The sequence below is a fragment of the Lathyrus oleraceus genome, chromosome 5 (genome assembly GCF_024323335.1).
Source record: "Lathyrus oleraceus cultivar Zhongwan6 chromosome 5, CAAS_Psat_ZW6_1.0, whole genome shotgun sequence".
In the NCBI taxonomy this organism is placed as follows: Eukaryota; Viridiplantae; Streptophyta; class Magnoliopsida; order Fabales; family Fabaceae; genus Lathyrus; species Lathyrus oleraceus.
In genome coordinates, this window is record NC_066583.1 from 312664375 (window position 1) to 312782351 (window position 117977).

At 37.3% G+C, this 117977-nt stretch overlaps 3 protein-coding genes and 3 non-coding genes across 10 annotated transcripts; 3 read left to right on the forward strand and 3 right to left on the reverse strand.

The window, feature by feature from the left end:
• Positions 1 to 22266: 22266 nt before the first annotated feature.
• LOC127088463 (small nucleolar RNA R71) lies at positions 22267 to 22373 on the reverse strand. Its single transcript, XR_007790297.1, has one exon. It is a non-coding gene; the product is annotated as a small nucleolar RNA R71 (small nucleolar RNA).
• A 27503-nt stretch (positions 22374 to 49876) lies between these two features.
• On the forward strand, positions 49877 to 49983 carry LOC127088579 (small nucleolar RNA R71). Its single transcript, XR_007790410.1, has one exon. It is a non-coding gene; the product is annotated as a small nucleolar RNA R71 (small nucleolar RNA).
• A 348-nt stretch (positions 49984 to 50331) lies between these two features.
• LOC127088580 (small nucleolar RNA R71) lies at positions 50332 to 50438 on the forward strand. Its single transcript, XR_007790411.1, has one exon. It is a non-coding gene; the product is annotated as a small nucleolar RNA R71 (small nucleolar RNA).
• Positions 50439 to 73123: 22685 nt separating this feature from the next.
• LOC127084247 (transcription factor GTE10) lies at positions 73124 to 78427 on the forward strand. Of its 5 annotated transcripts, XM_051024667.1 has the most exons (11): positions 73128 to 73272; positions 73415 to 75088; positions 75393 to 75441; positions 75552 to 75716; positions 76452 to 76531; positions 76625 to 76694; positions 76816 to 76896; positions 76975 to 77090; positions 77397 to 77463; positions 77596 to 77726; positions 77801 to 78427. In XM_051024667.1, the coding sequence occupies exons 2-11, from the start codon at positions 73763 to 73765 to the stop codon at positions 78068 to 78070; spliced, it is 2355 nt and encodes a 784-aa protein (XP_050880624.1). In that variant the 5' UTR covers positions 73128 to 73272; positions 73415 to 73762; the 3' UTR covers positions 78071 to 78427. The 5 variants fall into 5 exon arrangements, with proteins under 5 accessions (XP_050880623.1, XP_050880626.1, XP_050880625.1 ...); XM_051024666.1 differs by having other exon boundaries at positions 73124 to 75088; XM_051024669.1 differs by having other exon boundaries at positions 73124 to 75088; positions 76452 to 76522.
• A 200-nt stretch (positions 78428 to 78627) lies between these two features.
• LOC127084248 (protein PLASTID TRANSCRIPTIONALLY ACTIVE 10) lies at positions 78628 to 88168 on the reverse strand. The gene is made up of 12 exons (XM_051024671.1): positions 87365 to 88168; positions 87206 to 87265; positions 87064 to 87093; positions 86540 to 86613; positions 85717 to 85798; positions 84902 to 84975; positions 84713 to 84779; positions 84019 to 84111; positions 81765 to 81941; positions 79995 to 80045; positions 79288 to 79439; positions 78628 to 79206 (listed from the first exon to the last, which is right to left on the reverse strand). The coding sequence occupies exons 1-12, from the start codon at positions 88091 to 88093 to the stop codon at positions 78777 to 78779; spliced, it is 2019 nt and encodes a 672-aa protein (XP_050880628.1). The 5' UTR covers positions 88094 to 88168; the 3' UTR covers positions 78628 to 78776.
• A 26677-nt stretch (positions 88169 to 114845) lies between these two features.
• On the reverse strand, positions 114846 to 115864 carry LOC127080385 (uncharacterized). The gene is made up of 3 exons (XM_051020705.1): positions 115614 to 115864; positions 115007 to 115520; positions 114846 to 114899 (listed from the first exon to the last, which is right to left on the reverse strand). Exons 1-3 carry the CDS (start codon positions 115862 to 115864, stop codon positions 114846 to 114848), a joined length of 819 nt encoding a protein of 272 aa, XP_050876662.1.
• Between the last annotated feature and the right edge of the window lie 2113 nt (positions 115865 to 117977).

The window sequence follows — 117977 nt, forward strand, 5'->3', positions numbered from 1 at the left end:
GATATGGAAAAGACAACATTCATCACACCTTGGGGAACATTCTGTTATCGAGTGATGCCCTTCGGTCTGAAGAACGCCGGAGCCACGTATCAACGAGCTATGACTACCTTGTTTCATGATATGATGCACAAGGAGATAGAGGTCTATGTTGATGATATGATTGCTAAGTCCCGAACGGAAGTTGAACATGTTGAGCATTTGTTGAAGCTTTTTCAGCGTCTGAGGAAGTTTAGACTTCGCCTGAATCCGAACAAATGTACATTTGGAGTCCGTTCCGGCAAGTTGTTGGGTTTTGTGGTAAGCGAGAGAGGTATTGAAGTTCATCCTGCAAAGGTCAAAGCAATACAAGAGATGCCTGCACCCAAAACTGAGAAGCAAGTCCGAGGTTTTCTTGGCCGCTTGAACTACATTTCCAGGTTTATATCCCACATGACTGCCACATGTGCGCCGATATTCAAGCTCCTCCAGAAAGATCAGTCTCATGATTGGACTGAGGATTGCCAGAAAGCTTTCGACAGTATCAAAGAGTATCTGTCTAAGCCTCCGATCTTGTCTCCGCCTGTGGAAGGAAGACCTCTGATTATGTATTTGACTGTACTTGAAGACTCGATGGGTTGTGTCCTGGGTCAGCAAGATGAATCGGGGAAGAAAGAATCTGCTATATACTATCTCAGTAAGAAGTTTACTGATTGTGAGTCTCGGTACTCTATGCTTGAAAAGACGTGTTGTGCTTTGGCTTGGGCTGCTAAGCGTTTGCGCCAGTACATGATAAATCATATAACTTGGTTGATATCCAGAATGGATCCAATCAAGTATATCTTCGAAAAGCCTGCTTTAACTGGGAGGATTTCCCGTTGGCAGATGCTGTTATCTGAGTATGATATTGAGTATCGAACTCAAAAAGCTATCAAAGGTAGTATCTTGGTTGACCATCTAGCGCACCAGCCGATTGAAGATCATCAGTCTGTTCAGTATGACTTTCCAGATGAGGAGATTCTGTATTTGAAAATGAAAGATTGTGATGAGCCTACACTTGATGAAGGTCCGGAACCTGGTTCCAGATGGACGATGGTGTTTGATGGCGCTGTGAATCAATACGGAAATGGAATTGGGGCAGTAATCATTACTCCTCATGGCACGCATATTCCGCTTACAGCAAGGCTAACTTTCAAATGCACGAATAATATGGCTGAGTATGAGGCCTGTATTATGGGACTTGAAGAATGCATTGATTTGAGAATCAAGCATCTTGATGTGTATGGTAATTCGGCCCTGGTTGTCAATCAGATCAAGGGTGAATGGGAGACGAATCAGCCAAGTCTCATTCCGTACAGAGATTACGCAAGAAGGATTTCAACATTCTTTACAGAAGTTGACTTTCATCATATTCCTCGAGAGGATAATCGAATGGCAGATGCTCTTGCTACGCTTGCTTCCATGATTGTTGTGAAGTATTGGAATGAAGTTCCCAATATTACCGTGATGCGCTTGGATAGACCAGCTCACGTATTTGCAGTCGAAGAAGTGAATGATGACAAGCCTTGGTATTTTGATATCAAGAATTTCCTCCAGAACCAGGTCTACCCGCCTGGGGCATCTGTGAAAGATAGGAAAACTTTGAGAAGGTTGTTAGGCAGTTTCTACCTCAGTGGTGAAGTGTTGTATAAGAGAAATTTTGACATGGTTTTGCTCAGATGCGTGGATAGACACGAAGCAAACCTATTGATGACTGAGGTCCATGAGGGTTCATTTGGTACTCATTTCAATGGACATGCGATGGCTAGAAAGATGCTGAGAGCAGGCTACTATTGGCTGACAATGGAGTCTGACTGCTGCAAATATGTGAAGAAATGCCACAAGTGTCAGATTTATGCGGATAAGATTCATATTCCTCCGACACTTCTGAATGTGATTTCATCACCATGGCCTTTCTCTATGTGGGGGATCGACATGATCGGCATGATTGAGCCGAAAGCGTCCAATGGACACCGGTTTATTCTCGTAGCAATTGACTACTTCACCAAATGGGTTGAGGCCGCTTCGTATGCGAATGTGACTAGACAGGTGGTTGTGAAGTTTATCAAGAACCAGCTGATTTGCCGTTATGGCGTGCCAGATAAGATCATTACTGATAATGGATCTAATCTGAATAACAAGATGATGGATGAGTTGTGCGCTGAATTCGAGATTACACACTATAATTCCTCTCCCTACAGACCCAAGATGAATGGGGCTGTTGAAGCTGCTAATAAGAATATCAAGAAGATCATCCAGAAGATGACAGTTACGTACAAAGATTGGCATGAGATGCTAGCCATTTGCTTTGCATGGATATCATACATCTGTCCGCACTTCAACAGGGGCAACCCCTTTCTCTCTTGTTTACGGCATGTAGGCTGTGCTCCCAGTAGAGGTGGAGATCCCATCAATGAGAGTCTTGATGGAAGCCAAGTTGACTGATGCTGAATGGATTCAGAGTCGTTATGACCAGTTGAATCTGATTGAAGAGAAGCGATTGACTGCCATGTGCCATGGTCAGTTATATCAGCAGAGAATGAAGAAAGCATTCGATAAGAAGGTCAAGCCTCGTGTGTTCCGAGAAGGTGACCTCGTGCTCAAGAAAGTCTTGTCTTTCGTGCCCGATTCCAGGGGCAAGTGGACTCTAAACTACGAGGGTCCATATGTTGTTAAGAGAGCCTTTTCAGGCGGTGCTTTGATGCTTACAACAATGGATGGGGAGGATTTCACTCGTCCTGTGAATGCAGATGTAGTCAAGAAATACTTTGCCTAAAAAAAAGAAGTATATGCAAATGAAAAACAGATTAGCTCGCTAAGTTGAAAACCCGAAAGGGCGGCTTAGGCAAAAATGAGCGTCTCGGTGGAGAACCCGCAAGGGTGATCCAGGCAAAAGTTAAAGACTTGAAAAAAAAAGGTATATTTGCATCCCGCTAGATTGAGTACCTCACCCTGGGGCAATCTAGGCAAAAATTAGGGATTTGGCAAGTAACTACATCCCGACAAGGCTTTCTTGTTCCACAGCTGTCTGTTCGTCAGGGATTCTCGATTCGTCGTCAACTGAAGCTTCGAATACATCGAGATTCAAATTGGTGGAGAAAGGATCATTATGTTTAATGTAGCCCTCTTCCAATATATATCACTGATTTCAAATTTGTACAGATCTATGGAGTCTTGCCATTTGCAGGCTACCATTCCATCAAATAAATTTGAGCTTTTTATCCAATTATTTGCACTCTTATTTGTTTCAATTCAACAAATGTTTTGCATGTTTTAATTGATAAAATATCATTGTTTTAAACAAAAAATTTCAAAATTGTTGTTTAAAACAAAGTGAATATTCACAATGATGAAAGGATACTCAGGAAGGTCTCAGTGCTCTCCCGAGGGTGGCATGATTTCCAACAGGTAAGACATTTGTTCATATTCCTGGCATGGGGTTGTTCCCCAAGTAGGGTGTTTGGTGAAGGCTCAGTTTCTTCTCCAGCAATATTCACTCCCAGCATGGTTGTTCTCCTTGTGGTAGATTCGGTGGTTGGTGGATCGGTATCCCGGTACTTTACCGTTTTCCCCAACACAGTCGCTAGCAGGTTTGTTGCTATCTTTCCTCAGCACGATCGCTGATGGAATCTGTGATATTATCCCCTGAGCAGAATGTTGTTGAAGTCTTAGCTCTCTTCTCCAGCAGTAGTCTATCCCCACTGCAGTCGCCAGCAGATTTTGTTGGTGGGGTTGTTCCCCAGTATAATCGTGAGCAGAATGTTGTTGAAGACCTAGTTTTTCTCCAGCAACAGTTTCTCTCCAGGATGGATGTTGTTTTTAGAAGATTCAGTTAGTGGGGTGATATCCCCGTACTTTATCCATCTCCTTAGCACCGTCGCAAGCGGAGTTGTTATTCTCCCTCTTCAGCATGGTTTCGTTCACCTTTGAGGATTCAGTGGTTGAATGGGTGGATATCCCAGTAGTTCATCCATTTTCCCCAGCGTAGTCTGCGGAGTGGTTGTTGTGGCAGCTTTTGCCTGTTGTTACTCTCAATCCCCAGTAGGGTCGGTTGATGGCTCTAGCATCCAGAAGTTGGAATGATTTCCTGATTTGCTTTTGATCCTCGGTAGAGTGGCTTATCGCAGAATCTACTTGCGTGATCCGTCGGATATATGTTCTCCCCGAGTAGAGTGGCTTGTTGCAGAAGCTACTTGTATGGTGCTTTCTCTGTCAGTGGTTTGTTCTCTGAAAGGGTGGCTGACAGCTTTTCCCAGTAGAGTTGCTTGTGCGGTTAGATTCTACTTGGATGATTCTCCTTCAGTGAGTTGTTCCCCGGAGTTGTTCGGAGTTGCTTTTGCAGCAGTTCTTGGTTGTGCCATGAACTTTTGTTTCTCAGTTGATACTGGGATCCCCTGCAGTTATCGCGAGATTTTTCTCTTGTTCCCCTACAGATTTGTCTTGGTGGCTGTTTGCCCGTTGTGACTTTCTGTACCCTGTTTGGGTTGTTTATTGATCCATTACTCAGAGATTTAGGGTATCCTGATTTCTCTGTTTCCCCTGCAGTACCCGCAGATATTTGCTTTCTAGCATGTAGGTCTCCGCAGATTGGCTTTCCAGCTGGTTTTCCCCTGGAAGTATAGTACCGGGCGTTTGATTCCTGGGCCTGTTGTGTTAGATATGTCTGTTTTGTCAGCATTCATCAAACATAAATCACGCATATTCATGCATAATCATAAAACATGCAGATATTCATGTTGCATTGTTTGCCATATATCTTTTGTTTGAAGTTCTCCTGCTATGGGTTTCATAGATCTCTCTAAAAGATCTTCCCAAGCGGATGTCGGGTTAAATCTCTCCATATAGAGTCAGCCCCATAAGCAGAAAGTGCCTGTCTTTCCTTCTGTGGTTCCCCACTGGGATATTTCCTCGTGGATGACGGTCTCTTCCGTTTCCTCCCAACATATATATTGGGATGATTTGTTCCTTTTGAGCTATATCCTCATAGGACGTGTTTTGATTCAGTCTGTCTTCTCGGATTAATCCCGAATTGGCGTTTTGCCAACCGATCGTGTGCTCCTCAGTGGGTTGTTCCTCAGCGGAGTTTGTGGGCCTCTACCCAGTAACCGGTAGTTGTAAGTCCTATGTTCCTTGCTTCTTTGCGGAATTGGTGGTGATATACCTTTTATTCCTCAGCAAGAGTTGTTGGTTTTCTACCCAGTAGTCGGTAGTCGTAAATCCTGTTTGCCTGCTCTCCAGCAGTTTGTGGTTTGTTATAAACCCTATTTTTGTTTCCCGTGCGGATTTGTGATTTTTCCCATTCCCACGTGGAGTTGTTGGTTTTCTACCCAGTATTCGGTAGATGTAAACCCTAATTGGTGGTTATCCCCACCAGAGTATGGCTACTACCCCGTATTCGGTAGTTGTAAGTCCTATCTTTTTTCCCCTAGCAGAGGTAACCTTTGTGGTTCGTTCTGGTTGGTGGTGGATTTTCTGTTGTTGTGGTTTTTATCCCCAACAGAGTTTACGTTTCCCTGTGGAATAAGTTGAATAAGTGCTCAGTATTTGGCCTTCATTCACCCTATCCCCAGTGGAGGTTGTGGTCTTCTACCCAGTATTCGGTAGTTGTAAATCCCATATGGTGATCTTTATCCCCATCGGAGTTTGTACCTTGTGGTACAGTCGGATAATTGTCGGATGCTTGCAATTTTATCCTAGCTGAGTCTTTGATTTCTACCAAGTAGTCGGTAGTGTTAACCTCTTGTTTCCTCAGCCAGATTTTGGTATTCTACCCCGTATTCGGTAGTTGTAAACCCTAATTTCTCCCCTTTACAGAGTTAACCTTGTTGTTCATCCTAACCGATGATGGTTACTCTTTGTGGTTATCTTCATTCGTTGTTTGATGTTGATATTCCCCTTTGCTTTTGGATAATTGCCGGATGCTAGCAATTTATCCTCAGCAAGTCTTCTGGATCATTGCCGTATGCTTGCAATGTTATCCCTTTTGAAGTCGCCAGTTGGGTCTTTTCACCGCTTGCTAGTGATTTGGTCCCCAGATCGTTGATTCTTTATCAAGGTATCCCCAGCTAGTCCCTGTGGATAATTGCCGGATGCTTGCAATTCATCCCCAGCGGATCATCTTTCATTTACCCGTTTGCTTGGTAATGATTGTTGCTCCTTTGATTGGTCATCTTTATATACCTAGTTTGGTACCCCGATGCCTTTCTTTTCGGTCGATTTATCCTTTGTTAACCCAGTAGCCGGTTGCGGATAATCTTCCATGCGAATATGTTATCCACGTTCTGACGGTAATGGATAATATATCTCATGCACTCTTCAGTTGAAACCTTTTGTGTTTCCCTAGTCGAGTAAGATTCGTTATTCCCTTTACGGAGTCGAATATTTGTTGTTTCGGATAATTGCCGGATGCTTGCAATTTATCCCTTTGAGTTGTCTTTCGTTTACCCGGATGCTTGGTATGGATTGTCTCTCTTTTGGTTAGTCACCTATTATATACTTCGGTATCTCTGGTGCCTCTTCCTTTTCGAGTATATTATTCACGGTCTGCCGGTAATGAATAATATATCTCTTTCACTCTTTGGGTGGAATCCTTTGTTGATTATCCCCAGTAGAGTAAGATTTGTATTCTTTGTAGAATCGAATACCCATCCTTTAACCAGTTTGTGTTTTGGATGATGAGTGTTTTGGCATATATACCAATTCACGTTTTCGGTAGATCACCTATTATATACCCAGTAACCGGTATCCTTGGTGTTTCTTACCATGCGAGTGTATTATCTACGGTCCGCCGGTAATAGATGATATATCTCATGCGAGTATTCTATCCACGTTCTGACGGTAATGGATATTGTATCTCATGCACTCTTTGGGTTTGTGTCCCCAGTTGAGTAAGATTCGTTTTTCTGTTGTGGATTCGAATGTCCATCCTGTAAGTCGATTTGCTTTTTCAAGCCCTCCTTTCGGATGATGAGTGTTTTGGCATATATACCAATTCACGCTTTGGTCGGTCACCTATTTTATACCTCGGTATCCCTGGTGTTCCTTCCTTTCTGCTCCCTATTATGACCTTGGTCCCTTGTGGAGTCAGATTTCCCTGAGTTTATGTACCTTTTTCAGGTCTTTCTCAGATGTTGGTTGATTGATATCTCTCACCCTTATACCGGTCTTAGATATTCATTCTTCCTGAGCTTGTTACCCTTCTGCAGGTAACACCTCGTCTTGTTGCTTTTCCCCGTGAGAGTCTCTTTGTTAGACATTTCTCCAGTGGGATTTCTTGTGGTGATTTTACCCTTTTGCTATATTGGTGGTTTCCCCAGTATATGCATTTTCCCGGTAGGGAGATTCTTTGTGGATCTTTTCCTGGTCCGAGTCCGGATTTTTATCCGAAGTATCCTTTGTGGATAGTTTGAGTCAGCTTGTTGTCTTTCCAATGGAGGTTGTCCTTTGGAATCTTTTGTTCCCCAGTGTGAGTCCTTTCACTTCCCCAGTGAGGTCTCCAGTCTGATTTCTGTTATCCCCTAATCAGAGTCGTGTCTTGCGCATGTTGTGTCAGTTTTGTTTCCCTAAATCGGAATCGTGTCCTGCTCACGCATTCTTTTTCTTTATTATCCCCTATAAGAGTCCATGAGAGTCTTGTTAATGTCTCTGTTCCTGGTGAGTGTATTACTCCGACGGATCGTCTTTTCTTCTGTGTGAATCATATTCCCCACAGAGTTTGTGTCTTTTGCATGCATACATTTTGCATCATGAGGTCTCTTAGGGACCAAAATTTGTCTCATTACTGTTATTTAAGCCCATTCTACCGCGTCGAGATGAAGATTTCTAAACTTCACTTCTCCGGCTAGAATGACCTTAAATAGGGGCATTTGTAAGACCCCAATTTTTGCCCTAAGATCCCTCATGGCATCATATCATATCATATCATTCATTTGCCTCAAGGATCATTGTGCACCTTTGCTTCCCTCCTAGTGGGTGGGTATCTTGTGAGTGTGATTCTTGATCACCAAGCATGTATTGCATTTGTATATCATTGCTTTTCATTTGTTTATTAACCAAAAGTACAAAAATATTGTCATCTAACCTTGTTACTTGCAGATGAAGCAAACTAGGTCAAAACAGTCAAATCATTCATTGAGCAATGGATGGTGGCCATTCTTGCAGAATTTGGGCACCATGATCATTCATTAAGAGTTCATATGAGTTGTGACATCATTTGGAATCAAGATCTCAAGAGAAAGAGGCTTGAAATTCATCAAAGCAGGGCTCAGTCAACCAAAACCCTAGCAAAGTCAACTGTGGTCAACTGTGCATTTAATCAAGGATTTGAAGGTGTGAGATGGTTGGAAAGGTCTCATTCATGTCCATACAAGCCTCATATAACATTTCAAAGATCATCATTGAAGAATTTGAGGTCAGACAAGAAGTTTCCCAAAATAGCATATGACCTGTAATTTCAAACTGCCCAAAATGGAAAGTCCTTCTCCTCAACTTTACATGTCCAAGAAAGCTTCAAATCAAATTTTGTCCAACATAAAAGTTGAAGATCTTGCTCTCACCTTTCCAAAAAGTCCAAGAACACTCATTTCTCATTTATGGTTGGCAAGTTATGATCAAATCATTTTCAAGAATTTTGGAATTTCAAGGAGGCATAACTTTCAAACCATTTGGCCAATTTGGGTGATTCTTTTTTGAGCAAACTCCATTTGACATGTACTATCATAATCCATCATTACATTTCATCAAAAATCATCACATCAAAAGGTCATTTTTCAAGTGAACCATTTAAATTTTGGTGGGAAAAAAGGTGATTTTGAAAAGCATTCACAATTTTCATGCCAAACCATTTCCAATCACTTCAAAACAGGTTTTGTGACTTGCTTCAACTGATTTTCTACTGTTCCATTGGTTCAATTGGAAAAAGGGCAATTTTGCCAAATGGCATAACATGTGCATTTTCACTAATCCATTCCAATTGTTGCTAATCATGTTTACCAAGTGTATTAACAGGTACTATATAGTCCTAATCATAACAGAAAATTGGGGGAGGAATCACAATCTCAGATCCAAACAGAAAAATCACCAAATTCTCTCAAATTTGTTCAAACTTTTTCTCACTTTTTCATCAAATTGCATCATTCTTCTTGCTTTCTTTTGTGCTAATCCTCATCTGCAGATGCTATTGAAGAACTGTTGAAGAAGAATCGTGGCAAATCTTGAAGATTCTTGACTGTTGAAACCTTGAACTTCATATGGCAGTTTGAGAATTCTTTGATCCTGAGCATTGATTGAGCTGAATTATTGCTTGCATTCATCTTCTACAACACCATAGATCATCTGTTTTTGCAATTGGAGGCTTGAAACGCGCGAACCTAGATCTGCTCCATCAAAGAGGTTAGAACTCGAATGCTTCAATTCTCACAATTAGCATATGGCTTTGGTAGATCTTGTAACATAGAACACACTGCAAGTTAGATCGTGCGATTTCATTGAATATTAAGCAAGATATCTTGATTTTTAGTTTGCATGCCAAAACTTCTTTGCTTCGAATCTTTTGCTGTGGTGAAAATTAGATGAAATTAAGGATAGATTAGTGATCTATGAAGTGAGACGGTTCGATCCATATATCATTTGTCCATTTCTGTGAGGTTTTGTTCATGAGCATGATGAATGAGGAAGAACACGATGAAGCTGTTTGAATTTCTTTCCCAGAACGCGTTTCAATCCATTTGCCTGTGTTTGCATGCCGTTTCTATGTTTTTCCGCCATGTAGCCATTCACGCGCTGCCACCTCACTTAATGAAACGCAACATTTCATTAAGTGAGCGTCTGAATTACCAAAATGCCATCCGTGCCGTTTAATTTCATTTTAATTTCCAAATTTTATTTCATTTCATGATTAAACTTCAAAAAATCATAAAAACTTCATGGATGATCCAAATTGAGTGGGAATTTTTGCATTCATCTCCATTTTTCATCTAGTTTTTTATAGGCATGATAACACAAGTTGTGCACGGCTGGTTTTTATTTTGGTCTAATGTCTTTGTTCATGTATGCTTTTTGCCTATGTTTTGCCATTTCATTCATGAAATCTTGATGCTTGCTCCAAAATGCTTGAAATTTTATATGCATGATCTAGACTCACTCCTGGTCATTTTGGTATATGGTTTGCTAATTTTGCATTTCTGGATTAGGAGATATGATGTTATCTTTGGAGGTGTGATAATGTATGTCACACCATGTCTTGTTCATGTTCCTAATTTTATTTTCCATACTTATGCTATGCCAATTGCCCTGGATTTTTGCATGCTAATACTTAGGGATGTCTAGTTTGCTTGTGATTTTTCCTGGAATTTTGGAATACATTTTCTATTTGTTTGAGAATTTTCCCTCTGTCTGGTCAATTGTTGATATTTTGTGAGTCATGATATCATATGGTTTGTGAAATCCTTGTGGTTTATTGGATGAGCATGAAATTTGGCATGTGTATTATATACATCTTAAAGGTTGCCATGGCTTTGATCTCATTCATTTCTCATGTTTGATTCCTGTTTTATGATTGCATGAATTTGATACATGATTTGTGGTCTTGTATGAGCTTGTATGAACATGCTTTGACTTGTTGATTTTAATTGACTGGCTTCCCTTTATCCAAATGCCATGAAATTTGGTGTGTTGCTCATTCAATGTGTTCTGTTTAAGCATGATTTTTCCTAGAATTTATTGAGCCATTTTGGTATTGATATGCTTGTGTTCATTCTGTTTACATCATTGAGTTCTCATCTTGCCTAGTTTGACATGATTTGCTTATGAAATGCAATTGGTGTATAGTTTTGATATGGGACCAACTGGAATTTGTTCTTATTTGATAAATCTTGATTTTGATCAAGTTTCATGCTCTGTTTTAAATTTTTTCTCCTCCTTTGATCCTAGGCTTTGGCCTAAGGGTTCACTTCTCACATTTGAGTTTGATTTTCAGGTTGAAGAAGCAATTGCTTTAAGGAGATTAATTCAAGTTGATTGAGTTTGGTTTATTTGATTGTGATGAACTAACTTGGTTTGTTTTGTAGGATGCTAACTCATTTGATTTGAGTTTGTGCTTTGCACCTATGATTGATTGTGTTGACTGTTGGTTCATATCTTGTCTGTTTTGACTTTGTGATTGGTATACTGATTATATTTGATTGATTTCAGGTACCATAGTTGTTTTAGTTCCTTTGAGAACTTGCTATTACTTTGCTTGATAGCATTAACATTGAGGTTGAATCTCTTGTCTCCATGTAGTCTGGAAGACCTGGCTTGTTATTTAGCCAGACACCTGTATGAAGTCCTCCTTAAGAGGCAATGTTTGTGATTATTTAAATTTTGTCCCCAAGCAGGTGAAGTCCTTTTAATAAGTGTAGCACCTCAAATTTGCACCTATCATTGTACATACATTTTCATATTAGGTCATAGCATATCATGGTCCATTGCATAGCATTGCATTGCCCCCATTTGCCTCAAGTGCAAGCAAGTCAAGAATTAGGTCAAACTAATCAGGAGATCAGTCAACCAAGCAAGCAAGTGTGTTTTTCATTGAGCCAAGGCCCTAGGGTTTGTCCAACAAGTTCACATGACTTGGAGGTCCATTTGAAGTGTTTAAGCCAAGGGTTGGATGTTCAGAGGTCATCAGTTCATGCACAATCAGTCAGAAACCCTAGAAAAGTCAAAGTTGGTCAACTGTGGTTGATTTTATGGTTTTGATGGATGGATTTGGTTTGAGAGAGCTTATTCATGTCCCAATAGGCCTCATATGTCATGGCAATCAACATCATTGAAGAATTTGAAGCCAATCAGAAAATTTCCAAAAATAGAAAGTGGACCTGTAATTTTAACTGCCAAAAATGGAAACTTCTTGATCCCAAACTTACATCATGATACAAGCTTCAAATGAATTTTTGCCCAACATGAAAGTTGAAGATCTTGTTCTCCCATTTCCAAAAAGTCCAAGAACTCTCAATTCCCATGTATGGTTGTCAAGATATGATCAAATCATTTTCACAAAATCTTGAACTTCAAAAGGCCATATCTCTCAAACCATTTGGCCAATTTTGGTGGGGTTTTTTCCTACAAACCACATTTCATCTCCTCTTTCCAAAAATGTAAATTTCATGCATCAAAACCTTACCATGCAAAATGGCATTTTTGGACCTAACCTAATTAATTTCAAGTGTGGACCAAAGTTGACTTTTTGATTTAAGTATTTTCAACACATTTGGCCATTTGGGAATTGTTTGGAAGGTCATTTGAGACTTGTTTGAGGCCCAAACTCGGCCAGACTTCACACCTCCATATGCATATGTTCAAAGTTAGCAAATTGGCAACTTCACTTCATTTGTGATAATCATGTTTAAGACTTCCATTACCAATGTTAAACAGATGATATAAATGATATTTTCTGTCATTTGAGCAACCCTAGCAGCTGCCTAAACACACAGAAACTCTCATTCTCTCTCAATTTGCATTTTTGCATATTGCATTTTCTGGCCAAAATCTCCAAAGCACTCGAGCAAGCCATTGTTTATTCACCATCCAAGCATCATTTCAAGCACATTTCAACTGCCATATCACATCTGGAAGGTCATTTTCGTGCACTGTTATTCCAAAGCAATTTCCATGGCAACTCGAGTTCTGGACCAAAGCAAGCATCCATGAGCCAAGTTCCTTTTATCATTCAACTTGTGGAAGCATAATTTGCATCTGTTTGAGCATATCCAAGCCAGAAAATACCTGAATCTCCATCTGCTCTTCACTTTTGGTCAGTTTTCGATTTACTCATTTTCCTAAACCATGCCATGTGTTAGATAGATCTTAATATGCTGAGTCCAATGAGCTTTGCCTCATGTAATTTGGTTAAGTATTTTGCAAGAAATCTGGAAATAAAGATTGTTGTTCATATGCTTTTTCGCTCGATTCTCTCTCCATAGTTTGTTTCCATGAAAATGAAGCTTGGATTTGTCATGTGTGTGCTCTAATGGTTCTATTGATATGCTCATTATTCATTTCTGGAAATTTTTGTTCATAAGCAAAGTTTTGATGTTGATTTTCTTCTGTTCGATTCATGAACTATGCTGTGTTATATTGAAAATCGATGCTGGATCCTTGTTTGCCTTGCCATGCTGAATGCTTCTGTGTATTCATTTTGTAATCCTGGGAAATTTCATGAAACTCGATTTTTGAAGGAGATGATATTGTTACTGTTGGATATAAACCCTAATTGCATAAGCCTTGCCCAGAACTTGTATTTTCACGTGCTGCATTGTTGCTGTTCACCCATACTAGCCAATAGAATTATTTCATTCTCATGGCCAAAACGACATCGTCTGATTAAGTGGACTCAATATTTACAGCTTTGCCACTCGGACCATTTAATTTCAATATTAATCCATTTAATTTTCAATAATTATTTCATTTGATCATCAATCTTGCAAAAATCATAACTCGTGCATTTCAAATCCAAAATTCATGAAGTTTTTTCCATCATATTCACATGAATGTCTACTTTTTTATCATGATTTTTATTGATTTTTTGGATGGCTGGATTTTTTATGGCATTAGAGTTCTTGACATGTATGCACATTTTGTACCTTTTGCCAATTCTTTTGTGAAATGATGAGGATGTATCCAATGCCCCTGAAATTTTTTGTGGTTAATCTACACTCATTCATGTTTGTTTTGATGTAGAGTTCTTGAATTTATCATATGTGGTTTGTGAGATATGAATTTTTGAAGTAGGGTGTGACAATTTGTGTCACACCAATGATATTCTATTTCATGATTTTTGTTGACATGCTTCCTGACTTCCAATTAATGTGAAATTTTGCATGAACCTTCTCTTATGTGTCTAGTTGACTTGTGATTTTTCCTGGAATTAATTATGTCATTTCCTAATTGTTTGAGATTTTTCTCCCCTGCCTAGTCAATTGTTGACTTTGTGTGATACATCTTGCCATTCCATTTGGGAAATTCTCATATCTTATTGGATGATCATGAAATTTCACATGTGCATACTAGACATCTTAAGCTTTGCATTGGTGTTAATCCCATTCATTTCTCATCTGTTTTCATTTAGTTATGATTTTTTGAAGTTGATACATGTTTGTTTGACTTCTTTGAGCATGATTGAAATTGTTTTGACTTTCTGATTTTAATTGACCATCTTCCCATGATCCAATTGAGCTGAAATTTTATATGCATGTCATGTTATGGATTTTGATTGAGCATGAATTATTTGGTGATTTTTGGAATTGATTATGTTTGGTTTTGAGCTAAGTCTTGCTGTTGACTTCTTTGAGCATGTTCAAATTTGCTTTGACTTTATGATTTTCATTGACTGCCTTTCACTTGTCCAAATGTGATGAAATTTTACATGCTTACCATGCTAGGTGTTAGGATTGATCATGATTTATCTGGTGATTTTTGAAAATGTTTGAGTTGACTTTTGATGCAAGTCATTCTGTTGACTTCTTTGAGCTCTCCCTTGCCATGCTTTGACTTTTTTTGCTTATGAATTGATGATGATGCATGATATAAACTTGAGACCAATTGAGCTTGCTTCTTAAATGTTTGAACTTGATTTTGGTTGACTTTCATTTGCTGTTTTGACTTTTTCATTCCTTTTTGACCCTAGGCTTGCCCTAGTGGTCCAGTTACTTACTGTTGAGCTTATGTTTTCAGGTTGAACACCAAATGACCAATGAGATCAATTTCTTTTGATTAAGCTTGTTCGAATATCATTGTCTAACCTCTTGGTTTTGTAGGTGGCTTGACTCATATGATTTGAGTCTTGTGCTTTGCACATTGGTCCCTCTGTGTTGACTGTTGTTTCCCAATTCCTTTTGCTTTGACTGTTGAACTGTGTACTGATCTGTTTGACCATTTCAGGTACCATTAGTTGCTTAAATTCTTTGAACTTGCTTTGCTTTGCTATTTAGCAACTTGCTTGAGGTATAATTCCTTTTTCTTCATGTAGTCTGGAAGACCTGGCCTGTTACTTGGCCAGGCAACTGTCTGAAGTCCTCCTTAAGAGGCAATGTTTGTGTATGTTTAATTTGTCCTTGTACAGAGTCAAAGACCTCCTAAGCGAAGAGGCAATTGGCAGAACCAAGGGATAAGCAACCTATCCCCTGCTATTCAGTGTGTCTTCTGTTTTGCTCACACCACTGTGTTGATGCATTGCAGATACAAACCCAAGATCTTGTGCAATTGCACAGTTGAGTCAGTATCAAATGTGTAGAAGGGTTCCCACTTTCTGAACCCACACATTCTTGTCAAATGCTCTCCCTGGCCAGGGATAGAAGCAATGAGGCACACCCCTCATCTCCTTTCATCTGCTTCACCTTAGCCCCTCAATGGCAAGGTTAAGAGCAACACTCACCCCATTCCAGAGGTTTGTTTGTTGAGGTTGATGTGACCCCTCGACTAAAACCTAACCCTTGTTTGAGCCACTTGCTTGTGTATAGTGTGTGCTACCTGTGCTTGCATGTTTGTTTGACTTGCTTCCTGTGCAAGTTAGGTTTAGTTTAGACTAATCCTTGTTTGCTTTCGCCCTCGTTGCGATCCTTTCTCTCGCCCTCGTTGCGATCGAGCCTTTTCCTTTCTCTCGCCCTCGTTGCGATCGAGCCTTTTCCTTTCTCTCGCCCTCGTTGCGATCGAGACTTTCCCTTTCTCTTGCCCTAGTTGCAATCGAGACCTTTGTCCCTCCGTAGCCGAACTACGGCAACTCTGATTCTCATGTTCAGATGAGATACGTAGGCACGAGATGCGATGTCTTGTCGAGTTTGACTAACAACTAACGCTAATTCTCTTCTCTCGCCCTCGTTGCGATTGAGACCTTTTTTTCTCTCGCCCTCGTTGCGATTGAGACCTCCCCTTTCTCTTGCCCTAGTTGCAATCGAGACCCTTGCTTCCTGTGCAAGTTTGGTGTGTGTGTGGCTTGCTTCCTGTGCAAGTCATGACTAGGATAGGTTGGCCCTCGTGCCATTTAGCTAGAAACCTTAACTTAGGGACGATTTTGCATGACAACATCTAGGCTCGAGTCGTAGTCTCCCTAGAGTTGTGTCACCCTCTGTTATCTGGTTAGGCTAGGTCCTTTTTCCCTGCGTAGGGGAACTACATCGCCCTGATCTTCACACCAGATGAAGTATGTAGGCAGGAGATTGAGCTGATCTCTCCGGGCGCCCTTTTTCTTTTTTGTGTGTGTTGTTTGACAGTTGCTAGGCTCGAGTGCCTGACTCCTTAGCAATTTGTTGTCTGTTTGTTTGAGTGTGTGCTTGACAGTTATAGGCTCGAGTCCCCGACTCCCTATTAACCTGTTGTGTTGGAAGCCGATGTAAGTCCATCGAGTGGCATTTGGGTTCCAGTGTGTGTGTTTAGGTTCGGATGCTGATGTAAGTCCAGTGATTGGCATTCGGGCTCCATGTTTGCCTTTGTCTTGTTTGTTTGTGTGCGTGTCAGCCGAGCTACGAATGCTCTGATTCTTCTCTCGTCCGAGAAGATACGTATGCATAGGATGCGACATCCTAGCGAGCATGTGTCGTTTCCCCATTCCGAACTACTTCGACTCTGATGTCTATGCCTGATAGACTAAGTAGGCCCAGGATGCGACATCCTGCCGAGTCAGTTTCAGTCAGTTTCTTTTGTCTCTTTCAGCCAGTGTGTGTGAGTTTGAGCAGTGTTTAGCAACCAATATTCTTTCCTTTTGTGCGTGGATCCCGTCAAGTACGACGGATGCGTAGGGGTGCTAATACCTTCCCTTCGCATAACCGACTCCCGAACCCATTCTCTTTGGTCGCGAGACCATGTTCTTTCCAGGTTTACTTCGAGCGTTTCCTTTCCCTCTTTTGGGATAAATAACGCACGGTGGCGGCTCTGTTGTTTCTTTCTTTTCCCGCCGATTTTTCGCGTAATGCGACAATAAGGCAATTGGTAGACAAAAGAGATATGTAGCCTATCTCCTACTATTCTGTGAGTCACTCACCTTGCTCACACCACATGTGTTGATGCATAGTGAGTAAAAGCCCAAGATCTATCGAGTCATTAACTTGTGGAGAGAGTTCCAACTTTCTGAACTCCCACACCTTCTGATATTCAATGCTCTCCCTGACCAGGGATAAGAGTGATGAGGCACACCCCTCATATCCTTTCATCTGCTTCACCTTGGCTCTCAATGTCAAGGTTAAGAGCACCATTTACCCTATTCCAGTTGACTTTTAAGTCTAACCCTTTGCTTGAGCCTAATTGTTTGGTTATAGAGTGTGCTAAATGATTTTGTTTGATTGATTACTTCATATGTACATGTTTGCTTGCATACCTTTGTGCATTTATCATCATTGATTGTTCATTATTGCATGATCATCATTTCATATCTTTGGGACTTGTTTGAGTTTGCCCATTGAGGACAACTGTAAGTCCATTCATTGGCCATTGTTCCTATGATTTGGAAGGGATTGAGTGTAAGACCATTTCATTGGTCACTCATGTCCATTGCTTAGTGCTTTCTGTTTGTTTGTAGTATGTGAGGATACAATTGTAAGACCATGTTCTTGGCATTTGTACTCCTATGATCATCTGTTGGAGATCAGAGTAAGCCCAGATAGATTGGCATCTGATATCCATCTTTTCATTTGTGTTTGCTATGTGAGGATACAATAATAAGACCATGTTGTTGGCATTTGTACTTCCTATGATCATCCTTTGGAGGTTGGTATAAGCCCAGATAGATTGGCGTCTGACATCCATGTTTTGTTTTCTTTTGGGAGATTAGAGTAAGACCAATTATTGGCATCTGACATCCACTCTTTTGTTCTGTTTTGCTTTTGTGAGATTGGAGTAAGACCATTTATTGGCTTCCGGTATCATGGTTGTGTTTTAGGAGATTGGTGTAAATCCATTCATTGGTATCCGATATCCGCTTTTGCGTGTGAGATTGGTATAAGTCCATTGATGGCATCCGGTATCACCTTGCTTTTTTTGTTGCTTGCTTGTTTTGTTGCCTTATTCCAAAGGACACACTTGAATCATCTTCTATATGATTTCAAGAGGTGAACTTCTAGGAAGTTTTACACTCCTTCATCCACACCCTTTTTGTTTCAAAATCCCTTTTCACTTGTTGACTTTTAAAAACTTGTAAATGCATGTTGTGCAAACATTCTCATCCTCTTTTCAAATTAGAAACCTGGACCTTAAGTCCTTGACTTTTCAAACTTCACTTTTCATAACACTTCTTTGAATTGAACCTTAATCATAACCTTGACCATATTTTGTGAATAATCATAATCAATTAACTTCACCCATTCAATTGTTTTGGCTTTGTCCATTGTTAATATGTTTTCATACATTAGCCATAGGTTTCAATTACCATAGTGGTTGATGTAAATCTTACCTTATCCTTAGTGAGTTGATTGTAAGTCTTCCATACTTATTATAGGGTTAACCCCTCACTAGTATGTTGAAGCCGTCCTCGCATGGTGGATTGTTGATTCGGGTTGAGTTTTCTCCCATTGGTAATGAAAAGCCTTAGTGCTTGTGTTTTAAAATTGAACTCACTAATTTTTGGAAATCTTTTAGCCGAACTACGGCGTTTTGATCCTTACCTTTGATGGAAGGTACGTAGGCAACGGGTTCATCCGTTCGAACACAAAAATAATAAAAATGTACATTCTTTTCTCATCTTCCCATTCATGTTTGCACAATATGTCATAAACAAATAAACATTTTTATACAACAAGAGTGAAAAGGGCTCCCTAGGAGTACCTAGGACGTGATGGGTGCCTAACACCTTCCCATTGCATAATTTACCCCTTTCCCAGATTCTCTGATCTTTTTCATTAGTTTTCTACGTGTAAAACTTCTTAGGCTTTTGTTCGCTTTTTAGCCAGTCCTTTGGATAAATAAAAGTGCGGTGGCGACTCGATTTCTTTGTATACTTTGCTTATGGTTTAATCAATAAATCATATAGCGGCGAATATACCGCTACAGGATCCCACATACAAATCTCTCCCTGGAGGTGCGACTGAAGTCTAGACTGAAGACTTGGTTAAAAGTCTTGTCTGAGGGCTTGATAAAAGTCTCGCTCGAAAGGTTCAATGCCTCACCTTAGGGACTTATAGACTCATCAGTCAGGCTCAATATTGTTAGAACAAGATTTGGTTCTGCATCTATACCTTGAGTTTTGATGATAATAATGTTGTATTTGTGTGAGAACAATGCTGGTACCCTAATGGTTTTTAATTGTGTAACTTTAACAACCAGTTCTGATTCTGATCATATGATGTGCAACATCATCAGTTTCTGAACTTTGCATTCCAAATTCGCTTATGCACTGCTTTAGAAGTTCTGAAAGACGCCAAAATTGTTGCTGCAATATTTTTTCTGCTTCTGTGTTATTTCACCCATCAGAAGCTTCTGAGGAGGCTCTCTATTGTTGTTGTAATGTTCTCTTAGTGTTTGCTTTTAGACATGACTCTGATTAACAAACTTCTGAAGAACGGAAAGCTTCTGAAGTTGTGTTATGTAGCTGAAGATTCTGAATATCTCAAGACAGACGATTAAAGTTATCAAGGTTCTGACTGAGGATTCTGAAGACTCTGAAGAACTGAAGTCAGACTACTGACGTTGTCAAGGTTCTGACCAAAGGTTCTGAAGTTTCTGAATCTATCTCTTTATTTCTTCACTTCATGCTTCAATCATCTTTTATCAGAAGCCAATGAATCTGAAGATAAGATCAAATGGGAATGTGATCAAATAGTACATAGTACAAATCGAACAACCTTTCCGCTACCCGATTTCGTGGGCAAGGATTGTACTATTCATCACACTTGTCACTGAAGTTGTGGGCGAAAGGATAGTGATAACATGAAATAATATCACATTCTGGGACTCGATTTAATTCAATTATATTATTATTCGCTTCAATTTATTTCATTTTATTCGATACTACTGGGTATTTTTCCTTCTATTTATCTCAGGTAGCTTATTTGAAGCATAAGTGAAAAAGGAAGAAAAGGAGGTGCAAAAAGGAATGAAGAGAAGCAATTTCACTAAAGCCCAACCCAAAACTACAAGCCATGAGCGCTGAGCCTGTGACGACCGCCACACAAGGTGTGACGAGCGTCACACCCTGCTGCCTTGTGTTACGAGCGTAACACATGGTGTGACGGACGTCACACCATTATCCTATATTTTTGGCTTCAGAAACGCAACAGAGGCACGTTGATGCCTATTCTTCCGCTTGACTCCGGAAACGTGAAGACCAATTACGCAAGGCACTTTTGGAAACGGTTAAAAAAGTGGATTAGTATAAATAGGACCAATTATGGAACCCTAAAGAGTTCAGAATTTTTTCCCAGTTTTTGGCATAACTTTATTTTTACTACTTTCTATTTTTTTCACCATTCTACCTTTATTTGCAATTTTTATTTTCTTTTCCAGTCAATCCTTCAGCACTTAATTAATTTTTCACACAATAGTTTCTACACCAAAAGCTATTGTGTATCTTTTGCTGGATCTAACCTTACGTTAGATCCTAGATTTTTATTCCTTCACTTTTTATTTTCCTGTCCGATTGAAGAATTCAAGAACAAATCCAATCGGTCTGTGGTGGAGTGTTCAAGATTGCCATTAATTATTCAGGTTCTTTAATTATTGTTTGAATTTATATATGCCCTGCATTATTGTTTATTTATATTGTTTGCCTGAGATGGATTTATTTAAGCATGACGATTGTTTAGATCTGTTTAGCATGTCCGGCTAATTTATTTAGGTATCGGTATGTAAAGTAAGCGGAATGAAGGAATCAAAACTAAGTTGGCTTAATTACGTTTAAAAATAAAATCACTCTTTTTATGGTCTCAATTTACAGGTTTAATACCAAGGTTTTTGTACGAGAGTAAAAGACTAAAGAAGTTAAAATCAATAGAACGAAAGTTTGAGTTTTTAACTGGACAGTGTAAATTGGACATTAATTCTAGATCAGGGCGAAAGCAATTTTTAGAGTTAATTAAATTCTAACCTTTTTCAAAAAGTATTTTTAAAAGTTAAATGTGAGAACGAGAGTTAAGCATTTGAATTTAATTATATAATCTAAGTCAACAGAGCGAGAGTTTGAGACGAGGGTGTTTAAACGATTAGTATTTTCTTAAAAAGAGTTTTTATAGATTCTATTGTTTTCAAAAAGTGATTTTGGACTTAACTAATAAGTGACAGCTACGTTAATTTAAAGTCATGGTCTATTCAACAGAGCGAGAGTTTGAGAGAAGACTTTTAATCAATGGTGTCCACTGAAAAGATTTATTTTAAAACCAAGAAACCAACGAAGACTTGATTCCCTAATTACGACGAACTACATACTGATATCCGTTTAATTGATATTTAACCTAGATCTTATTTTAGTTTTAGCTTTTCCCCCAAACAATCAAAGTACCATCCGCCTTAGCTTTACGAAGTAACCTTAGAAAACGGTATATCGATTCATAAGTCCCTGTGGGATCGATATCTTTTTAAACTACGCGATAGAACTGTGCACTTGCAGTTAGTACCCCAATTCGACTCATAAAGTCGTGATCAAGTTTTTGGCGCCGTTGCCGGAGACTTTTATTTAGTCGATATCGTAATTCTTCTGTTACGCTGTAGAGACTAAGGCAATTTTTATTTCTTCTTTTTTCGTTGATTTGTATGCCACACACTCGCTCACAAGGCGAGCCGTTTTACTTACGAATCAACGACATCGAACTATATCTCCGAGTCTTACGACGAATTCGGGAATATCGTGTTGCAAACAATCTCCCTCCTATCGAAATTCCTGATATCAAAAATCTTCTTCCTTCACCGATACCCGAAATGGCAGAACCAGCTCGTGCTCTTCGAGATTACGCCGCTCCATCGCAAGATGAGCCGCATTCGAGTATTGCTCCACCCGCAATCGAAGCAAACAACTTTGAACTTAAGCCTTCGCTGCTACAGGCAGTGCAACAAAATTAATTCTCTGGAAATCCCACCGAGGATCCAAACCTTCATTTATCCGTATTTGTCCAATACGTTGATACTGTTAAAGCTAATGGTGTCACTTCAGAGGCAATTCGACTTCGTCTTTTTCCTTTCTCGTTAAGAGATAAAGCTAGAAGATGGCTTCAGTCTCTTCCTTCCAACTCAGTTACCACATGGAACGAGTTGAAGAAAGTCTTCCTTGCCCGATATTTTCCTCCAAGCAAAACAGCTATGTTGAGAGCCCAGATAAATGGATTTAAACAGAAAGATAACGAGTCTCTTTTCGAAGCATGGGAAAGATACAAAGACATGATGAGACTTTGTCCACACCATGGTTTAGAGGACTGGTTAGTGATTCATACCTTCTATAATGGTCTCTTGTACAACACAAGGTTAACAATAGACGCCCCAGCAGGTGGTGCACTTATGGATAAACCTTATGCCGATGCTTATCAACTTATCGAAAGCATGGCCCAAAACCATTATCAGTGGGGAAGCGACCGAGCAATGGTAGAGAAACCTCAAACAAAAAGTGGTATGTACGAGATAAGTAGCCTTGATCATGTAAATGCAAAAGTGGAAGCCCTTGCCCAGAAAATTAAAAGTTTGAATGTATCACCTCCAACCACCGTAGTTGCCGCAACTCAGAATTGCGAAGTCTGTGGAATCCAAGGTCACACTCCTGCAGATTGTCAACTCCTAACAGGAATCCAAGCAGAGCAAGTGAATTATGCTCAAGGAAATCCCTACTCGCACACCTATAACTCAAACTGGAAGAATCATCCTAATTTTTCATATAAGAATAATAATGCTTTATACGCACCAGGACAAGCTCCAAATCAAGCCCCAACTATACCTCCTGGATATCAAAAGCCGACCCCATCTACACCTAACAATAATGTTCCTAGGAAATCCAACTTGGAAATAATGATGGAGAACTTCATAGCTTCTCAACAGCAAACCAATAAAGATTTCTTAAACCAGAATATACACACTAGCGAACAAATCAAACAACTAGCAAGTAAAGTAGATGCCTTGGCTACCCATAATAAAATGCTGGAAACACAAATATCACAAGTAGCTCAACAACAAGCGCCTACTGCTGCCCCAACTGGTACATTTCCTGGACAGCCCCAACCTAACCCGAAAAGCCACGCTCATGCAATCATACTAAGAAGTGGAACGGAAGTGGAAGGACCAATAGATCCAAGAACTGAAAACCAAAACTCTAAAAAGTCAACTGAGGAAGAAAGTACACCTAAGGAAAAGGAAGAGAGTAATAAGGAAACCGTAGAAAAGAAAGAACCTTATGTACCTCCACCACTTTATAAACCACCTATCCCTTACCCTCAAAGGCTTATTAAAACCAAAGATGCGGGCCAATTTAAAAAATTTGTTTACCTACTAAAACAATTAAACGTCACAATTCCGTTTACAGAAGCTATTACGCAGATGCCCTCATATGCTAAGTTCTTAAAAGAAATTCTTTCTAATAAAAGGAAACTTGAAGATAGCGAAACTGTTACACTCACTGCTGAATGTAGCGCTATAATCCAGAATATGCCTCCTAAACTTAAAGATCCAGGTAGTTTCTCTATACCCTGTCACATAGGAAAATTTGTCATAGATAAAGCCTTATGAGATTTAGGAGCCGGTATTAGTGTTATGCCTTTATCCATATGCAAGAGACTTGAAATGGGAGAATTAAGACCAACTAAAATGTCTGTGCAACTGGCAGATCGTTCTGTTAGATATCCTGTAGGAATTCTTGAAAATGTTCCCGTGCGCATAGGTCAATTCTACATTCCAACTGATTTTATAATTATGGACATTAGAGAAGATGAAGTTACACCCATTGTATTGGGAAGACTATTCTTAGCAACCGCCGGTGCAATCATAGACGTAAAACGAGGACGACTCACTTTCGAAGTAGGAGAAGAGAAAATTGAGTTCATTCTTTCCCAATTTTTGAAAGCACCTGCAATAGAAGATACATGTTACTTCATGGATATCATCGATGAATGCATAAAAGAAACAGAGTTAGAAAATGACAAATCATCTGACTATCTTGTAGAAGACAAACTCAACCAATGTTTAGCAATAACACCGGACCCTACGCAATGCCTTAAGAAACCAACCCTAGACCTGAAAACACTTCCCAAAAATCTGAGATATGAATTCCTAGACTTAGAACTTGAACGACCAGTGATAGTTAATGCAGACCTAGGAAAGCTCGAAACCGAAAAACTCCTACATATCTTAAGAAAATATCCAACCGCACTAGGGTACAACATCACCGATCTTAAAGGAATAAGTCCTTCTATTTGTATGCATCGCATCATGCTAGAAGAAGACTGTAAAACTTCTAGGGAACATCAGAGGAGACTAAACCCGATCCTGAGTGAGGTAGTGAAGAAGGAAGTAACCAAGTTATTAGAGGCAGGTATCATATATCCTATATCTGATAGCAAATGGGTTAGTCTTGTACACGTAGTACCAAAGAAAGGAGGTATAACAGTTATCGAAAATGAAAAAGGAGAAACTATAACCAAACGAATCGAATCGGGATGGAGAATGTGCATTGACTATAGGAAACTAAACAAAGCAACCCGAAAAGATCATTTCTCTTTACCATTCATTGACCAGATGTTAGAACGATTAGCAAAACATTCTCATTTCTGCTATCTAGACGGTTACTCAGGCTTCTTTCAAATACCAATTCATCCTGATGACCAAGAAAAGACAACATTCACGTGTCCTTTTGGCACCTTCGCTTATAGACGAATGCCGTTTGGTTTGTGCAATGCTCCTGCAACCTTCCAAAGGTGCATGATGGCGATATTCACCGATTTTCCCGAAAATATCATGGAAGTATTTATGGACGACTTTTCCGTATGCGGACAAAGCTTTGAAGAATGCCTTGAAAACCTAGAAAGAGTTCTAGAACGATGTGTAAAAGTAAACCTAGTACTTAATTGGGAAAAATGTCACTTTATGGTACAAGAAGGAATTGTTTTAGGACACATCATCTCAAATAGAGGAATTGAAGTAGACAAAGCCAAAATAGAAGTAATCGAAAACCTTCAACCTCCGAAAATTGTGAGAGAAGTACGAAGCTTCTTAGGACATGCCGATTTTTACCGACGATTCATTAAAGACTTCTCTAAAATAACTAAACCTTTGACCAGACTATTGATGAAGGATGCTGAATTCATCTTCGACAATAAATGTTTAGAAGCATTCCAAACGCTTAAACAAGCATTGATCTCCGCACCCATAATGCAGACACCAGATTGGAATGAACCATTCGAAATAATGTGTGATGCCAGTGATTACGCCGTGGGCGCTGTTTTAGGACAACGAAAGGATAAAAAGCTTCACGTCATATATTACGCAAGTAGAACTCTAGATGAAGCACAAATGAATTACGCCACAACCGAGAAAGAACTCTTAGCAGTAGTGTTTGCACTAGATAAGTTTCGTTCTTACTTGGTCGGAGCTAAAATAATCGTTTACACCGACCACGCTGCTATCAAGTACCTCTTAACAAAAAAGGATGCTAAACCTAGACTCCTAAGGTGGATCCTGTTGCTACAAGAGTTCGATCTGGAAATCAAAGATAAAAAAGGATCTGAAAACGTAGTAGCAGATCACCTCTCTAGACTTGAAAACCTGGAACCGGAAACAACATCGATCAACGATGATTTCTCGTACGATAAACTTATAGCTACTTTGGAAGAAAATAAAGCTGATAAACAGGTAGAAACCACCTTAGCTATATGTGTTACACCATGGTATGCTGATCTCGCAAATTATTTAGCTGTCGGAATAGTTCCACCTACTTTATCCTACCAGCAAAAGAAACGATTCTTCTATGACATAAAACACTATTACTGGGATGACCCTTTACTTTTCAAAAGAGGCCCCGATGGTATTTTCCGTCGGTGTATACCTGAAGAAGAGGTAGAAAATATAATCCAACACTGTCACTCCGCTCCTTATGGTGGACATGCAAGTACATCCAAGACCTGCTCCAAAATCCTACAAGCCGGTCTTTATTGGCCAAACATATGGAAGGATGTGCATGCAGCTATCAAGAAATGTGATAGATGTCAACGCACAGGAAACATATCTAGACGTGATGAAATGCCACAAAAGGGCATTTTGGAAGTAGAGATTTTTGACGTGTGGGGGATAGATTTCATGGGACCTTTTCCACCTTCTTTCGGTAACAAGTACATACTCGTAGCGGTTGACTACGTATCAAAATGGATTGAAGCTATAACTTCTCCAACAAACGACACACGAGTAGTAACTAGACTCTTTAAGAATATAATATTTCCAAGATTTGGTGTCCCAAGAATAGTAGTCAGTGATGGTGGATCGCATTTCATATCTAAGGTACTCGAAAAAATACTGTTTAAGTATGGCGTAAGGCATAGAGTAGCGACACCTTACCATCCTCAAACCAGTGGGCAAGTGGAAGTGTCTAACAGAGAAATCAAACGAATATTAGAAAAAACAATCGCCACCTCAAGGAAAGACTGGTCATTGAAACTACCAGAAGCTTTATGGGCGTATCGAACCGCTTACAAAACTGCCATAGGGACAACCCCATTTAAGCTTATTTATGGAAAATCCTGCCACCTACCGGTAGAATTAGAACATAAGGCCTACTGGGCTATTAAAAATCTAAATTTAAACTATAAGGCCGCCGGTGAAAAGCGAATCCTTGATATAAACGAATTAGAGGAACTCATATGAGACGCTTACGAAAATGCCAGAATCTACAAAGAAAGAACAAAACAATGGCATGACAAGCGCATATCAAGGAAAATCTTCAAACAAGGCGATACAGTCCTGTTATTCAACTCTAGGCTAAAGTTATTCCCGGGAACACTACGATCTAGATGGTCAGGTCCCTTCCAAATCACCAATGTTTTTCCCAGTGGAGCGGTGGAAATTAAAGGAAAATCCATTGAACCGTTTATCGTAAACGGGCAGCGTCTAAAACATTATCATCATGCAGAAAACATTGAAGATTCACAAGTCCTGCACTTAGACGTAGTGCCCCCAAATTTTATAGATTATATTTGATAGTGTTTATGTCGAGCTTGCGACATTAAACAAAGCGCTTAGTGGGAGACAACCCACAAATTTTCTTTATCTTTATTTTTATTTCTTCTTTAATTATTCTTCTAAATTTTATTTAGTATTCATTCTTAATTTATTTTAACTTATAAATTTTTTATTCTTTTCTTCTTTCGGCATTTGGCCAAATCCTGACTAAAACTCTTGTTTTTCTTTTCTCTAGCTAACACTAACCTGATGGGACAAATTGATCGTATGGGTATCAAATTCAGAGGGAAAGCTCAGAAACAAAAGTTTGAGGAACTAGCAGAGAGAGATGCTACCTAGTTTGTATGCTGATGATTGGGCAATGACTGCCCTTGGACTAAGAGAGAGTGTCTTGTATTTGCTGAGTCAAATAGGGTGGGAAACCACTCCTATCCGTAGACAACTCGTCACTTACCGGAGACTGACTCTAGAATTCCTTAGTTCTCTGATCTATCTACCCAGCCATGGAAAAGAAATAAGCAGAGGTTTCATCCAGTTCAGAATGTTCAACATGGAGTATCAATTTAACATTCAAGACTTTACCAACCTTTTAGGTTTCCCTACCTCTTTTGATACATTCACAGTGAGCCAAGAAGAACTTTTTGAATATAGAGAACTTGAACACTTTTGGGGAGGCTTGACTGGAAATGACGATCCCGAGGAACATGAGTTTCTTTCTGGAAACATACATAACCCGGCCTTTCGTTATTTCCATAAGATCCTAGCCCACACCTTATTTGGGAAGAAGTCAAACAGTACCTCAGTTTCACGTGATGAACTCTTCATCATATTTTGTGCTTCCCGGAACCGTCCAGTAAACGGTGCCACTTTTATGTTGGCAAATTTTGACCGCCTTATCCAAGATGAACGAGCACCAATTCAAATAGGCGGCTTGATAACCATGATTGGTAATGCTATCGGATTACGTCAACCTATGCTTGACTTAAGCCCTTTTTGTGGCATTGCGACTATGAGTATACCTTTCCTCTTCAACACTATGTTTATAGCAAACCTAGGGTCTGAAGAGTTTGAGCTTATAATTAACAACCAAGTTCTTTGCCTATTCACCTTGCCTAGTCCAATGACTAGTGTTCATAACCGCAATAATTGGCTCTACAACCTGAACGGAATACCCTCTCCTACTAGATCTACTGAATCCATCCAGGGCTATGAGATTTGTGACGACCAGATCCCTTATGCTGAATCTGACCCTCAGACACCATCTGGTTATTATGATATTGATCCTCCTCCTCAACCTGTCCCGACCGAAGAATCGGCAATACCCGATCTTAGACATCATATGCCCGGAGCAAATTATAACACCACCATTCAGACTTTGATGTCAGAACAGGACGCCCTCAGAGAAGAGTTAGCTAACATGGGACAAGAATTTCTGGGATACATGAACAGTATGACAAATCAGTTCTACGAGTTGCTAAACCGTGTTAACTCCTTTGCTCCTCCGGCCAGAGATCATGCAGATGGATAGATGTTGTTTTTTTCTTAGTTACTTAGTTTTAGTTTAGGTTATTCATTAATTTTGTTTCAAATTATCTTAGTATTTGTTTTTCTTTCGCATGTTTGGTTTTGTCTTCCAATGTTACATTATGATTATTTTATGAAGCTATTGATTTATTTTACTTTCTTATGACTTATGCAATATCTATCAATAATGCTCTCTACTGCTGCTACCCACATAACTTATTAAAGATATATATATATATATATATATATATATATATATATATATATATATATATATATATATATATATATATATATATATATATATATATATATATATATATTATGAAAGTAGAATAGCATACAAGGCAATTTAAAAATATCACAATAGCAAAATAAAATAAATATATGCATAACAAAATAACAACAATAAAATATAATGATAAAAACAAGGTACGTTGCAAGAATGACTGTGTGACGAGCGTCACACAATCCATTACGGCCGTCACACCAAGTGCCTGTGACGCCCGTAACACCCATGTCACGAGCGTGACACCTACAGACTATGTGAACGTTACTCACCGTTGGAGACACGACCGTTACACCACCCACTTTTTTACCTTCCCCATTTATTCACATTTACCCACATTTATTTACTTTTCAACCACTCCCTTTCCAACTTCTAAATCTTTTCCTATAAATACCCACCATACCTTTCTTCATACACCACAAACCATTCTATAAAATCAATTTCAAATGCAAGCGCAGAATCTCGAAGTGATGCAGATGATGCGCCAGATGCAACAACAACAGGAAGCAAGAAATGCCATAACCGACCAGCAGTTCGCTGAGTTGCTCAGCAGGTTTGACGACTTAGACGTACGTCAACGATCACCAGGTCCAAGAACCAGAGGCGGCAGGCAGCATTGATTTTAGTTTTTTCTCTCTTTTCTATTTCTTTTGTTTTCTTTGAAACATTAGGGACAATGTTTCATTTAAGTGTGGGGGGGAAAACCTTGTTCTTTAAATCTTCCTTTTTCAAGTATGTTATCGTTCCCTTGTCATTGTTATTTCTCTTTCTTATATAAAAAAAATATTAAAAAAATAATAATAATAAATAAATAAATATTTATTATAATATATATTTATTCTAAATTAAGTCCCTAGTGTGAGAAATTTCTATTATCTATTCCCTCAAATTTTCATGAGCCATAAAAAATTTCAACACGCTCAGTAAATATAAAGGTTGCCTATTTCATCAAACTTGAGAAAAATCAAGACAAAATTATTACCATACCAACGCTCTAAACAAATCTCAACATGTTAGATCAGAAAGGTACCTGTTATACAAGTCCCTGGACTTTTAACTTTATAGTAACCCCGAGTAGTTTATACAAGAAGTCAGCGCCATCTTAATAGCAAACTACGTGGAGGGCCGATGAATATAAGTGAATGATTCCCAAAATAAATAAATAAATATATATATCAGGAAATGCACTAACTAAGTTAGGTGATCCTTACCAGATCATTTAATCTAAAGGCTGCAGAATACAAAAACATAATACGAAAGATCCATTATGAGTTGGTTCAACAGGTATCTGGTGCTGAACTTGGTAGGGCGGACTACGGTCCGATCCCCCGCAATTTGTAATGGACCGAGAAATGAAGTTATCCGACTAATGTACCAGAGCTTCAAGCTAAAAAGGGGATCAGAATCACTAACCGGTGACTCCACTATGTGCGCGAAACGATAAAGGGCTTAATGTGATTTCGCTAGAATGAAAACGGGTGAAATAAGAGAAAAAGAACTAGACTGGTTATAATAGCAGGACTCGAACTGGTTTGCATGAGGTAAGGTCACCGGATGTTGTAACGGTAGTTCTTGAGGTCAAGATTAAACTCAAGTTATTTCTAAACAAGATTTACTTGCAACCTAGTACGAATTGAGGTGTGTTTTGAAATTTCATCTGGCTAAATTTTTAAACGATTTCTATACTGTATCTTGCTTGAGGACAAGCAAAGGTCTAAGTATGAGGGAGTTTGATAACATGAAATAATATCATATTCTGGGACTCGATTTAATTAAATTATATTATTATTCGCTTCAATTTATTTCATTTTATTCGATACTACTGGGTATTTTTCCTTCTATTTATCTCAGGTAGCTTATTTGAAGCATAAGTGAAAAAGGAAGAAAAGGAGGTACAAAAAGGAATGAAGAGAAGCAATTTCACTACAGCCCAGCCCAAAACTACAAGCCATGAGCGCTGAGCCTATGACGACCGCCACACAAGGTGTGACGAGCGTCACGCCCTGCTGCCTTGTGTTACGAGCGTAACACATGGTGTGACGGACGTCACACCATTCTCCTATATTTTTGGCTTCAGAAACGCAACAGAGGCACGTTGATGCCTATTCTTCCGCTTGACTCCGGAAACGTGAAGACCAATTACGCAAGGCACTTTTGGAAACGGTTAAAAAAGTGGATTAGTATAAATAGGACCAATTATGGAACCCTAAAGAGTTCAGAATTTTTTCCCAGTTTTTAGCATAGCTTTATTTTTACTACTTTCTATTTTTTTCAGCATTCTACCTTTATTTGCAATTTTTATTTTCTTTTCCAGTCAATCTTTCAGCACTTAATTAATTTTTCACACAATAGTTTCTACACCGGAAGCTATTGTGTATCTTTTGCTGGATCTAACCTTACGTTAGATCCTAGATTTTTATTCCTTCACTTTTTATTTTCCTGTCCGATTGAAGAATTCAAGAACAAATCCAACCGGTCTGTGGTGGAGTGTTCAAGATTGCCATTAATTATTCAGGTTCTTTAATTATTGTTTGAATTTATATATGCCCTGCATTATTGTTTATTTATATTGTTTGCCTGAGATGGATTTATTTAAGCATGATGATTGTTTAGATCTGTTTAACATGTCCGGCTAATTTATTTAGGTATCGGTATGTAAAGTAAGCGGAATGAAGGAATCAAAACTAAGTTGGCTTAATTACGTTTAAAAATAAAATCACTCTTTTTATGGTCTCAATTTACAGGTTTAATACCAAGGTTTTTGTACGAGAGTAAAAGACTAAAGAAGTTAAAATCAATAGAACGAAAGTTTGAGTTTTTAACTGGACAATGTAAATTGGACATTAATTCTAGATCAGGGCGAAAGCAATTTTTAGAGTTAATTAAATTCTAACCTTTTTCAAAAAGTATTTTTAAAAGTTAAATGTGAGAACGAGAGTTAAGCATTTGAATTTAATTATATAATCTAAGTCAACAGAGCGAGAGTTTGAGACGAGGGTGTTTAAACGATTAGTATTTTCTTAAAAAGAGTTTCTATAGATTCTATTGTTTTCAAAAAGTGATTTTGGACTTAACTAATAAGTGACAGCTACGTTAATTTAAAGTCATGGTCTATTCAATAGAGCGAGAGTTTGAGAGAAGAATTTTAATCAATGGTGTCCACTGAAAAGATTTATTTTAAAACCAAGAAACCAACGAGGACTTGATTCCCTAATTACGACGAACTACATACCGATATCCGTTTAATTGATATTTAACCTAGATCTTATTTTAGTTTTAACTTTTCCCCCAAACAATCAAAGTATCATCCGCCTTAGCTTTACGAAGTAACCTTAGAAAACGGTATATCGATTCATAAGTCCCTGTGGGATCGATATCTTTTAAAACTACGCGATAGAACTGTGCACTTGCAGTTAGTACCCCAATTCGACTCATAAAGTCGCGATCAGATAGTGCATGATATCATTCCTTTCTCATCCAACAGTGGACAGCCGCTCAAGGAGCTTTCCCCATTTTGCCCTCCAACAATCACATGCTTACACTATATAAGCATGCATTGGAGACTTGAAGAAATTGTTGATCTACATAAGTATTTTGACAAGCTATTTTTCTTTGTGAAAACTATCATCTTTTGTATATAGTATTTTTTAAGTATTTATTATTCATTTGTGTAAATCTGCTTTTGAAGAAATATCTTGTAATATATAAACTTTTATTCAAACTATTTGTTTGACTCCTTAAAAAGGTTATCCTTGAGAAGACAAAGAAGGTTGTTATTTGTGAGTCCTTGAGGAGACTAAGGTTTAGTTGGATCCTCGAGAAGACAAAGAAGGGTATTCTTTGTGTTTATTGTAATCTGTTGATTATAGTGGATTAAGTCTTTGTGTATAAGGCAAATCACTTTGGCGATGGACTGGATTAGCTTTGAGTTTCAAGCGAACCAGGATAAAAATCTTTGTGTTTTTATATCTTCATTATTTAACTTGTTAGTGGTGTTTTTTTTGGAAAAAGTTTTGCTTGTAAAACCCAATTTACCCCCCCCCCCCATCCTTCTTGTGTTTTTCATACCTTCAAATATAACTTCTCATGCGGACTAAGAGTTCCCATCAAGTAGGCTATACAACTCCTCACCAAAGGGACTTAGAGTTTCCTCAGGCGGGACCCCACATATGAATCTCGCCTTAGAGGCACGACTGAAGTCTAGTCTAAGAGACTTAGTTAAAAGTTTTGTCTTAGGGATTGATAGAAGTCCCTCCCGATAGGACCAACTCCTCGCCTGGGGGGCTTATGGTCTCATCAGTCAGGCTTAACTTAACTTCACCTGATCTAAATCACTTTGCCCTTCATTAAAAGCCTTTGTTCTTGAGGGACTATGTAGTGTTATATTTGTAAAGGCCCTGATAAGGGCGAGACCTTTGCATCCCCTAGGAGAGGTAAAAACCATATGTCACCCTACAAGAGGTATTTCCTCGCCCCAAGTACCCTTCACCCTCCTGGTTATGGGAAACATGGGAAAAGATGTTTCTCAGTCAGAGAGAATTCAGTAGCTGACCCATGTCTTTCTTAGGAAGTAGGAATTCAATGTTCCACCATTGACTGGGTGAGCGGTGATTCTTTTTTAGGAAACCCTAGGCCCAGAGGCCTATATAAATACTTATCCCCAAAGGGAGAACTAGACATCTCATAACTTAGACACAATACCTAAAGAAACACACTTGTATATAGAGCTTATCACCTCACGTGAGTTGACCCCTTAGATACCTGTAACACCGTAATATCACCATACAAGGCCTTTTGCCTTCGCGGGCAAGTCCTCACCACCCTAAACTATTATAAACCTACTAATGAATCTGAGGATCCCCTACCCCTGTAGGGATGCCACATACACCTGTAATTCTTTATTAGTACACAAGACAAACTTAAGTAATACAAGTCAATCACCCATAGATAGTTGGTGAGATTTCCACTTTAAAAGTTTTTCTAATTATCAATCATAGACAACCAAAAAGAGAATTTGCACAAGTTACTGCCATTCGAAAGAGATAAATAAGTAAATGTTTTATATCTTACAGTTGATAACGCTTATCACTTATACCAACTAAGATTGAGGAACATTAACACATATGAATATGCTTTTGTGAAATACTAATTTGTGTCATAAAATTATCTCAAGTAATCTTAAGTAAGATTTTATTTCTCTAATGTTTTCCAACTTTTATCACTAAAATCAAAGTATCATATGCAAATTATATGTGTGATATCCTTAGTTGATTGATTGATCAAACTTGATACCCAAAGTATAAATCATTGTTGATAGAAGTTTGCAACATTTAAGTAAAACCTTTTACAACAATAAGGAATAAAAAGGGAGAAAGAGTGTCGCATTACGCGAAAAACCGGCGGGAAACGAAGACAACAGAGCCGCCACCGTGCGTTATTTATCCCAAAAGAGGGAAAGGAAACGCTCGAAGTAAACCTGGAAAAACCATGGTCTCGCGACCAAAGAGAATGGGATCGGGAGTCGGTTATGCGAAGGGAAGGTATTAGCACCCCTACGCATCCGTCGTACTCGACGGGATCCACGCACAAAAGGAAGGAAAATGGTTGCTAAAACACTGCTCAAAACATCACACATACTGGCTGAAAAGAGACACAGAAAACAAGAGAAACAGGACTCGGCAAGATATCGCATCCTGGGCCTACGTAGTCTATCAGGCATAGACATCAGAGTCGACGTAGTTCGGACTAGGGGGGAAACGTGCTCGCTAGGATGTCGCATCCTATGCATACGTATCTTCTCGGACTAAAGAAGAATCAGAGCACTCGTAGCTCGGCTAACGCACGCCAAACAAAACCACACAGGAAACCGACTGCCAATCGCTGGACTTACGTCAAACTCCACACAAACAGGCAAACCTGGAGACCGAATGCCAATCGCTGGACTTACATCAGACTCCGACCAGAAAAGGAGAAACAACTCACACAAACAAAACAAAAGGGCGCCCGGAGAGATCAACTCATCTCCTGCCTACGTACCTCATCTGGTATGAGGATCAGGGCGACGTAGTTCCCCTATGCAGGGAAAAAGGACTAGCCTAACCAGATACAAAGGGAGACACAAACTATTAGGGAGACTACGACTCGAGCCTAGAAGTTGTCATGCATCATAGCCCTATGTTAAGGTTTCTATCTAACTTGCACAGGAAGCAAGCTAACCTAAACATGACTTGCACAGGAAGCAAGCCAAACTAATCCTAACTTGCACAGGAAGCAAGCTAAACTAAAAAAGCACAAACACACAAGCACAAATAGCACACACTATATGCAATCAGTTGGCTCAATCAAGGTTAGGTTTTAGTCGAGGGGTCATATCAACCTCGACAAACAAACCACTGTAATAGAGTGATGTTAGCTCCTAACCCTAACATTGAGAGTTAGGGTGAAGCAGATGAAATGGTGAGTGAAGATGAGACTTCACAGCTCTTATCCCTGGCCAGGGAGAGCTTCAAGACAATGAAAGTGTGGGTTTAGAAAGTTGGAGCCCTTCTACACTTATGACTGACACAATGTACAATGATCTTAGGTTAGTATCTGCAATGCATCAACACAGTGGTGTGAGCAAAGCAGATGACACACAGAATAGCAGGGGATGGATTGCACATCCCTTGTATCTGCCAATGCCTCTTCACTTAGGAGGTCTTTAAATATGTACAAGGACAAAAGTAAACAAACACAAACATTGCCTCTTAAGGAGGACTTCAGACAGGTGCCTGACCAAATAACAGGCCAGGTCTTCCAGACTACATGAAGAAGAGATGTTATACCTTAGTGCTTAAGCTATCAAGCAAAGCAAAAGCAAGTTCACAAGGGAACTATAGCAACTAAGGTACCTGAAAACAATCCAACACAATCAGTATACCAGACAAACAAAAGTCAAACAAACAATGGTCAACAATTAACTGTACAGTCAAACAACAATCAAGCAAAGCAATGCACAAAGGTGCAAGCCACAAGGCCTAGGTACAAGTCTCAAAACCTACAAAACAAACTCAAGGTTAGTCATAAACAAGCAATGGACCAACTCCAATTGAGTGCACATCATCAAGTATTATTTATTAATAATAAAAGGCTTTTTCTTTATAATGTTTGTTTAATAAAATCCCTAGAATAGCTAGTCCATTTAATGTATCAAGTGTGACTTAATCATGAGATCACATTAAACATAAGGACAATATTCTTAAAGTATCTGTAGTTAAGCTTTATTGTGAAGTGGGATAACATTAAAGCATTAAGACTATTATGTATATAGACCGATGATCACATCTCATAGATCATGGATAAGGAGTTATCAAGTCTTAAACATAGGTATGAATATTAAGAGTAATATTTATACTAGATTGACCCGCTATGAGAATACTATATAGAATGTTATACAAAGTGTCATAAGTTATTCTCAGGGTGATAATGGTGTATACCACCCTTCGACTTGAAACCACTGTGGACCCTAGATGTAGAGTCGAGTGCCTTATTGCTGATCAAACATTGTCTGTAACTGGATGACCATAAAGACAGTTGATGGGTACTCCACGAAGTATGCTAAGGGACATGAGTGATCTAGAAGGAATTTGCCCATCCTACGTAACAGGATAAATGTCTATGGGCCCAATATTGAACTGGACAAGGATGACACGGTCTATGCCTTGTGTTCAATATATACATAGGGCAAAAGGGTAATTGTACACATAAGTATTATCACAAAAGGCTTTGTCAGATTACATGACATTTTCGTGTCTTTGGTAGCAGTGATGTGTTGCTAGATACCGCTCACTATTTATTATATTAAATACGTGATTTAACATAATTGCCAATGTCGCGAAAACCTACAGGGTCACACAAAAAAGGATGGATTGATGAGAGATAGAGTAACTAAGGAACACCGTAAGGTACGGTGCACTTAAGTGAATTGTAGAACATCGTAAGGTATGACGTACTTAAGTAAAATACGAAATATGGTAAGGTACCACGCGCTTAAGTGATTTTGGCATATTATAAGATATGGGACATATACACTTAAGTGGGCTTTTTAGCTTGCAGCCCACACAAGTGGTTCTATAAATAGAACCCTTGTGCAGAAGCATTTGTGCAGTTGCAATTTCGTTTCTCTCTCTCTCTCTCACTCAAAGCCTTCATTCGTAGCAACTAGTATTGAGATTGAAGGAATCCGTTCGTGTGGACTGAGTAGAGGCATTGTCACCGTTCAACGTTCGTGATCGCTCCGTAGATTTGCATCAAAGGTTTCAATTGCCACAAGAGGTAACGATTCTACCACTGATCACGCCCATTCGTAAGGATCACTAAAGGAGAAATTTTTAAATTCTGCTGCGTTTTGGATCGCCCTTCTCCTTCAGTGGTATCAGAGCCACTTACGAAACCATGCATCTGATAGGTGTTTATTTTCTGTATTAATACGATTAAAAGACAGAATAAATCAAAGAATAAACGAGTAATTAAATTTGGCATCATATGTGTACGATTTGAATGATTGATGTTGACTATGCTTCGGAATCCGACATTAGTATGGTGAAGCAGCGATACATCGGTCGTCCATAGGTTACGCAATTGAGATCAATCAAGTTATATATATGATATAAGTAATCCTGATGCAAAATACGGTATATATGATATATTTTTTCTGTTTCATTCATTCAAACACTTAATGGTTGTTTTCCTTTGAGCGAACAATGGTCATTTGTTTCTTGATCCAACCTTAGTATGGTGAAGCAATGACGTGTTGATCAATCATACTGAATTAAAAATCGAGGTGTGTTTGATGGTCTGAAATTGGTGCATCAGGGTTAATGACGACACAAAGGTTATGCTGTCAAAGAGTTATGTGATTAGGGTTGTGACTGCGCAAGAGTTGTGCTTTAAAGTATCAAGTGTTGATGCGAAAAATGACGTCGATTTTAAATGAATTGTTCATTAAAATTTTGCGGTGATCGGTCGCCGAAATTTAATTTGGTTTTATTTAATTAACAAAATTTAAATTAATAATAATAATGTGTTTATTATTATTGTCTTGTGGTGATCGGTTATGGCCTTAGTATTCCTTTATTTCATTTTGGGAATTTAAAATACGACTTGCATGTCGTGCCTCTCTTTTAATCTCTTATTGTAACTTCTTTTCTCATCTCACTCCCTCGTATGTAAAACGAGTTTCTTTTATATAATGTAATGCTATGAAGAAAGAGAAGAATACAATATCAAAGGAGAACAACCTTGAAGATCTTGCTTGGAGAAGCTTAGATCGTTATTAGGTTAGATTAGGTTCTGTCATTGGTTTGGGAGAACAATTACGCAGGGGCCATAACTGTTTCATTATGTATGTTGATACATGTGAATGTATGTTGATGCATGTGAGAGACGATTTATATGATAAATAAGTCGGTGAGATCAGAATAATTGCAAATTCCATCAAATTAAATATTAAGTTTATGCTTTCCAAGTTTTAGCACTCATCAAGACTAGTATCGAATAATGTAGGTTTCGCCTACGCGATGTGCATATTCTATATTAGTAAGGTGCGATGGGATAATTGTAATATCCAATTTCTAAAACAATGGGTCAAACTTAACTAAACAAATTATAATAAGATTATATATGTTTAGAAGCAAGAGTTGGAAATGATCCATGTGATGGATTGGAATAAGGAGTTATTCACCCAACTAAAATATTTGAGAGTTTATTAGATACAATTGGAAGGAATTCCTACCTAAATAACCTAGTTTTGTGTAATCTGCTTACGCGGACTTAAAACAAAGTGAAATGTGGATCTCGACCCACTAGAAAATCTTCCAACGGGATTTTCCGAATCAAATGGTGATGGTCATTTGTTTTGAGTAAAATAGTGGGAGCATATTTAATTAAAGGCCTAATTAAATATGTTATTAATACTTATATTTTCATTATTTTCATGTAGATTACCATGACATCAAACACCTCTAACAACATTTTGCGATCAACCCTTGACAAGGAAAAATTGTCTAGGACAAATTTTCTGGATTGGCACCGAAATATGAGGATTGTCCTTAAACATGATAGAAAGTTGTATGTCTTAGAGAAACCTGTTCCTGAAGAGGAACCTCCTAGTTCTGCACCTAAGGAAGAAAGATATGCTTATAAGAAGCATGCCGATGATGCCAATGAAACTGCTTGCCTCATGCTAGCTACCATGAACTCAGAGTTGCAAAAGCAACACGAGAACATGGCAGCGTCCGATATGATCAAACACCTGAAGATGCTCTATCAAGAGCAAGCAAGGCATGAAAGTTTGAAGTTTCAAAAGCCCTTTTTTCAAGGCAAGTTAGCTGAGGGACCCCCTGTAGGTTCCCATGTGCTCAAGATGATTGGGTATGTGGAGAACCTTGAGAGGTCGGGTTTTCCCCTCGGAAAGGAACTTGCGACTGATTTGATCTTGCAATTGTTTCCAGATAGATTCAGTCAATTTATCCTTAATTTCAATATGAATGATATGGACAAATCTCTTCCTGAACTGCTAGCCATGTTAAGAACTGCTTAGCAGAATCTGAAGTCAAAAGGGAAGTCCATTCTGATGATCTGAAATAGAAAGAGACAGAACAAAAGACCCACCAAGCAGGGTGATAAAGGGAAAGGCAAGGAAGTTGCCAAACCCAAACTCATTGTTGCCGCTTTGAAACCTGGTGGAGGCATAGTAAAGGAAGACACCCGCTTCCATTGCGGTAAGACCGGACACTGGAAGAGAAACTGCCCAAAGTATCTGGAAGATAAGAAGAATGGAATAGAGACTTCAAATTCATGTATTTTTGTTATTGAAATTAATTTATCTACTTCTGCATCATGGGTATTAGATACTGGATGCGGTTCTTACATTTGTACCAATGTGCAGGGGCTAAAAAGGAGTAGAGATTTGGCAAAAGGTGAAGTTGACCTACGAGTTGGCAATGGAGCAAAAGTTGCTACTTTAGCCATAGGAACTTATGTATTGACTTTACCTAGTGGTTTAATAATTCAGTTAGAGAATTATTATTATGTACCTGCAATTAGCAGGAATATTATTTATGTTTCTTGTTTAGACAAGGTTGGTTTTTCATTTATAATAAAGAACAATTGTTGCTCCATTTATTTGAATGATATATTCTATGCTACTGCACAAATGAACAATGGATTATATGTCCTTGATCTTGAAATGCCAATTTATAACATTAATACTAAAAGGATGAAACCTAATGAGTTAAATCCAACTTACCTTTGGCATTGTCGATTAGGCCACATAAATGAGAAACACATTTCCAAACTCCATAAAGATGAACTCTTGGACTCTTTCGATTATGAATCATATGAGACATGCATATCTTGTTTAATTGGAAAGATGACAAAGTCTCCATTCACAGGAAAAAGGTGAAATAACTAATGATCTTTTGGCCCTCAGACATACTGATGTATGTGGACCACTGAACATACCAGCCAGAGGAGGTTTCCAGTACTTCATCACATTTACTGATGATTTCAGTAGATATGGTTATGTGTATTTAATAAAACTCTTCGACCAGATCGAGGTGGTGAGTATTTAAGCCTAGAGTTTGAGGACCATCTGAAAGAGTGTGGGATCCTATCCCAACTTACTCCTCCTGGAACACCTCAATGGAACGGTGTATCTGAGAGAAGAAATCGAACCTTGTTAGACATAGCATGATCTATGATGAGTCACGCTGATCTTCCAAACTCCTTTTGGGGACATGCACTATTGACAACAACTTACACACTTAATTGTGTTCCATCCAAAAAGGTTGAGAAGACACCATATGAGATATGGAGTGGTAAGAAACCACATATGTCTTACATGAAGATTTGGGGTTGTGAAGTTTTTGTGAAACGACAAATTTCAACTAAGCTTGAGCCCAAATCTGACAAATGCTTATTTGTGGGGTATCCTAAAGAAACAAAAGGGTATTACTTCTACAATCCTTCTGAGGGCAAAGTGTTTGTCACTTGAACTGGAGTTTTCCTAGAAAAGGACTTTATTTCCAAAGGAATCAGTGGGAGGAAAGTAGAGCTTAAAGAAATTTAAGAATCACAAAGCATTGATACACCTATGGAGGAATTAGAGCAGGAAACACAAGTAGTTGTGGAAGAGCAACCTGCTTAAGTACAACAAGACCAGCGTAGGTCAAGTAGAATATGTCACCTACCTGAGAGATATGGATATCTCATAACTGATCAAGGTGATGTATTACTCATGGATCAAGATAAGCTTGTGACCTACCAAGAGGCCATAACTGGTCCTGAGTCTGAGAAGTGGCTAGAAGCCATGAAATCTGAAATGGATTCCATGTACACAAACCAAGTTTGGACCTTGGTAGAGCCTCTTGTAGAAGTTAACCCTATAGGATGCAAGTGGGTCTTCAAAAAGAAGATTGACATGGATGGTAAGGTACATACCTATAAGGCGAGACTGGTTGCAAAAATATATAAATAAATTCATGGGGTTGACTGATGCGTGCTTTTCGCAAGTATACGAACGCGTCAGAGTAATATAAAAGATTGTCGAATCCACAGAGACCAAGTGTCAATCTATCGTTATCTATTGTTATGGTGTTTATCTAAGGTAAATAAAATAGGGGTTTTAAGAGTGTGCAATGAAAAGTAAAGTATTAAATAAAGTTCAATTAATAAAGACAGAGTCGAATGTAATTCACATAATCAATTAATAATCTAAGTACTTGCTAATAGAACTACTTATGGGCAGTGTTTCCTACTTTGAAAAGAACCAATTTAACAGGAATTGTCGCTTTCGCGTATTCAGAACCGTGTTGTACTCCCTAATCAAACCCTCTTATTGTCACTTATAAAAAGGCGTGCATTGCGTTAGAGTAGTAAACCTATTTTTAAGAAATATAGTATCTTGACTAAGTTGAAAAGTATTTTAACCTGGACTTCTTAACCAAAAGAGGTTCTCACGAACCAGACTCTAAACTTATAAACGCGTCCGAAAATAGTTTTAAAATCACTTTTCTTCTTAAGTTAAAAACTCCTAATGAACTAAACAAAGCGCTTTCGCTGTTTTTGAAATAGTTAAAAACAACTAAGTTTAAAAAGACGTTGGACGACTTTCGATCTTACCCAACGGAAATTAAGTGCAGGAAAACTTAAGTTGAAAATCAAAATAGCCCTTAAGTGTTTCTACGAACAATTGTACGGATTATCGGTTCAATTACGATTCTTATATTCTAACCTTTATAGGTTTAGTTAGACATGGTAAAGTAAATGTGCATTTTAATTTAAATAAAAGTAGTGCGAGTGCGTAAAGTAAATAAAAGTAGTGCGAGTGCGGGAAATAAATAAAAGTAGTGCGAGTGCGGGAAATAAATAAAAGTAGTGCGAGTGCGAGAAATAAATAAAAGTAGTGCGAGTGCGAGAAATAAATAAAGTAAAGACAGTGCGGGAAATAAATGAAAGTAGTGCGAGTGCGGGAAATAAATGAAAGTAGTGCGAGTGCGAGAAATAAATAAAGTAAAGGCAGTGCGAGAAATAAATAAAGTAAAGGCAGTGCGGGAAAATAAAGTAAAGATAGTGCGAGAAAATAAAGTAGATAAAGGTAAAGCAATAAAAACCCACTCCAATCGGAGGGTTGAATAAAATGCGAAACGGAAATGAAAATGGCGGCAAGATTAAATTCCTTCCAAAGTGCTCCAAACTCGATTACAGACTCGATCACAGACTTGATTACACAATTGTGGTAACACCCCAATGCGAAGCGATTACCACTTTTAAAATACTGAATATATGCCTAAGTGAAACTAAGTTTGCTCTAAGTTTGGATGATTAAACAAATGAAAACGAGTTTGTATTTATAGGCAAGGAAAATAATGGAAATGACAAGGATGCCCTTCAGTTTGAAATTGGGAGGGAAAAGTTTTCTTCTTGTGGCGCCCGCCACAACCCCATGGCGCCCGCCATAAGGGCAAATTGTGGCGCCCAAGTGGAGGTAGTGGGGAACGTGGCAGTTGAGGGAAGTTGAGCTGTGATACGTCATGGCTGGACCTATGGCACCAACCACAGTGGGAGCCACAAGTGTAAAATGCTGAATTTTAGTCTTTTTAGCTCATTTTCACTCCTTTTCTCGATCGGGGCTCTGATTAGACTGAGAACCTGAAAACAAAGAGAAACATAGTAATAACATAACAAAATGATAATAAAACAACTAAAATGCATGTGAAATCGGAGTCAAAAATACAGTGAATTTCAGTGTCATCAAAGTCTCCCACACTTATGCCCTTGCTTGTTCTCAAGCAAAACACTAAAAAGCTCATAGAAGAAAAACTGGTGTCAACGAGTGATTTGGGCTAGAAAGGCTTCTAAGTTTAAGTCGGGATGTAGTGATAGGTACTAACTGAGTGAACTAAGGGTATCATGATGACACTTATCTGTAAACACGGACATAAACTCCACTCCTATATTAACCAACCCATATTATCCCACAATACCTAGGTCTGCCTCTTCATTTCTTTTTGTGTCCTTTTCATTCAGGCGCAATCACATTAAGCTCGTTATCTGTACATGCTTAATAGCAGAGTGACCTGTTAGTGATTATGATCCAAACATGGGGTTCCTGGCACATAAATTTGTGTAAACCCTTTTATTTGACCCAATTGCAATTGTGGGGGATCGGATCGTAATCCGCCCTACCGAGTTCAGCGCCGGATACCTCTGAACCAACTAACAGCGGGTGAGTTTTTCTTTTTCTTTTTCTTTTTTTTTGTAGCAAATTTTTACAACTTTTTGGTTTAAATGACTTTGTGAGGGTCACCTATACCATATTTGCCTTTTTCTTTTCTTTTATTTATTTCACTGGATCATTCACTTATGTTCATCGGTCCCCTACGTAGAGGATGTGTAGGCCGGAGCTGACTGCTGGAATAAACTACTGAGGACTTATACTGAAATGATGATTAAGGCCATGGTATATGGGGTTTCGGGAGTGATTCCTATATTCATTAAGTCTATGGTGCTAAAACAATACTAATGTTTCAAAAAGTTCTCCCAAGTCACCGCATCCTTACTCAAACCCGTCTTTAAAACCCAAAAACTTTCAGAATAACACTATTTTCTTTTGCAATTTTTTTTGGTAGGGCTAAAGGAATGGGGAGATTAGACTATACTAAAGATACACTATACTGGTGACTCATCAGACTCATGCATTATCTAAAACACTCAAACTAAAAGCAGAATGAAATAAAGTAAAAAACTAAAAAGCAATAAAAATAAACAATCTAACTGAAAATAGCAAAGAAAAATAGAAAGCGATAAAATCTCCTCCCACACTTAAATCGAACATTGTCCCTAATGTTTCGAAATAAGATAAGGGGAGAGTCACCTGATATCCTACTGCTGACCACTGGTGCCTTCGCCATCCTGAGGTGGACGACGGGATCGGCTGCGACGACGGTCTCTCTGATCCATCCTGGCCTGTAAGGCGTCCTGAGCAGTCCTCACTTCTCGAAGGTTGCCTAAAATGGAACCCTGAGTGGCCTCTATCGGTGCAGTATGTTGACAGTGGTAGTGCTGCTGACGGGCTTGCTCGTTTGTGATCGTAAGCAGGGACTGTACAATAGTCTCATAGGATCTATCTGTCCTCCGCTGTGATTCTTGCATGAAGCTCATGTTTTCCGCCAGTTGTTGTTGAATGGTAGAGAGTAGGTCATCACGTATTTGCTCTCTAGCCATATGGTCGTTAGCGAACTCGTCCCAATGGAGTTGGTGGCTCAGAAATCGGATGCTTGGCTCGACGCCTAGGGCTTCCATGCAGTGCTGGTCTGGATAGCGCGTGGGGGCCATAGGGCGCTGGTGGAGAGATATGTAATGCTCTATCTGGGCATCATCCCTGAAAGCTACGTGCATATCGTCGAAGTCCTACATCCTGTAAAAGTTAGGAAAAGGGATCCTGAAAACACAAACATTGCAAATATTTAGTCCAGGTGAAAACATGATTAACAATAAAAAGTAAAGTAAATAAATGCAAAAAAGTAAAACAAGATAAGAAAACCGTGGGTTGTCTCCCAAGCAGCGCTTGTTTAACGTCATTAGCTTGACAATCGGAATTTATACACCTGTAGTAGGGATCGGTGGATCTATCAGAGTGTGGCTTGAGTAGTCTATTGGAATGTCTCCTCTTTCATAGAGCTTCAGTCTTTGTCCATTTACAATGAATGGACTACAGGTTTCGTTCTTGATTTCTACAGCTCCGGATCTCAGAATCTTAGATACTTTGAAAGGGCCAGTCCATCTTGAGCGCAACTTCCCAGGGAAAAGTCGTAACCTAGAGTTGAACAAGAGAGCAGGGCCGCCTATATTGAAATATTTCTTAACTATTCTTTTATCGTGTCAAACTTTTGTTCATTCTTTGTATATTTTGGCATTCTCGTAGGCAGATTGCCTGAGTTCTTCTAGTTTGTGAATGTCAAGGATACGCTTTTCACCAACGGTTAGGTAGTCCAAATTCAAAGTTTTAATGGCCCAATAGGCCTTATGCTCTAATTCGAAAGGTAAGTGACAGGATTTTCCATAAACTAGTTGGTACGGAGTAATTCCTATAGGGGTTTTAAAAGCGGTTCGGTAGGCCCATAATGCTTCTTGAAGCTTCTGAGACCAGTCTCTTCTAGATATGGAAACGATTTTTTCTAAAATTTGTTTTATCTCCCTATTGGATACTTCTACTTGGCCACTAGTCTGTGGGTGGTATGGTGTTGCTACTCTATGCCTAACTCCATATTTTCTTAAAAGTTTATCAAATATTCTCGATATGAAGTGCGATCCTCCATCGCTTATGACTAAACGGGGTGTTCCAAATCTAGGGAAAATATAGTTTTTGAATAACTTGATCACCATCCTAGTATCGTTTGTGGGTGCAGCTATAACTTCAATCCACTTAGACACGTAGTCTACAGCTACTAAGATATACTTGTTTCCTAAGGACGGTGGGAAAGGTCCCATGAAATCTATACCCCATACGTCGAAGAGTTCTACTTCCTGAATGTTTCTTAGAGGCATCTCGTCACGCCTTGAAATGTTTCCAGTGTGTTGGCATCTATCACATTTGACAATGCAAGCATGGACATCACGCCACATGGTAGGCCAGAATAGGCCAGCTTGAAGAATCTTGGCGTATGTCTTAGAGGTGCTTGCATGTCCACCATAGGGTGCAGAATGACAATGCTCAATTATACTTTTTACCTCCTCTTCTGGAACGCAACAACGAAAAATGCCATCTTTACCCCTTTTGAAAAGGAGGGGTTCGTCCCAATAAAAGTTTCTCACATCGTTGAAGAACTTCTTCTTGCGGTGGTAGTCAAGATCAAGGGGTATGATATCAGCAACTAGGTAATTAACAAAGTCTGCATACCATGGTACGTTACTTACTGCTAAGGATTTTTGGAAGTTCTCATGAGGGCCTAGGCTATCGTCTTCAATGGTTTCTAGTCTAGCTATCAGTCTATCATAGGCAAAATCATCGTTTATGGGTACTAAGTCTGGTTTTAGGTGTTCTAGCCTAGAAAGGTGATCAGCTACTACATTTTCGGTGCCTTTTTTTATCTCTTATATCTAAATCAAACTTTTGTAGTAACAGAATCCATCGGAGTAACCTGGGCTTGGCATCTTTTTTATTTAATAGGTAACGAATGGCAGCATGATCGGTGTAAACTATAATTTTGGCTCCTACTAGATAAGATCTAAATTTGTCTATAGCGAAAACTACAACGAGTAATTCCTTTTCAGTTGTTGCGTAGTTGAGTTGGGCAGCGTCTAGGGTTCTACTGGCATAATAAATTGCATGTAATTTTTTATCTTTTCTTTGTCCTAGAACGGCTCCAACGGCATAATCACTAGCGTCACACATTATCTCAAAAGGTTCTGACCAATCAAGGGGTTTCATAATAGGTGTTGATACTAACGCTTGCTTTAAAAGATTAAATGCTTCATTACATTTTTCGTCGAAAATGAATTCAGCATCTTTCATTAAAATGTCATTTAAAGGTTTGGTTATTTTGGAGAAGTCCTTGATAAAACGCCGGTAGAATCCAGCATGTCCAAGAAAACTTCGGACTTCTCTGATGGTTTTGGGTGGTTTTAGGTTCTCTATTACTTCTATCTTAGCTCTATCTACCTCTATACCTTTTTCGGAAACTATATTTCCTAAAACAATTTCTTCGGTCAACATGAAATGACACTTTTCCCAGTTTAGCACAAGGTTCACCTCCACGCATCTCTCCAGGATTTTCTCAAGGTTAGCAAGACAATTGTGGAAATCAAATCCGCAAACCGAGAAATCATCCATAAATACTTCCATGATACCATCTAGGTAATCTGCAAAGATTGACATCATGCGGCGTTGGAAAGTAGTTGGGGCATTACAGAGACCGAATGGCATTCGTCTGTAGGCAAAAGTTCCATAAGGGCATGTAAATGTAGTTTTTTCTTGATCTTCGGGGTGGATATGTATTTGGAAGAATCCTGAGTATCCATCCAGATAGCAGAAGCAAGAGTGTCTGGTTAGACGCTCCAACATCTGGTCTATAAATGGTAAAGGGAAATGATCCTTCCTGGTTGCTTTATTTAACTTTCTATAATCTATACACATCCGCCATCCTCCTTCCATCCATTTTACTACATGTTCGCCTTTATCGTTTTGTACGACTGTGATGCCTCCCTTTTTAGGTACTACATGCACAGGGCTCACCCACTTACTATCCGAGATCTGGTAGATTATTACCTGTCTCAAGTAACTTAAGAACTTCTTTTTTAACAACATCACTCATTATAGGGTTTATTCTTCTCTGATATTCTCTGGAGGGTTTTGAATCTTCTTCGAGCGAAATCCGATGCATGCATACAGATGGGCTTATACCTTTCAGGTCAGAGATATTATTTCCTAAGGCTGAGGGATATCTTCGTAAAACATCTAAAAGTTGGTCTATTTCCTCTTGGCTCAAGGTAGCACTGACTATAACTGGACGGTTCATCTCTTCGTCGAGGAACTCATATCTCAGGTTCTTAGGCAACTCCTTAAGTTCTAAGGTTGGTTTCTTAGGGCATGGCATAGGATCTGGGGTAAGGGATAAACATTCGTAAAGGTTATCATCGATGTAGGGTTTCCTAAAGTCATCATTTTCCAGTATGAGAGTTGATGGCAACTTAATTGTTTTTATGATTTCTTCTTGTTCTAACTCCCTAACGCATTCATCAATGATATCTATGGCATAACATGCGTCTCCCATCACAGGTGCCATAAGAAATTTCGAAAGTATAAATTCTATTTTCTCGTCACCCACCTCAAAGGTCAACTTTCCTCTCTTGACATCTATTATGGCTCCTGCAGTTGATAAGAATGTTCTACCTAGAAGGATTGGTATATCATTGTCCTCTTTGATGTCCATGACAACAAAATCAGTAGGGATAAATAACTGACCTATCCTAACAGGGACATCTTCTAAAATTCCTATCGGATACTTAACAGATCTATCGGCTAACTGAAGTGACATCTTAGTAGGCTGTAATTCTCCTAAGTTTAACCTCTCACAAACTGCTAAAGGCATTAAGCTCACACTAGCTCCTAAGTCTAGAAAAGCTTTTTCGATGACATGACTACCCAAAAGACAAGGAATGGAGAAATTTCCAGGATCTTTATCCTTTTTGGCTAACTTATTCTCGGAAATAGAATTGCATTCCAAGGGTTTCGGATCTTCGAGTCTACGTTTGTTGGTAAGGATGTCTTTGAGAAACTTTGCATAAGAAGGTATTTGGGTGATGGCTTCTGTGAAAGGGATTTCTACATGAAGTTTTTCTATAACCTTAATAAATTTCTGATACTGGTTATTGATATGGGTTTGTTTGAGTCTTTACGGATATGGTATCGGTGGTTTATATGGCGGGGGTGGTACATAAGTTTTATCTTTAGGTTCTTCTCCTTTTTCTTGACTTTCCTGGTTTTCGGATTCCACTGGTTCCTTTACTTCGTCCATGGGTTCGGTATATTCCTTAGAAGTTTTGGGTTCACTCAATCTGGGGTTTGGTGGCTCATCATAAGCGTTCCCACTTCGTAGGGTAATAGCATTGGCTTGTCCTCTCGGATTCTGTTGAGGTTGTCCAGGGAATTGTCCTCCAGGTGTAGTCTGAGGGGCTTGGTTTAAAGCTACCTGAGAGATCTGGGTTTCAAGCATCTTGGTGTGAGTAACTATTTGGTCAACCTTGGTTCCTAACTGGGTAATCAGTTCATTAACGTGAATGTTCTGGTTCATGAACTCTTTGTTTTGTTGGGTTTGAGCAGTGATAAAATTTTCCATAATTTTCTCAAGACTCGGCTTTGGTGGCACAGGTTGCAAAGGTTGATTTGATCTTGGGGCTTGGTAACCTGTTTGTCTCGGAGGTGCATTATTTTGGATTGGGTTATTGTTCTTATAGGAGAAGTTCAGGTGATTCCTCCATCCAGGGTTATAGGTATTCGAATATGGGTTCCCTTGGGTGTAGTTCACTTGTTCATAGTGGGTTTCGTTTAATAGACTACATTCTGCAGATTGGTGTCCTTTGGTTCCACATATCTCACAATCCGACGAAACTGCAGTTGCAGTATTCGGGTTTATGCACATATGCTCGACCTTAAGGGCTAATGCGTCCATTTTGGCTTGCATCATGTCTATAGAGCTTAGTTCATGCACTCTTCCTTGGGCTTCCTTCTTCTCAAATGTCGCTCGTTCGACTCCCCATGATTGATGGTTTTGAGCCATATCTTCGATGAGGGCACTAGCTTCAGGATAAGGTTTGTTCATCAGCGCACCGCCTGCGGCAGCGTCGATGGTCATCTTAGTGTTATAGTGAAGTCCATTATAGAAGGTCTGAATGATTAACCAATTTTCTAAACCATGATGTGGGCATGCTCTTAACAGCTCTTTATATCTCTCCCAAGCTTCGAACAACGATTCTCCCTGGTTCTGGGTAAATCTAGTTATATGGTTTCGAAGAACTACGGTCTTACTTGGGGGAAAGTATCTAGCAAGGAATACTCTTCTAAGGTTATCCCAAGTCGTAACGGAATTGGGTGGAAGGGAATCTAACCATGATAGGGCTTTATCTCTGAGGGAAAAAGGGAATAATCTTAAACAGATTGCCTCAGGAGAAGCTCAATTGGTTTTAAAAGTGTCTGCTAATTGGAGAAAGATTTTTAAATGTTGGTTCGGGTTCTCCATTCGATGAGGGCACTAGCTTCAGGATAAGGTTTGTTCATCAGCGCACCGCCTGCGGCAGCGTCGATGGTCATCTTAGTATTATAGTGAAGTCCATTATAGAAGGTATGAATGATTAACCAATTTTCTAAACCATGATGTGGGCATGCTCTTAACAGCTCTTTATATCTCTCCCAAGCTTCGAACAACGATTCTCCCTGGTTCTGGGTAAATCTAGTTATATGGTTTCGAAGAACGGCGGTCTTACTTGGGGGAAAGTATCTATAAAGGAATACTCTTCTAAGGTTATCCCAAGTCGTAACGGAATTGGGTGGAAGGGAATCTAACCATGATAGGGCTTTATCTCTGAGGGAAAAAGGGAATAATCTTAAACGGATTGCCTCAGGAGAAACTCCATTGGTTTTAAAAGTGTCTGCTAATTGGAGAAAGATTTTTAAATGTTGGTTTGGGTTCTCGGTAGCGAGACCTGCGAATTGTCTCTGTTGCACTAGTTGCAACAGGGAGGGTTTAAGTTCGAAATTATTAGCTGGGATGGTTGGGTTTACTATACTAGAACTAGGTTCTTCATTGGATGGTTGGGCGAAATCCTTAAGAGGTCTTTGGTTTTGATCTTCGACCATAGCTCTCCTAATTCTATGGAAAAATAAACGTGCGCGAGCGTAACGTTCAGGTTCCGCCAGAGGGTATACTAAGCTTCCGGTGCTGCGAGTTCTTCGCATTGACCGGCGGGTAATAGCCTAAGTCTAAACAATATAACAACAGGATACGAAATTTGACGAAATTGGTCCCCCGCAACGGCGCCAAAAACTTGATGCGTGCTTTTCGCAAGTATACGAACGCGTCAGAGCAATATAAAAGATTATCGAATCCACAGAGACCAAGTGTCAATCTATCGTTATCTATTATTATGGTGTTTATCTAAGGTAAATAAAACAGGGGTTTTAAGAGTGTCCAATGAAAAGTAAAGTATTAAATAAAGTTCAATTAATAAAGACAGACTCGAATGTAATTCACATAATCAATTAATAATCCAAGTACTTGCTAATATAACTACTTATGGGCAGTGTTTCCTACTTTGAAAAGAACCAATTTAACAGGAACTGTCGCTTTCACGTATTCAGAACCGAGTTGTACTCCCTAATCAAATCCTCTTATTATCACTTATAAAAAGGCGCGCATTGCGTTAGAGTAGTAAACCTATTTTTAAAAAATATAGTATCTTGACTAAGTTGAAAAGTATTTTAACCTGAATTTCTTAACCAAAAGAGATTCTCACAAATCAGACTCTAAACTTATAAACGCGTCCGAAAATAGTTTTAAAATCACTTTTCTTCTTAAGTTAAAAACTCCTAATGAACTAAACAAAACGCTTTCGCTGTTTTTGAAATAGTTAAAAACAACTAAGTTTAAAAAGACGTTGGACGGATTTCGATCTTACCCAACGGAAATTAAGTGCAGGAAAACTTAAGTTAAAAATCAAAATAGCCCTTAAGTGTTTCTACGAACAATTGTACGGATTATCGGTTCAATTACGATTCTTACATTCTAACCTTTATAGGTTTAGTTAGACATGGTAAAGTAAATGTGCATTTTAATTTAAATAAAAGTAGTGCGAGTGCGGGAAATAAATAAAAGTAGTGCGAGTGCGGGAAATAAATAAAAGTAGTGTGAGTGCGAGAAATAAATAAAAATAGTGCGAGTGCGAGAAATAAATAAAGTAAAGATAGTGCGGGAAATAAATGAAAGTAGTGTGAGTATGGGAAATAAATGAAAGTAGTGCGAGTGCGAGAAATAAATAAAGTAAAGGCAGTGCGAGAAATAAATAAAGTAAAGGCAGTGCGGGAAAATAAAGTAAAGACAGAGCGGGAAAATAAAGTAGATAAAGGTAAAGCAATAAAAACCTGCTCCAATCGAAGGGCTGAATAAAATGCGAAACGGAAATGAAAATGGCGACAGGATTAACTTCCTTCCAAAGTGCTCTAAACTCGATTACAGACTCGATTACAAACTCGATCACAGACTTGATTACACAATTGTGGTAACACCTGTCGCATTACGCGAAAAACCGGCGGGAAAAGACACAGAGCTGCCACCGTGCGTTATTTATCCCAAAGGAGGGAAAGGAAACGCTCGAAGTAAACCTGGAAAGGAAATGGTCTTACGACCAGAGATTGCTAGATACGGGAGTCGGTTACGCAAGGGGAAGGTATTAGCACCCCCTCACGTCCATCGTACTCGACGGGATCCACACTCAGAAAGAATAGAATAAGGTTGCTAAATAACTGCTCAAAAACTGCACAAACACTGGAATGAAACACAAATGAAAGACGGGAGAAAGCGGACTCGGCAGGATGTCGCATCCTGGGCCTACGTAGTTTGTCAGGGACAAACATCAGAGTTAATGTAGTTCGGGGACATGGGAAACATGCTCGCTAGGACATCGCATCCTATGCATACGTATCTTCTCTAACCAGAGAAGAATCAGAGCACTCATAGCTCAGCTAACGCACGCTGAAACAAAACACTGAAACAGGGACGCTGAGACGTCAAACGAAACACACAACTGGAAACAGAATGCCAATCGCTGGTCTTACATCCAACTCCAAACAGACAACAAACAAACGGGAAACCGAATGCCAATAGATGGGCTTACATCAGACTCCGAACAAACACACGCAAATAGGATACGGAATGCCAATCGTTGGTCTTACATCTGACTCCGAACAAAGAAACGCAAACAGGAAACCGAATGCCAATCGCTGGACTTACATCAGACTCCAGACAAAGAAACGCAAACAGGAGGGTCTCGATTGCAACTAGGGCAAGAGAAAGGGAAGGTCTCACTCGCAACGAGGGCGAGAGAACAGAAAGGATCAAAGTTAGTTGTTAGTCAAACTCGACAAGACATCGCATCTCGTACCTACGTATCTCATCTGGACATGAGAATCAGAGTTGTCGTAGTTCGGCTAAACTATTTCTGTTTGTTTTTGTGTTTTTTAAGTGAACAACGTTACTACGCAATCTACCGGATGCTCGACCTTTGGAGACTTACTCACCTGTAGTAGAAGGAGTTAACGTATTCTTAAGAGAGGACAATGTTTGTTTGTGTTTTAGGATGCTCACGCAAGAAAGGAAGTCCTAGACGAAGGAACCGTGCTACCTTAGTTGACATGCAAACGAGACTACGTGAAGTCTAGCAAACCTAGGGGATACAACAAGCAAGTCTCAAAAGAGAACGAAAACTGGAAATGGAATACCAATCGCTGGGCTTACATCCAACTCCAAAAACAGATGGGAAACAGATAGCCAATCGTTGGTCTTACATCTGACTCCTCAAGCAAACAAACATGCTAAGTAAACAAGCAATCAACAACACACGCTATATGCAAACAAGCGGCTCATACAAGGCTAGGCTTTAGTCGAGGGGTCATATCAACCTCGACAAACAAGCCGGCTGGAAGGGTATCAGAGGGCTCTTAACCGCTGACATTGACCGTTGGGGTGAGCAAATGAAATGGGAGATGAGGGTAAGACCTCATAGCTCTTAACCTGGGCCTGGGTGAGCTTCAATCAATGAAAACGTGGGAGTCCAGAATGTGGGACTCTACTCCACTTGACTGACTCTATATACAAGGATCTTGGGTGTTTATTCAAAATGCATCAGCACGTAGTGCGAGCAAGATGAAAGACTCAACTGAATAGCAGGGGATGGATTGCACATCCCTTCTATCTGCCAATGCCTCTTCACTTAGGAGGTCTTGAAGTACAAGGCACAAAGATAAACAAGCACAAACATTACCTCTTAAGGAGGGCTTCAGACAGGTGCCTGCCAAAAGAAAATGACAGGTCTTCCAGACTACATGGAGAGTAGAGGTCATTACCTAGGTGGTATGCCAACCACAAGCAAAGCAAAGAAACTCAAACAATGAGTTAAAGCTACTAAAGTACCTTTGAGAAAAGCAAATAAGTCAGTACTATGTTCAGACAAACAACCAACAGTCAACAGTGTTACAACTTCCCAATATGCACACAAAACAGGCTTTATGTGCAAGCATTCAAATTGTTTCATCATTTCAAATGACCTACAAATAGCAAGGTTAGTCAACCAAAGTAACTTGTATCTCATGGAATGAGATCACATCATCCATTAGAACTAATTGCTTGAACCTGAAATGCAAAACTCAAAAGGTGAGTACAAACCACTAGTCCAAAGACTAGGGTCAAAAGCAAAGCAAAAAGTTAAAACAGAGGTTAATTTTCTACATGGATCACATTTAATCAAGCATGAATATGTCCTAAAAAGGACCAAACTCAAATCCAAAGGTAAAGCCAACAATTAATCAAGCTAAGGCAAAGACACACAATGGTGGTCACACTTGAGCATCAAGAAGAGAAAATGCACGTTAAATCAGAAACACATCCAATAATCATGAAACTTTTTATGCAAGCTCAACATATTAAACACAGTCATCATGCAAAAAATTGGAAACAGAGGACATCAATTGGCATGGATATGAAAATGAATAAGATCAACATCAAATTGTATGACACACATTGTCACACCCTAAGTTCATGTGCCTAAAACAGAAATGACAAATGCTAAAAATGCACAACCAAGCCTCAAAAGTCATGTTATGTGTTAGGAATCATCATGTCAAGTTTCATGGCAATTGGAGAAAGTATGAGCATTTCACAAGTCAAATGGCATAACATATCACATTTTGCATCATGTTTAATCAATCCATCACATTCAAAAATCCAGACATGGTAAAGTCGGGAAAATCACATTAACAAATACTAGACATCACAAGGGTCATGTAGCAAAAAATTGCAGGTGAATTGGATTAATTTTCAATTAGTTATGAATTTTGCAAGTTGGAAGAAAAATATTTGAAATAAATGGCTAAAGCATAAGAAATTATGGAGGGAAGTGGAAAATGGTTGAGCAATTTGAAAATGTGACACCGGCTGGAATCGAACCTGGTTCACATGAAAATGGAAGCGCATGGCAAAATAATCTAGAAATTGCAACCAGTGGGAATCGAATGGGGGAACCTCCAAAACGCAGCACTTCATTTATGAAGTGGCGTGCCAAGTCACGGTCCAAGGCCATGTGGCGCAGGGTCAAAAGAAGCATATCCAACCAAAAGGCCAACAGGCAGCTCACGTGGACAGACAGGTAAGCCCTAGCCTGCTTTTGCAGGTGGCGACGCTAGCGGCGGAAACCACCGTCTCCTTCGTTGAGACGGTGGCTGAACAGTAGCCACACTCAATTTTTTTTTTGCAGAAATTGCAACCAGGCATACCAAATGAAAGATCTCAATGAGCACAACACGAATCCATTATTGCTTTGGCCTAAAACACCATATATTATGCAAATCGAGCAAAAACTTTTATGTATTCAAACTTTCAACTCAACATATCTCCATGAATACTCAACCGTTTTTCAAGATTTTTATATCAGAATGATCAGCGCAAGAAACTCTACATAAACATGGCAAAATAATGGAGAAAAGTGAAGGTCGAAACTCACCTTGTTTGAAGATCAGTTGGCGAAAACAGTGTATTCAAAGCCTAGCAATGTCCAGATTCACTTCCTTTGAGCTCCACTGAAGTTAGATGCAAGAAATGGCACGTGAAAAGACCCGAATCAAGCTCAATTTGGAACTTCCATTAATGCATTCAAGCTTGTGGTATGCACGAATCTGAGATGAAATCCACCAAATACCCGTTGAATGTTGCTCAACAACACTCCATGTTCATGATTATGCAAGGAAAATCCAGGTTTATGTGTAGAATTTTGAAAAATCAATGAAGAGAAAATTGAGAGTGAAAGAGGATTCTAGATCTGAAAATGTGTGTAATGACCAAGACAGTTACAATTAAGCTTATATATCATCTCCTAATTACTCTGAAATTATAATTAGGCCAAGGTAATGGAAATTAGCAAGATATAAGGTGTATGCACCAAATTGCAATTTCACCTTATGCATGGCAATCCCACGTGAACAGTGCACATGCACCATTCAAATACTCTTAAAATCAGCCCATGCACATGTTGGAATGGTTAAAAAACTCATATGATGTATCAATTTTAAATTCATGGTTTTCCTTCCAAAAATCACATGTATGGACAAATGATTATGTGAATAAATTTCGTACCATGTAATGAATGATTTGAAAAATATATGTCTTGAGGAGCATAATGCAAAAAGAGGCACTCCATTTGGAGTTTTGGTTCAAAAGATATGGCTTGTTGAAGTTTCATGCATACTTTGCAGTCAATGGATCATAACTCCTTAACCATTCATCATAAATTCATGATCTTGGACTTTTTGGAAATGGGAGAGAAAGATCTTCAACTTTCATGTTGGAAAAAATTTCATTTGAATCTTCTTTGATGTTGGAAAGTCAAGTTGAAGTTGGTCCAAAAACTTGCCATTTTTGGAAACTTGAAATTACAGGTCACTTTCCATTTTTGGAAACTTTTGATCTGGCTTCAAATCCTTCAAGATAAGTGTTTGACATGATGAATAAACCTCTTTTGGACATGAATGCAGTGTCTCAAACCATTTCTCCACCTCCTAGCCCTTAGTTGACTTTCAGTTGACTTTTATGGGCCTCTGATGACTTGGACATGTACTGATGACCTTGAGCCTCTAACACTTGGTCAAGTTACTTCAAAATGAACCTTGATTCATGTAAGCTCTCTAGAATACTCATGTGTCCTCCATATCAAGGAAATGCTTGGTTTCTTGCACTGGTGAATCCTCTTGCTGCCACTTCTAGTTGCCAGGATGCAATGCGATATGCAATGTTAATATAATGTTAATGTAATGTTAATGACCTAAAAATGAAATGAGTGAATGAATGGGGGGTGCAAATTTGAGGTGCTACAACACCCATATGCGAAGCGATTACCACTTTTAAAATACTGAATATATGCCTAAGTGAAACTAAGTTTGCTCTAAGTTTGGATGATTAAACAAATGAAAACGAGTTTGTATTTATAGGCAAGGAAAATAATGGAAATGATAAGGATGCCCTTCAGTTTGAAATTAGGAGGGACAAGTTTTCTTCTTGTGGCGCCCACCACAATCCCATGGCGCCCGTCATAAGGGCAAATTGTTGCGCCCAAGTGGAGGTAGTGGGGAACGTGACAGTTGAGGGAAGTTAAGTTGTGACACGTCATGGCTGGACTTATGGCGCCAGCCACAATGGGAGCCACAAGTGCAAAATGCTGAATTTTAGTCTTTTTAGCTCATTTTCACTCATTTTCTCGATCGGGGCTCTGATTAGACTGAGAATCTGAAAACAAAGAGAAACATAGTAATAACATAACAAAATGATAATAAAACAACTAAAATGCATGCGAAATCAGAGTCGAAAATACGGTGAAATACGGCAGATGGGAATCAGATTTTACTTGCTATCGCTGCATATCATGATTATGAAATACGGCAGATGGAGGTCAAAACTGCTTTCTTTAATGGGAATCTTCTTGAGGATGTGTACATGACACAACATGAAGGATTTGACATACCAGAAGAAGCCCAAAAGATATGTAAGTTACAAAGATCAATCTATGGATTGAAGCAAGCTTCCAGAAGCTGGAATCTTCGTTTTGATGAAACAGTAAAACAATATGGATTCATCAAGAACGAAGATGAGACTTATGTCTACAACAAGGTTAGTGGGAGCATAATCATTTTCTTGGTATTATATGTAGATGACATATTACTCATTGGAAACGATGTCCCTACCCTACAACAAGTAAAGTCTTGGTTGGGGGAATGCTTTTCTATGAAGGACCATGGTGAAACAGCCTATATATTAGGAATCAGAATCTATAGAGATAGATCACAAAAACTGCTCGGCCTAAGTCAGTGTACATACATAGACAAAGTGCTGAGACGCTTTAATATGCATGATTCCAAGAAAGGATTCATACCTATGCAACATGGCTTGTGTCTATCAAAAACACGATCCCCTTCAACTAAGGAAGAAAGGGATCGCATGAATAAGATTCCATATGCATCTGCAATAGGATCTATCATGTATGCCATGTTATGTACTCGACTAGATGTCTCATATGCTTTAAGTGCAATGAGTATGTACCAATCTGATCCCGGTGATGCTCATTGGGTAGTCGTTAAGAATATCCTTAAGTACTTGAGAAGGACTAATGACTCATTCTTGATATATGAAGGTCAGAAAGAGCTTGCTGTAATTGGATGCACCGATGCTAGCTTCCAGACAGATAAGGATGACTTTAGATCGCAATCTGGTTATGTGTTTTACTGAAATGGTGGCGCTGTGAGTTGGAAAAGTTCAAAGCAAGATACAGTTGTTGATTCTACAACCGAGGCCGAGTATATTGCTGCCTCAAGTGTAGAAAAGGAAGTTGTTTGGATCAAAAAGTTCATTAGTGAACTTGGCATAGTTCCTAGCATTGTGGATCCCATTAGTCTCTATTGTGATAACAATGGTGCTATCGCACTAGCTAAGGAGCCTAGATCTCATCAACGATCCAAACACATACTTAGGCGTCATCACCTCATTCGAGAGATAATAGATAGAGGAGATGTGAAAATATGCAGAGTACCTACACTTGACAATATTGTTGACCCACTGACAAAGCCTCTTACGCAGCAGAAGCATGATGGCCATACTAGATCTATGGGCATTAGGGGTATGCCTGATTGGCTATAGTGCTAGTGGGAGACTGTTGGTGTAAGCCCTAGAGACCAATACTTTTGGTACTTGTATCAAATTATTTATTAATAATAAAAGGCTTTTTCTTTATTATGTTTGTTTAATAAAGTCATTAGAATAGCTAGTCCATTTAATGTATCAAGTGTGACTTAATCATGAGATCGCATTAAACATAAGGACACTATTCTTAAAGTATCCATAGTCGAGCTTTATTGTGAAGTGGGATAATATTAAAACATTAAGACTATTATGTATATAGACTGATGATCACATCTCATAGATCATGGATAAGGAGTTATCAAGTCTTAAACATATGTATGAATATTAAGAGTAATATTTATACTGGATTGACCCGTTATGAGAGTACTATATAAAATGTTATGCAAAGTGTCATAATTTATTCTCATGGTGATAATGGTGTATACCATCCTTCGACCTGAAACCACTATGGATCGTAAATATAGAGTCGAGTGCCTTATTACTGATCAAACATTGTCCGTAACTGGATGACCATAAAGACAGTTGATGGGTACTCCACGAAGTATGCTGAGGGACATGAGTGACCCAGATGGAATTTGCCCATCCTGCGTAACAGGATAAATGTCTATGGACCCAATATGGAACTGGACAAGGATGACACGGTCTATGTCTTGTGTTCAATATATACATAAGGGCAAAAGGGTAATTGTACACATAAGTATTATCATAAAAGGATTTGTCAGATCACATGACATTTTTGTGTCTTGGGTAGCAGTGATGTGTTGCTAGATACCGCTCACTGTTTATTATATTAAATACGTGATTTAATATAATTGCCAATGCCGCGAAAACCTACAGGGTCACACACAAAAGGATGGATTGATGAGAGATAGAGTAACTAAGGAACATCATAAGGTACGACGCACTTAAGTGAATTGTAGAACATCGTAAGGTACTGTGTACTTAAGTAGAATACGAAATATGGTAAGGTACCAAGCGCTTAAGTGATTTTGGCATATTATAAGATATGGGCCATATACACTTAAGTGGGGTTTTTAACTTGCAGGTCACACAAGTGGTTCTATAAATAGAACCTTTGTGCAGAAGCATTTGTGCAGTTGCAATTTAGTTTCTCTCTCTCTCTCTCACTCTCCCTCTCTCTCTCTCACTCACTCAAAGCCTTCATTCGTAACAGCTAGCACTGAGATTGAAGGAATTCGTTCGTGTGGACTGAGTAGAGGCGTTGTCACCATTCAACATTCGTGATCGCTCTGTAGATCTGCATCAAAGGTTTCAATCGCCATAAGAGGTAACAATTCTATCACTGAGCATGCCCATTTGTAAGGATCACTAAAGGAGAAAATTTTAAATTCCGTTGCGTTTTGGATCACCCTTCTCCTTCAGTATTGCCCCAAGCTTGTACTCAACCTAAATTCTTCTATTGGACAACATTTGATAAGAGTTAAAGTAGAACTAATTCACTCCATAATCCATTTCATATATTTATTAGGAAATTGCATCCCACTCACAACTTATTATAGATAATGACATTCAATAAAGGCATAAAAATTTTCAAAGTCTACTTTAAACAAGATAATGTATTTCTTTGTTTTTTAGCATCACTAACCAATTCATTAGCATATTAAATGACCTTACTAATTGCATGCTTCAATGTTTTTGCTAAAACTTTATCTATGATTTGTACGTACAACCAACCTGAAAAAGAAGGTAATAATTCAAGGGACTCTATGAGTTGTTTTTTTAGTGATCAGAGATATAAAAGTACAATATGATCATTTCACAAGTTTACTGTTTTTGTAAATTTGTGCAAGAATCTCATAAAATTACCTTTAATAATATTCTAAAACTCCTTAAAAACCCTGAAGTTGACACCATATGATCAACAATTTTTATAACTAGTAGAACCCCACACTTCCTTTCTCAATTCTTCTTAATAAATCAAACTTACCAAAGAACTAACCTTAAGAGTGTTAAGGACATTGAAATTGAAAATTTTATAATTTAGGCCAAGGGGTCTTAGCATAAGTATATTGATTTGCTAAGTGATTGAATATTGCACTGCAAATTCCTTCCATGGATTATACACTCACACTTTTAACACAAATACTAATAGTAGAATTATTTTTATTCTTATTATTCATCACACCATGGAAAAAAATGGAGTTAGAATCACCTTCTTGAATCCATTTTAAATGTGCATTATGTATTGATCACTGCATTGAACTTGAGATAACAAAAAAAAAGTAGAAAATAGTTTTTTTTCCTAATACTCATCTTCAACCATCATATATCCTTCACTTTTAAAATCTAAAGCAAGAATTTTTTCCTTAGCCACATTGATTTAAGCCTCTAATTTTTCCTGTGATTGTCATACCACTTTTTCAAACTATATTTTAAGGATTTAAATTTTTCTTTCACCACAAAACCCATCCATCTAAAGACATCGTGTGTCTGCCACCACTCTTTGACACAATGATGATAACTTATGAAACCAACCTAATATTTCAACATATGAAATAATAGAGGCCCCCAATTGACAATGTTATCACTTAAGATGACATGGAAATGATCAAAAACCATTTAACCAACGCTTGTATAAAGGCAAGAATTACACCATTCACTTGATAACAATAACCTATCCAAGTTAGTCATGGGTGATCCATCTAATTTAGTCCAAGTAAAACGCCTCCATGTAAGTGAAAGGTCAATAAACTCTGCATTATCAATGAAGAAGTTAAATAACTCCATGTTTTCCAACCTCATATAATTTCATATTCATTTTCTCTTCTCTCGTGAACAAACTGAATTAAAGTCTCCACACACGCACGCACACAAACCAATTAAAACCTATTTGATTATCAATAAAACTTCATAATTCATTCCACAAAGTTGATATACCTCTACTATCATGAGGGGCATAAACATTTTCCATACAATAACCTTCACCATTACGATTGAACTTATCTTTTATAATAAGGACATGCACAAAGCTTAAAGAAATCTTCACCTGCAGAGAACTAACGTCCAAAAGGGTTATAATCCATCAAAAAAACACCCACTAACAGTTGGTACAAAATTACAACAACATTGAACCCTACAAAGTTTCATGTAATAATTGATTCATTCTCTCAAATTTTGTCTTTTAGATACACATAATATTTGAATTCCTATCTAAAATAAAACTCTTAATTTCTTTTCTCTTAACCACTCTCATAAACCTCTAACAATTGAAATTGGAAATCTTCATAGTGCTTACACAACACCCTACACTGGCATTTGAAATGAACATCGTTAAAATTTCCACCTTTCCATCCAATAAACTTCTTATATTTTCCCTTTCTTTAATTTTCATACCTAACGTCTTTTGAAGAAATTTATTAGCATCATCAAAGGAGTTGAATCTTATAAAAGTGTTAAATATTAACATATCTTCTACAACTTCATCAAATTACTATTAACTTTCACTCAACTCTTTTAATCATCATTAATTAATGAATAATCACCTTCATAAATGAATGAGCTTTCTTGGTGAATGGATTATGAATAAGACTCCTTATATTTTTTATTTTTTAGCACACTTTTTTCCATAGCTAGTCATTCTCTCGACAAGCTTTAGCAAACATACATGTCCATTGCTTCACCATTGGAAACCTTCTCATTTCCTCTCTAAAACAATAACACTCTGACTACCTATGTATAAATAATTATTAGGAAATAAATATTTTTTAACACAACTAACCACTACTTCATTTAATTTAGTCGGCTTCACAAAAGTACTTTGTCATTTCTCTTTATCTAACATCATACATACCACCACCGTCTGTATTGGATAGAGTAACACCTTTATTTTTAAACAATTTGACTCTCCGGGAAATTAAAACACCACCCAGATGGCTAAAAGATCAAGTATACGATATAGGTTTAAAGCTCGATCTTTCCCCAAGAAACCTTGTAACACTTTGTTGCAAAGACTAGAAGTTAGACCAATGACTTGTAAAACTTAAACGTTTGAGTTTGTTAACAAGTTTGGAAGATGTACACACCTCTCCTTAGACGCAAGGTGGATAATTGGACAAAACATGAGAAACAACCCCAATAATGACCATACTTCTCTTCCTTAAATCCAAACTGCAATCACCTATCACATTGCCTCAACAATGTCTCTTTATTACGCATTTTATAAGCATGAAATTCAATCAATCTCCTACTCATCCAACAAATTACTCTTGACCAATATGCATTTTGATCATTATTTTTCCCTAACTCATTTCATAATATAATAAATATTAAAATAATAATTTTTAGTCAAGATGTAATTACTATACATTTAAGTCTATTAAGTGGATATTTTATTTTCTATTTTGAAATATTTCGATTTACAATGAATCATATAATCAATATTTAATTCTCAGTTTAAAACCAATAGACATTTAATTTTTATGGAGAGACTTTTAATTTTAGTCTACACCATGAATCAATGTTGTCACTCTTTAGGTCTCTTTGATTTCTCTCTGGTATCTTTTTTCCTTCATGACTATTTTAATTATCAACCTTCTTTTAGTCTATAAGATGAATCAATATTACCACTCTTCAAGTCTCTTTGTATGGAGAGGCTTTTAACTTCGTGACTATTTCAATTATCAACCTTATTTTAGTTTTTTCTTCATTGTCATTTAGCCTTTGTTTTTGGTTATTATGAGTTATGTTTGTTATTAGTTATAGTTTACATCTCATGTTATTTTATTTTTTTTCATGTGATTTTTAGGGATTTTGCTCGTCAAATATCCAATTTCTTTTTGTTTGTTGCTTCTCGTGATATTTTCGGGCTCTACGTTAGATATTTTCTTTTAATTTTATTTTCAATTTTTCATGTTTTTTATATATCGTGAAACATTTTCGACATATTTTATGTATTTTTTTCAATGATATTTACCTAAAAATGTTAGAGTTTAAGTTTTTTTTTTCTATTGTATGTTGGTTTTGTTTGTTTTTAAAAAAATCTCCTTCCACCTTATGTGAAGTTAAACATGTATTAATGTAACTATAAGATAAATTATGTTGGGGTCAACTGATGAATCATTTTTACTTTGGGGTTTTCTTTAAAAGCAACACACATTTGTGAGAGACACACCACATACTCACCAAAAATCTTAAGGTTTTGGGTTGAGATGTGGTGTTTCCCTCTCTTGTGGTCATTGAGCATCAATCTCATTTGTGCTCCCAACTCTTATGGATTCCCCATCAATGGTATCAGAGTTGTAGTTCGAGTAAGGGACTGACTCCTTGTGTCAAAAATCTTTCTGACATTGTGGTCAGACGACATGTTCCGTTGAAGTGCTCATGACGAGATAAGGGTGTCTCTCAAGGGTGGTACAAACACGTTGATGAAAGAGCTTCCGCTTGAGATGGAACATAGTGGATGGACTCACACTCGAGAAAGACATTATTTAGAAATATGTGTGAGTTGTGTTGAGAAATAAGTGTGAGTTCTAGTCTCACATTGCTTTAAAAAGTGGAGGTTGAGCATTTTATAAGTAAGAAGACTCATACACTTATCACCTTAAAATTTTAGGTTAAGATGTGGTATCTCTCTCTCTTGTGATTCTGAAATATCAGACTTCTTGATGATCCCAACTCTCCTGAACTCCATAACAAATTAAATATGTTTGTTATATCATGACTCATTAAGCCAACTAACTGTGTAATATATTTTATAATTTCTCTATTGACATATTTTATTTCATTATAAAAAGGAATACTAATGCAATTTTATTTATTGACTTACTATTGAATGACGATTACCAATTGCATGTTTGTGAACTCAATCCATGTCATGTAAGTATAAAAGATATTGAATATGTAATTTTCTATTGATTACGTATAAAATTGTTGAAATATAAGGTAGTAATATTATATTTGGACTGTTTGTTAATTTATAGACACATGAAATGATGTTGAGATTGGTTTCAAATCACCTCTTTGATGTACTGCCTAAAAAGTAATACATAATCAATTCAACAATCACTTTACAATACTGAAACATAATTGAATAGTTAATCACTTTATGTTGTTAATCTTCTTTCCAAAGGTTCAACGCAACTTTTTAATTCCTTTTTTTTCTAATTTCTCACTGATTGTTTCTATAAAAATAAATTATATTATTTTTCATTGACATTCTTTATAATAAGTTTAAGAGGAATGCTACAATGACACTAAATTTTACATTAAACTCCTATATCGTATACCATCATGTGAGTTGTGTATTCAATTATCCACATGCACACATTTTGAAGTGGAGATAAAATATTAAAAAATTATAAAATGATGTATTTTATACGGTGTAGTGTCAAAATTTAGTGTGGAATTAGCATTTCACTAAGTTTAAATATGATATTTTAGAGAAATAAAGCTTTTGTATAATAACATTTATACATGGTACAATATTAGTGGATTATCTTTCCACTTCTCTTTATCTTTGCCCTAGATAAATACATGTTTTAATGTTTATCTTTTCATTTTATATTATATATTATAGCAATCCAAATCCCTTTAGAATTTTTAAAATTAGGAAGGAGTGTGTTATTCATTTTTCTAATAAATTTTTATTCTACTTTATATATATATATATATATATATATATATATATATATATATATATATATATATATATATATATATATATATATATATATATATATATATATATAATATATATATATATATATATATATATATATATATATATATATTTTATTTCTAGTAAAATGTTTGTTTAAGAAAATGTATTCAAATGAGTATAAGAATTGAAATATATTTGAAATAAAATCAATTTAAACACTTCAAATACAAGACAATAAATTAGTCCACCAATGATAAAAACTAAATTTTTATTTCTACTTTTTAAACTCAATTTATACCTTTTAGAGGATCAATTTTTTTTTTATTTGCTTTGGTTTATATTGAAATATTCCTAAATCTATACATATAATTTAATGATACTAGTATATTTGTAACTATCTTCCCATAGTTAATAACATGATGGCAGATAATAAAACCAAATAAATTTTTTCTCTACATTTCTCGAAAAATCCCCAATATGAATTCTATCCCGAACCATAGCTTCTAGTCTACTAGTAATACCTTTATAATATGTTTCGAATTCGATGTTTCTATTTTTTCATGTGAGGTTAATGGCGAGGTTGAGAGCTTGGAACTCAACAACTATGACATTCTTGAATTAAGTATGCCTCCAAATTATAACCATGGTGACAATTTTATGCTCATCTTGATAGATCATGCCAAGGTTCCACACTTCAGGTACGGTTAAATTCACACCCGAGTTATCTTTTGTGGATTTTTCTTATGGTATTTCCAAATTTTCAACCATATCATTTTGATTGTATGCTATAGATTTAGTGTTCATGCTCTTGTTGTTTTCATTATGAATTTGATCAACTACCTCCCATACATGGTGAATGGAGTCAACGATGTGTATACAGTTTTATCTTCGTAAATTGAATATATTTCTAATGAGTCATATGTTTGATGTAATAGCTACTATCATGTATAGTATGGTGTTATACCTGTGTATACGATTTTATCTTTGTAAATTGAATATACTTCTAGTGAGTCATATGTTTGACGTAATAGCTATTATCATGTATAGTATAGTGTTATACCTTCTCAATCATTTCCCATATACATTTCTTGAACTTCACATCTAAGCAAAAAGTGGAATTTTTGTAGAGGGTCGAGTCAACTAATATAAAGATAAACCAAATACAATTAATAAAACAATGGTCAATGGTTTCTACATGTCTAAGGAACTTTGAACATAACATTGAAAAGTTTATCCCTTTTTATTTAGGGTAACTATGATAGGGATAATGTTACTAGAATGCGCCAAATTGAGATATTGTCTATAAAAGGGATTTGAGACTTCAAAGCTTATCCCAAATTATTATTGTGAATATTAAGGTTAGACATAGTAGGAATCATCTCATTTTATTCTTCGTTAGATGAAATGGTAATCATTTTTATATTATAGATTTCATTTTTAGAAGTGTTAGGATCCAACTCTATATGTAATTATTTGATTTTATCACAATCATAAAAGTTGATGTTTGCATTTATAAAATTTTGTTCCAATTATTTGTTTCACAATCAATTAGGTCCATAATCCAAAAAAAATTAGTGTCATTAAGTTAAGATTTTAAACCAAATTTGATAAGAAATTCAAACATCATCTCAAATTATTATAGATTATCTATTGTATGTCTTTCAATATTATTATTGTTTAGTAACCAAACTTGTTTGAATTAAGCTTCTCAGTATGTCTCTAGATGTGTTTTTCAATTTTGCTTCAAATAACGAAAAATTGAAAAAATACACGGCCTTGTGACACTAATGAATCAAGGTCCCATGATTATTAACGAGTCTTTAAATTTATTTAGCTAACACGATTTCATTGAGGTCTTTGAATTTTTTAATCCCTAACCTTCAATTACTCTTAGATTTATAGACATTGTTTCATTTATTCAAATGAATTATTATCCTTCTATTATAAAATATTATCCTTCTATTATTTGTAACTCTTAGTTAGGCTTCTCATACAATGTCCTAAACTCTTAAAATAATATTTACATTATTATTGATATTTGTATATCTTTTTTAATTAGTTAAAAAATGCTTATTCATTTCAAGTTATATGTATTAATAACTTTTTTTAATGAATACTACACTTAATTATTTTAATTGTTCAAAAAGGCTAGCCATATATATAACTCACATAAAGAAAATATTGATTTATTTAGAGTTTTTATAAAATTTACCATTTAAATGGTGTGGATCTTTATAGTTGTATGACTCAAGGTTTATTGGAGTCAACATGTGTGTCATTAATTATTGAAATTTTCAATAACAAATTACTTATTGTTTCGAAAATGATATCGGAATTACAAAATATAATTGATTTCTTGATCGGTAAGAAACCCACAAGGATAGAAAAGAAGAAAAAAATAAAAACACAATGAAATTGATTATAAATTGTCATTAAACAATATTAGAAGTGTTATAGAATAGCAAATAACATCTCTCACCCTAATTAGGATTTGTCTTATTCAATGATGAAAGACTAGTATGCTATTTATAAGAAAACTAACATACTAAACTAATAGGCTTTTACACACAGACCCATTACACAAGTTAACTTAGAGAACAAGCTAACTTAAATAATTAAGCATAATAAACAGACCAAATTCATCATGCTAACAATCCTAGCATACTTCAACTGCAACATATAAACAGACTTTGACGACATGTTAAGATCCTGTCGAATTGTCAAACCAAAAAGCTACCATTCGACCATACTAGAGTTCGATTCATTATCTCACAAATCTCCATCTTGGAACAAACTTTATAACATTAATGGAACAAACTAGCTTTCTTCACGCAACTTTATTAACTACATACAGTAGAAAAACTTGCAACTTAGTAATGTCTTGGTAATCATATTAGCAACATTATGATCTGTCTAAACCTTCAGCAGTTGGACTTCTCCACACTCGATGACCCCTCTAACGAAATGCAGTCTCACATCGATGTTCTTGGTTCGCTCATGATATGCTAAATTCTTCGACATGTGTATAACACTTTGACTATCACATTTAACAGTGATAACTCGACCTTGAAGTTTTAGTTCCTTAACAAAACCTTCAAGCCATAATGCTTCTTTCACAATGTCAGTGAGGACGATATATTCTGCTTCAGTGGTTGATAAGGCAACAACCTTTTAAATGGTTGCTTTCCAACTAATTATTGTACCAAATATAGTGAACACATATCCAAAAATAGATTTTTTGGAATCCATACAACTTGCATAATCAGAGTCAACATACCCTTCGATTTCTACTTTATTATTTTCACCACATGTTCCATCATAAATCAAGACTCTATTCAGAGACCCATTTATGTACCTTTGAATCCACTTCAAATGCTTTTCGTTGAGTCTTTCCAGAATTCACCATGTACATGCTTACAAGACTTATTGCATATGTTATATCGGGTCTAGTACAAACCATATCATACATCAAAGAACCTACTATGTTAACATATGAGATGTTATTCATATAAGCTCTTTCGACATCAGTATCTTCAATATCTTGTGCTTCTTCTTCAACTTGATCTAGGATACACAATTCAACATTAGCATGCTCCATCTCAATTGGAATCTCTTATTGTTCCATATCTTCTTCAGATATTTGTGCACTTCGACTAACGTCATCAGTTTTCTTGAAAGTCATCTCAGCTTCATTGAAAACTACACCTTGACCGGTGATACACCTCATGTGACTTGGCTCTAGGCATCATAACCTATAAGCTTTGACTCCTTCAGGGTATCCCATGAACATGCATCTCATAGCTCTAGGTTCGACATTGTCATGCCTAATGTGAGCATGGGCTATGCAGCCAAATCCTTTAAGTTTGTTGAGATCTGGTGGATGTTCTGACCAAATTTCTTCAGGTGTCTTCATATCTAACACAATCGAAGGACATTTGTTTATAATATATGTTGTTAGCGAAACACTATCTACCCAAAACACCTTCCTTAATGCATCACTAGTCAAAATGCATATAAATCTTTCTAAAATGGTTCGATTAAACCTTTCAGCCAAACCATTTTGTTGGGGAGTACCTGCAGTAGTTATGTGCCTTGCAATACCAAAGGATGCACAAAAATTGTCGAACGACTCATTGCAAAATTCAAGGCCATTATCGATTCTCAACCTCTTGACCCTCTTACTAGTCTGGTTTTCGACCAGAGTCCTCAAACTTTTGAAGTTCTCAAAAGTTCCATCCATATTTTTTTAGATGAATACCCATAACTTTATAGAATAATCATTAACTATGAATAGAAAATACTTTGCTTCTGAATGTGATGGGCACCTCGTAGGCCCCCAAATATCAGCATGGATGTAATTAAGGGATCCATGTGTTCTTTGTTTGCCTTTATTGAACTTCACTCTGCAAGATTTTCCAAGTACATAGGGTTCACAAAACTTCAGCTTTTTGACTTTGTCTCTACTAAGTAGATTTTGTTTCCCCAATTCGACCAGGCCCCTTCACTGACATGGTTCAATCTCATGTGCCAAATTTCTGTCTTCGACAAAGGTTTCGTGAATGTAACATCTGCAAAACCATTGACAACTTCAGCCTCAAGGGTATACAAGCCTTGTTTCTTCATGCCTCTTAAGACTTCTTTCAACCCCTTCACGACTTTTAGAATACTTTTCTTTCCTTGGAAAACATGCCCTTTTTTCTCGAATTCACCAAGAGAAATCAAATTTCTCTTCAAATTAGGTACATACTTGACTTCAGTCAACAACCCTATTGACTCATCATGGAGCTTGAATCTCACAGTTCCAACACATGCAATCTTGCAAGCTTTATTTTTTCCAAGCAACACAGATCCACCATCTTGATCATATACTTCCTCAAACAAGTCTTTGTTTAGAGTCATGTGTCAAGTGCAACCTGAATCCATAATCCACTATTTACTTGAGTCTCCGCTTGAAACCACAAGAACATCAGATGAGTCGAAATCATCTTGAATAATGGTTGCATTGTCATTATCCTTACCTCCATGATCTTTCAGGCGTTCATGACACACTTTTCTTGTATGATCCTCCTTCTTACAGTGATAACATTGAATACCAGATGCATCACCATTATAAAACTTCTGCTGACTTTTACCCTTCTTCTTATCGAACTTGCCATCTCTCTTTGTAAATTTTGCCTTAATCAATAGACATTCACCAGTCGAAGATGACACATGCTCCTTTCGTTCTTTCTAATCCTTAGAGTACAAGGCTGATTGAACTTCTTCAAAAGCCAAAGACTCTCTTCCATACAAGAGAATTTCTTTGAAGTGAGCATGTGTTCTGGGCAAAACACACAACAGTAACAACGCTTGATCTTCATCCTCGATTTTTACATCGATATTTTCAAGATCAAGAATCAGCTTGTTGAACATATCTAACTGCTCAACCAAAAATTTCTCTTCACTCATCTTGAATGAATACAAAGCTTGCTTCAGGTAGAGGCGATTGACCAATGATTTGGTCATGTACATACTTTCGATTTTCTCCCAAAGACCCGACGTCGTCGTCTCCTTCGGCACATGTCGAAGAACCTTATCACCAAGGCTCAATAAAATGACGTTGTGGGCTTTCTCATTCTTTATTGACGACATCTTCTCCATGCTCACCTCACCAATTTATTGTGAAAATGATGCCGGAACTACAAAATATAATTGGTTTCTTGATCGGTAAGAAACTCGTAGGGGTAGAAAAGAAGAAAACAATAAGAACACAATAAAATTAATTATAAACTAATATTCTTTACTTTCTCTTTAAAACAAGATTACAAGTGTTATAGAATAACAAATAACCTCTCGCATCCTAATTAGAATTTATCTTATTCAATGATGAGTGACTAGTATGCTATTTATAAGAAAACTAACATATTAAACTAATGAGCATTTGCACACATGCCCATTACACAAGTTAACTTAGAAAATATGCTAACTTAAACAATTGGATATAACAAACAGGCCCAATTCGACATGCTAACAATCCTAGCATACTTCGACTACAACATGTGAATAAACTTCGATGGCATGCTAAGGTCCTGTCGAATTGTCGAACCAAGAAGCTACCCTTTGACCATACTAGAGTTCGATCCAATATCTCAAACTTATATTAGGTATTTATTTTTTAACTGTTCATTGTAGATGAAAATATACTTTATAAGAAAATATTTTATCTAATATGACATGTAGCTCCTTAATGAAGTACTTTAGGTACACAATATTAAATATGTTGCATTATTTTCATTAAATTTGTTGTGTCAACCAAATATAAGAAATATGTATTGATCGCATATAGTTAATGATGCTTTTTGCACTCTTCATCGTCATGATAAGACATTGGGAATGTCAAATAATATGTCTACAATGTATCGAATCGTTTAAACTTCACATGACATCTTTAAACTTGCAAAATATCCTTTCCAACTTCCACGGTGTGAACTCCTAATTCCTCAACCAACAAGTGTATTATCTTGACCTTTTGAATTTGAGTATGATACTCAAACCAACCATTAATAGGCAAACAAAGCTGAAGCAACCCATTATCTAGTGCATGGGTTATCTCACCAATGGGCAAATAAAATAATGATCTCCCAAATGTGTCATATCTAAGTAAATACTAACAACCGTATGTGGTCTTTATTAGAATGGGATGTTCCTGCAAAATCTTTCAAACTTAGTGACATCAATACATTGTGAATTTGTGCTTCTTTAGGCTACTTTCTGCTATAACTGATACACTTCAATATTTCACGAAACTACAAAAATTAAGTATATTATGTACGAACATCATAATTTATTTAAATATTTATCTCTTTGTTTCATATACGAACATCAACATGGTCATCACATGGAGGAAACAATTACATGTTTGATGACCTCCCAATATTTATTACGAGTGCAATAACCGGAGTTAAGAACAAGAATGTGACATGTCTTGAGATTGAGACTCACATCTGACTCGAGCATGTGGTGGATGAAACAATATATCAATTTATACTCGAAACAAATATCCTGAATCACAAATGTTAAAAATCACGTATCTATAAAGACTCTGCATACATATGCATTAAGAGCAATTCCATTACGTCTTAAACATATTGGTTTATCCTTAATTTTTATGATAATTTTCAATAAAAGATAATAAATAATGATCAAATAAACAAATAAACAACTTACTATCATTTCATAAAAAGTATTTTCAAATGGTTCATTTAAATAGTTCCAAAAGAGTTCTATGAGTGGAATTGAAAAATAGAAAAACTGTCCAATTAGAAGTCAATACTAGAACTTTGTAGAATCTATGAAGCATGTTGAGGTCCAATGTGAATTTCAATTTTATTCCATGATTTTTGCCAAATATGTGAGAGGTCCTATTACACATATAATAAAACTCAATAAATGAGGTAATTTCACTTGTTTCTTTCCACATATGGAACAAGTGGGTGAGTAATTATAACCGTCCGATTAAGATGTACGTATAAACGCGTTATCGTTGTGACCGTCTGATGATAAAACGAAGTTAATGAAATAAAAGGATCGGGTCTCTCTCTTTTTTATTATTCAATTATTTATTTAACTACACGAAGGAGAGCGATCTCTCTCTGTCTCTCTCTCTCTCTCTCTCTGAAGAGAACGATGGTGATGATGCTGTGTTCTTGTTAGGGTTTGATCCACATTGCGTTTGCGAGGTCCTATTTCACATCCAGGTTTTTAATTGGATTCCTACTTAGGGTTTCGCACTTTTTTTCTTTCCCTTTTCTCTCGATCTAGGGTTTATGATCTCATGTTCCCAACTCGTTTTCGCTAATTCAGGAAACCATCTCTTTTAATTGCTTGATTTTCGATTAGGATAAGGATTTTCAGGGATCACGTGCTCTTCTTTTCATTCAATTACTCAAATACGTTTTGAATGTTTTTGCACCTCGGAGGAAGAGAGAAGAATACTGTTATTAGTATTACTCGCTCAATAAAGTTTAGTTTTTTTTGGTTGAGAGCAAATTGTTGACGATAGAACTGAAATTAGTCTATTGGGTATGAGACAAGTGCACCCATCACTGGGTTATATCATTTTTTGCGTTAAAATTTGGAGGATAAGACTTGATTCTTCTTGCTTCTGAGAGTTTTGGTTTAGAGATTGCTGTGTGGGAGAAAATTTTGTTGTCTAGTTGATATGTGCGGTAGTTGGAATTTCATCTTATGGCACCAACTGTTCCCATAGATTTTGCTGGGCAAAAGGAATCTAGGAAGTACTCTCATTCGCAAATCATGGGGAAATCTCGAAAATATTCTAAAGGTCATGCTACTGGTTTTGTTCCTGAGTTCCGTCATGTTGTAGAGACTATGGGTGAATCGGATGGGTTGGGTAGCTCGGGAAGGGTTGAGATGGAGCCGGCGGCATCGGCAGATTCCTATGCACCGAACAGGAAATGCGCTGGTTTGAAGAGTGATGGTTGTTATGGTAGTTTTGATGTACCTTATCAACTATTCTCGTTGTCTAAAATGTCAGCTATGGAAAGAAGGGATTTGAAATTGAGATTAACTTGGGAACTTGATCAAGTGAGGAAACTTCAGAAGAAAATGGATGGTATGAATTCAACCATTATTGGATTATCTCCGTCCAGTGACATAAGGAGCTGCAGTGTGGGACAGAAAAGGCCTCAGCTGGAGAGCCAATACAGTTTACTGCAGGCATCAGTGCCACATGGTAAGAAAAGACCTCTGCCAGGACGTAGTGGTCCCAAGACAAAAAAAAGTATGTCTGGGCGTTTTGAATATCCGAAACCTGCTGCACCAATGGATTCATATGATACATTGATGAAACAGTGCGAGAATTTACTTAACCGTTTGATGTCTCATCAATATGGTTGGGTCTTTAATAAACCAGTTGATCCTGTTGCATTGAACATTCCCGATTATTTCAATGTCATCAAACATCCAATGGATTTGGGAACTGTGAAGAGTAAACTTACATCTGGTAAATATTCAAATCCCATGGATTTTGCTGCTGATGTGAAGCTGACATTCTCAAACGCAATGACTTATAATCCACCTGGCAATGATGTGCATAGCATGGCAAATACTCTTAATAAAGCCTTTGAAACAAAATGGAAGTCCATCGAGAAGAAAATTCCTTTCATTGATCACCGTGTCTCATCCGAGCTTTCAAAACATACACACATAGAAACTGAAATTTTTGACCCAATCCCCCCCATAAAAAAGAAGAAAATGGCACCAATTAACACTAATACCACCAAGCCAGAACCTGTCAAAAGAATCATGAGTGACATGGAGAAGCAAAAATTGAGTCAAGAGTTGGAGGAGATGCTTGGAGAGTTGCCTGAAACCATTTTGGATTTTTTGAAAGAGCAAAGTCACAATGCAGGGCAAACCAATGATGATGAAATTGAGATTGATATTGATACTCTTAGTGATGATACCTTATTCAAATTGCGGAAGCTTCTTGATGATTATATGCTGGAGAAGCAAAGGTTCCAGCCAAAAGCTGGACAGTGTGAAATGGAGGTCTCTTTCTCTTTCTATCTCTGCGTGGTTTACATTAATGTCAAAATCATATGATACACCAATGTATTTAAGATCAATAAATTTGATATAAATTATGATATTAATCTGCCTTATGGTTATGATTCTTTCAATTCAGAACTTGATTTGTTGAAATTTTGACACTAAATTTCTTTACTGCATCGAATATATCCTCACTTATGTGTTTAAATGCAGTAAACTACTATTACATGCATGTTTGTAATTCAACTACTTAATTTCTGTCTCATTTGACTAACGTTTTTCCCCTTGCTTGTTTTTAATGCAGATTCTTAATGAATCTGGGTTTAGCAATTCATCGATGCAACCTTCTAAAGGTATAGTTTGTATTTTTTCCCTCTTCGCAAATGTTTTTGTATCCATTTGGTACAAATGTCAACGGTAATTGACTCTAATAACAATCCTTTATTTTCACTGCAAATGCTAGGCAATGAACTGGTTGAAGAGGATGTTGACATTATTGGTGGGAATGATCCTCCTAATTCAAATTATCCTCCACTAGAGATTGAAAAAGATGGAGCTAACAGAAACAGTAAATGCAGTAGTTCAAGCAGCTCTAGTAGTGAATCTGGCTCATCATCCAGTGGTTCGTGTTAGTGCATACTTTTGATATGTTTCCTATAGCAGGACATGTTTAGAGTCTTCTAATTGCAGTGTGTATACCCAGAACTATCCACTTTTATTTCTTTAAGTAGTGGTTTCCCCAACTGTCATGCAAACCAAATTTCTATGATATTTTGAGTCCTTAAACTATTTTACTTTTTTTCCAGCTCTCAATCAAGCTTTTAAGTATAGTTCGTCTATGTAATAATTTTGGATCGTTTCATCCATCTGGTATTCCAGTGTCAATTTTGTTTGCCTTGTTAATGATTATCCTCTCACTCAACTATTTCATTAACCAAGTGTTATTGGTGTAAAGTGGTCGCCGGCAGGAACTTTTCATTTTTTTCCTGCCTTAATATTACATCCGTTATCGTTTTTGGTTGGACTCACTAGTTTAGTCTTTATCTTAAATCTAGTTTCTTTCTGACGTTACATTTAGCTGTGCGATTTATTTTGCTTGAAGTGTTTACTCAATAAGTTGGTCAATTTTGATGTGCTGAATAAAAGAAATGCTTGTGATGCCATTACAGATACTTGTACGTAGCATTGTGAAGTAGGAAATAGACGGGCTTAGTTTCTTTCAGTATTTCTCATACAAATTCAGTAGCTATTGTCAATTCTACTTTTTTGGCTTATGATTATGGCAAAATTAGACACTTGTAAATGATTTTTTTCTGCATGCTGGAATATTATTTGTCTGACTGTTGCAATTGTGGCACAACAGATTCAGATTCAAGTAGTTCATCTGGTAGTGAGTTAGATACTGCTAAAGCGTCAGAACCTCTTAGTTCTAAGGTGATTGGGGTACATACAGTCTCAAATGTTGTGTTATTCATAGAAATCAATTTTATTTCTGCTTTGACCATTTTCTATGTTAAAAACCAATACACATTGCAGGAAAATATAGGTCCTGGCTTGACGTATGATCAAAACAGGGGGGATCCTGGTAATCCAGTAACTGGAAATGGTGGGTCATAGAATTTATAGTGTTTTGTAAGCATGTGGATATTATAGTTTCTTTGCATGATTTTTGATGAGGATCTGCCTGCCTTTGTTGTTTTATTTCTCATTATTTCTTTCCTGTTTAGATTCAACTAACCTGGGTAGCCAGGTTGACCAGAGTTTGGAGACTAAGACAATTACTATTGAATCAGAAAGCCACCTAGATGGTAAGCTTGAAACAAGCAGCAATATGTCTGCAATTAGTTTTGGAGCATGATCTCACCCTGCATGCTGTAACATTTTAGGGGAGAGTGCTGCGTCTAAGAGGCAAGTCTCTCCGGAAAAGCTCTACCGCGCAGCTTTATTAAGGAGCCGGTTTGCTGACACCATATTCAAAGCTCAAGAGAAAGCCCTTGAAAAGGTTTGTTAAGGGGGGGGGGGGGGGGGGGGTAATATGGCAGTTGAAGTTTCAATTTGTCGCATTAGTAGAATAGGTTGGGTTTGTTTAACTTCAAAATTTGAGAAGCACGGCCATTTGAAAACCATCAAGGTTTTAAGTATTTAGTTTTTGTCTCTGTCTCATCAGTAGAGAATCTCTACTATTGCTTAAGTAACACAAATTTGGTAATTGCTACTTTACCTGTATTGCTGCCTTTTTCATGAAAATTCTATCAACATTTCTGCAAGTTTCATGTGAAAGTCTGTTTCAATTCCAACTTGATCTCAGGATGATAAACGCGACCCTGAAAAGCTTAGAATAGAGCGGGAAGAGCTTGAGAGAAGGCAGAAGGAAGGTTTGTTTTTTCTCTCTTTCTTTTTTACCTTGTAATATTTCTTCTCTAAATGTTTAAGAGTTGACCTTTTATAAAATACTGCTTCTGTTTTTCATGATTTGTCTGATTGATAAGTTTGTTTTTGTGCATCAGAGAAAGCTCGGCTGCAAGCAGAGGCAAAGGCTGCAGAAGAGGCTCGTAGGAAAGCTGAAGCAGAAGCTGAAGCTGAAGCCAAAAGAAAGAGGGAACTGGAGAGAGAAGCAGCCCGCCAGGCTTTGCAAAAGGTAGTTTGGAATTATGTATGTCCAAATACAAATTTAGCTTCCTGGCGTGTTTCACTGAGCAACGCTGTTTGCAGATGGAGAAAACTGTTGACATCAATGAGAGCTGTCAATTTTTGGAAGATCTAGAGATGCTAAGTGCTGTACATGATGAAAATACACCAAGTTTCAAAGAGGAAGCGAGCCCAGATGATCATCAAAATGGATTTGGGGGGATCAGGCTGCAGGGAAATCCCTTGGAGCAGTTAGGATTGTACATGAAGGTTGATGATGAAGATGAGGAGGAAGAACTGCCTCAGAGTGCTGCAGAGCCATCGAAAGATGTAGAAGAAGGAGAAATTGATTGATGTATCATTTGAAAAAAAAATATGAACAGTTGCTGGCTATGGTTGATGCTGGCTCCACACTAGGAAGTTTGAGGACGGGATAGTATAAACTTAGAAAAGGGCTGAAGCTTGGATTTGGCTTTTCTTTGTTCTGATTAAATTCCACTTTCACTTGGAAAATGGTTTCTGAACATGTCGAATAGCTAGCGTGCAGTTCCCATTTATTGAAGGGCTTTGGTATCTGGATACTGATTTGCCCAGTTTTGCCTGTAAAGAACTCATTTGTAATGAGTTCTATGCCCAAGCTTGAGTTAACTTCACTCACATTGTACAATATGTTAGATCCGAGGTAGAATCAATTCTTTCTATTTATTGACAGAGTCTTCTGGTTCCTTTATTGTTTCTTCGATATATTCTATCAACCGGACAGAGTAAATACTAATTGCCTTTTCATGACTATTTGTGATTTACAAGAAAGACTATTTGTTTTTTCTTCTTTTACTATACCAAAGACTATTTGTTGAATTATTTATATTGTTTGAGGCGGTTCTATGCTTTTATATTATTTTTGGGAACAGTTATGAAAATTTTGTCTAAAGTTAATAGAAAATTGTATCTTAAAACAAGAGAAAACTGTTGCCGAAGTGTTACTCTACACTGCAAAATTTATTCACATTTCTCAACCCTAACTGTACACGAGTTTACTCGATAATAGTGCTTTGTAGCATTATTCCTCAAACACGCTTTCATCTGACAATGTAGAAGTCTCGGTTCCATTAACATGAATTTGATCATTTTGATCCGTGACATTAGTATTGTCAAGATTCCTCAGAATACTGAAGTCAAAGTCGTCGTCATCGTCGTCATCATCCTCTTCTTCATCAACTTCACCTTGCTTGATATACTCATTAAATTCTTTGCTCTCATGCTTGATAGCATCTTCATATGGCATTTCACACCAAACAGTGCCCTTACCCACAATTGATTTGTTATGAGTATCTGTCATCCTCTCTTTTCTACTCTTCTCTGAATTCTTGGGTTCTCCCCAATAGTCATAACGATAGAGAGAACTTTCAGGATCATACTCGCCTTTACCAAAAAAACTAGCATCCACGTACCTTCCTGGCTCTTCCAACGGCAGCCCAAGAGTTTTGCGACTGCAAAAAATAAAGAAAGAGACAGTTAAAGATATGCATCATAACAAGAAATGAGAATAATAGACATGAAAACAACAATACCAGCTGATGTCTCTAATCAAAGCTTCTCTTTCCTCAAACGATCTACGCCAATGCATGAAATCATATTCATCCATCTCAATATTGCGCTTCAATGTCGTAATTTTGTACTCCTCACCTCTTTCCTTTGCTTCCTTCCATAGTTTCTTATGGAGCTGTATCCCCAAAGGTTACCTCAGATTAATGAAAGAGACAACTTTTCTCCATCCTAATTTTCCCCCAGTCCCAACTTTTCTTTTATGGACCGTTATTCCCATTTTTTCCTTAAAAACCAATTAAGATATGTTTTTTTTTAAGACAATTAAAGAATAGACTACAAAGACATTCACTAATTTTGTGGTTTTAAAATCACTTTTTAATTTATCGTGAATAATATAGCCAAATACATATAAATTATTAAAAAATATCTTAAGTCCGAATAGAGTAGAATAAGTAAGCTAATATTATTTGGGTCAAAAGATTGAGTTGAGAAGAAAATTATCAAATAATATACTATGATCTCTTAAAATTTTGGTCATCAGAATTTGCAAAAGCTCTAGCAGTGAATCTGACACTAGGCTTAGGAAAAAAAAAGTGAAAATTCATGCAGTGAATATTGGTTTTTAGTGCCTTTAACTATGTTCAGAAAATTCAAAGGCGTCATTTAAAGGCACGAAGTGGTCCCTAGAACCAGCAGTGTAATATGCATTGGCAATAAAAGGAAAGCTAACCTCACGCTCAGCAAGTGCAGCCTCTAAGTCAAGCTCTTTGACACTTGTTTTCTGCCGAAGTTAAAAACGATAAGTAAATAAATATGCAACCAAATGAATGTAAGTTCAGTGTATAAGTCTGGTAGAAAGAAGAGACTAAATCCGTTTAAATCGAATTATGATATTAATAATTCAATTTACATTTGATTGTTTATCTCTTATTATTCTGTGTATTACTATTGTGTATTTTTCTTTCCAAAGTAGCAGCAGATTGGTTAATGTTTGGCAACCAACATCCCCTTTGCATTTAACACTTGTATGAATTCACTTAAGAAAATATCATCTCCTACTGAATTTCAACGGAGAGCATTGTCTCTGATTGTCCTCCCATGGCAAAAATGGCCATGACAGATGACTGGAATTACCATGACCCTCACAACTCAACTCACTCACAAGCTTAATAGAAAGAAAAATATCAAATGGGCTTCATCTAAAGTTAACAACGAATTGTAGGGCAAATTAGGTTATGTGTCTGTAGACGTTGCACAGTATATTGAATTCTGTTAACTTTTTTGGTTCTCAATCTATTTTGCTTTTACTTTAAGCTTTTAGGGGTTAAAGGTGCCTGAACGCAAGTTCATGTCAAAATTCATGTCAGGACGCAACTTAACCGGAAAAGAGAACACTCTTTTGTTTGAGTCTGGGCCAGTTTGTTTTAGTTTTAAAAAATGGATTTTTTCTTTGTATTTCTGAAAATGGATTTTACAAAAATGTTTTTCAAAATATTACAAGTTTTTCTAAATTTATTTTTTATAAATTAAAAGATTGAATTGTTCATTGTATAACATAAATATACATTAATGAAGATCAAAACATAGTCAAAATCACAATTTAAAAAAAAATTGTATCTCAAAAATGATTTTTAGAAAAAGCTATTTGAAATAGCTTCAAAATTAAGTGATTTTTTGAAATTTTGATATCCAAAAAAAGTTTTGATAAAATGATAAAATATCTAAAATAACATTTTAAAAATAACTATTCAAACAAAATTTTCATTTGAAGCTTTTATGAAAAGTTTCTTTGTAAATTTTTTTTACACTAAAATATATAACACTATAAAAATCATTTTAAAAAAAAGCCAAAACAAACGGGCCCTTTATCTCATGATATAAGAATGTGTTTTAATGTCAGGTGCATTAATAAAACTAATTTATGACATGTTCAAAAAATGTTTTCAACTTATTTTACTAAACTCAATAAGAATGTGTTTTAATGTCAGGTGCATTAATAAAACTAATTTATGACATGTTCAAAAAATGTTTTCAACTTATTTTACTAAACTCAATAGAATAGCTTATGAATAAGTGGTTTATTCATATCATATGCATCCTTACTTTTAAATTACGGACAGCTTTAATTTTAAGATTTTTTTTGAAAAAGTTGAGCATTTATTCATGTAGTATAACTGCATAAGTATCTTATTCATATGTAATACATAAATTATAGGGAATTTTCATGAACTACTAAACATATATCTAACTTCAATATGGTGGCCATCTACTATGTCCTATCCCGTTATGTTTGGGATTGAGAACTATATTAACATTTGAAGTATCCAATTTAGAAATTAGATCTGATTTAAATTTCGTTGTTTATCTCTTATTTTTCTTTCCTATGTTGAACCGGATCTATTACTATTTCCTAACTTTCTATGTTGAACCGGATCTATTACTATTTCCTAACTTTCTATAACACTTTCTTATCCAAAATAACAATAAGAATAGTTCTCACCAGAGTTACTTTTGGCACTAATGCATTCTTATACTGAACTTTTGTATGCTGAACAGATTTTTCTTCATCAAAATCCTCTCCGTCAATCCAGTCTGACAGCGTTTTGCCTTTATATTTATCAGGATTGACATCCATATCAGTCAAAATCATTTGCTCAGCTACATTGATCTGCCACAACTGCAAAAAAAAAGTATTTGTGTTATGGGCAAGTAAAGAATATCCAACCGTGATTTCAGGAAAGGGTGAGTAAATGCAGAAAAGAAAGAAAATATCACAGATGCAAGAAATATAATGCTTCACTTCTAAGCCTCCTAGAATTCAAACAGATTCCGCCTCTTTCAGTTCTATTCCTTCTCTCATATCTATGCACCCTTCCCCATTTATTGGCAGCCACCTGCCCATTCTGTTGGGTTCCTTTCTAACAGACCACACTACCTCAATTTCCCTCCTCCCTTATCATTACTACCCCTGTTATATATCTTTGATACACCTGAACTAGGCCCTAAATAATTGCAGATTTGGGTGCGTGTTAATATGGTATCAGAATCATTATAAACTGCAAGGCGAAGTATGGCAAGTCACTCAACGAAGAAAGTTCATGCTCCTGTCACATGCTTTTAAATTACAGCAGACTTGAACACAGTCCTGTATAAAATTATTCTGTTGTAAACCAAGTGCTGCAACTCAAGCGATACATAGTTTCTTTAGGGACCACTTGATCCCAAAACAGAATAAGGCTGCTCTGCCTTCATATTAGCCTACCCTTGCAATTCCCAGACAAAGCTCTACGAAAAAAAATGACACCACAATACTCGGACATAAAATATAAATGTGACTGAAAACTACATGCCAGTAACAGATGCTAAAAGGTCTAACCAAGGATAAAACAATCATTCTATTTTCACTTGTGATGTAGGTATAGAATGCCAAGCGGCCTAACCAATTACGTACTTCCGTTTTCTATAATCTATTGCCCTCTTTCTTTATACATCAAAGGCAAAAAAATCAAATAAAGGAGGAGAAACTCATTTGTCCTCTAAGTGCATCACACCTAACAGTACACATTACTTCTTATTTAATTAAGAACTTGTTTAATTACCAAGAACTTGTTTAAGACATCATTCTATTTTCATCTGTGATGTAGTTAGAGGATGCCAAGCGGCCTAAACAAATCACCTTAGTTTTATATTGCCCTCTTTCTTTCATTAGACATCAAAGGCTAAAAAATCAAATAAAGGAGGAGAAACTCATTTGTACTCTAAGTGCATCACAACTGACAGGACAAATTAATTCTTATTTAATTAAAGTCAATCTACATGTCCATATCATAACTGCATTGCCATGTTATAGCAGGCGTGTTAGGTGTACATTACTTTTTAAGCATATTAAATTTTAACCCAATGAAGGGCTGGTCTATTGAGTGTAGGTGATGGATCAATTATAAAAGAAACAATATTTATATGAAATCAGCAGGATTAAAGTATTTTAGACTAAAACCAGAAGTTATACTGGTTTTAGTCGGGAAATAATGGACAAAGCTAGTAAAAAGCATCCAATTTATTTGGGATCCATATTGTCACACAGTAGCTTCATTACCATAGAGTTAATGCAGTAATAGAAGCTTTAGCTATATGAGCTCAGTCCTGATAGGGCATTACCAGGGTGGGATAGTCATTAATAAACATCACCCCTTATCTTCTACGGCTGGAGTTTCTGAGTAATATTGTTACCATAATAACCGATTCATAAATAAGCACCTGAATCTATTATATTAGTTTTGGGATCCATATTTTCACACAGTAACTTCATTGTCAGAGTTAATGCAGTATCAGAAGCTTCAGAAAATGAGCTTTAGCATTTAAATAAGGATTTGCCTCTATCTGCAACAACAGATCCTAGTGACTAAAAATGGCTATGTGCTAATATTTGTAACTAACACATGTTTGTACTTCCTAATTTTAACTAAGAATGGAAGTTATTTTGTAAGTTCCATTATTTATGCAAGATTCAACTGAACATCAATCAATTTGGCTTGCATGTATGCAGGTGTGAATAGGATGTTGTAAGGGGTCCATGACCATACTAAGGATAAGAGTGAAAACAGGTTATAAACTACAAAAATAAAACATGCATACACAAGTGATTTGGAACCATTATTGATGTCTATTGGCATATATCTTATGCATGAGCTAAACAGTCCACCGGAGTTGTTCCCTGCAATTTTGTTTAAAACAGTCCATCAGAACATCCATACCTTTTCAACGTATGGGTGATTAGAAAATAGAGGTTCTTCCTCTGGCTTGTCTCCTGGATCTTTTCTAGGAACAGGAGGTCTTCCACAGTCACGCTGCAAATTTTAAAATATCAGATAGAAAAAATATGATCATAACAAAGCATTAATTTTAATATCAAGACATATCTGACAGGTTTAAAATAGAAACATGCACCCGTGGGGGTGGAAGAACGTCAGTTTCCATTGAAAAGGAACCAATGATTTTGTCAAAAGGTAAGCCTTTGGTACCAATTCTTCCCGGTATCAGCTTCTTACAAATGTTAACAAGTTGAATTCCAATTGATCAATCTGCCTCTAATTTTCTGAATTTTAATCAAGAGTTACCCAAAATCCATAGTTTTTAAATAATCCATCAGCATCTGATCAGTGATTAATAATAGTCCGTACAAACAGACACTTCTATTTTGATAAATTAGATTGACATGCAGAAGCACCACAATAGAACCCAACTAAACAGATACCACAACTGCTCTTCTTCTTAAGCTTTCACAGTCAACAAAACCTTGGAGTTAATATAAATTTGAACTTTTACTTTTTAAATGATGAAAGCATGATGGATTTATATCAGAGCAAGTGATTTGGAGCTTGGAGCTTGGTCAATGCAAAATATTTTTCATCAGCAAAAGATTTAGGTCGTTTAGGGAAAGGTACCAACCCGCAATTCATCTGGATTAGTATCTTCCTCGCGGTGAAATATTGGTGGGAAGTCAAATCTGTTAAAGCTGAAGTATGAAAATAAAAAATATGTTTAAGTCATTAATTGTAATCAAATTAATAAAGCTTGAACTATTTATTATGAAGTGTAGTTAATAGAAGGTTGAACATCACAAACACATAATCGTACATCAGATGATCTATATTTGGATCGACAAAACGAAGTTCAATTGGGAACCGGAAGCGATAAGGATCCCGCTTTGCCTACAAAGTAAAAATGTGAAGGAGTTAATAAGTAAAGTAAACATTCATCAAAAGAAATCCACTTATGGCCAAACACGGATATAATGGAACTATGTATGTTAAAGAATCAGACATATAACCTTGTGTATCCCACCTATATTGCCTATAAAAAGATGCAGAAAAGCTTAAAATCAGGATACACAAGAAACAACTTCACTCAGATGCAACCATTGACATGATTAAATGAATAAATGATGAATTATAGTGCAGAGTTGAAACTAAAGTTGACCTTTCATAGTACCAAAAATGGATAAATAAAAGAAATAGCTATCAACCACTGAGGTTAGAGTTACACAGGTTCAAAACTTAGACCAGCTTTTTGATGGGTGAGGCTTGGGATTGGATCTCAATTGAGTTAAACATGCCCCCACTTCCCTTTTTAGAATGGAGTGAGCAATAAACCAGAAAATTGGACACCTGATGTAAAAAACTAATAACGAGGGACAGTGCCTCTGCTAGGTAGGTGAGGGCTTGCCCCAGCTGTGGCACAAAAGAGAAAGAGAGAGAAGAAACATCTTGTCTAATAACAACACGAACAAAAAACGCAACACCAACTAGTTTTGTGCTAACAAGTCAAAAACAGGCTACAGTTTGACAACAGTATGAGCTAAAAGCATCATCACTGTGTTATCAGGTAATGTAAAGTAAATATTAAGTAAAAAGTAGTATGAAAAATTCTCAACTAGTGATTGAACCACTCACCGTAATTTCAACCATGACGGTCATACCCACATTTATATGATGACGAATCCAAAACCAATCATTGTTCTTTATAGGAACCCACCTAGAATACATTACAGCAGGTGAATATTCCAGAAGAAAATTTGCATAAAAATAAAAGCTGACACAGTGGCAGTGAACAAGATAACACTGCTACAGAAGTAAAGCCTCTAAGTTACTCATGATAACAGTGTGAAGTGCTGATTACACAGCTGCAACAAACAAAAGAAAATATGCAATAATCCATGGCAGCATATATAGAGAAAACAATATCACCAGTCAAAGATCAAAAGTAGAGAAAACAATTACAGTATTTAATAGTTTTCAGTAAGCTGGGCTACCACATGATACAAAAGAGACAGTATGGTTTCCCTCTAGTTTTAGTCTATAAACAACATGTACTTTTTCCTCCAACAAAATAACATATCAAAAGTCCAAAAATTTAACCAGTCTCAAGTATGTATTTCTTGGTACTTGTTTAGTTACTGCGGTGGCTTTAGGTGTCAATGAAGCATTTCAGTGCTACCATAGATGCTTGTGAAGCAGATTTTCCTAATTTTGAAGTTTGCCCCATTGTTAATTTTTATCCCCAAGGATATTGAATATGTATGCATTAAATGCCCTTCAACATTCTAAAATTATAGTTATTAACTTAACAATAATATATCATTGTGGAAGCAACTCAATATTACTCGAGTAGTACTCCAGCATCCAAAATAATGAGGAAATTAACACCCTACGCAAAAACAGAAACTAAAAAATTAAGGGAACACTTAAAATATGGACATAGGGGAATGGTAGATACCCATCGTATACCCCGCCAATGTCAACAAATGCCCCTTGATACAGATGCAAAGTTGTCACCTTCCCCACACAAATCTGCAATGAAAAATTTCCCAGGTAATTAACGATTCACACAAAATTATCATTTGAGCATTTACAATAACTTTAATCACAGTCCTACATATTTATTATGATACAGAAAAAAGACTGATTTTAATTATATGGATGCAAATAAAATAGGACCATCTATTGGATTACAAATAGAGTTGTCCAATTAAAAACATTAACAAAACCAAAAAGAAAGAAAGAACTGTGACAAAGTGATGCTGTAATTGAAGGGTAAAATCAGTTGTTCACAGTTTTCTTAAACAAATATTGCACAGTCTGCAATTATAAAATAGAACTTCTAAATCGTTATAATGAAAAGACCACTGGACATGTCTACCAATGACTATCCCAAGCCTGCCATATGAAATCAGTTTCTTCACAACAACAATACAATATAATCAATAAGGCATATGACTTAAGAATTGATCAATAGCTTACTTGACCAGGATAATAGAATGGTAACTCGTACTGCAAGAAACCATTAAAAAAAGTTAGCACAAGAATCGATTTACTTTCAAATATTCAAATGAAACACAAACATAAAAAAATAAAATAAAAATCGCGATCCAACCGATCCTACCATGCCTTCCTTGTAGTCCTTGCCTCTTTTCCTCCTACCAGGGTGATAATCTTGGTCTAGCTGTCACATTCATATCAAAATTAGCATTAACAATCCACATAAACCAAAGCAAAAAATTATGAACACACTTTGTATTTTGCACAAGTATGAAATTGAAACCTTATAAGATTCCTCTTCCAACAAGTCCTTGTTAGCTTCCACCCACTCATTGTATTGCTTCAGAAACACCTTATACCGATCCAAACACACATCATCAGTGTCGGTACTAACTCCATTTTCTATATCCTCCAACCTCACCCTCTTCGCCAGCAACTTATGTGATTCTCGAATGAACTCGAGTTCCTTCCGATCCACCTCCCACCCTCGGGGAGGCCAATCACGCGGCGGCACTAACCGCACCACAAGCGGTCCCGCCCACTTGGTCTCTAACGGCTCCGGAATGTCTCCCTTGATTTCGAACTGCTTATCCAAGTACTCCTCTTCCGTCAATCCCATTTCTTCAATTTTCTTCTTGCGGTACCTAGGGTTCAACATTTTGAACGCTTCAATAGACTCCGGTTGACTGAGAGGAACCTCTTCACCTTCGTTGAGACTATGGCGCGCGAATTCGGCTTCGGGAGTGAGGATTTCTTCCCAAGGAGCCCAGCCGCGTTCGATCCAGTTCCTCTTTCGAGCTTCATCCTCGGATTCTTTGCCTTTGGGGCCGTAGGTCTGGATGAAGGTCTCGTCGACGGGGAACTCGTCGGAGGTGAAGGACTTTGCGACGGTGGTGGGTGGTGGTTTTCGGAGAAGTAGAGGCGGAGGAAGACGGTGGAGGTGGAAAAGAGGAGAGGGAGGGTTTAAGGGTTTAGGAAAAGTGAAGAGATAAGAGATGGGGAAGACTTGCATTGTTCCAATACTCTTAGCTCCTTGCTTCACAAAACCAGCATGTAACTTGCTTATTATGTCATAGATATTGAGCAGATAAAGTTCAAAATTTAATATGATAAATATGTAAAAAAATTCTTAATTAACTACTACTAGTACTCAACTATTCTTTTTAAAGAGTAATAGTTTTTTTTTTAAGAATAATAATTGAGTTATAAATTTTTTTAATTTAATTTAATATTTCACTCTACTTTTTTATCTATTAAACGTTAGTACATGTTAATTCCTTAAAAAATGCTTTGTTAATCTAATTGATTTTTTTATTAAATTTTATAAAAAGAACGTTAATTTTTACATAAGTGGAACAATAAAATACTTGTTAAAAATATGAGTTAGCATATGTATTGTATACGTCTAGTATAATTTCTTTTTCTCTTGTTTCTGATTTCAGCGTTCATCATCTTCTTCAAAAACATCTTTTTTAAAATTCACCTTCCTTCTTTTGTTGTGTTTTCTAGAGTTTGTTCATCATCTTCTTCAAAATTCATCTTCCTTCTTTTGCCGCATTTCCTTCAAAAAAAATCTCCAATATTAAAGAATTCAAGCAGTGCTTCAATGTCAAACAATCAAAACTTTAAAAAAAATAGATATGTACTTCGTACAAACAAGAGAAGAGAATGTTTTTGCCAAGAGGAATATGTTCTTCGTACGGTGAGTGATATGAGTAGTGTGGACTTTTGGAAAAAAAGTTTTGGGATTGTAGAAATTATATAAATCACATGGAAAATGGTTGTAATTTCTTCAAGTGGTTAGGTGATGAAATTGTTGATGAAGGGAATTTGAAAATTGAAAGGCAAAAGAAGAAAAAAAAATTTAATTGAATAATGAGGTTGTCTACACAAGAGAAGAACTGAAAATTCCAATGGTGGTTGAGATTTTGAGTTTAAGGTTGAATTTTGTGACTATAACAATGCATTTCAAATAGGTTTAGTTTATTGGCCATGATGGTTTAATGTCATGGTCTTATTATGTGTTTTTACTATTTCTCGTGAGAAATCTTTGTACAAGATAAGTTGGTGTAATGAATTTTGTTGATCTAAGTTATTTGTGTTAATTTATACTCTATCTTTAACAAACAATTTGTGTTTAGTGAAACCCTCATAAAAAACACTAGTAGAAAACCCTGATAAAAAACACTAGTAGAAAATATTGTCATTGAGACTAAAGTGTAACATTTAATGTATGAAAGGTCTAAATTGAAATTATTAAGTTAAAGGACTATTTTAAAACTTTTTTAACACTAAATGGACTAAAGTGAGACCATGAATAAAGTAAATGGACTAATTTGAAATTGTTTTACAACCTCTATTATCAATCAGGCCATAATTTCATATGAGAGTTTCATTTCAGAATTTCATAACATTTGAAATTGTGTTACCATATTTATCATCAATCAAACCAGAATTTCAAATCAAAATGGCATTAAACATAATTATGGAATTAAACCATATTATTACACCAAAATGGCATTATTACAAACATAATGTTGCATTAAAATACATTACAGAATACACCAAAATAGCACTACATAAGATATTCAAAGACACTACTACAAATAATACTAGAAACAGAAAGGCGTAATGAAAAGTTATGGTTGGCTCAAAATAGATTTTGCCTCTTTTTGAAGCCTTTTTTTTTGTTGGAAGAGGTTGACTTTGGAGTGTAGAGTCACTTGGTGCTACTTGATTTTGGGGGTGATGGTGTTGCTTGACTTGAAGTTATATAGCCATTTGGTTCTGCTTGATTTAGGGGGGGTGTTTCTTGACTTGAAGGTGCAAAGTCACGTTTTGTTGCTTGAGTTGTTTCTTGTGTATGTGTCATTGGCAGTTTACATGTATCCTTGTTATGACCATTCATATAGCACCGACCATATTTGATTCCAAATTTTGTCTACTTCCCTTATGACTCATCTTTCACCATTTCATCAATCTCTTTGTTCCTTTTCTTTTTGGACTTATCGTGTTGTCTTTTTCTAGATGGTGCCTACATATTAACAAACTCTATTTTTGTCAAAAGAGTTTACCCATTGACTGGATAAAGCACTGGTGTATAGAAAGCCTCAAAGCAGTCCTTTTTTTTAACAGTCAGGCATAAAATTATCAATTTCTAAGTGTTGATACTTCATGCATAAAATTGTATGATAACATGACAACCTTGTCAGCATCCATCTTCTACAATAACATTCATTTCTTGATAGACTAACAGTGTATTTTTCTCCATTGTATGATATATGTCTAACCACATAGTATATTCACTTGCACGCCTATAACACGTGTTAAAATCACAAATTACCACATAATCCAATTATAAATGATTACATAAGTTACAGAGCTATATAATTCAACAATCACCTCACAGTCCATTGGTTTATTTTTTGAAACTCCTTTACTATTATCTTTTTTATGTTTGGTAGAATGTTACCTTCATATTTGACAATCTTCAGTCTATTTGACTCCCACCTAAGCATAAAATAACCTCTTATTTCTTTGATCATAGTGACACAGGATATGCAAAAAATACACACACAAAATGCAATAGTGATTGGTCACAAAATATGTAGAAAAATGCAAGAGAGATTGGTCATGTAAAATGCAGAAAATGAAAACATAAAAGTACATAAAATACACTAGCACGGGGACTAAAGTGAACAAAAAAAAACAATTAAGGGATTCCTCAAATGCAGAAAATACCTAACACGAAACCTTTGGTCAACCTCTAGGAGCAATTTCTCTAGTGTTGGCAGTAGTCCCTATAATTCAATTAAAACATAGAAATTATTAAAACAGAAAAAAATCAAATAAAAAAATATTGAAAACAGAAAACACAATTTTTGTCAATCACTTGTGAATGTGTAAATCTTGCATAACCTGACACCTCCCTAATCAGTTGTCCGGTTTCATGAATCCTTAGTTTCACCCTTCGTAATAGTAAATTCTATTGGCAATATTTGATCATTTGGGTCCCTTCTAATGGCTGCTAGTATTTGTCTTCCATAATATCCCTTTTAAGAAACACCCAAACAATCCTATAATTGGTTTGCACTTGAAAAAGCTATATCTACCAGCTTTAAAGCATATGTACAATCCTATAGTTTAAATTAATTTAAATTTCTTAAGTTTAAGGGATGAACCAAATGACACCAAAGAGTTTACAACATAAGAATTTGAGTTTAAAAATAACATCAATTAGGCGGAGTATAAGACATTAATTGTCAAAATAAATTTAGCAAGAGAAATAGGAGCAACCAACCTTCATGCTAGAAGTGATTCTCAGTTTGTTACCAGTCAATTTGCCAGTGAGTATCCGACTAAAGAAGCACAACTGATAAAATATCTATAAAAGGTTAAAGGATTCGCAAAGTGTTTCAAATTATTTTAAGTGACTTATGTACCCCGGAGGAGAACTCAATCGCTCATCTACTTTTAAAGCCCACCAACACAAAAATGTTAGGACACAATAAAAAGTTGATTTAGGAGACCTCACTTTCCCTCATTACAAATGTTAAAGTTGTTTATGGTGCCAATCTTGGAGACTTCGAGGGTTGGATAACTCTCATAATTAACTACCCTTTGATGAAGCATAAATAAAAAAGGTAGGAAAGATATCTATTGAGTATACTCTAGTTGTGAGCAAGATATACAAAGTGAGGAGGGCAACACCAATGTCGAAGGGTCTGGATGAGAACAAAACAAGCATGATATTGATGAAAATGCATGAAGGTGTGTATGGTATTCATATTGGAGGAATGATGTTGGTGAACAAAATTATAAAAATAGTTTATTATTGGCCAGGTATGTCAAAATATAGTGTCGAGTACTTGAACAAATGCAATAAATGCCAACGATTCTCAAATTTGCACCACACCCCCGTTGAGGTTTTGCATTCAGTCGCAATGCCTCGGTCGTTTTACTAATATGGCGTGGACATTCTTGGACCTTTTCCCCTGGCACCGCGGAAGTTGAAATTTTTGCTTGTAGGGGTTGACTATTTCACCAAATGGATTGAGGTGAGGAAGTGTCAAAGATTAGGATGCATAAAGTAATGTGTTTTATTAAAAGCATATGCTTTGGAGATTCGTACTTCTGAAATGCACCACCTATGATAACATAACTAAATTCTCTAGTTTCATATTGGTTGAATTTGTGGAACCAGGTACTTACATGTATTATCAAGAAGTGATCCAAGATGATAATAAAGACTTAAGAAGCAACTGCTTATCTTTGATGGTTTTAATGATGACAACACCCGAAACAGTAAAAACACTAAAGTGGTTTTGATGATAACAACAAATAAAGTCAAGAATTTACTAAAGCTAGATCAAGGATAAAAAATGCACAATGTGGTTGATCAAAATCAAACTATCAATTAGAATTAAACTAAAGTTAGCTTAAATGAAGAATCAAGGTTTATGATCACTGGTGATATCTCTACAACTCTTTGATGATGGTTAATAACATAAGTATATCTCAATCCTCCTCTGAAAGAAGATTCTAGTTAAAGCGCTTATACGATTGGTATATCTGGCAAGGAACTTAAAGCTTCATAGTGTGAAAGCTCACATGATTGTGTCAGTTTGAGTGATTAGTGTATTGTAAAAACACGAGGGAGTTATTGTAAGTAATATGGCTAAATGACACACACACACAAACACACATTCACACACGCACATGCATACACACACACACACATGTACGCGCATGCATACATAAATACACACGCACACACACGCACACACACACACATGCACACACACACACATACACACACACTACACACACACACATACAATAAACCAAAGTATTTTAGCACCTCTTTTTAAACTAAAATCACCGAAATGTTTTTGCATCCTATTCGATTAAATTGGAAAGGGTCAAATTGATTAGGACAAGTTTTTGAATTGTCTAATCGATTAGAACAAATAATCGATTGACGAGATAAGGGTGAATTAATTCCATAATTAATTATGACAGTCTCTTGATGATTGGTAACAACTCTATATCAAAATCTTCCATATAAGCCATCACTATTACAAAATATACATATAATAACATGTTATTACCTCAGCTCTTCAATCAACCAAAGTAATAGCTCTTATTTAGACACGTGCATTTTTTAAATTTTATTAAAATACTTTTCAATGTGGTCCTTACTAACAATCATAGTGATATGTTAAGGCTTACAAGATTCGAATCCTAGCACCAACATTTTTTCTTTTTTTTCTATACAAAAAATGGTGTGTCACTCAATTTATATAGCTATATAAAAATTAAAATACTTTTCACCACGGTCTTTCCCAACAACCGTAGTGAAAAGTGGAGTTCCCAAACTCAAAGAGAGTTTATTTTCCAGAGTTAAGTTTTTAAAGAAATTCACAATTTTTACAATCTCATATACCCTTGTGTGTAATATATTCATTCATTTATCTTATACCTTGAAAATCTTAGCATTAAAGATAAATGTTAAGATTCAAACTTATCGTTTACATGATAAAGTGAATCTTAACATTAATTTTTAAACCAAGTTTTTCAATATGCAATATTAACTTTTGAAGAATGAAATATGCATGTTGAAAGCGGAATGACTTAGGTTTAAGAAATTGGTGAATGACTTGCTAACTCAGTTTTATTATAAAATATGTAAGTTATTTCACCACAGGTGTGTTTGTCAACCGTTGTAATATATTTCTCTAAAATTAATATGTTTCACTACGGTTTGTCTTTTCAACGGAGGTGCAATGTGTTTCTTTAAAATTAAAACATAACAGGTTTAACTTATTTCCTTCATAATACAAGCAGTGCCCTAGCGAATGAATAAACAAAAGGGATAGCAAAACAGACAAAAGTGAGTCCAAACTCCAAAAATCATCGCCATTCATTTCCTGGAATCAGGGAGTGGAATCAAGGAGTGGTACATGAAAATTATTTTTTGGCCTCTTCCTCTTCTTCAAGTTGTGGTACGTTCTTTATTATCATAATTCATGTTGAGTTTTAGGTTTTGGCGTTGTTAAATGTTATATGTTATTGTAATTAAGTGATATTGAGATTGTTTTTATGTTGTAGATAATATTATGTATTATTGTGATTGAGTGATATTGAGATTGTTTCATTCTTATTGTGTTGTAGTATTGTTAAATGTTGTATTGTTAAATGTCGTATTGTTAAATATTGTATTGTTAAATGATTCTACAAGCTTTAGATATAAATTTCATAATTTATTATGGATTGTAGTTTGATGAAAGTTGATAGATTGAGTTTGGTGTATGAGAAATGAGTTCTTGAATTCCTTGAATATGCAAGAATATCAAAAAAATCCAAATAAAGAAATATTATATGATCTATATTGTGATGAAATTTGTCAAAATTATTCAATATGGACGTGACATGGTGAAGTAGATAAAAAAACAAAATTCAACGTCACTGATTCGCTGTCGCACACGGGTCAAAAATGAGTAATTAAGAACGGTAGTCTAGGGAAGCAACACTTGAGTATCGTATCGCAAGGACACTTGATAAATTAACCAAATAAGAAAACGAAATAGGGGGTTTTGATTCAATTAAGAATAAGTGATTATAAAATGTGATTATACAATAAGCTCATCTACTGGTTTGATTTCCTAACTTATCATTGGTTAATATAACTTTCATACCCTAAGCGGATTCTAATCCCTTTTTGATTACAGTAACAATAACAAGCGCATTAATACTAATATATGATATGTGTTCCTAATTTCTGAATTGAGCAAATAGATTTTGAATTAAGCAAACGGGTTTAGCACACGTGAATTAAGCAAACACGATTATGGAACATATACCAATTGAAATTAATCAACACATATTCTATAGAACTTGAATAAATCATACAAGACATAAAACAAAACATTGAAAGGGAAAAGACATTTGATTGAAAATTAGGAAACCTCAAAGTATTGGCGGAAACCGATTACAGAAGATCAACCTTGTAAACTTTAGTTCTCCATGAAATCTTCTAGGATTTCCGTAGCAGTGAAAGACCTAATATAATAAAAGGGAAATTCGGGCCCTTATGGGATCCGACCCGAAAATTACAAAAACCGACCCAAATTAACTATTTTAATTAAGTTTGGAACTTCAACGAATTATTCTACCCTTATCCATTCCTAATATGCTTTTTACTTCAACATGAAACTTGTAGTTCTTTCTCTTATCTTTCCAACACATATTAGAACGCGTCAATCCGACTTTTATAGCTCAAGTTATGATCTGCATAATGATAAAGTATCAAATAACTATTTATACTAAAAATAAAGTACGAAAATTAAATAAAGCCAAAAATAAACTTAAATATAAAAACACACTAAAATAGTAAAAATAATAGAATAAATTATAGAGTTACTTAAATAGAATAGTAGAAGAATATGTAGGAATATCAAAAAAATTCAAATAAAGAAATATTATATGATCTATGTTGTGATGAAATTTGTCAAAATTATACAATATGGACGTGACATGGTGAAGTAGATAAAAAATAAAATTCGACGTCGAAGAGACATGAAGTTGATGAAGATATGGATGATCAACTAGAAGATATGATCCGGGAGAATCTTCTTTTAGGAAATTCCACCTTTATGATAATTTATGTAGTGATAAAGATGCGTCTTTATATAAGGGGTGCACAAATTTTACACAATTATTTACGGTGTTAAGATTGTTTAATTTGAAGGCAAACAATGGGTGGATGGATAAAAGCTTCACACAATTTCTTGATTTAATGAAACAAATGCTACCAAAATATAACAATTTTCCAGATCATTATTGTGATACATGTGGAGAAAAATGTGTGTGATAGTTTGATTGGAACACTTCTAAACATTACAGGAAAGACTAAAGATAATGAGAATTTTCGTCTAGATATGATGGTGATGAATACACAACAACAATTGACTATAGAATAATTAGGAAAAATAACTTATTTTCCTTCGACATGTCACACTCTATCTAAAAAGAAAAAAAAATCTGAATGTTTGCATGGTATAAAAGTTCCCCGAGGTTACTCATAAAACATCAATAAACTTGTATCAATGAAAGATCTCAAGTTAATTGCCTTAAAATCCCATGATTGTCATGTCTTGGTGCAAAAAATTCTACCAATGACTATCAGTGGCATCTTACCAAAAAATGTAAGAGTAATTATAACCACATTGTACTTATTATTTAATATTATGTGTAATAAAGTTATTGATTTTAAAAAATTGGATGAATTAGAATATGAGGCTACAATAATCTTGTGCCAATTGGAGGTGTATTTTCCCACATCATTTTTTAGCATTATGGTTCCCTTAATTGTTCATCTAGTCACAAAAATCAGATTTTATGGTCTAGTTTATTTAAGGTGGATGTATCCAGTAGAGTGATACATGAAGATATTTAAAGGATATATGAAGAATCATCATCGACAGAAAGCTTTAATTGTAGAAAGGTACATCACATAAGAAGTTGTTGAGTTATGTTCAAAATATTTGTCGAAAGCAGAATCTATAAGAATTTCAAAGTCTTGTCATGCTAACACATATGGAGGTAGAGGTACTCGAGGTTTAAATGTTATGTCAATGCCTCGAGATATAGTTCTTCAAGAACATTTGTATATATTGAATAATGTTGATGAAGTTCAACCTTACTTATTGGCACACCCTAATTTTGACCATGAATCATCGATTCAATACATTCATCATAGTTGTTGCATATTTGTATAGAATATCATGCATTCCATACCATATAATGCCTAGAATATCAGTAGAAATAAATTCTCGGATCTACAGACAAACCGGTTGAATCCATTTTCAATTGTGTGTCAAATCAGCGGGCAAAATTTTTCAAAATCAAGCTTGCAGAAATCAGTTTTATTAATCCACGTTTCGTGCAGTTTAATTTGGTGTGCTTGATTTATTTTCTGACTAATTATTCTGCCACATTTTGATCCGTCTGAGTGTTTTAACCGGGCGTTTTCCATTTCAATATTTGACAAAAACCTGTATGTTTTCAAGAAATTTATTTTGCGCAAATCATTTTAGTGCATTCAATTTAATTTTTCGGGCATTTTTGGGCCTGATTTTTATTTATTTTGAATCATTTTATTTATATTTTTTAGTCAAAATGTTTATTAAAAATAAACAGAATTAACTACATTTTCATTTCGATTTTATATTTATTATTTAAGATTGTTTGAATTTCTTTAATTCTAATCATGTTTAACTCATTTTTCACTAAATGTTATCAAAGGTATTGTTGGTAACATGTAAAAATAAAAAACCTTAAAACCTAATGTATAAATAGTGGCCATTATCTTGAAACAGAAACCAATCCCCATAGCACATGCGGCGCACAAACTTTGGTTTTTCTGTGGATCTCACCTCTTTTCAAATCAATAAAGAAGAGAAGTGATTCATAGATAAAACAAAAACACATCTTGTTGCTTGATATGTTTCTTCAATGCACAGACCAACACAAAGACCACTTTGTCCAACCATATACTAGCCAACTGTCGCACCTCGAAAAATATGGGGATACGACTTCAAAGCGAAGCGCGATCGCACGCTCGCAATGATGGACTGAACAGAGTCGCCACCGAACTTTATTGATTCCTAAAAAGGAAAGGGGAAATATCGATAAAACCCAAGACAAAAGAAAGGATAAGATATGGTCATCGCAACCAATATCAGGGTTCGGGAGTCGATTACGCAAGGGGAAGGTATTAGCACCCCTCACGTCCGTTGTACTCAACAGGAACCATTAGGTTAGTTGTGTGCGTTAGTGTTAGTTGAAATATTAGGCTTTTCAAGTTATTAAGTGGGAAAAGAAAGAATATAAGAGAGAAGAATATTTTTGGATTTTTGACGAAGGACTAAACCTAAGTTTTTTATTAGTGGGCCTGACAAGATTTGCAAATCCTGCTCCTACGTATCTCAACAGAGAAATCAAGGCTTACGTAGTTCTGGGTAGAAAAATGTTTGTTTGTTGGTCGATTTTAGCGAAAGCTATATTGTATTAATCGACGAAAACATTGTTTTACCCAAAACAGATGAGGAGTGGACGCATACCACACATCGAACGGATTTATAAATCTACATTTGGAAAAGCGTCATTTATCTCTACTCAACAATCGTGGCCGAAACATTGTTTTGTATCACCTTAAGACAATATATCTTTCATTTATAAAAAAGGTTTTGGATTAATCGCACGGCGGCGAGAAAAGAGTTTGATTGGTTGGATGTATTTTGAGTGATGGCGAGAACTTGGATGAGCGAGATATACATCTCGAATCCTAGTCTCAGGAGTGCGTGGTATACACCACGTTCCATTTCTATCTTATTTGAAAAAAATGTTTAATAAGAATTAAGTGTTTTGAATTTGATTGAGAAAGGGTTTGAAGAAACCTTATTGACAATTTTAGACGATGGCGAGAGCCAAGATAGGCGAGACATACGTCTCGAATCTTAATCTCAGGAGTGCACGGTATACACCATGTTCCATTTCCACCTTTATTGAAAAGTGTTGAATAAGAATTAGGTATTTTGAGTTTTGTTGTGAAAATGACTTGACCCTAGATCAAATATTGATGGACGTTCAAGAGAAATTTGAATGAGTGTTTGAGAGAAAACAAAGTGGATAAATTTGGATGATGGCGAGAGCTAGGATTGGCGAGATATACATCTCGAATCCTAGTCTCAGGAGTGCGCGGTATACACCACGTTCCACTTCCATCTTTATTAAAAAGGTCTTAACTATGAATTAATATTTTTTGAGTTTTTATTAGGAAAAATGGCTTGACGTTGAATCAAGCGTTTGGTGAAAGTTTGAAAGAAACAGAATAGAATAGGAGGGAGAAATGAATTGATTTGTTTATTGAGAAAATACTCGACGTTGGATCGAGTCATTATTTTTGATCTTTTGGAAATGGTTGATTTTATTCTTGTGTTAGTATCTAACTAAACAGTCAAACAAATAAAGAAATAAAACAGTACAAAATTATTACACATCGGGGGAGTGAGGTACATTTTGTCAAACGGGGATTCAAAATCATGAAATAATTAAATCGGGCCCAAACAACCAATAATGCAATGTATGAGTGTAAGTGCAAGAGAACCGGCTCATTGTAAGAAAGCCCAAGAGTAAGCTATGTGAGGTTGATGGCGATGCTTAAAAGCAATTGACTTACAAGGGTATGAAAATGGGTATTAATAACCTAAAGTTAAAATAAATTGCAAGGTACTATATAGAAAAAGAAATTAAATAAAACAATAGACGTAATAAATATAAACACAAAAAAATGGCTATCCCCAAGTATCGAACCCACTCCACTAAAGACCATGGAACTGCCCTCTCTCCACTAGGCCATTTATGATTAGTTATTATTTTAATGCTAATTTGGATAAGTAAACCAAGATAGATTAAAAATTAGAATTAAAATAAAAACTAATATAAAAAACAGTCTGTTGGACTACCAAGAAAAAACAAGAAATTAAACCCAGCCGCTTGGCTGTTGGGTTTTCCAATGGATTGTGAATTGGGAAAGCAAATATACCAATATATACCATTTAATAAAAAAACAGAAGACTAAACATAAACAAATCTTTTTAATGGTTTTAAATGATGGTTTTGTAAAAATAAAATAAATGAAGGAAAAGTGGGAGGAACAGTAACGAAGCGTTCACTTGTTCACGCTCCCTCAAACTCATCTTCTTCGCTCACCACTCTGAATCTCACTTCTCTATCCGTCCCTCAACCTCACTCTCAACGAATCTCTCTCTCGCTCTCAACGATTCATGTCTCTCTCAATAGCGTCCTCAACCTCAACCCTCTCTCTCACCCTCAATCATTCATCACCTCTCAGGTTCTCTCTCAATCGCTCATAAGAAATGCACAAATTTGGTTTTCAAGGAGACTCAAGTAAAAGCTCACCTTCGGCGACGACGACGACTCAGGTAATGATCGAATCTTCTCCCTTCGCCTCTTCAAATACCGGTTTCTTTTTGATTTGGGGATTAGGGTTCTTGGTGGAGTTCTTGTCCGCCTTCAATTTTCTTAGGGTTTCGTTTTCAAGTTTTTTCCGTTCCCTCTCACTATTCGCCTTCTCTATTTATGTTCTACAGCTAGGGTTTTTGATTTGGTATGGTGGATCCAAGAAGTATCTCTGCCAAGTCCTTTCGGTGTGCTCAGAATCGGATTGTCCTGTTTAGTGCTAGATTCGAAAATGGTATTCTGAACTCATGCGTTCTTCTTCGTTTTTGTCTTAATTCCATTCCGGGTATTTTCTTGGATTTTAACGCTTTGCTGATTTGTGTTTTACCGCAGTGAAATTTGGAGCATTCATGAGTAACTTCGGGCTTGTTCAGTTTGATAATGAGGATGCTGCTCAAGAGGCCATGACATCTTACAGCAACCCTTTGCACGTCCAAGTGAGATTGTTTTGCAAACAAATGTTGAGCCAAAGACATATTCCATTACATTCTTCAATTCTTCTTCATAACCAACCAAAGAAAGTGCAATTTCGGAATTCTCCTTACCCACCAAACTAACAGCGGCTTGTTGAACTCTTGAGGGAACAGTATAGTATTGTATTTTATTCAAAGGTATAATTGTCACTCTTCTTCTAAGATTGCCATGCTGTAGTAGCTATTTTCCATTGTGTTGCTCACGATTTGATTTGCGCACCTTGCTTATGCTTGTAGGTAACAGCATAGGATGTATCGACAATGTTCTGTCTGAATGCTGTTAGATGCTTGGACAACTTGTCTCCTATTGTGTTGGAATTCAAAACCGTCAAATATATCTTTAGCATCATAGCAGGGTTTTAAACCGACGTTTAACTGTCAAGCACACGTTACAGGTGCATGAAGGTTTGTTGTCATTTCAGATGGAATCGGTCCATCCAGAGAATTCTGGCTCAAATTCAATGTAGACAACTTTTTTGCAATTGTGAAATTTGAATCGGACTAGTACCATTAAGTTTGTTCATCAAGACTTGAAGACTGATAAGATTTCCAAGTTCTGGTGGTAATGCACCAGTCAATTGATTCTCATCCAAACTCATCAAGGCCACTTTCTTACAAGAACCTGATTCAGGAGGTATCAAACCTGTCATCTTATTATTATCCAGCCCTATGTATGTCAAATTATGTCCGGCTTCATTGCAGGTACTCGAAAGAATCTCTCCTGTCAAAGAATTTCCACCTAATCCTAACCTGACTAAATTATGTGAAATGTTTACAGGTACAAGCCCTTGCAACCTGATTGTGCAAAGCTAGATCTTCTCTCTATCTGACATGTTGGATAACTGATCCAATGGCCACAGATGATTCAATAACAACTTGTAAAATTGCAGATGAATTCAAGTAAAATAACCATGTTCTGATTTGAATAAAACCAAACTTAGCCTCATCCTTCAATTGTATCCTTCAACTGTTATAGGCTTCAATAAAACCAAAACTAGTTGATTTGAATGTAACAACATTGAATAGCGTGCTCTGAGTTCTCAACAAAATAATCATGTTCTAATTTCAGTCTGTAGGGTCAAAACAAAGCTTAGCCTCGTCCCAAGGTCCATTGATCTCAAACCTGTACTCTTGTAACGAGAATAACATGATGGCAAACACATGTAGTCTTGATGGAAGACGAGAAGCAATAAAAATGGAGGCAACCACAGAAGCATTTACGGATATACAACTGGTTGATGCAAGATTCTTCAGAACCCCCGAAGTTTAACAAAATGGTGAGCTTCTTGATCTTGGCTCAAGCCTTTCATGTGTGTTACAGATTGGTGAACTTATGTAGAACTGTTGTAATTGGTTTTATGCAGGATTTTGAGTATGACATATTCTTGGGAGCTACATCCTTAGAACCTGTACCGTGCAACCGGTCCCTTGATGTATGCTTGTATTGTTCTTGCAACATCTGCTTCTCTCCACGAACGTTGCCTTTGAAGTTCTTGCATCCGGTTGAGCATTACGTGTTGTTTGTAAAAGCTGCATTTCACTTATCCAGGACTGTCGTCTAAAGAAAGACTAAAACATGCCTGATGGTCGACTGAATTAGTTCTCGCGCCATCACAGGTAAAAAAATATCAACAGCCTTCTGGTAGCACTCATAGGCAGCTGTAGAATTTCCATTCAAATCTTGTTCATCTGCACATTCAAAATGATCTTTTCTAACCCTTAGCATGCTTGTTCTCTTGTTCAACTTTGCAGAGGTCGGTGCTTGCGAGAAAGGGCGCCCTTGTGGAGCCAAGAATATGTGTTGACGGCGACGAAGCAACCGTGAAGGTCTGCATATGAGCCCTTGAGCGCTCATGTGCCTTTATTGCTTTTTGTTGATTTTTAATCTGTTCTTTAAACAGTACCATAATTCCCTTTATAAGTGGTTAGCTTTTGGTTTTGTAAGTGAATTATATCAGTAACTACCGTGTTTTAAAAAAAATCTCTAGCATGAGAGATAACAATAAACGTCTTTTGCCATTTAACCGAGTACCACATAAGCTATAAGACAGCGTGAAGATCAAAGTGGTTCGTAGGCTCAAGAAGCAATATATCAGGCTCTATAAACAGTGCATAAGCAAGAGCTATACGCATTCTCCACCCTCCAAAAAATGTTTTTGTTACCTTCTTCTGTATCTTAGGAGAGAAACTCAGATCTGCAAGTAAAGATGTTGCTCGTGACTTGGCAGCATCAGCATCAATTAACTCGAGTCTCTTGTATATTTGCTCAAGTCTTTATGAAATAGCACTTCCTTTCACACCTCCATTTGCATCATTTCCCTTCTGACCAACTCATGCGGTCAAGCAAATCCGCTAGGCAACCGTAATGTTTAGCCAAAGGTTCAGTAGCAAAATCTTCGACCATGCATTTAAATAAATCCAAATCCTGATCGGTTAAATTGGTATGCCAGCAAGCCAACAACATTCCCATAAAGGTAACCTCATCAGGAATCCTCCCTTCGGATTACATCTATTCAAAGGCCCAAAAATGCCTCATTTGCACATCCATTCAAAGCATAGCCCGAAATCAAGGAATTCCAAGAAATAAGATCAACACAGTCAATCTCTTTAAACATTTGTTCAGTACTTTCTGCTATTCCACCTTTTGTATACATGGAAATTTGAGCATGGCTAACAAACAGTTTTCAGGAACCAACTCAAACAACTTTCTAGCCTTTTCAGGCTTCCCTTGATGCATATAGCGAGTAATTATCGAAGCCCACGAACAAATTTCCTTTTTTCAGACATTAATTCAAACAACTTATTGGCTTGTTCAACCGTGTTGTTGTGAAGATGCCCAGCAATCACGGTGTTCCATGAAATAATGTTTCTGTGAGACGTTTTATCAAACAATCGTTGTGCCTCAATAACTCTGCCATTTTTTGCAAACACGGTTATCATGGAATTATATGGGGCATTGTTTTTGTGAATGACATTTGAGAATACCCTTCTGGCTTCTTCAACTTTCCCTTGTTTTTTCTAGATGAATGACTTCGTAGAAATTATTAAACGTGAAATGGTCATGAAGAGAAATGTAAATGACTGATTGATGGGAAAAAATTTCAGGGTCAAAATCGGGGTATGACACCAACTATATCAGTAACATGCATTATCACTACAAACTTCACAAAACCATGAAGAACACCAACCATTTTTCTCCCATGAACTCCCTTATTAACCTCTTGCAAACAACACAAATCTTTCTTTCAGTACACTCACCCTTCTCAAGCACCCTCATATGATCAAGATCTCTCCTAACATACCTCTCATCTCTTAGATATTTCTCATTTCAAGATTAAACAAAAAACGTAGAAAAGAAAAAGTAGCCGGGAGATAATTGATTGGTTCAGGAACATTGATTTTCCCTTTTTCTAAATATTCTTTTTTCTTCCACTGATAACAAAACCTCACAAAAAATAAGAGAAAAAAACTATTAAAAAAATGAGATATCTCTTTTTCTTCCTTTCAAGACTCCACTCGACATCATCTCCTTACTCCTACCAAACAATGTAAAACCACCATGAAAAGTACTCCCTCCTCACATGTTCGTTTCAACCATCGGTAACAACAAAAACCTCCATTTGATTTTCCACCATAACATTCATCATATTTTTCATTTAATTTCATAAAACCATCACCACTGTAAGTTTTTTTTGCTCGCATAATAACTCTAAGACTCCAATTTTGACCCTAAGATCCCTCATGCTATCTCATCATATGCATTAGCATTGGGATCACACATTGGCATACTCCTTACCCTTCATCCATTGGGTTGGCATTGGGAGAGATCACGAATCATATTTTATTGTATCATACTTCCTTTTTCTTTGTTTACTAACAAAGATACCAAAAATATGTCAATGTATAGTTTGTTGCTTTTATAGGTAGTATGTATGCTCACCTATGCTCTATCAAGCTCATATCTAGGTTTTAATACCCTCAATTAAAGGAGTGTAGTCAAGAAATGGTTCAAATTAGCTTTAAGCATCTGTTTACTGTGGAAATTGGTAAACAACCGCTGGTCCTCCCTAGGCCTTAAGACTAAGGGTTACTTGCAGGATCGACCAGTTGATCCTAGGACATGTGCTAGTGCAAGTGTGGCTTATCCAATTCGACGGAATAACTTTGTGAGGAACAGCTCCTAACAAAGTATTGAACAAGCCCAGGTTTTTCCACATGAACGGTTTAAACGATGTTATAGCCTATGGGTGACTCGTGACCGACAGCGCTACAACATTCAAAAGATGTACACGACAAACATGCTTTTGGTGAACTCTATTATCGTAATAGAATCAGTGTCGACAACGTAAACGACAACGTAAAGTGATAACTCAAAAGTAAATGAAATTAAAATAAAATGTTCAACGGGAACAATTGAAAAGTAAGGAAGTTGCATTGAAATAAATGTGGTGATTCACGTACATAACACTATTAAAAACTCTTGCTTCCTCGCGCTGGGAATGAGAAGTTTCTTACAAGTGATTTTCAGTACAAGGTGAACACCCCGAGCCCCTCGTGGGATATTCTATTTATACTGAACTAAAGAAACTGCCTACAGGCTAAAAACTCCTAAAAACTAGCAGACGTCGCGCCACATGATCTGCAAACCGTTCTACCCACGTCTTGCAAACTGCTCCAGATTCTGGTGATTTTATTCTTCTTGTAACTGCTAGTCATTTTCCAATTTCAAATTTCTCCCGCCCAGATATTTAGGGCGACACTGTCTTCTAAGCATTTGGCATGAAAGAAAATTCTTTAAGTCCCAAGCTTCATTTTAGTCGACGGAATGGCCTGTCGACCAAACACGCTTCTCCTGTCGGCTTCATCCCTTGACTTGTGTTTTTTCCACTCTTGCTCATCTCAGGCACATCTTCATCCTTTGATGGGGTATAACCCATAAATTCACAAGATCCTACCACCAATTATGCTTTCAGCATGCCTTAGTGATTTCTCGTGGTAACAAAATGCCCCCCAGAGATGCCATTTTCAAATGTCGACGTTGGTGAGATGATGGCATCTTTGAGATGTCGACTTACCCCTCACTGCTTCCACTTCTACTTAGTGGGACCCCTGTTTGCCCCACATTGATGATGTCATATAATTATGACGAACGTTTCCTTTTTTCCTCGAGACGCACAAAATCACGTCCCCATCACTTCACGTCTTTATGAATGAAACGTGTTTGCTATCACACCTGCCTTCTCTCCTCCACGTGTCTGCAAACGTGGGAACATGGGCATACGTGTCGAAGATGGAAAATCAAACGTTCACTCTTCTCTGCTCAGGGTTTAACCCCTATAAAACCCTTGTTCTTTCTTCTTCTTCTTCCCTTTTTTCGCCCTTTTACTTTAGCACACCATCATCTCCTGCACTCTGTGTAAGAACTCTTCTTCTCCAAAAACTTCTATTTCTTCCATGGCTGGCTCCAGCAAACCTTCTGCTGCTAAACTCACACATCCTCTCACCATTGATGGTAAAGAGTATGTTTCTGAGCCTCCGTTTGCAGAAGAGAAGGTAAAAATCTGGCGTTCTCATGTATTGATCCCTTTATCCTTGGCTGACGAACCCTTAATGTTCTTAGGTCCTCTTCCAGAAAATCGATGCCCTGAGATTACCAGAACAGATTCTTCCCTTTCCCCTCCAGTCATATCTCTGAACCCTTGGTTTCTGCCCAAAAGCCCTTTTCCCTTCGCTACGTCGACAGGAACTTCAGGACTGCTCCTCCCAAAACTGTCCTAAGTTTTGTGCCTGGATGGATCGGTTAGAATCAGAGAAAATCGACCATTAGAAAAGTACATACATCTATACCCTTCTACAGATTGCCCGTTGTGGCCCTCCTCAGTCTTGTGGTATGTTACTAGCTGCCCTCCAATTCTGGGAGAGTTCGACCAACTCTTTCCATGCCAAGTGTGGCATGATCACGCCGACACTCCAAGATATCGTTGCCATCACTGTGAAGCTGTAGCACCAATCTCCCTGTGGTTTGACGTTGGTGACTATCGCAAGCCGACGTACAACAATTTCATTGATCACCATGTCACCTCTTCAGGCTCTGTGACCGACGAGGAACATGTGGCTTTCTTGACCCTCTGGCTATCTCGCTTTGTTTTCTGCTCCAGATCTATGCAGGTAACCAAGCACTTTACTCTCCTGGCAACTCAACTGCACCAAGAGCGTGATATCTCCCTAAGCTAATTGATTTTAGCTTCTCTCTATGAATCTCTGTCTGAGGTCGTGTGCCAAATTAGACTCTTTGACCCTGAGAATTCAAAGAATAAAAATGTGTTGGTCCATGGACCTTTTTGGATCTTACAACTGTGGCTCAATGCCACTTTCTCTAAATATATAGCCCCATACGGGATGAGAAGGGTTGCGTGTCCCCCAGAGGAACGACACCTTATTTGGAAATGATTGATCCCTCTGACGCCCATCGACAAAACCTACCCTGACCTCCAAGTGTTTCGCCTTTTGTTCAACATCATGCTGACCCGTGCCAATTTTCTACCTTCTATGGCCCCTTTCAGCCGTCGAACTGAGGGTCCTGCATGGTTCACCAGGCCTTTTCCTCCGACTGAAGATGAGCATAGAGATGAAACCTTCCTCATTTGGAGACGTCTTCTGGTCCCTCGATTCCTGTCGGCTGAAACCTCCAGTAGCAATCCTGGCTTAGTGGCTTATCAGCCTAACTTAGTGGCCAGACAATTTGGCTTTTGCCAATTTATTCCCAAGTCCTTGTTCTCTTCTCAAGAATTACTCACTAATATCCTCTGTGGTCAACCCTGGAGTGAGATCCAGGAGGATCTTGAAACCATCTGGGAAAACCGACCACGACTCCACTTCATTCCCTTTCGACCAGCCTTCTTCTGCACCAAGGAATTCAATGATTGGTGGCAGTCGTATTTTGCTGTTTATGTTGGCGCTCCTGAGGCCAAGCTATCTGAACTAACTCAAGCTTTTGTTTACTTGCAGGCAAAGCCGACCAAGTGTAAGGCTCTCCATGTCAAACAAATTCGCGCTTTCCAGAACTATTTCCAAGTTGTGTATCGACCAGATAATCTTCGTCGGACCATCTTTGAGGCTGCGGTCGAACTAAAGGAGAAGGTAACTGACAGATTCCCAAAACTTAAAATCCATGGTTACGCGAAAGACAAGTATCTTTACACCCTTCACTTTGGAAACCTCAAGTTCCCTCCTTTGCCATCTAGCCCCTTGGCTTTGGCCTTTGGCCATTTGGTCCCAGAGTGGTTTTATTGTCCCATTTCACACGTACAAATGCATATAAGAAAAAGGCCGACAGAGTGGTCCCGACGAAGCGTTATCTGCCTGACTACTCAGGGCCACTTCATATTGATCCTTAATATGTTAGCGTGTTCGAATCCACACAACTTGGTAACGCTTTTCTGGAAAGTTAACACCTCCTTTCAGCTAGATTCGTCGCTCACTTGTATTTCTTCTGTTTGTTTGCAGCGATCCCTCTAGACCTTGTGGATCCTGCTCCTGCCAAAGAACCTACTCCTTCAACACAAGAGGCTCAGGTTCGACTCTGGCCGAATTGCCATTTTCTTTAGCTTTTTGTTTTTTTATTCTTAGCCGTCATTTCCCTTTTTGCAGGCTGCTCCTGAGAAATCCTCTGATGATGATTATCGCCCTATTGCTCAAGTCTTGAAAAAACCCAGTTCTTCGGTATGCACCTATATGAAGTAGTCTTGAAAAAACCCAGTTCTTCGGTATGCACCTATATAAAGTAGTCTTGAAAAAACCCAGTTCTTCGGTATGCACCTATATAAAGTAGTCTTGAAAAAACCCAGTTTCTTCTCTAGCTCACCCACTACAATCTGTCGACACCGCTGGTGAGTTCATTGGCTTCCCTATCCAGATTAGTGATAGTGACTCTAACTCAGTCACTAGTCCTACAACGTATACGGATTCTAGTTCGACTAGTTCTGACTCTAGTCTTTCTTTTGCTTCTTTGCCTTTGCAGGATCCAAGGGGACCAGTGGGTGTCGACACCAATAAGAAACCACCTTCTCAAACTACTCTTCTGTCAACTGTTTCTCCTTCTTCTCAAACTACTCCTCTGTCGGTTGCTTCTCCTTCATCTTTCCAGGGGCTGGCGATAAAGCCTTCTGCCTTAGAAGCAATTGCTAGGCTTCGTAACCTGGTGAGATCGCGTGATGCCTCTTCTGACTCTGATCAACTTTATCACTCTGGAAAAATGGGCTCTGAGGCGACGAAAACCAAAGCTTTGATGGACAAAGTTCGCCTTCACGCCTTGAATCCTGACCTCCCTTATGTGCTCATGCATGAGCCTGCTGTCGATCCAGAGATCTTGCGCGTGTTTGCCCAACTTAAAGATCTTCAGCTCTCAGAATATGCCAAGCGTGCAACAGCCGCTTTAGAGCAACTTCTGGTTCCCATGTTGCGCCATCTCGACGGTGTTAGGGAAACTGAACGCTAGATTGCTTCTACTCAGGCCTTTGTGAAGGAAAAGTGGGAGTTGGTGATGAACACCGACGCGGAGGTCACCAAACTGTTGGGGACTATGGAGGAGAAGAAAAGAGAGTTGATCTCCAAACAAACGAGGGCCACTGAGATACGCCAACAAATTGATGCCCTTCGACGTTAAATTGCTGCTTTGGACATTGAGTTGGAGTTAATCACAAAAGAGGAGTCGTGCTTTATCGACGAAGTTCTGAAACCTGCCCAGGCCACTGTGGAGCAAACCACCGGTGATGCCTTAGCGGTAGCTGAAGAGCTTTCGACTATTGAGAAGAAGCTTGAACAGCTTAAAGCTCAGGCCGACACCTTGGAGCCTACGTTTATGCATTACAATTTTGAGCTTAAATCTTTTCAATCCAAGTTCGACCAACTTTGATCGCTTTTATTATTATTTTTTGTGTTATTTTTGTGTAATATTTAGACAATGGCTTTTTGCCACTTTAATGTTATCATTCTTATTTTAGCACTGTGTATTTATTTTCTGTGCTTTTTGTAGCTGGTTTCCAACATAGTTTTCTCCAACATAGTTCATTTGACCGTCATTTACTCTGTCGAAATCTTGACCTCTTGAAGGAGAGGCCTATATTTTTTCAAGTACTTTCCATTCACCCTTAGGATTCGCCTATCTGGCGCCAACTCCTCGATCTCGTAGGCGTTATTAGAAAAGGCCTGCAAAACCTTAAACGGTCCTTCCCAATTAGGGGACCATTTACCCAAAACTATATCATTTCTATCCATAGGAAAGATCACTCTCCAAACTAGATCGTCGACAACAAACATTTTTCCTTTCACCTTTTTGTTGTAGGCTCTGGTGACTTTTTCTTTCTGCCTTCGTAGGGAATCCAAGGCTAACATTCTCTCCTCATCTAAGTCGACCAGTTCGTCTGTCATCATGCTCAAATAATCTTCAGAAGGTATTTCATATTGCTTTTGGGTTCTGACTGCCTAAACCTGAATCTCTACTGGCAACATTGCGTCATGCCCATATACCAGTCGAAATGGAGTTGTTCCAGTTGCTTCTTTTGGTGACGTTCGACATGCCCACAAAGCTTGGTCTAACGTCTTATGCTAATTTCTTGGCTTCTTGCCTATATGTTTCTTTATTAGGCTGATGATCACCTTATTGGCAGCCTCGACTTGGCCATTCGCCTGTGTGTAATAGGGGGTAGAAGTCAGTAATTTGATTCCCATTTCTTTTGCAAAATCTTGCACTTTTTGACCAATGAAAACTGACCCCTGGTCGGTTGTGATTGTTTCTGGGATGCCAAATCTGCAAATGATATGACTTTGGACAAAATCTATCACAACCTCTTGGTCTACATTTGTTAATGCCACGCCTTCGACCCATTTTGTAAAATAGTCGATAGCGACCAAAATATACCTTTGTTGTTTCGACGAGGCTGGTTTTATTTCTCCGATAACATCCAGTGCCCACCCTCGAAAAGGCCAGGACTTCACAATTGTATGCAACTCGCTTGTAGGCACATGTTGTATGCCCCCATGCAATTGGCATTCCTGACAACTTTTAGCAAATTCAATGCAATCTTTCAACATTGAAGGCCAATAAACTCCTGAGCGCATCAAGAGCCATTTCATCTTCAAACCTGCTTGATGCGCCCCACATGCTCCACCATGTACGCTAGACACAACCACGTATGCCTCGCTTTCTCCTAGGCATTTTAGTAACACTCCTTCAACTGTCTTTTTAAATAGTTCATCATTCACCAAGACGTAGCTAAGGGCCCTATATTTTATCTTTCGATCTGTCGACCCTACAGGATTACGTAAATAATCGACTAGCGGTTTACGCCAATCATTTTCCCCCTCGTCGTCGACGGTCAGAATTTAAAAATGATATTTATCTACGGCTCCCAACTTTATAATCGACAAATTTGATGGTGATAACAATGTCACTCGTACCTTCTCCCTTACTTAGACCTCTTCACCCTGGTCTTTCGACGCTTTGTACCCTTAAGCCTCCTACGCCAAATCATTTGCTCTCTGGTTCTCTTTTCGTGGTATATGCTAGAGGTTGACTTGCTCAAACCTCTTGAGTAATCTGATGGTAACCACAAAATACATGATTAAATTTTATTTAACACACCTGTATTCTTTCGATGCTTGCTTAATTACTAACTCTGAGTCTCTCATGATTTCGACATTCCTTGCCCCCAATTCTAGCAGTAGTTCAAGTCCTGTAATCAGCGACTCATATTCTGCTTCATTATTTGTGCATACCCCCTCAATTCTGTATTTGAACTCTGCTGAAATTCCATCTGGAGAAATTATGACTCCTCTTATCCCAGATCCATGCTTATGTCTTGAACCGTCGAAGTATAACCTCCATGGCGCTAGGCCTACGTAATTTTGCGCCATTTCGACCATTGAATGGTCGACAAGGAAATCTGCCACTGCCTACCCTTTCATTGCTTTCGAGGGTATGTATGTTAGAGAGTATTCCGTTAACGCCAAAGCCCATTTCCCAATTCGACTTTGCAAAATTGGTTTAGACAACATGTGTTTAATAATATCAAAGTGGGAAGATACGTACACATTAACAGGCTTAATATATTACTTTAGTTTCATACAAGAGAAATACAGGCATAAACATAGTTTTTCTATATCACTATACCTAGTTTCAGGGTCATTAAGCATTCGACTAAGGTAATACACAGGTCTTTCGACACATTTTTCATCCTCTTGGACTAACATACTTCCTATAGTTGATTCTGAGGCTGCAATATACAATCTCATTGGCCTATTCCTAACATGAGGGGCCAGTACTGGAGGCATAGTCAAATACTCTTTGATTTTGTCAAAAGCCTCTTGGTGCTCTTCTTGCCACTTAAAATCCTCATTCCTCAGTCGAAGTAGTGGGGAAAAATCTTTTGTTTTGCCACTTAAATTTGACATAAATCTTCTAAGAAAATTTATTTTTCCCAACAAAGATTGTAGTTCCTTTTTGGTCGACGGAGGCTTGACGTCCATAATGGCTTTTGTTTTGCTTTGGTTTACTTCAATACCCTTTTTATGCACCACAAAGCCAAGGAAGTCGCATGCCTGCATACAAAAAGCACACTTTAATGGATTCATTTTTAATCCACATTTCCTCATCCCTAGAAAGGCCTTTCGGAGATGTTCGCCGTGAGTATGTCGACCATTTGATTTTATCACAATATCATCAATGTATACTTGCATGAAGTCTTCAATAAAATCATAGAACATTGAGTTCATTACCCTCTAATATGTTGCTCCGACATTTTTCAAACCAAATGGCATGACAACCCACTCATATGTCCCCAAGGCTCCTGGGCATCGAAACGCCGTCTTCGGCACGTCTTCTTCTGCAATAAAAGTTTGGTTATATCCAGTATAACCATCTAACATACTTAAATATTCGAAACCAGCGGCCGAATCGACCAACATTTCCGCCACATGCATGACATACTCATCTTTCGGGGTGGCAGCATTTAGATCTCTAAAATCAATACATACTCTTAAAGACCCATTTTTCTTGTTGACTGACACAATATTGGTCAACCATTCGACATACCTTACAGTTTGTATAAACTTGCTTTTCAGGAGTCTTTCTACTTCTGCTTTTATCTTTGCCATGATCTCTGGGGCGAAACGCCTGGGCATCTGCTTTACTGGCTTTCTTCCAGTTTTTATTGGCAGCTTTAGCTCGACCAAATCCCTACTTAAATCAGGCATTTCGTTATAATCCCAAGCAAAAAAATCTCTAAATTCTTTAAGTATGGATATTACCTCAGACTTTAGTTCTTTGTCGATATTGGCGCTGATGTATGTTGGCCTCTTTTCGCCATTTTCGCCAAGGTCGACTTCTTCCAAGGGGTCTCTTGGTCGGATTTTCTCTGGTGCCTTTGGGTCTTTTTCAAACCCTAAAGGTTCATCGTCATAAATACAGTCCAACCGCTGCATGTTGACGTTTCCTTTAGCCAAAATTGGCTTGTCTGTGGGCTCTGGCCCAATAGCCATATAACCCTCTTTATTTAACACATAGGCTTCAACAACCACGTTTTCTTCAGCCTCTAGAGCCGACTTTATTTTGTTCTCGGTAACGTATGCCGAAATCTTTCTTAGAGCTTCTAGCTCAGTCATCATCAGTGACATCTCCCCAGCCTGTCGGCCAGATACCTGTATAGGGTGGATCATCCAGACGTTCCACATCCCAAATGAAGCTATGAGTCTCGTGTAAAGTTAGCGAAATGAAAGCCTCACTCAGATTAGCATATACATCCTTAGTTGGAAAACAAGGAGAAATATTGGTCAGCTTTCTCTCGAATTCCTTCTTGCCGACATTATTTACGTCAGCCATGAAGTACCCTTGGTCGACTTCGATATTTTCGACCACTCAATCTTCTCTCCAAATCACCAACCTTTGATGCGCTGAAGATGGTACGACTCCAACACCATAAAGCCATTCTCTACCAAATAACAAGTTATAACTTGGTTTAGCATCTATCACCATAAACAGTGTCAGTCTAGTTATTGAACCCACCGTGATGTTCACCATAATCACACCCATGGTGCTTTTCGTTTTTCCCCCGTAGTCAGACAAAACCACGTTGTCGGATCTGATGTCAGTATCATGCTTGCCAATCTTCCTCAGAATATGGTGCGACATGATGTTGACAATGGCGCCATAATCGACCAAGAGTTTATTGATAGTCACGCCTTCCACTTTGGCCCTTATCAGCAATGGTTTCAAATAGCATCTTGGCTGGTTTCAAATAGCATCTTTGGCCCTTATCAGCAATGGTTTTAGAGCCATCGTTTAGCACAAAATAACATCTTGGCTGGTGCAAAGCCATTTCTTCAGCGTCAGCATCGTCTACCGACTCCTCCACTTCAGTCACACAATTATACTCTTGTGGTAGAATTGACACCACGTTGACCAAGATATCCAGACTTGCTTCGAACTCTGAATTGAAGTCATCAGTAACTTCATCAGAACATTTCTCAGTTGGTCGACGGACATACTCTTTGATCTGTTCTTTTGCTGATGTGTCGACCTTCACAACAACCTTCTTCCCAGCATTCGCCCCACTGGCCATGCCTCTTCTATCTATTCCTCTAGCAGTCTCTCTTTCGGCCTGCTTACGCCTCTGAAAGCGTCTCCATCGAGTCCTCGACATGGGGTTCTTTCCCAAATAATTTTCAGAGACATGAGTCCTTTTTTCCGACTTAAACTCACACATGTAATTAATTGCTAGACCTCCTTTAGCAGCAACAACAACCCCTTATGGGGTGTCTTGTTTTTCCTGAGGCTTTACCCAAGTGCCTCTAGGGACACTTTCCGACGGTACAAAGCTCTTAGGCCTCGCTCGGGTATTTTCCACAGCCTTTTTTGAGCCTCTTTCATTCTGGTACTCTCTGGTCGGCCCGTTTCTTTTGCTTTTACCCAACTGCAGCTTCTGGAAATTTTCCGCGACTATTTTGTCGGTGACAACACCACATCTAGGGCACAGGCAAACTTGTGAACCCTTGTTCTTGCAGCGATACAGGAAATCTACCAAGTCTTCATCAGCCCTTGGGTAAACTTCAGCTATATATACATCTGGGCTTTCACCAGTTTGCTCCAGCATGTCAGCCTCATCGTATTCGGTGATCTCGACCATGTTGATCTCGACTGGCTCCACGAATAGGGCTTCCTTCTGGTGGAGAGGATCAGCGTCGATCTTCATTCTACGGCCAGCAAATTTCAGCCTGCCTTCTTGGATCGCTTTCTAAACCAGATCCCTGAAAAGGTAACAATTAGAGGTATTATGACCAAGATAGTTATGATACTTACAAAAACCTCTTTTTTGTCTTTGTTCTAACGGTGGTATTTTAGTACCAGGTGGTACCACCATTTGACCATCTTTGACCAACAAATCAAAAATGTCCTCACACTTTGTCACATCAAAAGTATAAGTTTTTGAAGGGAATTTTGGGTTGTGTTCGACATGATTTTTTCCCTGCGCAGGAAGTAATGATCGACACTCGTAGGCGGATCCTGACTTTAATTCAGTCACGTCAATTTCTAATTCAGTCGATGAAGCATAATCAGCTTCATATATTGGGTATGTCGCGTCGTAGTCGACAAACGCTACTTTTTCTTTCTTAGACTTATTGTGTCTAACTTTTTCTAACCTTAGCCGTTCGAGATGTCGAACTCTATCGGCCAATTGTGAGATACTTTTCATAAAAGTTGGGTCTATTTTCTTACTAATGGAATAATCTAACCCCCCTGCAGCCATCTGAACAAGTTCATGTTCTGGCACTTGCGTAAAACATCTAGCCTTTAATGATCTAAATCGATTCAAATAATCGTCGATGCTCTCAGCAAACCTTCTCCTGATACTAGACAATTCGGCCAAACTAATTTTGGAGTGTCCTTCATAAAACTGTTCATGGAACTTCTTTTCAAATTTGGCCCACGAATCGATTGAACTTGGGGCCAAAGAAGTAAACCATGTGAAGGCAGTCTTAGTCAGAGAGGAGGGAAAGTTTTTTACTCTCAAACATTCATTATGAGCTAGATCCCTTGACTCTGTTAAATATATGGCAACATGCTCTATTGTCGATTCACCAGATTCTCCCCCAAATTTAGTGTACTTAGGCACTTTCATTCCCCTGGGTGCCTCGGCTTGGAGAATAAATTCAGCTAACGGGGAGGCGTACAATGGCCTTTGCAATGTGGCACCCATACCATTTCTAGCCATAATCCTTTTGATAATAGTTGTCAAATTATTTTCCACTGCTAAGTCTTCTTGTCAATGTTGATTGACAATTTGATCAGCATCCTGGTGTCGGTTAACCAGTACCATCTGGTTACGTCCTGCGACTCCTAATTCAACGCCTTGATTTTGAAGGGGTCTCAGGATTTGTCCTTCGTGGACTGTCTCATATTCTGTTTCCCCTATCTCCATCTGAACAGACATAGTTTTCCTAAGCACCTGTGCCATCTGTCGAGCCGGTGCCCCCAGAAAATTACACAAGCGTGTCAATTGATTCGCCACCTGCCTATTTATTTCAGCAGATTCTTGTATAATTGGATTAAAAACTATGCACATTTGGTTGGTTAACATGTTAACCAACTCATGGTTACTATCATCCATTTGTTGTCTCAACATCGCTATTGAAGTGTTCGACAGCGACATGGTTCTGTTCTGAGTATTATTCCTAATGTTGCCCCCTTGTTCTGATCCTTGCAAGGATGAATTTGTGTTTTGGGCATTGTCTGAAAACAATATTGCACTTGATGTCGACTGATATCCTGGAATTAAGGAATTAAGGCATTCCATAAAGAGGATCTGTGGTGCCAAAGCGAGGCACATAAGGTCTGAACGTCGTTATCGTTAATCCTGACCCCCCGGTGGAGGTAGAGGAATTGATGTTCCAACCGCACTCGTGGTCGACATTATTGAGGTTGCACTTGTCATCGGTGGCAAAGTGGCAACCTGTGAGATTACTGTTTCCATAGTGGATAAAGTTCCTCGTGGTACTTCATCTGTATTAGAATCTGACATTTTCAAAGTTTCTCGTGGCTTACTATACAGTTTTCCACTTCTAAGTTTCATGCAATTTCGCAACTGCGGTAGCACCGTCCCACTGGGCGTGCCATTTTATTTACTATGGAAATTGGTAAACAACCGTTGGTCCTCCCTAGGCCTTAAGACTAAGGGTTACTTGCAGGATCGACTAGTTGATCCTATGACATGTGCTAGTGCAAGTGTGGCTTATCCAATTCGACGGAATAACTTTGTGAGGAACGACTCCTAACAAAGTATTGAACAAGCGCAAGTTTTTCCACATGAACGGTTTAAACGATGTTATAGCCTATGGGCGACTCGTGACCAACATCGCTACAACATTCAAAAGATGTACACGACTAACACGCTTTTGGTGAACTCTATTATCGTAATAGAATCAGTGTCGACAACGTAAACGACAACATAAAGTGATAACTCAAAAGTAAATGAAATTAAAATAAAATGTTCAACGGGAACAATTGAAAAGTAAGGAAGTTGCATTGAAATGAATGTGGTGATTCACGTACATAGCACTCTTAAAAACTCTTGCTTCCTCGCGCTGGGAATGAGAAGTTTCTTACAAGTGATTTTCAGTACAAGGTGAACACCCTGAGCCCCTCGTGGGATATTCTATTTATACTGAACTAAAGAAACTGCCTACAAGCTAAAAACTCCTAAAAACTAGCAGACGTCGCGCCACACGATCTGCAAACCGTTCTACCCACGTCTTGCAAACTGCTCCAGATTCTGGTGATTTTATTCTTCTTGTAACTGCTAGTCATTTTCCAATTTCAAATTTCTCCCGCCCAGATATTTAGGGCGACACTGTCTTCTAAGCATTTGGCATGAAATAAAATTCTTTAAGTCCCAAGCTTCATTTTAGTCGACGGAATGGCCTGTCGACCAAACACGCTTCTCCTGTCGGCTTCATCCCTTGACTTGTGTTTTTTCCACTCTTGCTCATCTCAGGCACATCTTCATCCTTTGATGGGGTATAACCCATAAATTCACAAGATCCTACCACCAATTATGCTTTCAGCATGCCTTAGAGATTTCTCGTGGTAACAACATCATATATGGATCCACATGGTCTTCACATGATATTTTGATCAAGAAATCATCAAGAGTTTGGAGTTTGTTTGCCTTGGAAACCCTAATTCATTTGGGCATCTTGTGTGACTTCTTCAACAAGTTACTTCAACAATTGATCAAATATTTCAAGGGATACTTTACATTACATATTCCTACACATATATGATCCTCTATGAGTCCCAAAAGTCAAGATAATATCAAGCTAGCAAGT

What these genes read in the sequence shown, in the direction of transcription:
- LOC127084247 (XM_051024666.1), top strand. Translation starts at nt 73,763, where the DNA reads ATGGCACCAACTGTTCCCATAGATTTTGCTGGGCAAAAGGAATCTAGG. An exon ending in TAATCCAGTAACTGGAAATG is followed by an intron (nt 76,695 to 76,815) that starts GTGGGTCATAGA and finishes TTTCCTGTTTAG; the next exon opens with ATTCAACTAACCTGGGTAGC. An exon ending in AAGAGAAAGCCCTTGAAAAG is followed by an intron (nt 77,091 to 77,396) that starts GTTTGTTAAGGG and finishes ACTTGATCTCAG; the next exon opens with GATGATAAACGCGACCCTGA.
- LOC127084248 (XM_051024671.1), bottom strand. Translation starts at nt 88,093, where the DNA reads ATGCAAGTCTTCCCCATCTCTTATCTCTTCACTTTTCCTAAACCCTTA. An exon ending in CATTCTATTATCCTGGTCAA is followed by an intron (nt 86,614 to 87,063) that starts GTAAGCTATTGA and finishes TTTTCATTGCAG; the next exon opens with ATTTGTGTGGGGAAGGTGAC. An exon ending in CTGCACTTGCTGAGCGTGAG is followed by an intron (nt 79,440 to 79,994) that starts GTTAGCTTTCCT and finishes TTGGGGATACAG; the next exon opens with CTCCATAAGAAACTATGGAA.
- LOC127080385 (XM_051020705.1), bottom strand. Translation starts at nt 115,864, where the DNA reads ATGGCTAGAAATGGTATGGGTGCCACATTGCAAAGGCCATTGTACGCC. An exon ending in ACTAAGACTGCCTTCACATG is followed by an intron (nt 115,521 to 115,613) that starts GTTTACTTCTTT and finishes CTCCAAAATTAG; the next exon opens with TTTGGCCGAATTGTCTAGTA. An exon ending in TCAAAGATGGTCAAATGGTG is followed by an intron (nt 114,900 to 115,006) that starts GTACCACCTGGT and finishes TTACCTTTTCAG; the next exon opens with GGATCTGGTTTAGAAAGCGA.